Below are 144,179 nucleotides of genomic sequence, written 5' to 3' on the forward strand. Positions count from 1 at the left end.
TCGACCGCGGAGCGGCCATTTGGCGGCTCCCTCCAGGCGGACAGCTCCCGCCGCCCGCCGGGCTCAGAATGAGCCCCTTAATTTTCATAAATTATTTGACATCAAAACAACAAGCATCCAATCAATAGAACTAGAGGTATGAATTTTCTAGCATCTAAAAGATCAAAGTGATAATCGGGGATACATAGTTACGCAAGACCGGGTAAAATCTAAACATATGGCTGGCCGAGATGGAGTGAAACATATCTTTGACACTGATCCTCACAACAATCCACAAACCAGGATTTAAGATTCCCTCTTCAGCGAGCCTAAATAGGTCCCTTTAGCCGACCTGCACTCCATCACGGTGGGCCTGAACTTGGAATACAAGAAACAGATTGGGCCCAGTCAGTGTTTACCTTCAGGCATAGAAGAAAAGGTAGAAGTTCAGTGGGGGAAGATTACAGGTGGTATCTGAGGAGGAGGATGAGGCGTTGTCATTGGGGAGCCTCTGGACCAAGTTGCGGTGAAGATTTCCAGTGTAACAAAGTGGTTGAGGAGGGTGAAACCCTTCTCACGCAGCCACCGCAGTTGTTCCCAGGATGAAGTCACAAGTAAACCTTATATTAACCTGTGTTCAACCCCATGGTAGCTTGGCACGCAGCAGTCAGGCAATGTGTAAAGTCTTTGGTCAACACTTCAAACAATAATACTTAAACCTCATTTCCAATGAGATAGCTGCTGGAGCACCTGTTCCGAGCTCCTGGTTGGGAGCAGAGATAGTCCCCATTTTTAAGAAAGGCGACCCCTCTAACCCTGCCAACTATCGCCCAATCTCCTTACTCGACAACTTCCAAAAAATCTTTGCAAAGCAAATTTTGTCCTGTCTAGAAGACTGGATTTTAGAAACAAATGCCATCTCTGATCTACAAGCAGGGTTCAGACCAGCAGTCAGTACTATAGATCAGGTGCTAAGATTTTTAACAATAAAATGGAAAACTGTAGAAATAGGAAGGGGTAACCTTTACGTAGTTTTTATCGATCTCAGAGCCGCGTTCGACCTGGTCCCCAGAAACCAGTTATGGCTGACGCTAGCCAATATGGGTGTCCCACATGGCTTTCTGAAACTTATTACCCGCCTACATGAAAATACCTATGCCCAAATCAGGAACGGCAAGAAGGGTGATCTCACAGAACCAGTGGCTATTGAGAGGGGAGTTAGACAGGGGTGCGTCCTGGCCCCAACTCTCTTTCTATTATACATAAACAACTGTATCAAGTACTTAGTAAACTGCACAAATGATTCTCCCAAGCAGGCTGGAACCAAAGTCCCCTGCCTACTCTACGCAGATGACACTATTCTTTTGTCTAAATCACCCATGGGAATTCAAAACTTGGTAAACCAGTTTGGTGTATACTGCAGAAACTATGGATTAGACATAAACCATAAGAAAACTAAACTTATGATATACAGCGCCCCGAACAAGAAGCTCAGCGCAAACATAAAGATGGATTTAACTCCCCTGGAGAGAGTAATGGAATATGACTACTTGGGCATTAGACTATCTGACAAGGGCAGCTGGGAGCCAGCCATAAGGAAAGGGGCACTAACAATTAGCCAAAGATGTGGAGTAATAGGACGCAAAGCTAGTACTGCCACAAGCCCCCCTCTGATCCTTATCTCTGAAATATATAAAGCACAAATCCGTGCTGCGGCCCTATATGGAGCAGAACTTTGGGGATTACACAGACAGATGGATACTCTCCAAATCAAAGAAAATAACTTCCTTAGACACATATCTAGACTGGGGAGGGGCACGCCAATGCTCCCCCTCAGACTGGACCTGGGCTTAAATAGTATCAAAGACATAGCATATCTAAGACCACTCCTGTATTGGGTCAGACTATGGAAAACAGATGAACTTGAACCCTACAGGGCAGCAGTCAAAGAACTATTACCACCTCATCACGGATGGGAAAAAGTACGGTGGCTTAGGGAGATGAAAGCGGCATGGGCCAAATTGAGTCTATCCCAGTACTGGGAGAACCCCGAGATGATTCCTGGCAGTGCTAAACGCCTGATCAAAGAACATTATTGGGCAAAAATCAACGAGGAATCTCTCGGTCCAAATGGGTCAGGTCGGCTGACAGCAGAATTCCTGCTGGTCAAACACGTTCCCTTCCCTGAAAGCTCCCTGGATCTACCCATACCAGCCCGTGCTCGCTCTCTATTACTCCAGCTCAGGTACGGGACATTGGCGGTCAATAGCTACACGGCTGGTTGGTCGACTAACAGTTCCCCATCGGACAAATGCATAAATTGTCACTTATGCAAGGAAACTGCTGAACACGTCCTATTTTTTTGCCCTCTGTACAAAGGTCCCCGAGGGAAGTGGATTATTCCCTTGTGCAGAACACTCCAACCACTATCCCGCAACAGTCTATTCAGAATATGTAAATACGACACTTCCATACTGATAATCAGCGCTGTTTCTAAATATCTGGCAGCAGCATGGAAAATTCGTAATAGGACTATTTTAGATTTTAACTCACTGTTTGAAGAGCTGTCTAGAAAATAGTAAATCAGCATCCTGTTATATTAGCCTTGGGCTCTAATTGTAAACCGCGACTTATTGAGCCCAAAAGACCGTATCTCTGAATAAGTGCCACATTGAGCTATTTTAACTAAAGTGTTTTATAAATTTAAAATTATACTTAATTTTATAATTGTCAAGATGCAATTTATTGGATTAATTAACCCAAAAGAACTAATTAACCTAGAGCATCATCTACCACTGTCTGACTTCTTAAATTTTTAATCGGTTTTACTGTCTGGAGTTTCAATGCCTGATTTTATATAGAGATGTGCTACACAACAGTTTTTACGTTATTGTTATTTTACTGTTCAGGGTTATGTACAGGGTAAGATCCAAAGACTATTCCGAGCACCTCCTTCACCCCACCTATTTATGAAATCTTTCTCAGGCAGCTACTGGACCCCTACTTTTTTTACTATTGTTCCTTTTACTGTGTATTGGTTTATGGTTTTTATCTTTCTGTATGTATGTATATATTTTTAAACCTTTTAAATGGCCCAAATTTGGACCGAATAAACTATTGATTGATTGACAATAATACAGTAATAACACACCACAAAAGGATACCACAACGGCGTTAGAAATATTGAGTAATTTTTAATAAACAAAGAGACCAAGACCAAAACAAAAAAAATCCAATCTGTAGAACCAGAGATATTTAATTTGGGTAAAAAATAGCACCAAAAATATGTAAAACGCCAACTGTGAATATCAATCAAAATGAATTTGCGGAGCGTACTTATCACCTGTGAGGGTATCCAAGCACAGGGGCTCCTGTGTGGGGCGTCAGTAAAACAGCCACATTTTGAAGCTCCTTCTGAATTCTTGTATGGAGGGAGAAGTTCTTAGGTGGATAGGGAGGCTGTTCCAGGATTTTGCTTCAAGGTCAGAGATGGATCAGCCTCTGTAGTTGCTGTGGCAGATGCTGAGTGTGTGCACAAGGGGGACAGAGGTGGATTGCAGGCATCTGGCGGGGCAGTAGAAGCTTAGACAGTGCTTGAGGCATTCAGGTCCTTGGTTGTGCATGGCTTTATAGGCGTGTGTCAGCAGCTTGAATTGCCATTGTTTGTGTTCGAAGAGCCATTAGAGTTTCCTAAAATTGGGGAGGTGTGATTCTGTCTTGGGAGGTCCAAGATGAGTCTGGCTGCTGAGTTCTGGATAATTTAAAGTCTTTTTGTAAGGTGTGTTGGGAGTCAAACATAGAGAATGTTACCATAGGTCAGGTAGCTGGTGATGAGGGCCCGTGTGATGGTTCATCTGGTGGCAATAGGGAGCCACCTGTGGATCTTCTAAAGTATGCAAAGTGTGAGGAAGCAGGCAGAGGAGGCTGTGTTGATCTGGTTCTTTATGGTGAGTTTATTGTCAATGATGATTCCTAGGGTACGGGCATGGCCCATGGTGGGGGTGGGATCCTAGATTGTTGGGCCTGCAGAAGTCATCCCAAGTTTAGGTGGTGTTTCCTAATACCAGCACCAATGGAAGGCGAACAGAGGTTTGGCTGTGCGGCTGAGTACTGTGATATAGATGGATGATGGAGTGGTCTGTTCATATGAGTTTGGTGGAGTGACTGTATTTGACTCTGTTGCTAGATGTGAAGTTGAGGTCTAGTGTGTGTCCTGAGATGTGTATGGGTCAGAGACTATCTAGCTGAGGCCGATGATGTTCATGCTGTCTAGGAGGTTGTGTTGGTGTTGTTAGGGTCATGTAGGTCGAAATTGAGGTCCCCGAGTAAGATGTACATTTTGGGGGCTGATGGCTTGTGGGGGCTATAATGTCAGGGATGGTGTCGCAGAAGCTGGGATGGGGTTCTGTAAGCGAGGGTCTCTTTGATAGTGGTTTTATCATATGAGCTGAGCTGAAAGTTGAGGTGTTCCATGCTCTGTGTGTCATTGTCTGTTGTGGTGGTGCAGTGGAGAGAATCTTTGTGTATTGTGGTGATTATGCCTCCACCTCGGGTGTGTTGGTGTGGTTGTGGTGGATTATCTTGTATCTATCTGGTATGGCGATGTCAGCTGCAGAGGTGGCATTGAGCCAGGTATCTTTGAGGAAGGCAATGTTGGGTGCGAGGGAGGTGATGGTGTCCCCTACCTCGTTCACATTCTTGCAGAGAGAGTGGGCATTGAACAGGAAGCAGTATAGCTGGCGGGATGTTGTGGTAGTCAGGGGGTTGGTGGTGGTGGGGTAATGAAGGCCATCTGTACCCTGGGTTGTTTGGTATCAAACAACTCAGACCATCAAATCCAAACTGGTACCAGTATTTGATTTATTTCACAATGTACTCAGGGGCCATCTTAGAGGTGACCCCTACAAAGCTAACTAGTCCTGCCATGGTTGCTGGCCAGTCTCAGCCAGCCTTCCACCACCTGACAAGATTCTGAATCCCTGATGTGAGGGCCTTTGCTCTCTGGGAACAGAAAACAAGGCCCTTCCTGGGCAGAGGTGTTATACCCCCTCCCGCAGGAATGTGCACTGCCTTTCCAGTGAGCTTCAAAGGGCTTGCTGCCCTTTATACTCAACCTCCAGCCATGCTGCTAGCATTTGTGAAAGTATTGCCTGATTTGACATGCATTTTAAAAGTTTTCTTCTATTGATTCCTATGGTGGATAATTACGCACAAATTGACTATTTTTGCTAAACTTTGAAAAATCATAACTTAAAAAGTACTTACGTGATTTTGATGGTCTTGGTCTTAAAAGTGTTATAAAAATCTGAAGCATTTTTGTAAATTGGTCCTGAGTTATTCTTTTGAGTATGTGTCCACATTTATTGATACTGTGCAATTCTTAGCACTTCTCTAAGATTGGCCTAACTGATCGACCACGGTACCACTGAAATTAGAGCATTAGGTGGTCTAGTTTTTACCTCTGTGAACCAACGTGGGGTTGCTAGGACTCTCTGCACAGTGCACATCATTTTTGTACACTATATAGAGAGACAGCCTCCTACAGGTATGGGCCTTGGATATTTGTTATCAACTGCACAGCCACATCACTCCTAATTGGAGGAAATACCAGATGAGACAGTGCATACATTGGGCTGGCAGGTACAGACACGGGGGCTGCTTGAGTGCTCCTGCCTTCCTACTCCCAGTGGGCCCTGAGCTCGAGGGAAGATAGGGTTATTAAATTAAGAGACTTGTATTGATTGCTCTCTGAATTTATGAGAATGGGGTGGGAGATGCAACTTCACAACTTGCCTTTTTCTGGACAGGGCAAGTTAGCATTGCTAGGCAAGGGGTGAGGGGGCATTGGGATGGTGTTTTGTTTCCAAAGTTTTACAGTTTTTGGGAACTGCAAGCTGCTCTTGTTTATGGAAGCCTCAGTGCCTACCCCTGTGGTGCCCTGTGAGACTGCTGTGTGCATATATTCCGGAGTGGTCCGATCTAGAATTAAAACCAATACTTAAAGACAATAGCGGAGGAGCTTTTTAAATTCATGACTTGGAATGTCAGGGCCCATTCACAGTTCGAGAAACGTTGCAGAGTGCATGGCTACCTGAAGAACTCTTATGTCTTTATTCCCTTCCTACAAGAAAAACAGGTGTGGGAGGGATTGTATCCCTAGTCTCCGGAAGAGATGGAGGGGGCAATTGTATGTAACCTTGTACTCTGGGTATGCATGTGATGTCCTGATATAGGTGGTTCCTGAGGTCCTCTTCCGACAAAAAGGACATATACTTGATCCAGAGGGGCGACACTTGATCATGTTTGGTACACTGGATGTGCTTCATGAATGTTTATGCTGTGAATAATGACTGTGCATATTTTTATTTAGGGGGGACAGTTGCTGCTGTGGCATACCTAATGCCAGACATTGTTTTGGCAGTGGCCTGTAACTGAATCCTTAATGGGGTACTTGACATTGAGCCACCATAGAGTGACACTAAGCCAATCATGACTAGAGTGCCAGAAGATATGATACAGTGCCTGAACTTGATTGATCCCTGGAGGGAGAGGCACCCAGGTTCTAAAGTGCACTCCTGCTATAAGCCGGCACCTGGGACGGACAGGCGGCTAGATTATTGCTTTATATCGTCCAGGTTTTGCAGGGTGTGAGAGAGATTTCCTACCTTGGACCGCTACCTGTCAGACCATTCCCCAGTATTGATGTGTTTAAAGAATGGGTGTAGTTGCCTGGCAGTTCTGCTTTGGCAAGTTAGCGCAGAGGCACTTAGAGCCCCCCATTTGAAGATTGGGGAAATAGGAACCTTGATTGGGATATGATGAAGGTGGTCCATAGAGGTGTGTGCCTTAAGACCATGCATGGTGTCAGATTCAGCTGGAGGAAGTCCTAGGCCATCTTGAGATGGGGCAAACTATAAAAGAAGCTTCCCACCCACCCAACCAAGCTCAGGGATTGGCAACAAACATGTAAGGAACTGCTGGGTGACTGGCATAAGCTCAAGAAGCATATGTACATGGCACATCATCATAGATTACATATGAAAGGGGATAAAGGGGGGCGATGCTGGCTTGCTTGATTAAGCAATAGGAGACATGGGATCCAGTGATGGTACTTCAGGACAACAGGAGGTCTTAGTCAATACCCATCCGGCCATTAACAACGTATTACAAGCACATCTTTTAAGACATATGTGCCACATGGGGAGAAAACAAGTGACAATGGGGCTGCCTTCTTAGCTAAAATAGACCTCCGACACCTGGTGGAGGGGGAATCAGCCCTCCATGAATGAGCCCATTGCCTATGAGAAGGGTCTTGCTACAATTAGAAGACTAAAAAGGCAAAAAGGCCGGGAGTTGTTGATCTCCAGACAGAATTTTACCAAAAGTATGCAGATGCAATAGTAGAGAAATTACTTGAGGTTTATCAGGAGGACATTCAGAGGTGGCAACTGCCCTATGCCATGCGTGAGGCCCTAATAGTATGAGTGCCTAAACCAGGCAAAAACCCCGTAGAAGCCTCCTCATACAGACCAATCTCACTTTTAAACATAGATGTAAAACTCCTTAGCAGAATATTAGCAGCACGGTTGCTACTATATCTCCCTGGATTAATACATTGACTAGTGTCAATGTAGACATTTATACCACAGAGAAAAATCATGTATAACCTTAGGCGACTGTCACATATCTACCATGCACCACACCTGAAAGAGGGAGGCTACACTACACCCTGGCATTTCTAGATATCAAACAAGTGTTTGACTCTGTGAATTGGGAATGCCTCTGCCATGTTTTGGACAGGGTGGAACTTGGCCCTAGATATATAGCCTGGATCAAGCTATTATATACAGCCCCAGGAGCCAAGGTATGTACCGGTGGTGTGGTTTTAAGCCGATTCCAACTACATAGGGGAACGCGTCAAAGGTGCTCTATGTCACCCGCCTGTTTACATTGGCTACTGAGCTGAAGGCAGAGCTGCTAGGTCTTGCACTGGAACCCTGGGGATTCTACCAATTGTAGTATAATTGTACCATGATGATGCCCTGTTGTAATTGGGGAGCCCAGAGTATTCATATCCCATACTCCAGAACTCCCAATGGGCTTTTGGGGAGGCATCTGGACATTATCTTACCACTCAGAACTCCCAGCTACTCCTGATGGAAAAACTAGTTGGAGACCTGACTGGAGTGCCCCCATGGTTGGGACTCCCATCGGGATCTGAGGGGGTCTGATAGCTTGATATCTGGGGATCAAGATTGCCCACACAAAGCAGAACTTTCACGACCCCTTTTATTGGCAAAGTACTGGAAAGTTAGTCGAAGATGTAGTTGAGAGTGGTGGTCAAAGTGGGTGGGACTGTGCAGAGGAACAAAGGAGTGCCTATTAGTGGAGAGAGGCAAAGACTATGCACAAGTCCAAGTCTGTGCAATGCAAGAGCGACACGAGAGGAGGCGAGGAGCGGTGAGGAGCGGCGCAGCAAGAAACAGGCAGAGGAGTGAAGATCAGCGGTACAGAGGTATGGGACAGAAGTAACGGAGGGGCGTTTGGGTTTTGACAGCTTTGGCTGCACAGATGACTACAGGGGGGCTGGTAGAGTGGTAGGTGAGCGACTAACTCCCAGCTCGGCCTTCCCCTTGTCAAAGGTCTGCTTGAAGTTTTGTCCTTCGCCCTCGGCGCAGCTCTCCACAGCAAGTGCTTCAGTCCATGCCCCAGCTCTTAGCTCCAAGCTTGCTCCCTCCACTGGCCGTACCAAGGCCCAGTCTTTAAAAACACTGCCTTAACTGCCTGCCTCACCTTGCCTCATGCCCCAGCAGCACCACGCTGCCTACGGCCATGGCCCAGCTGGTTCTGGTGGCTCAGTACTCAATAGAATCATTGAGTACTGAGACACCAGACTACAGCTACAGGCCATGTCACGGGTTAAGGTAAAAATTTGAAAAAGCCCAGACAACAGTGGACAGCAGTGGCCATTGGGCAGCCGCCAAGTGCGGGCAGCAACAGCAACGGAGGCCCCACAGTTATCTAGGAGCAAACAGTGCATTGTGTCAACGGAGGTGCGAACAGGGGGTAGGGGATTGAACCTAGGCAAAAGGGTTGAGTCCTCCTGGTCCTGGAGGTGGCCCATCTAGGAACAGGTGTGGCTTGTGGCCTGGGGGTGATCTCCCCCCACCCTTAATCATCTGCACCCAAGGAGCCCGCGACCTACGAGATCAGACAGCAGCGTCATGCACTAAAGTATCATAGTGCACTTGAGGATTCTGAAGGGGATTAAGAAGGAGCCTCGACGCAGCATAAGTAAAGGAGCAAAGCAGCAAGGAAGTGATGAAGTAGTACTAGCAGCAACATAGTAATGCAGTAACGTAGCAAAAGCACCAAAAGGGACCCACAAGAGGATAGGTGCCTGGTGCTTGTAGTGCAACATATTAAGTGACCTAAGCACCCCAACGACCAGTGCAGAAGACTGCACCTAAAAAAGCCCAAAGGAAGCACTAGGAGTATCAAATAGCAACCCAAGCCCCATTTTGTTGCAGAACAGATGAAGGGGGCAGGAAACCGGACTGGATGGGGCACCTCAGCAGCGGTATGGTTCTCCACAAGCTGGAAAGTCACCCACAGAATCTTCTTACAAAGAAGAGTGACAGTTATGGCAAGGAGGGAGGAAACAGCAGCCAAACCCTGGAAGGATTAGGGGCCTGGGGCATGCCCAGAAGGAAAAATCAGCAGTGGGGATGGAGGGAAAATTACTGATTGGGTACTTCTGGAGCGACCTAGAGTCCATGGCAGATGTCCAAATGTAATTATTGGTAAAAACACAATTCAAGTCCATCAAACTTGTTAATCCGGAAGAGGGCCCAGGTGGCACCCTAGGCACCTAAGTGGATGAAGAAAAATTACTGACAAGGGAAAACACCCAGAAAGAGGGGAGCCTAAAGCTCGAAGCTGGGGGGGAGCTCTCTTGACAGAGAAGAGTTGGTCACACAACATCATGAAGCAAATCACACATCGCATAAGATGACTACATTGAGTAATGTTAGAGAGCGCAGTACCAGAATAGAATGTGTCCTCCCCAGCTGACAAGGAACCCAGGAGCTCGAAACGGTGATGGAAAACACACCAAATGTGATAGAATTGTCTTCAACCTCATTTGGAAGGCTCCTCTCAGATGACTTAGAAAATATTGAGATACTGGCTCAACTGCCGGGGCATAACCCTAAGCAACATCAAACTGCCCAAGGGCTGACCATCGTGGAGGTATACATGGAGAAGTGCATGGGGGGCAGAAAGACAGTGGTATGAAGCACCCACAGCCTATAAGGAGCCCGGAAAGGCCAGATGGAAGTAGCGCAGGACCATCTCCTTAAGCAAGTCAGGACTGCATAGTCTGCATAAGCCCAAATATTGGATTGTGGAAAAGTCACCAAGTAATCAAGGTAGCCCACAGCATTCAGGAGGACAGCCTCGAATCACACCCAAGCTGCCACAAGTTAGACAAATCTCAAGGTACATTACTAACAACAAATAATGTCATTCTTGTAGAAACCACAAATGCCCTCACGTGGCAAACACACAAGCTGGAGGTACAAATGGATATAATGCAAACCTTGGTACTTGCAATAGTAAACATAGCTGCCGAATTGGAAGTTATGGAAGACGGCAAATTGATACTATTGTGAGCACATAGTGGAGAGGTTACCAACACTACCAGAGGTCCTTTTAACAATGATTATGGACTTGTGCAGTCTAAAGATGATGGGAGACATAAACAACCTCTCTGATAAAGATAGGATGACTGTGCAGAACAGAGTTTTAAAACGCTCAGTTAGAGAAACAGATCAGGGATTGAAAGGGGTAAAGCCCAGAGGCAATGCCCAACCCCCAAATAGTATTACAACAGTGGTCAGCAAAGAGCAGGCAAATTTGAAAGAAATAAACAATAGCCTTTAAGCAGCACCAAGAAAGACACTCAGCAAACAAGCAAGATATTAGCGGATCAAAACAGTAGAAGCAACTTAAGGGATTTGGATAACAACAGTGCTCCCAATAGTGACATTAAATAATATTGACAATAGCAGAGGCAATCAGAACGCCATCACTAACAATGAGGAGAATAATCTACAACAAGGCGAGAGAAGAAAAGGCTGAAGAAGAGGCACAAAACATCAATCATGACCCTTACACAAAGTAGCTTAGAGAAGATCTTGGGGGAAAGGGACATAACAGCAGAGGAAAAAGGAGCCATAAAACTCTTCTCAATATTTGTAAGAAAGGAGGTCTCACAAAGTCACGAAGACAATTAAAGAATGACCACTTGCAGCAAGGGGCCCAGCCTTGGGCAGGAGATGGCACAGAAGGTCTCAAGGGAAGAATGAAAGATCACCTGCAGTAAGGGGTTAAGGTTAGGTCATGAAAGGGTGCAGGGAGATCACCCAGCAACTGAACCGGCTCCTCCGGGGGTGCAGAGGATATATAAGGCAACACATTTCAGCCAGGAGAATTATTTGAGCAACAAGAGGAAAAACTCTAGCCCAGTAGGAGTCCTAATTGATCAAGATAGAAGGGGACAGCAAATGGCTAGATTCAACGACAACTGGCCAGGCGGTGCAGTGCAACAAATAGCCATAAACAACATAACAGCACTGTGGGCTAAACTTGGTGACATGCAAAAAGCAATCTTTCTTGTGTTATTTGAATCCCAAGGGCAATCCTCAATAGGGCAAACATTTTGAAACTGTTCCAGCATATCCCCATTTTGGCTCATATAGCTAGCAGAGATCTTCTAAGTATCCAATTTGAGGGTGCAATTTGCCCTGCATAATAGAGTATACCATTGTCACTTGGAGGGTGGCAGGAATCGCTGAACTGGTTCTGCAAGAGAAACAATGCTTTGAGGACTGGGGCATTCACCAGCAGAAAAATACCCATATGTACTAAATTGGTAGGTAATTGACGCAGGCCTAATATCAAAGGCGAAAGTAAAAAATGTCCCCTAAGGGGGACGTCAATGATACAATCTTCAATACTTTTCCAGAATAGAAGCAGAGAATGTAGAACAACTGAAGGTCAATAGTTAAGGAAAGTGAGATAGCAGGTGCCAAAGCAATTGAAACTGAGGACCACTCGCTTACCACCTAGTGGCACGGTTACTTCAATTGTTATTACCAAAAGGGAGGAGCCCCTGCCCCACCCCACAAGGTTAGAGCAGGGGGCTGTAACCTGTCAAAATTAGCCAAAGGAGTCCAACCCTGGCCCCCTCCCTCCCCAAGGGCAGGTAACTCAATCAAATCAAGCTGAAGGAGCTCAACACAGGGCAAAAAAGCCCACTCTTACGATCTACTCATGGAATTGCAAGCATCGTTAATAGCAATTCAGCAAGGAAAGAACTGCAAGAGGGAGGCATAGTATGCCTCCAAGAAAAATGGGCAATTGATGATGTGCATATAAAAGGGTTTAGTACCTACCAGAAAGCAAAGATCATATCTATGGCAGGCCATCAGGAGGCCTGTCCAATTATGTGAAACATGATCTGCAGCAAGTTAAAATTAAAGAATATAGGAAAATTTCCAACATCCCCCAGAGTGTGCTACTAGAAGGCATACATGACAGAAAAGGTGGCAAAGACTTGCTAATTATCAATGTCTACTTGAATGGCCAGTGAACCTTATAGCTAGTAATCACTGCAAAGGCTATGTCAGCTATAGAAATCTACTGTGTGAACATCCAACAGTGGCAACCGTGATAAAAGGGGACTTACACCTGCACCATTTAGGCAATGAGGAGGCAAAAGATATGAGCACTACTCCAGCCAAAAGAGCATTCAGTAGCTTCAATCAATCTTAGGAACTAAGGGCCAGATGTAGCAAAGGATTGCGAGTCGCAAACCGCTCGCATCGCTATTTGCGACCCCGCAAAATGCAAAATGGGATGTACAAATCCCATTTCTGATCACCAAATAGCGATGCAACCCATTACCGACTAGCAAAATTTGTGACCTGATTTTGCGAACCGCAATTAAAAACCCTCAAATTGCGAGTCGCAAACCGTATGCAAAAGCCAGTCGCAAATTGCGACTAGTCGCAAAAAGCCCGTTTTGCACACCCAGATTACCACTGATTCAGCAGGTGGTAACCAGAACCAAAGTATAAAAGGAGACCCAGAAGGCATCTCGGCTACTTAAAATGGCTGCACTATATGTGATTGCATGTAGGAGGAGAGTCCAGGCTGCCCAGCAGAGGAGGAGGAGGCAGAGACAGGAGAGGATATACCTAACCAGGTAGACACTATTTCAACAAACTGAGGAGGAGATTTATGACAAATATAGACTGAGCAATGCTGTTATCCTAGAGATTATTGAACTGCTGAAACCTCAGCTTGAACGACAGACAATGCGCGGCAGCGCCATCCCCACACATGTGCAAGTGCTATGCTCACTTCACCTCTTGGCCTCGGGTAGTTATCAGGGGGTGATTGCTGTGGCAGGTGGGGTATCCCAAAGTGCACTCTCACGATTCTTCAGATGTTTCCTAGATGCCAGACTCGCACACATGTCCAGATATATATACCTACCCAGAAATGAGGCAGAAATGAACAGCACCAAGTTGGACTTCTACAGAATTGCCAACTTTCCTCATGTAATAGGGTGTGTGGACGGGACACATATACCAATTTGCCCACCTGCAAATCTGGAATATGTGTTCCGCAATAGGAAATGTACCCACTCACTAAACATCCAGGTGGTATGTGACGCCCATAATGTCATTACTGACATTGTGTCTAAATATTCAGGGAGTACACATGATTCATACATATTCAGGCACAGTGGGATACACCAACACCCAGTGCGTGGGGAGTTTGGAGAAAGATATTTACTAGGTATTGGTGACTACACTCTGAAGCCTAACATACAGGTCACTGTGTAACCCTGTGATGCACTGCTAAATTTGCCTCTTTTGTCAAACAGGTGACAGTGCATATGCCCTGAGACCATGGATACTCAACCCATACCTAACACCTGGCAATCAGAACGAGAGGCGATACAACAGTGCACATCGGTGGACCAGAACTGTAGTCGAGAGGATGTTTGGCCTGTTAAAGTCAAGATTCCGATGCCTCCACAAAAGTGGAGGTGCACTCTAGTATGCCCCAGAAACAGCATGCAAGATAGTTGCCACCTGTGCCATCCTACACAACATTGCCACCACACGTGGCCTATATCTCATCCCTGAAGACACAGATACGGAGGATGAGGAAGAAGAGCTACTACACCGACAGCCTGTGAATAGAAGCATCGCAATGGAGGGCAGACAGAGACAGAACCACATTCCAACCGGTACGTGGCAACCGTGACCACACTCACTAATGTCAGACACACATAGCCCAGTTGTGTAGTCAAACAAACAAAACCTTTTTATTGCAGAACTATAATGTTGATATCATTGTGAATTATGCAACAGTATGGTAATGAAACAGTCAAATCAGACACATTAGGTTCATGTGCCTCTTTACTAGTACGTGTCAGTGGCTCACAGCCTCCTACGGCTGCGGCCACCATGGCTCACTCCACCTTGGTCCCCTGAGCCCTGCCACTGTTGAGCCCTCCTCACTGTGCTGCGGGGTGTCCCCTATGCCCCTTGCGGCCTGTCTGGTCTCCAGCAGATCCACCACATGGCTGATGCAGCCAAGTCCACATGCCACATCTCCTGCAAAATGCCCCAGTTCTACTTGCAGGCTGACAGTGTGCCTTGACAGGCAGGTCGTGTTTGTTGCCAGGCGCCCTATGGATGCACCAAGCCTGTCTAAATGGGCAGAAGTGTTGCACTCCCTGCGCCGTGCCTGTGCCCTGTCAGCCACCTGTTCCCTGACCAAATAGTCAATGGCGGTCGTCAGGTTACCCAGATGTGTGTTCATTGTTGTGAACTGGTTGTTCACATTTGCCAGCCCATGTGTGACAGTGGTCTGCAGTCTTTAGAGGTTCTGGTTCACTAACCTCATCTGTCTATTTTGCAGGCGCTGACCCTGCAATAAGGATGCCTCAAGTCCCACAAAGTCTACATCTGGAACATCCTCACTGCGCATAGACTGCAAACTGAGGCGGCATCTACGCACTGCGCCTGATGATGGATGTGTGTGCCTTTCCATAGGCATTGGCTCTGGTGTTTCAACGGCTGCCTCCATACCCAGCGCAGGATCATCCATGGTCTCCTGTGCCAATTCCACGGATGGTGTTGTCCTGCACTCCCCTGCAGTGTCTGTGGCAGCCTCCTCCTGTGGTTCTGTGCCATGTTCCTCTCCCTGCACAGTGGAGCTGATGGGGGGGGGGCCTTGTGGGAGACCTGTGGGACATAGAGGATACACTGTCAGTCTTATGTTTGATGCCTCAAAACAAACATTTGCCTATTTTTGGACTACTGTACTACATTGCCCATAGTGCACTATTCTATAGGTTGCTAAACTGTGAATGGAGCTAGTCTGGAGGTGCCTGCTGATGTGTACTGGGATTGTGTGTATAGTGCATTTGTGGGTGTGAATGCATATATTTTGGTACTCACTTTTTGATGTTCCTGGTGCCGAACTGTCTACATCTCCAATGCCCAGTACAGCCTCTGGCTCCAGAGTTGTCTCCACCATGGTTTCTATTGCTGTAGGGGATGGAACAGTGGATGGCCCTCCTCCAGTGCCATGCATCTCCCTCATGTGCTCGGCCACCCTCTCCTTGGTCCTGGAGCGAAGGTCATACCACCTTTTGCGGATTTCATCCAGGGTGCAGTGGCTTACACCAATGGCATTTATCTTGTTCTGGATGTGCTGCCAGATCTTCCTTTTTGGGGGGTCAGGGACACTCATTGCTGCCTTGCCAAATAATTGTTCATGGTGCAGGCAGCACTCCTCAGTCAGCACCTCCAGCTCCTGGTCAGAAAACTAGATTTTTTGTTTTCTGCCTCCACTGGGTGTCTCCTTCTCCTGTGTAGCCATTGTTGCTGCTGCTTCTCTCACCTGGGTGTGGCTCTGCAGTTTGGGCTGGGTGGGCTCCTCCCTCCTCCCTGCTCCCTGCTCCATGTGGTTACTTCCTGGTTCTGATGTCATCACACAGAACCAGGAAGTGGGTATTTCAAATGTTTTGTTCCACCTGCAGGCAATTTGCAAGTCAGTCGCAATTTGCGACACTGGACCACACCCTTCATGCAAATTCCGACCTCGCTAAAAGTGAGGTCGCAAAATGCGGTGTGACTCCTCTGCGACTCACTATTTGGAATAAAGATTCTTTCTGAATGTTGTTTTGCGAGTCGGAAATAGCGATTTGTATGGAGTCGCTATTTCCGAGTCGCAAATTTTTTCGTACCTACATCTGGCCCTAACTTCTGCAGAAAACTGGGCCAATACAACTTGTAGTAAAATAGAAAAAAATCTTCTTTTAATAATTTCACAACTACTGACTACACCTTTATTTGTAAGAACATGAGACAGAGACGAATTGGCTTCTAGATGAAACTATACAAATTTAGCGATCACGTCATACTTATTCCAGAATTGGAGCTCAACAGAGAATACAGGGCCCATACAGGTTTTCAGCCATACCAGGGCTGTTGAGGAGCACAAATTATTAAGAAGGATCAAGTGGAACCCAGTAACTGCAGGAAAATTTAAGGAATGGTTAGGGGGGGCATCATTGCATAGAGGTTTTAGTAAAACTGACGACCTCCCTCATCCAAGACTGGGTGCTCTGGATCTCTGACATGCAGAAGACCCTGCTAAGAGGCACACAGATGACTATGCCAAAGAGGATTGGGAAGGCCGTCAGCAATTATTCCTGTAGCACAGTCGTAGGGATTGTGTAACGTTTATAAGGAGGGCAAAGAGGCTCCATCATAAAAAGGGGACCCAAAATACTGAGAGGGCAATAGTCGACAAACATCATGTCTGGAGCCAGAAACAAAAATACATGGAAAAAGAATGAATTACATTTTATGAAATCTGTCAAAATATTAAACAGAAGCAATTCTGGGAATGTGTAGCCAAACTGGAGAATGATCGTACAGACAGGGCAGAGTGCAGTCACGGGGGAAGCATGGCTAGTATGCGTAGCAGGCATGTACATGGAGTCAGGGGTATCTGGACAATGGGGCCACATGAAACGAGAATCAGATGATTTGAAAGTTTGCATTGGCCCTGAAGTGGAAGAAAGAGGCAAGGCGCAGAGCCCGCAAGCCCACAAGGCCGGGTGGCTTGTTGAAGGAACAACTTGAATACTGGACATATACCTTATCCAATTTGAATATTGCATGCAGGATTCAAGGGGACATTCTGGACTCATGGCAAGGCTCCCTATTGCAGCCAATATACAAAAAGGGCAAAAGATTGGAACCAAAAAACTATAGACTGATTGCCCTCTTGGATGTGGGAGGTAAAACATTTCCCTGCACACAACTGTCCAAGTTGAATGAATGGATAAAGGCCAATCACACCCTTCCATTTTACCACATGGGCCTCCATAAAGGCTGCACAACAGTTGATAGCTGTTGGAAATGGCCTTTCTGCAGGGTCACCCCCAAACTTTTTGCCTTCCTCCTTCTCCTTTTCTGACCTCATTTTTGCTGGCTTTAGGACTCTGCGCACTTTACCACTGCTAATCAGTGCTAAAGTGCATATGCTCTATCCTTAAAACATGGTGACATTGGCTCATGCCCAATTGGCTAATTGTAAAGTTTTACTCCACAGGATTCTTCTTCTTTTTCCAAGTTTCCTTTATTATAGTTAAGGAGTCATAACACCTTCAGCAGTTACAGACACAGCCTTTCTTCTTTCCCCTCTAGATCCTCTTTTTCCCCCATCATTCAATTCCTGACCTCAGCTTACTACATCATCACATCCCAGGTTCCATAAAGGAGATGCTACAATGAATAGTAGGATCTCCACACAACTCCCCCCTTTCATTATAAAAAACAAAAAAAAATTAAAAAAAAGAACAATGAATACAATATGATCAACTATGTACAATAATGTAGAGCATTATGAAAATTTCAACGATTACGTTTGCAAACATTCCCCAGGTCCCATGTAGTTCCATTTTCTAAAACCACCACATTTTTTTTTACATTCAACACTCGTTGAGGAGGAAAATATTTGCTTTCTCCTTTAAGAACAATACCTTTCTCCCTCACTGCCACCCAATCTCCTCTTTGTATAGTGCGAGATTTCACACTCATCCTCCTGTTGTAGTGTGTGGCACACTTTTCCTGCATTTTCTCAACCTTTGCCCTTATTGACTCTCTATTAACCATCACTTTCTTATTGGTCTTCAACCACACCGGACACTCCAACACACCAGGTTCCTTTCCCTTTAACGATACAAAAGGTGACACTCCCGTTATAGAATGGGGAGTCGTTCGATAGGTCCATATCATTTTACTCAACTCTTTTTTCCTCGGAAGTTGATTCGCCAAGGATAACTGTATGTGTTCCATTATTAATCGGTTTACCCTCTCCACCAGACCATTGGCTTGCGGATGGAAAAGTGCTACCCTCTCGTGTCTAATTCCAACTTTTCGTAAATAATCAGGCATCTCTGATGATATAAATTGCACCCCATTATCGGACACAATATATTTTGGTATGCCCTCTTCCATGAATACCTCCTCAAAGAACTCTATCACTACTGAAGTTTTCACATGCCCAACCACCTTAGTAATGAACCATTTGGAGTGATAATCTACTAACACCAGTATATATTTACGCCCCACTCCCAGACTGGATATAGGTCCAATGAAATCTACAGCCAATTTTTCCCATGGACCATTAGGGAATTTCACAGGAGCTAGAGGTATGTGCCTTAACACCTTGGTCTTATCGCTGTTGGCACACGCCACACAATATTTTACTGCTTCTTCCACTTGTTTGTCCATCTCAGGCCACCAAAATGTCTGCCTCACCTTCCTTTTCATTGTTCCCCTGCCCAGATGTCCCTGATGGGTAATCTCAATAATGTGTTTACGTATACTAACAGGTGGAACAAGTTGGTCCCTTCTTAATAATCTCCCAATAACTATACTTAGTTGATCCCTAACTCTAAAATACCTTACCAAATCACAATCCTGCTCATCACCATTCTTCCAACCATTAACTACTCTTTCCTTCACAACTTGCATAGTGGGGTCACTGACTTCTGCCTGTTCCCATTCTTGAGCCGTTATAGCCATCTCTCCTAAAATAGTACTCACCACATCTTTTTGACTCCTCTTCCTGAAACTCACCTCTGTCCACGGGGGCTCTAGACAAATAGTCCGCCATAACATTCTTACTACCTTTCACAAATTCCACCGTAAAGTTGTAGTTCAATACTGACAACAACCATTTGGAAATTTGCGGGGTAATACCACCCTCTAGATCGCGTCCCCCTTTAAAAATGTAGGTAAGTGGCTTGTGGTCGGTCTTCAACTTAAAGGGTAAACCCCACAAATAAAATTGACAAATGGTTTATTCCCCAACAACAAGCTGGGGCCTCCCTCTCTATCAAAGAGTATGAGACTTCAGCACCTTGTAATCTCCTGGATGCAAAACCTATGATGCGTTCCTCACCTTCCTTAACTTGAGTTAACACAGCTCCAACACCTACATTACTAGCATCAGTCGTTAAAAAGGTTTTGGCACATGAATCAAATATTCCTAAAGTGGGAACCTTTGAGATATGGTCCTTTAGTTCTTGAAATGAGTACTTACAACTTTCATCCCACTCATACGCTACTCCCCTCTTCATAAGTTTCCTTAATGGTTCAACAATCTCAGTAAAGTTCTTAACAAACTTGGAGCAATACTCTGCAAGTCCCAGAAATGACCTCAATTCTTCTTTCGAACCGGGTTCTGGAGCATGCTTGATTGCAGAGACAATACTTTTCTTTGGCCTAATCCCATGCTCATTTATTGTGTGTCCCAAATATGTTACTTCCCGTTTATGAATTTGGCACTTCTCCCTCTTAATTGTTAGGCCATTCCTCTTTAACCTGTGCATTACTTCATGAAATAAAAGATCATGATCAGATTCATCTTCCCCTACGATCAGTATTTCATCTTGGAAACATAATACACGACTCATGTCCCCAAAAACTCGCTCCATCATCCTTTGGAACACCGCAGATGCGGAGGCAAGTCCAAAAGGCATCCTCTTATATCTAAAAGCTCCTAGCGGTGTTACAAAGGATGTCAAATGCCACGAATCAACATGCAGATTTATTTTCTGATACGCAGAAGACATGTCCAAAACACTGAGGAGCATATTTACACTCCGTCTGCGCCGACTGTGCCTCAACATTTTTGTTGACGCACGTGTGCGTCGTTTTTTGGATGCGGCAACCCGCCTTGCATTAATTATATGCAAGGTAGGCGTTCCCGTCCAAAAAGTGGCTTAAAGGGCCGTGCGTCGTATTTATGCTTTCGGGCAAAAATGACGCACAGCCGGGAGGCGGAGCCATAAAATGACGCACAGCCCGATTTGCGTGAAAAATTAACGCCTGGGTCAGGGCAGACGTTAAAATGGGGCAAACACACCTGTATTTAATCAGAACACACAGAACAAACAGCAGAGCAGCAGAGCAGCAGAGCAGCAACAGGGAGCCATGGAGGTGATTCTAATCTAGCATGCACGCAGACGCAGAGCCCAGCAGCAACAAACAGCAGCTACAACAACACCAGCAGGGACCCCAAAGGCAGCGCAGAAGGCAGGAGAGGATATTCAGTCCAAGAACAACCCTTCAGGGCCTCAAGGAACACGACATCATACAGAGGTACCGGTTGAACTGGAAGGCCATTCAGCAGCTCCTGCGAAACATTGAACAGCAGTTGGCCCCCACTTTGGTGACACCCCGCACCATCCCAACAGAAACAAAGCTGCTTGCCGTACTTCACATGCTGGCAAGTGGCTCTTTTCAAACAACTGCTGCCCTGGTTGGAAGAATATCACAACCATCATTCTCAGCCTTTTTGCCCAAAGTACTGGATGCCATCATTCGACTGACACCCCGCCACATCTGCTTCCCTAACACACTGTAGAAGCAGCAGGAAACTAAACAAGGGTTCTACGCAATCAGTGGCTTCCCACACGTCCTTGGTGCAATCGACTGCACACATGTACGCCTTGTGCCACCTGCTGCAACTGAACACCTCTACCGCAACAGGAAGCAAACACATTCCATCAACGTGCAGGCCATAGTCGATCACCAAGGATTGATCACCAACATCGTGGCTAAATATCCAGGGAGTGTACATGACTCATACATCTTCCGTCACTGCACCATCAATGAACACTTCCAGGATGGACGGTATGGCAATGGACTACTTGTTGGTAAGTACAAAAACCAACTTATTTACACACTGCACAGCAACTCTCTAGGACACACAACACATACACCACAACAGCAACATGTCGACAGGAACACACTGAGGTCATGACATCGCTAGCCATGTTTCTTAAGTCACCATTGAACCTGTCACACATCGGAATTTACTGTACAGCCTAATGTGAAGACGTCAATGAGTGTGGTGGCCTAAATGTCAACTTGCAAATTGTAAGTGTCCCAATGACCTTTACATTAATACATTGCCTAAGTCTAAAGGTATGGGATGTCCAGGGTACTTTGATATGAACGTGTTAACAACACTTTCAATTTTAATTGTGCATGGAACTATCATCTCACCCCCACTGAAGACACACGGACACCTATATCACAAGTCACAATGCTAGGGAGGGCACACTGTACTGAAAATCCCAAAACATACTGCTGACAAACAGTTAGCAGACAAACACTTGTTCAGCCAAGGAAACAACACAATGCAGATGGTATAGCCATAGGATGTCACATTAGTACACAAAAGAGTCACAGACAACACAAGACAACTACTGCCGTTAAAGGTCTTTTCAATAGTGCCATCTACATCAACATGATCCCATTCATTTTCTCTTGCAGCTGATCAGGGGTATGGCATCCAGCCATGGATTATGATACCATTTGGCAACTTGAGTACAGCTGCAGAGCGTGCATACAACGAGGACCATAGGAGGACACGCAGCATTGTCGAGCAGACCTTCGGCATCCTCAAGTCAAGGTTCCGCTGCCTCGACATCACTGGTGGTAGCCTCCTATATTCCCCCGAGATGGTCTGTAGGATCATCCTCACATGAGCAATGTTGCACAACATTTGTATCAGAAGAAACATTCCCCTCCTGGAACCAGAGCCACACATGCCTGAAGAGGAGGAAGAGGAGGATTCTGGCCTGCAACATGAGGGGGAACTACAGAACACAGCTGCTGGTATACGCAGGCGCCAACAGATTGTAAATAATTTCTTCGGAATATGATCACCTTCACCACTTTAGTTAACTAATGTAAATAAACACCTATTATAATCACCATATCATGGTCTGGCTATTCCTTTTTACACACCTTCATCTCTACTTATCAGAATAAGAGTGTTGCCTCATGGAGCATTGCTGAGATACTGACTAGGACACGGAACATCCCAGAGCTTATGTGATGCCTAACATACAATGATCACATACACACACACTCTTAATGACAGATATCATGTACATATCTCCTTTGAAGGCCTATAGCAGAGGACCACAACTATTTCACACATAAATGTTGAAAGCAAGGTCCAACGCAGCATATGGCACACAACTATGACACTATCACTCAATAAGGGGAAAACAAGCCTCATACATGAGGCAGTCAATGTGCTTTGGCATCACTAACAGGAATGTCTGACAAGACCCTAGACAGCAGTTAGTCCAACTGCATCCAATATTTGCAAGGAATATCTGTGACTAGAGTTCCATAGAAGCGGAACATAGACAGCACAAGTGCCACACATATGACATGCATTGCGCCCATAACATTCCATGTACATGTCAGCCCATTTCCTAACTCCTGACACACCCATGCATCTGGTCACAACCAACCTGTCGGAAGAGGTCCCTGGAATACTAAGATGTGTACCCTGATAATACCTCCTCTACAAACACAGACCAACATTAGCAAACCAATGTGCTACACCCTTTCCTAAGGTATGCCATTGTCAAAGAACATCTGACTGCATGGACGTCAGGTCAATTTATACACTGTCTTCTAGTTTCAAAGCCCTGTTAGCACATGTAGATTGCTTCCCCTTGTGAAAATGTCTGTTGGCCCTTAGAATGCAAGTCTCACCTACAGGACTGGTGAGAAACAGATGCAGCCCACACCTGTGATCACCTCCATGCACACCACCCATTACAAAAAGCACTGCCCCTGATGATGCCTGGAACAGCATAGGAGTTGCCATTATGTCAAATACATCATCAACCATTGATAGTAATTAAGCCGTGTAACACAGCCCTTGGGTTCATTTGTCACCTTCAAAAACACAGGACATACACAGATTGACATGTCAACTGTCTAGTTTGTCCTCCAAACAGTCTCAGTCAGACCACTGATTATGTAACTTGTCCAGTAGCTGGCTCCTGAATCATCTTGCATTCTGTCAGCCTGACTGGCAACTGTCTGTGCGTCACACTAAAGTATCCCTGTGTCTACATATGTACCACACTTGCGTTAGCAAACCTGCCATTCATCAGGGGGCATTGGGCATGGGCTTCTCCCATGCATACACAAATACATTGTATAGCATCATCTGCCTTTTAACTGTACCATTTGAGTTAAATCCTCTTGAAAATGCAAAATTCATGGCCCATCCCTTTTCTGGGTTGCATTTATGCATGAATGACAAAGTGTGGCAGTGTCCCAGGGTCATAGGCAGGGCTTGGGTACGGGGCGTTCAGCACAACCAGCAACCTCTGATAATGTACATGACTAATACACAAATGTCAGAACCATGACAGTTCACACACAGCATCACAGTGCGCACAACATAGTGATGGGCCATGTGTGGTGAATAGCTGCGAGAATAAACAGCACAGAGGCTATGATGTTCCCAGATGCAGTGGGAATTGCAGAGGCCAACCTGTGTACAAATGTTGTAATGACACCTGCCGGAACATGACAATTGAGACATTATCTCACTTAGCACACCAAGGTTGCCCTGTTGACTGTCTCATTACACGTCTTTAGTGACAGGGTGGGACCATCCACATGTTGGTTCACATGTCCACATCTACTTTACTCACATTGATCAACAAAGGATACTCAGTAGTTACAGGAATAGCTTCCACTGACTCATGATGAGTCCTGGTCCGAACTGTGACAAATTACATCCCAAAAAATCTACAGGATCATCATTGGACCACACACATGAACAAGACACCTATGTGCAAATGATCACTGGAAATATGTGGACACGTGCTGTCTTGTATGCTGGTCCACCACAGCCACTTGATAGTTGGGGCTTACTTCTATGGCCTCAACTGTGGTGTCATCATACATATGAGATTGACCCTTGTCTGTCTGTGCAAACAACATGGTACCCACTTCCTCAATGCATGTATGACTCACTGTGGGATTCATCAACTAGTGCCTAGGAAGCTCTTACCAATACTCTAGGACATAGGATGTAGAAATTGTGGACCTTTGACATGAACATGTGTCTGCCATCCATCTGGTGCATGCTATGTCACATGTGGTGTCTACGTGACCCTAAAACTTGGAAGTATACTTTGCGGGTGTTGTTACATGTATGACTAACACATGCCCTTGCTCATTCCAATTTTTACTTGCATCTTAGGGTTGGACACATGGACGTCACATTCATACAACCAAATCTACAATAATGCTTCATGTGATGTACACACACACCTGGTCAACCAACAAATTAGTTGTGAAAGCACACACTTTAAGCCAAAGGCCATTAGGTATTGTACATATGTGCGTCACATTGCTATCCTCTCCTTATGGCAAACATGCACAATTTGTGCCACACATCTATGTAGGCCACACTTATGACCATCTATGACGTCAGCCAACTGTAAACATACTGTGAAGGGTGTAGTGGATGATGTTCTGCTGCAGTATGATGTCACACATGTGAACATACACCATCAACACCATACTGTCTTCAATTAGCCAATCTCTGATGTGTTCCAAATGTAAAATAACCAAAAAACAAGTAAAAATGCCCCAAAGCAGTTAATGCACTGTAATTTTGACGTCCCTAGTGGTGTGCGTCATTTTTTGTTTACCAAAACTGTATTTGCGTCATTTTTTTTGACGCACAGGAGTGAAATATAGCCCGCATCCAGATATTTGTACAGTCCATGTATCATTATGTGGATGCGGGTTAATATTCACGTCTGTGCGTCAAAAAAAAGACGCAAATACAGTTTTGTGCAACAAAAAATGACGCATAACGCGAAAAAGGCGGGACTTTTCATACAGGAAGTGATGTAATAGGATATCCTGTTTACAGATCATGTACAGTGGGTGTACTTTCACTTTCACTTTGCAGTCTATGATCCTTCTAGACTGTGTGGCTGTGTAGAGAGTGTTGTCCAGAGATTTTGTGCTGTATTTGTCCTGTGTGCTATCTGTAAAGTCCTTTTGTGAAATAAATTTTGTTTGTGTATACTGTAGTACTGTGTTTTGTCTACATTTGTCCATTTATCTTGTGTATTTCTTGTTTGTGGGAGTCTGTTGTGGGTAGTGTTAATTTGGGGATAGTTGGGCTCTTTTAGTGTTTAGGTGTACTTTTTTTCTGTCTTTTTACCCCTACTTTCACCCATTTCCCCTTTCTATTTATTTTACCCCTATTCCTTCTCTTCAACTATAAGTATGTCTGGTAGGCCACGTCTTGGCAGGATGGGGGAAGAGGAGTTGGGGGGCTTCATCTGGCTGGTGACACATTTCTTGCCGCTCATGATCCAGGCAGGGTCATACAGGGGTACCCGACAGAGGCGCGCAGAATCTGGTGGGGAAAGGTGCTGCATCACCTGCAACGTGTGTATGCCAGCCAGAGGAGTGACCACCAGCTGAAGCACCGGTGGGCTGACCTCATCACCAGGGACCAGGATCTCTTGGACCACCTGGGAATCATGATTGGTGGCACTGTTGGTGAGTACGACTATTGTTATTGTGCACAAATGAATGCTCTGTAGTGACATCAGTGGATTAGTGCAATGTCTGCCAGCTAACTTGATGACTGTGTGTAATTTTGGGGACATATAAGGGGATCATTGATGCACTATGGCAAGGATCACAATTGCTAGCTGTCAGGTAGCACTTGCTCAGCAAACTTACAGGTAACTTTACCATGAAGGAAATTGGTGCGGCCTTTCTGTCAGCACAGCTAACAAAATAGGAGCCAATCATGTCTATATAGGGTATTATTGACAGAGAAGATGTACCAACATTTAGGCCAACTATGTTGACGCAATTGCTAGACTGACTTTAGAATCACTACTTGATGCTGAAAATGAGTGCTGCCTTCACGACAATTTATAATAGCAAAGTGGCTCAAACATTGGTCTCATGTGAGTCTGGTGAGTGTGGAAGGAAAGCGTTCACAGAAGTACTATGAATGTGTGGGATTATTGTGTTTCTTAATCTTTTAGGATAAATGTCAGTTCATGATTTGAATACATCGTGTAAAGGTGTAAGGTGCCCTCAGCTAACATCGTAAGATGTTTGTTGGAATCGGTTGAGCCACAATCCAAATATGGATGGCAGTCCAAGTGTATGCACATGGCTTTACATCTCTATGGTTGGTGCAAATCACCATAGCTGGGCCACATCAATTGACTATACTGTAACGACAGGATGGCTTACAGGAGTCCCTGCCCCTCCCTCTGTACATTGGGCCTATGTGCACTAAATGTGTCATGGCCACAAGGCATGTTTGACTGGTAATGCAGTCCTCAAGTAACCAGGCGTTGGATGTTTCTCTTGGATGCACATGATGAGATGATTACACTCCATATTTTTTAGTGCTCACCAATTATGGGTCAAGTTTGCAACCACAGGATAGTTAGGGCCAATTAACGTGTGCAGATATGTGTGTAACTGTCACAGGAGACCCATGCTATGTACAAGTTGGCCGTGAAATATCAGATGCAATACCATCATGTCTGAATGGCTGCCATTTACTTATTCAGCCTACACATTGTAAATGATACTGAAAATGTGGCACTGTGCACAGATTTTGAGCACATTTCTTCCTTCCATACCTTACAGGTGGACCGGCGCCCTACACTGTGGGAGAGGTGGCGACATTTGAGGACCCCGACCACTACAGTAAGTGTTGATATGTCTGTTATGTGTTGTGTTTGCCGGTTATGGACTCGTGTGAGTTTAATGCATAGCAAGGTGTGATGCTGTGGGCAAGTTTTTCACTTGTTCCATGAGTGGGAATGCAGTTTTCACATATTTTGAGTTAGCCAATGCGTATCCAATGGTATCATGTAAGGATTGTAGGACATCCCTGTAGGCCCCACTGTGAGTACAGGGGATGGTCATGTCTCTGTCACTTGTATCACCAAGAGTCGCAATGGAAGTCAGCCCCTATTTAGTCAGCCTGTCAGACCCACATTCTCTAAGATTGGTGGAGCTAATAGCTTACCAATAGTCATTTGCTTCACTATTTACCTACGTAATTTTGAAACAGTAGGAAGAACCTCCTAGCATCATGTACTTCTACATGTAGTGCATCAAGTCTGTGGAACCTGAGTGTAATGGCCTAGGTGTGCATGCAATTCATGATCATGGGTGTTCTAGCAACTCTGTGTCTGATGTAAGTCAGGCCTCACTGGAAGTATATGTTGTGTACTAAGTTCTGATTTTCCTGACATGTCTGACCCTATGAGTGCTCTAGGGTTTGCTGACTCCAAATTGTAGACAGACCTTACCTGTGGTGTGTCTGTAGAGACAAACATGTGTGGATTAGCCTATACACTCCTCGGTGTACATGTTGTTGGCAAATTATAGTTGTGTATCCGCCGCCCCCCCTCAAACACGGCCATGGGTTTGTGAATGGGGTACCTAGTATTGATGCTACCAGTATGTTACACATACCTGTGAAGAAGTGACGGTTTGGTTGCATACTAGTATACACACTCAGGTTTGGCACTTGGTACCATACTGGAAAGTCCAGTTACAACTTGCAGACCATGTGGCTTTAGTTTTGCTTTCCATACACTGACATTTGTAGCCCAGCTCTTGGTGGAGGATATGCAGCATGATTCTTAGATGTTAACTGTCAGAACTCAGATTGCAAGTCAAGGCCAGTTGTTACCCATCTTGTGGGTTATGAATGTGCTTTGTGTGATGTGACCTTTGTTGTCTGGCCTGCCATGTACTTCCTCAGGGACATTCGATGCTCTGTACCGTGATATGAGCTGTTAGAAGTACAGTAGATGTATTGTCTGATTAACTTGCTGTGCTGTTTCACACAATGCAGTTACTAATGTGGCATATCTGCATTTGTCTTCACAGCAGCTAACATGACTCCAGACCAGGTCCGTGAATTTCAGCGTCGGGCCATGCGATACCAGCACATCCTGCTGGTGGAGTCGGGGTTCCGGAGGATGGCCCTGCGATATCGCCATGAACGTGCCTCCGGGGCATGGCGAGCCTTCCCACAGGGTGGGCCTACTGTGCCCACCACAGCCACCACAGAAACAACCACCAATCTGAGCCAGGTGGCTCCACCCACAGCTGCCTCTGTTGAATCTACATCTGCTGGACTTCCTGGCCCCATCATTGCCACTGGTGCAGGACAGCCCACACAGACCTCCTCCACCGGTACCCAGACTGCCACTGCTCCAGCTGTTGACCCTGCAGCCTTCAATAGACTTGAAAACAAGATGGACAAAGTGCTGAGCAAGGTAAGCCACCTGAGCAGGGACGTGCGGCACATTAAACAGCAGGTCAAGGATATCAAGAGGACCCTCCGGAGGGCCAACCTCTAGACAGTTGAATAGATGGACATGATACCCTCCCCTCCCTCCTCTTTCTTTGTTCTTATACTTAGTGGGCTTAGGGGGCTTAGGGGGTCATTCTAACCCTGGCGGTCCAAGACCGCCAGGGCTAAAATGACGGGGGCACCGCCAACAGGCTGGCGGTGCCCCACTGGGCATTCTGACCGCGGCGATTTGACCGCGGTCAGAAGTGGAAAACCGGCGGTCTCCCGCCGGTTTTCCGCTGCCCATTTGAATCCTCCATGGCGGCGCAGCTCGCTGCGCCGCCATGGGGATTCTGACAGCCCATACCGCCATCCTGTTCCTGGCGGTTCGCCCGCCAGGAACAGGATGGCGGTATGGGTTGTCGTGGGGCCCCTGGGGGCCCCTGCAGTGCCCATGCCAATGGCATGGGCACTGCAGGGGCCCCCGTAAGAGGGCCCCACAAAGAATTTCACTGTCTGCATTGCAGACAGTGAAATTCGCGACGGGTGCCACTGCACCCGTTGCACCTTCCCACTCCGCCGGCTCCATTCGGAGCCGGCGTCCTCGTGGGAAGGTAGATATGCACTGGGCTGGCGGGCGGCCTTTTGGCGGTCGCCCGCCAGCCCAGTGCAAAACCCAGAATACCCTCAGCGGTCTTCCGACCGCGGAGCGGTATTTTGGAGGGGGAAGTCTGGCGGGCGGCTTCCGCCGCCCGCCAGACTTAGAATCACCCCCTAAGTGTTAGGTTAGTATAGGCTGTTAGTTTAGTCAGTGTTAGTGCTTGTTTCTTTTTTGACTTATTACATGTGTGGGTGGGTGGGTGTTTGGCTATGTTGGGGTTCTTGTGTGTAAAAAAATAAAATAAAGCAAAAAACATTAAAAAAAACATTTACCAAAAAAATATTTATTTGTATAGGATAGTATAGTATGTGTTTAGGTTAGTATGTGTTGTCCTCCATGTGTCCCGTCTCATAAGGGGGGTGGGGGGTAGATGTTTAGAACGTTTCATTACATGTGATAAGTAAGTGTAGCTTAGGTTAGTTAGGGACAGTTGGGGGTAATGAGTAGTCAGGGTAGATTAGGGTAGGTAAGATTTTTCCCTCAGTTTCCTCATCTATGGTTAGCTTTTAATAAATATTTGGTTACCCCTTAATAGTATGTGTTGAATGGTACTTGATTGTGGGTTTGGATTCCATGTACATCTCTTTTGTACTATAACATCTGTGTCCAATGCTACAAACAAATCTCAACTGAGCTGTACGATTGGCAGCTAACCCAGAGCTACCTTGCAAAGTGTCTACCCTTTGTTGCAACCACCAATCACAGTTAATATGGATGGCAATGTGTTTCTGTTGATAAATGTGTTTTCAAAGTCACTAACAGTGCTTCCAGACTTGATATTGGGGAAACAGTTTTAGGTCTGACTGCAGTGTGATGATCATGCACACCTTTATAAGATGAGTTCTCATTGGCAATCTTGTATTCTTGTCTTCATGACCCTCATACATCATTTGTGACACAGTTTGGCATGATTACCTATTTGTATGTTAACTCAGACACCTTCATTTGTGCAGTTTTTTTAGTGTTTACTTAGATTAGTGTGGCATGTTTATTGTGTTATTTTTGCACGTTGACAACATTTAGCGGGCACTATTTGATGACTTAGTTATCCCCTGAGGAAGCATTCTTCTGTCCAGCTCAGCATGGTGGTGTATGGTTTCTCACTTCATCAGATTATTCCCTCAGGATGGGCAGAGTATGATGCAATCATGGGCACTGTGCAGATTTCTCTAACTACATAATATCTGGACAGTTGTATTGACAAGCTACGTTATTTGACAGTAGGGACATTTCAATTATCTACTGCGCAGTTCATATGTCACATTACCCAGAGACAGACTTGTTGTGTAAGTGCTATTTATTGAAAAGTGCTGTAGTGCTATATGTACATTATCCATGATTGTGACTCCATTATAGTGATATCTTCCATTGTGATCCAACACAAGGGTTTACCAAAATGCTTTTGTCATGCTGGGGTTGCTGTTTCAGACAGTGCAGAGGGACAGGATTTGGCAATGAGTAGGAGAGAGACAATCACTGGGCTGGGTGACAAGATATACAGTGGTTTGCAGAACAGTGCTTGAGTACAGTTGTTGCAAGACTGGCAAGTTACAAAGCGCAGGACCTTGGTAATAGTTGGCCATGTGGCAGGGACTAGTGCTTCCGGGTCATTTTCCTTGTGAATGTGATCTGTTCCATGTCTTCTTCTTCTGATGTGTGTGTTGCCTGCTTTGTCCTTGTTGTTGTTGGTTGTGAAGGGGCAACACACACCTCAGTGTTAGAAGACGTGGAGTCAGACATCCCGGTCGCTTCTCCCTGTGAAGGTCTTAAGGGCAGTACTGCTGCAAGGAGGGCCTGCTGGTTCTTGAGAATAGCAGCCACATCACGATGGTAGGCAGCCAGGTCGGCCCTGAGGGGTTCAATGTTGCATTCGTGCACGCGTTGACAGGATTGCTGTTGTAGGTGTTGGGTCAACTGTATTAAAGCTGTGCTCATTTCCTTCTGGGTTTTCTGCAGTTCCTGCAAGATAGATGTTAGGGCTTGCATAGCTGCTGCCTGATCTGCAGATGACATCATGCACGAACGCACCCCCTCAAGGCTGGGTGCCATATTTTGCATCCCCACCCGCACCTCCTTGGCCAGCTCCCGCTGTACTCCAACTACAGTTCTCTCAAAGCTGGTGCCAGTGTTGTCTGAGTCCTCAGCTGTATTGGAGCTTGCAGGTCTTACAATTGGGGTGGTGGATGGATCCTCTGCGATGGCTGCTTGTTCTGTGCTCCTCCTTGTGACTGAAGGTGGGGTCTGGAGGGTTTCAAGGACCTTTTGGATAGTCTCCTGGGGAATGTTTATCGGCTCGTCATCCATGTCATTAGGGAAATCTGGGACAGGCATATCGGCAGGAGATCCATCTTCCTCTGCAATGAAACAGGGTACAATTAGTGTGTCTGTGTTGTGACAATTTTGACGTGACGTGCCTGCCTTTTGATGAATTCACTTTGTGATCTTGTTTTATATTAATATCTGCAGTCCTTCAGATGGGCATTGTTTCAGGCCTATGGCCCACCTGTGTGTCACATGTATGTTATTGAGTTATCAGACTTGTCAGCCTCATCGCCTCTAGGTGTTGGTTTATGCCAAATAGAGAATTGCCCCCTTCTTGTCCTACTCGACCCTCCGTGTATATCCATTCTCACGGTGAGACCTTTCACTGGCTGTGGGTGTTCTGATGGCCCTGGCAGCACACTTAACTATCAGGACCTGCCCCAATCCCTGATCGTTCACATCGACTTAAATGTAATTGACATGTTGCATATCCTATGCATGGCAATGTTATGATCTGATATGGATGTTGACATTGTTAATGGGTCCTGCTGATGTTGGGTAATGTGTGTTACATTGGATTGCACTGATAGTCGTATCAGTGTCCTATTTCATCCTCTAACTGTGCAGGTGTATTTCAGTGACCAGTTACATGTGTCCCCTCCTCAATGCTGTTGTCTGAGTAGTATGACATTTGTGATGTTGCCTTGTTACCCAGGCACAGGATGGACCCTGACATATGCAGCATGGGTGTGTCCTTAGTGCTGTGTCGCTCCTATTGTTTACTTTGGCTGATGTTTGTGAAAACTATGGGCATTGACATTTGAGTGTACTGGGGCCTTTGTCTTGTTTCAGGAGATTGTTGCAGATGTCATCCTCACCCCCTAATTTAGGTATGTATGTTCCATGGGGAGGTTACTGCCATTGGCTACTTGAGCTGCACACAGATCAGAGGTGGTAGTTGCAACTGTTGTCGCAGTTACATTGCAGTTGTCGGTTTGGCTAGAGGATTGCTAATAGGGCCCTAGTTAATGTAGGAGGTATGTTGGCTGACGAGTGCCAGGATGTCAGTCTGACGTAGTGGTCTTCCCTCCTGTCGTGGCTTTCCCTTTGCTCCATCGTTGCCATGACAGCATGCCCCCATGGGACTGTTGTTGGTGTTGTGTAATGGTGTGCCCCAGGTCTTCTCAGAACGGGCCATGCCCCCCTGCCGTGCCCCTTTACCCATGCCACTCCAAGTATATGATGACTTACATGCAATGTGTAGTAGGTATTCCCCCCCCCCCCGGTTGCAGTTGACATTTGTGCATTTCAATTCCCCATGCGACTTACCCTGCATGTGTGTTGTCTCGTGGTAGTCTGCGCTGTCCTGTCCTTGAATCCCTGTGACGTTCTCCTCAGGGATGACGGCTGCGACCATCTCCTCCATGTGGTCCAGGGCCTCCTGGTGTGCTGGACTCCCCCCTCCAGTCTGCAGTGCTGCCTTCCTGTTCCTGGCCATCTTTTCCTTGGTCCTGCGTTTGCAGTCATGCCAGCTTTTCTTGCACTCAATGACTGTTCTGCGTACTTCAGCCACACTGTTAATCTTGTCGACAATTTGTTGCCATATAGCCTCTCTCCTACTGCTTGGCAACTTTGATGTGACAAACAGTTGGTGCTGGTGTTCCTTCACCTCTTTAACCAGGATTTCCTGCTCCTCTGCACTGAAGCAACACTTTCTTTTCTTCTTAAAGGTGTCCTGGTTCTTGTGTGGGTCCTCCTGGCTGGTTCCTGGTCTGCTGCCATCTTCCTGGGGTCTGTAGTGGCATCTGGGATCCATTTTGGCTCTCCTCTGGTGAAATGAGTGTGTTCGCTGTGTTTTTTTACGCTACTGCGTAAAAAAAAACGGCGCATATCCGGTTTGCGTTGTCGTAAATCGACCCACAGTCATTTCCGCCGCGTTAACGTTGTATTCCTTTACGACTTGACGCTGCGGTGTGCGTCAAAAATAATGACTCCCACCTGTTGTTTGCACCGCTGTGCGTCAAAGTATAAATATGACGCCCACACGCCGCACCAAAATGGTGTTAGCCGGCGGTAATATTTTTGACGCAAAACTACGCCGGCGCAGTTTTGCCTCAAAAAGTATAAATATGGGCCCAAATGTATTGCCCTTCGCCTTCACTGATAGTATCTCTGTAATGTTTGGAAGAGGTTGTCGATCAACCCATATGCATTTGTTGAGGTCTCCAAGGTCAATGCATAGGCGAATCTTTCCATCTTCCTTTGGTGCAACGACCACCGGAGCCAACCATTCTGAAGATTTGATTGGTTCAATGATGTCCTCTTTCAACAGTTTTTCCAATTCTTGTTTCAATGGCTCCCTCATTAAGTTTGGGACATTTCTTACTTTATGTACAATAGGTGTAGTATTCCTTTTCACTATAATCTTATGTGCAAATCCCCTTAAATGACCCAATTTAGAGGAGAAAACTTCAGGATATTTTGCAACTAAACCATCTAGACTATTTGTCTAGAGCCCCCGTGGACGGAGGTGAGTTCAGGAAGAGGAGTCAAAAGATGTGGTGAGCACTATTTTAGGAGAGATGGCTATAATGGCTCAAGAATGGGAACAGGCAGAAGTCAGTGACCCCACTATGCAAGTTGGGAAGGAAAGAGTAGTTAATGGTGGAAGAATGGTGATGAGCAGGATTGTGATTTGGTAAGGTATTTTAGAGTTAGGGATCAACTAAGTATAGTTAATGGGAGATTATTAAGAAGGGACCAACTTGTTCCACCTGTTAGTATACGTAAACATATTATTGAGATTACCCATCAGGGACATCTGGGCAGGGGAACAATGAAAAGGAAGGTGAGGCAGACATTTTGGTGACCTGAGATGGACAAACAAGTGGAAGAAGCAGTAAAAAATTGTGTGGCGTGTGCCAACAGCGATAAGACCAAGGTGTTAAGGCACGTACCTCTAGCTCCTGTGAAATTCCCTAATGGTCCATGGGAAAAATTGGCTGTAGATTTCATTGGACCTATATCCAGTCTGGGAGTGGGGTGTAAATATATACTGGTGTTAGTAGATTATCACTCCAAATGGTTCATTACTAAGGTGGTTGGGCATGTGAAAATTTCAGTAGTGATAGAGTTCTTTGAGGAGGTATTCATGGAAGAGGGCATACCAAAATATATTGTGTCCGATAACGGGGTGCAATTTATATCATCAGAGATGACTGATTATTTACGAAAAGTTGGAATTAGACACGAGAGGGTAGCACTTTTCCATCCGCAAGCCAATGGTCTGGTGGAGAGGGTAAACCGATTAATAATGGAAAACATACAGTTATCCTTGGCGAATCAACTTCCGTGGAAAAAAGAGTTTAGTAAAATGATATGGACCTATCGAACGACTCCACATTCTATAACGGGAGTGTCACCTTTTGTATCGTTAAAGGGAAGGGAACCTGGTGTGTTGTAGTGTCCGGTGTGGTTGAAGACCAATAAGAAAGTGATGGTTAATAGAGAGTCAATAAGGGCAAAGGTTGAGAAAATGCAGGAAAAGTGTGCCACACACTACAACAGGAGGATGAGTGTGAAATCTCACACTATACAAAGAGGAGATTGGGTGGCAGTAAGGAAGAAAGGTATTGTTCTTAAAGGAGAAAGCAAATATTTTCCTCTTCAACGAGTGTTAAATGTAAAAAAAAATGAGATGCTACAATGAATAGTATGATCTCCACACTAATTTAATTTATTTATAAGTCCCTAGTCAAGTGCACTGCATGTGCCCAGAGCCTGTGAATCAAATGCTACTAGTGGGCTGCAGCACTGGTTGTACCACCCTCATATGTAGCCCCCTAACCATGTCTCAGGCATGCCTCTGCAGTGCCTGTGTGTGCAGTTTCACTGCCAGTTCGACTTGGCATTTAAAAGTACTTGCCAAGCCTTAAACTCCCCTATTTCTACATAAATGTCACCCCTAAGGTAAGCCCTAGGTAGCCCATAGGACAGGGTGCTGTGTAGGTAAGAGGCAGGACATGAACATATGTGTTCCATATATCCTGGTAGTGTAAAACTCCTAAATTTATTTTACACTGCTGTGAGGCCTGCTCCTTTCATAGGATAGAATTAGGGCTACCCTCATATACTGTTTGAGTGGTAGATCCTGATCTGAAAGGAGTAGCCAGGTCATATTCAGTATGGCCAGAATGGTGATACAAAATCCTTCTTAATGGTGAAGTTGGATTTTACATTACTATTTTAGAAATGCTACTTTTAGAAAGTGAGCATTTCTCTACACTTAAATCCTTCTGTGCCTTCCAATCCACGTCTGGCTAGGTTTAGTTGACAGCTCCCTTGTGCATTCACTCAGACAACCCCAAACACAGGATGCTCAGTCACACTTGCATACATCTGCATATTGAATGGGTCTTCCTGGGCACGGAGGGTGGTAGGCTTGACACTTACATGTCAAAGGACAGTAGCCTGCCGTCACACAAAGGACTGACACACCCCCTACTGGGACCCTGGCAGACAGGATGGAACTTAAAGGGGACCTTGTGCACTTCTAAGCCACTCTTTGAAGTCTCCCCCACTTCAAAGACACATTTGGGTATTTAAGCAGGGTCTCTGACTCTACCAACTTAGACACTTCACAGACACTTCTGAGGTAGGCACTTCTACTACACAGACACTTCCTGGGAAAGAAACTATGCACCATAACCTACAACCTGCCAAGAAAAACTGCCTGGCTACCCAATGGACTCACCTGACTGCTTTTCTGGGAAGGACTGCTGCCTTGCTGTTGTCCTGCTGCCTTGCTGCTCTCTGGCTGTGCTGAGAAGTGCTCTCCAACTGCTTGGATAGAGCTTGCCTCCTGTTCCCTGAAGTCTCAGGACCAAAAAGACTACATTCCTGCAAGAGAACTCCCTGTGTGGCAAAAATTAACGCTCAGCCTACAAGAAACAACACACAGCCTACATCTCTGTGAGAAAATTACCGCACGACAAACCTGAACTATGCAGCCCGACTTCACAAGGAGAAGATCGACGCAGCACCAGCGTAGCAACTGGAAATTCAATGCGCGGCCCACTGGATCGACGCAAAGCCGAGCCGAAATGACGCAGCTGGACTTCCTGATGCAGCGCCTGCCGTGCGATAGAAATTTCCACGCAACGCCCACCTGATCTACGCAGGCCCTGTGACTTCATCCTGCAAGCGCTGGATTTTAATGCATTATCCCAGGGGCGCCTGAAAACACTTCAACCCAAAGTGGATCCCAGTCTGCGCGCCGGAAGTCAACGCAAAGCCTGCCCTGCGTGAAAACTCAATGACGCATTGTCTGTGTGCACCGGAAAAATAGACGCACACCTCCCAGTTTTCAATGCATCTCCTCCTCTACGGTCCCTTGCAGAGAATTTGAACGCAAGCCAGGTACTTTGTGCTTGCAAGAGACACTTGTTGCTTTTTAAAAGACTAAAGACACTTCATATCATGCCTTCAGTGATGTATACTTATTGAATCTTGATTTTGACCTGCAACTTACCAGATAAATAGTGCACATTTTTCTAAACACTGTGTGGTGTATTTTTGTGGTGTTCTACTGTGTTATTGCATGGGTTATTGCACAAATACTTTTCACATTACCTTTAAAGTTATGCCTGACTGCTCAGTGCCAACCTACCACAGGATAATTTGGATTGTGTGTGACTTACCCTTACTAGAGTGTGGGTCCTTGCTTGGACATGGGGTAACCTGACTGCCAACCAAAGACCCCATTTCTAACAGGCCTTAACATTTGTGTTGCTTTCAACGTATCCCATTTTGGTGCAGGCCATTTTTGACTGTAGGTCAGACCACAAGGCTGGCTGTGAAGGTAATATGCAGACACATTATTAAATATATAATTAAAGTAGTTAGTTCACAAACATTTACTCCGCAGGTAAAGTCAGATGAAGCCAAAAGCATGGGAGTTGACAAAGTTGGATAAAGTTTTACGTGTTGGCCCCAAGTATATTTTCAGAAGCTCGGTCAGAAGAACTGATGATTCCTTGCGGAAGAATGTTCTGTGAACTTGACAGTGAGAAGCAAGAAAGTGCACAAATTTTAAGCCTGTCATGCTCCCAGCGCAAGATGCTTGGAACAGGAGGTGGGAGACTCTGTGAGGAGTTGTAAACTGTGTTAGTGGTGGCATGTGAAAAGCAAAGGTAGCGGTGTGGGAGCACGTGAAGAGGGTTTAGGGTTCTCAGGCAAGAAATCACTGCAGAGGGAAGGGGCGATGTGTGTGTGGTATTTCAAGGAAGCAATGGAGTCAGGATTGAGGGTAACTGAGACCATGGGACAGCTGAAGCAGCTCGTTTTTAACAAACAGTGTCCAAGCCCTTAATTGTTAGTTAACTGTTTAAAATATGTATGGTAGTCTAACTTCAAAAATGTAATGCAATGGAACTAGAAATCAAATATGGTTTTCCCCATGCTGGAAATGGATGCCTTGTGATTTAATAAATCACAAATGTAAATAATTGTCTTATAGGGATAAATAGGACTTCGGCGGCCACACCGCCAGCCTGCGGTGGCGGCGGTCGGGAACAGGCCACCAAGGCGGCGGTATTTCATCTGCTGCATTACGATGTTCCCACAGTGCTGACAGTGTGTTGGTGATGCATTAATGGCGACAGCACACTTCAGCTCCAGTATGAATCTAAAGCCAATACCAGTCATGCTACAGTGCCACCAGCCAATCGGGCGCACTGTGTCACAGTGTACGCACTCAACCAGTCGGCAGTGGGGATGCAGCTCACATTTGGTTAGAGCAGAATTACCCAGGGCCATTGTTGAAGCCCTTTACCTACATTACCGTGGACCTTCACCTAGTGGGGACCCTGCCAAATGAAGGTCAGCTGTGAGGCAGGTCATGATCAGGCTGGTGGTGGTAGATGCAGGCCAACCTCCATGGGTTGCCTCTGTCTCTACCACCACCGCAGCTGGAGTTTGGATGTCAGTGAAGGGCTTGGTCTTGTGGCGGTCTTACCACTCCCTAAATAATCAGGTGGTGAGGCTGCCATAGATGCGGGTAGGAAGACTTCCACACAAGCTATGGCGGGACTGTTCACCCATAGTCATAATCAGGCCCTGTGAATATGGAGTTCATAGCTCCAACAACTAATTGCAACCCTCAAATTCCAGTGTTTTCATGATCACAGGTGTATTCATTTTATCAGTGGCGTTTTGCTAAAATACGCAAATATCCAAAAGAAAGTAAATTTTGACTTGATTGTGGATAAATACGGATTTAATAAAAATAACTCTTTTCCACTTTGCAGTAAATTCAATTAGCAAAGTCCATTATCTTATGCTAATATGCAGGTCGGAACAAAAAAGTGCCTTGATAAGGAATAGGGAAAAAATGAATGAAGGGATTATCTCTTTGAAAATCAGGTGTGAAAGAGGTCAATGTTGAGATAGCTGAACACCTTTCCTTCAAGAAACACAAGAGGGTCTATCCCCTGTGATTACTTTCACATAAACACGGTCTTTGTTCAGTTTTTTTAATTGAATGCTTTTATTTCTGCTGTATGTATACCCCAGTGAGGACATATTTTTACAGCATCCCTTCTAGTTCATTTGACTGAATTCTCTGTTTGATTTGAAGTGTTGGGAACCAAATCCTTCAGAACTTCAGACGCATCACAGTATGGAAAATGGTGTATAACTACTGGTAAAATATTTTTATTCGATTGTAGTGGCATTTGTATATGTCTTACTCTTGACAGATCTGAAGTGTATTAGTTAACAATTAGTACATTAAACTCTTGGATTTTCTTGGTTGGAAGAACGTTCATGCACAATATAGATTTTTCTGCAAGAGTGTTGGTATTGTGCTTGATTACCACAGTGGTGTCCTTATTCTCACATTTGTTGTTGCGATAAATTAAGTAGTGGATCAAAGAGAATTGGTGGACAGAACAAAAAATAGTTAATGTATCGTTCAGTATGAATGGTAAGGCGTGATTTAGGTGTGTGGCCTATGTGGGAAGTGCATTGATGGAGTGGATGAATGCATTTTTTGTGTTGCTCTAGGGCAGTGGTTCTTAACCTTTTTACTTCTGTGGGCCCCATTTTATCAATACTAGCACCCAGGGACCCTCACTGAATCATTGTTGAAATCTGGGGCCCCCCACGGAGTCACTACTGGAAGCCAGGGACCCTGGCCTAACAGTGTGGATGATTTGAACTGCAATACAATAGACAAAAAATACAGAAACAAGTATTCTATCAAACACGTAGACAAATAATAACACATTTATTTATTCTGCAAACAAGTCTAAATTAAAAAAATAAAAATGTTTATTTTAGCTCACAGTTCATACTAAATTCTGCATCTACGCTGCTCCCAGGAATCAATATGAGATACTAATTTAAATTTTAGCCTCCAATTTCAAATTCCTTATTTACATTTACAGTATGTTTTAAATTTTTCAGTTATACATTTAGCCATTTTAGTTATATACACTTTAATAATCTGTTAATAATATTTAATTTTCTAAGCAGTCACGGACCCTCTGGACTCCCTGGATCACAGGTTGGGAACCACTGCTCTAAGGTGTTGCTGCAGTTGTGTAGTTCCACTTATGCCCAAAATGGACTGCATTCCAGCGAGACCAAATCCATCAATGTCCATATCTTACTATCCGTACTAATTCCACAGCTAATATACTTTTTAAAGGGCTAACCTGTCAAGAGGAGCTTCCTGGCTGCCCAAAGGACTCACCTGGCTGTGAAGGACTGTTGCCTTGCCGTTGCCTTGCTGCCTTGCTGGCCTCTGACTTTGCTGAGAAGTGCTTTCCAAGGGCTTGGATTGAGCTTGCCTCCTGTTCCTGAAGTCTCCGGGCCAAAAAGACTTCCTCTCTTCAAGAAAACTCCTTGTGCAGCAAAAATCAATGGACAGCCTTCCAGAAATGATGCACAGCCTGCCCAGCGACGAGAAAATCACTGCATTGCCAAACCAGAACGATGCAGCTCGACTCCCCAAGTAGCAAGCGATGCAGTGCCTGCATTGCTACTGGAACTTCGACGCCCAGCCATACCGTATCGACGCACATCCGAGCCGGAATGATGCAGCCTGACTTCCTGAGTGAAGAATCGACGCAGCGCCTGCTGTGCAACAGAAACTGTGACGCATCGCCCACCGGATCAATGCAGCACCTGTGACTTTGTCCTCCAAGCCCAATATTTCCACACATCATCCCTGGGCATCAAAAAAAACCTGCATCGTAGTGAGGATCCAAGATTGTGTGCCGGAAATCGACGCAAAGCCCTTGCAGCGTGGGAAGAAACATCATCTGCGCTGCGTCTGGAAATCTGATGCACACCTTCCTTTTTCCATGCATGTCCTCCTCTGCCATCTCCGTGCATGAAATTTTGACGCAAACTAGTTACTTTGGGCAAATAAGAGGCAATTGTTGATTTTTAAAGACCTTAGACTCTTCATAACATTGCGAAAGTGATATTTCAACTTGTGCTCATCAAATTTTTATCATTTTAACATTAATTTGATCAGATAAATATCTTGTACTTTTCTAAATCTGTGTGGTGTATTTTTGTGCTGTTTTCACTGTGTTATTGCATGATTTATAGCACAAATACTTTACACATTGCCTTCTAAGTTAAGCCTGACAGCTCAGTGCCAAACTACCAGAGGGTGGGCACAGGATCATTTGGATTGTGTGTGACTTACCCTGTCTAGGATTGTGGTCCCCATTTGGACAGGGGTGTATACTTCTGCCAACTAGAGACCCCATTTCCAAAAGTGAGCAACTCAAGTTTTAGCCGAAATTAAGCAATCAATATTAGACATGGGGGGGCTAGACTAAACAATCAATTAACTACTTCCCCAAAAGGTTTGGAGTCCTTTAAATTCTTGTTTTTAGGAGTGTGGCTCAGACTGATTCTCTAAGCTAGATTTTCCCATCCCTGAGTGTGGCTTTATGAAATCATCAAGGACATTTAATATTCTCCTGATTTCTTGGCCAAGATATTAGGGCTAACATCAAAGACCTATGGGCTGTGGAACAGACTGAATTAAACCATTGTTGAATGAGGGGAGCACCAGGTTTGCTACTCAAAGTTAATAATAAGGAGACTAATGGCATATCTTATTGTACTGGAGGGTATATCAGTGGATAAACAGTTAATCCTTTGTTCCAAATTTTGAGCCTCTTTTGTCATCAAAAGCTGGGTCAGGTAAACAATATCCCACTTAACACAGAGACCTCTGTTTGCAGAGAAAGCAATAGGAACTGGCTCAAAGATCTTGCGCACACTTGGCTGCTAACAACTGAAATTAAGAGTAAGAGGGTTGTGGTCATTCAAATAATTTTGCAATACTCTAAAATCTGAGATCAGAAAACTATAAGCTTTTGATATGAGTATAAAAATCAATAATACTATGTGCTCCACCTCCTGTAAATGTTGGTTAAGGGATCGATGAAACTGTGCCACGCTCACTCACAAAAAGAAGGTCGTTATTATCATCTTTTTTAAGGTGTCTGCCTGGTTGAAATGGGTCATTTCCCAATTGAACTTGCACTCAAAGCTACAGACCGGGCACAAGGTACAGTTAAAATCACACACCCATAACAGACAGCAGACGCTCCAACTGCAATTCAATTTTGCCACATGATCTGCCAGCCTGTCTACCACATGTGAAGAGTTATGGTCACACAGGTTGCAATTAAAGGTCACAATCGTTAATTGTACTGGAACTAAGCCGTACAATAACAAAACTTGGAACCAAGGAATTGAAAACAAAAAGTTTACCCTAGAACAAGAAAAAGTAACTGAAATCCCTGGCCCTCCCAGCCAGGGATAGACTTGACAAGGTATAAAAGGTTTGATAGCCATCCACATAAAAGTACTTAGAGGACCAAGATTTTTGCAGACATATTATTTCAAAACCCTAAATAAAAGTGACCATCTAGATTAGACAATTTAGAATAGATTCTTGCGATATTCCATGCTAACAATTTGCAGGGCTTGTGCAACCAGATGGTATTTAACTTTGGTACTGTATTTTGAGGGGGCCCTACTTACAATGGAAGTGTCCAAGAATACATCCAAAGAGGGGGGCGTATGCCATCCATTCATTTTATATCATTTGTCAGATAAGAAGTAGTAAAAGTTAAGGACTCCATGTGAGATACAATAGTGTCTGCAGAGTCGGTTACAGATGGTCGGTTGAGATTTTTTAATTTATGATTTGGACCTATACTATTCCCCACAGGACTCTTCAACCCTTACCCTTCTTCACCAGGAATTGTTACATTTGTCCTAGAGGGCTCTAACTCAAAAGAGTGGCCAGTTATTAAGGACTACAAGAACTCCTCTGTATTAGAGTACAAGACAAGCTGGACAACCCCCTCCAGACTGGAGTGAAGTCATTCGAAATCCTCCAGGGAAGCAGGAGCATCAAAAGACTTAGGGGTCATTACAACCCGGCGGTTGGGGGTAATATAGAGGAAAGTACTACCAACAGGCTGGCGGTACATTCCTCCATATTTTAATGTATCACACCGACTGCCACAGCGGACATCAATTCTCCAGCCCGGTGGCCATCACTGTACTGCCTGCGGGATTATGACCCTGTTAGACCTGACAGCCTTAGGGTAGTCACCCCTAACTTTTTGCCTGCCTCCCTCCATTTTTTTGGACACTGTTTTTGCTGGTTTATAGACTCTGCGCACTTTACCACTGCTAACCAGTGCTAAAGTGCATATGCTCTCTCCCTTAAAACATGGTAACCTGGAATCATACCTGATTGGACTATTAATTTACTTATAAGTCCCTAGTAAGGTGCACTTTATGTGCATAGGGCTGGTAAATTAAATGCTACTAGTGGGCCTGCAGCACTGGTTGTGCCACCCACTTAAGTAGCCCCTTTTTCCTTGTCTCAGGCCTGCCATTGCAAGGCCTGTGTGTGCAGTTCACTGCCACCTCGACTTGGCATTTAAAAGTACTTGCCAAGCCTAGAACTCCCCTTTCTCTACATATAAGTCACCCTTAAGGTGTGCCCTAGGTAACCCCTAGGGCAGGGTGCTGTGTAGGTAAAAGGCAGGACATGTACCTGTGTAGTTATATGTCCTGGTAGTGTAAAAACTCCTAAATTTGTTTTCACACTACTGAGAGGCCTGCTCCCTTCATAGGCTAACATTAGGGCTGCCCTCATACACTGTTGAAGTGGCAGCTGCTGATCTGAAAGGAGCAGGGAGGTCATATTTAGTATGGCCAGAATGGTAATACAAAGTCCTACTGACTGGTGAAGTCGGATTTAATATTACTATTCTAGAAATGCCACTTTTAGAAAGTGAGCATTTCTTTGCACTTAAATCCTTCTGTGCCTTACAATCCACGTCTGGCTGGGCTTGGTTGACAGCTCCTTGTGCATTCACTCAGACACACCCCAAACACAGGGTACTCAGCCTCACTTGCATACATCTGCATTTTTAATGGGTCTTCCTGGGCTGGGAGGGTGGAGGGTCTGCTCTCACACAAAGGACTGCCACACCCCCTACTGGGACCCTGGCAGACAGGAGTAAACTGAAAGGGGACCTGGTGCACTTCTTAGCCACTCTTTGAAGTCTCCCCCACTTCAAAGGCACATTTGGGTATAAAACAGGGCCTCTGCCCTACCTCAAGAGACACTTGCTGGAGAAGAAACCTGAACCAGAAACTACATCCTGCCAAGAAGAACTGCCTGGCTGCTCAAAGGACTCACCTGTCTGCTTTCTACAAAGGACTGCTGTCTTGCTGTTGCCCTGCTGCCTTGCTGAACTCTTGTCTGGCTGTGAAAGTGCTCTCCAAAGGCTTGGATAGAGCTTGCCTCCTGTTCCTTGAAGTCTCAGGACCAAAAAGACTTCTCCCTTTCACTTGGACGCTCCGTGCGCCGAAAATTTCGACGCACAGCTTGTTTCGCGGCGAGAAAAACGCCGCACACCGACGCTGATCGACGCGACGCCCTCGGGACGATCGAGACTTCGACGCACAACCTCGCAAGGACAAAGCCGCCGGACTTTCCAGGAGAAATCGACGCGACGCCTACCGTGAGCGCGAAACTTTAACGCACGGCCTCGCAAGGACAACGCCGCCCGACTTCCAAGGAGAAATCGACGCGACGCCTGCCGTGAGACCAAACTTCAGACGCACGGCCTCGCAAGGACAACGCCGCCCGACTTCCAAGGAGAAATCGACGCGACGCCTACCGTGAGATCGAAACTTCGACGCGCAGCCCCGCAGAACGACGCGCAGCCGGAAAACAAGCAGGAGAATCCACGCACAGACCCGGGACATCTGGTAATCCCCGCGATCCACGAAAAGATACTGTCTGCGCGCCGGAAAACGACGCCCGACTTCCCCGCGTGGAAAAGAACGACGCAAGTCTTTGTGTGCTGAGGAGAAATCGACGCACACACCCTTTTTCCACGCATCTCTCCACCTGTGGCCCTCTGAGGAGATTTTCCACCAGAAACCAGGTACTCTGTGCTTGAAAGACACTTTATTGCATTCTAAAGACTTAAGACACTTTGGGCCTGATTCTAACTTTGGAGGACGGTGTTAAACCGTCCCAAAAGTGGCGGATATACCACCTACCGTATTACGAGTCCATTATATCCTATGGACTCGTAATACGGTAGGTGGTATATCCGCCACTTTTGGGACGGTTTAACACCGTCCTCCAAAGTTAGAATCAGGCCCTTTATATCACTTCCCTGTGATATTTCTACAATTTTCCATTGCAACTTTATTCTTTTTGACCTACAATTATCCTGATAAATATTATATATTTTTCTAAACACTGTGTGGTGTATTTTTGTGGTGCTATATGGTGGTATTGTATGACTTATTGCACAAATACTTTACACATTGCCTTCTAAGTTAAGCCTGACTGCTCGTGCCAAGCTACCAGAGGGTGGGCACAGGATAATCTTGGATAGTGTGTGACTTACCCTGACTAGAGTGAGGGCTTTTGCTTGGACAGAGGGTAACCTGACTGCCAACCAAAAACCCCATTTCTAACATTGGTGATCAGCGGTGAGGATAGGACTTGTATTTGTGCAGTGACATACAGTAGCTAAGTATCTCACTACCTACCCACAGTTGAAGGTCAACTTGGTTTTTATCTCTTTTTGAAAATCCGTTTTTTTCCTGACAATTTTCAAAAACTAAATCCTCACTCAACATGTCTCTGACTGGGTCTCAGACAGGGGACTTTGACCTAGTCCAGTTGGATACATACACGGTCAAACAACTAAGAGGATTCTGCAGGGCATTAAGGGTACCCACCCAAGGGGCCTCCAGAAAGGAGGACTTTCAAGTGGCGCTGAGGGCCTGGGCAGAAGCCCATTTAGAGGATGATGAGGAAGGGGAGCCAGAAAATGGCCCCTCAGAAGGATTTTCACTATCTATGGATGGTGTTACCACTGCAATTGTGCACCCTTCCAGACCAGGGAGCAGTGTCTCCATGCAAAGCCTGACCGCAGAGGAAAGGAGAGAGGAAAGGGAGTTCCAATTGCAAATGGCAAAACTGAAAATTGAGGCGCAACAGGAGGAGAGGAGGGCAGAAAGAGAAGCCAAACAAGCTGAGGCTGAAAGAGCAGCCAAACAGATTGAAGCTGAAAGGACAGCCAAACAGATTCAAGCAGAAGCTGAAAGGGCAGCCAAACAAGCAGAAGCTGAAAGAGCAGCCAAACAAGTGGAAGCTGAAAGAGCTTTGGCTGAAAAGAAACTATTGTTGGCTTATGAACTGAGTCTCAAGGAGCTGGAGATCAAGGCAAGACAGTCTGAATCCAGCAATAATGGTGGCAGCATACAGACAGGACCTGCTGGAGAAAAGAAGGTTCGTATACCCAAAAATGTGGTGCCCAGTTTTGTGGTGGGAGATGACATAGATAAATGGTTAGCTGCTTATGAAGTTGCACTAAGGGCTCATGAGGTTCCTGAAGGTCAATGGGGGGTAGCTATGTGGGGTTATGTGCCGCCATTGGGGAGGGACACACTTCTCACATTGGATCCACCGGATCAAAACACATACCCACTCCAGAAAGCCACTTTACTTGCCAAGTTTGGGCTGACCCCTGAGGGATACCGTCAGAGGTTCAGGGACAGCACCAAACAAACCACACAAACATGGGTAGATTTCTTTGATTTCTCTAGTAAGGCACTGAATGGATGGGTGCGGGGCAACAAAGTAGCAGATTATAAAGGTTTATATGACTTGATCCTGAGAGAGCATATGCTTAATGTTACTTATACAGATTTGCGCCAGCACCTAGTGGATAGTAAGCTGACTGATCCCAGGAAGCTTGCTGAGGAGGTGGACCTCTGGGTTAGCACCAGAGTGTCCAAAAAGGTACCTGGGGGGGACTCCCACAAAGGTGGTCAGGGTTCCCAACAGAAGAAAGAGGGGGGAGATAAACTTACAGATAAGGAACTCTCTAAAGGCCCCCAAAAGAATTCCCAGGGAGGGGGTGGCAACCCTTCCTTTTCCAAATTTGGGAAAAAGCCAGGGACATTTGACAAGTCAGGAAAATCTAGCCCCAAATGCATGGAGTGTTACCAATATGGACACTACAAAGGCGATCCACAGTGCCCCAAGAGGGCACCGTCCACTACCGGACAGGCACCTGGGTTGACTAGTGTAGCACTCGGGGGGGAGATGGACCCAACTAGCTTTGGGGAGCAGGTAGAGATTTCCCTAGTGTCCCTGGGAGAAGGAGAAATGGTGCCCAAGGCCCACATGCCCAGAAATACTTCCAAGTACCGGCAGTGGGTCACCATTGATGGGCAGAGGGTGGAGGCTCTGCGTGACACAGGAGTCAGTATGACTACTATCAAGAGTCAGCTGGTGTCAGCAGAGCAGATAGTACCTAATACATTCCACCAGGTCAGAGTCGCTGACAATCGCGAGAGTCACCTACCGGTGGCTCTGGTTCCCTTTGAGTGGGGGGGGGTCTCTGGTACTCTGAAAGTAGCTGTGAGTCCTGCCATGCCTGTAGATTGTCTGTTAGGCAATGACCTTGAGCACACTGCTTGGAAAGAAGTGGAGCTCAGGTCTCACCTGGAGATGTTAGGGTTACCTGAGTGGGTCTGCATGACCACACGGTCCATGGCTGACCGAGAGGGAAGTCAAGGGCATCTGGAGCCTGGAACGATGGCCCAGAGAGCTGCCAGGAGGAGGGACCAGGGGTGCGGGAAACCGGCCCCCGCTGTTCCCACAGTGGCTGACGGGGCTCCTGAGGAGGAGGCTTCCGAGCCAACTGGGGAAGACATTGCCGCCCTAGGTGACTTACCTGAGCTTGCTGGCTGGCAAGTTGAGGGTGGACCCACCAGGGAGGAATTCTGCAAGGCGCAGAAAGAATGTCCCACTCTAGAAGGTTTGAGGAAACAAGCCTCAAACCAGGCAGCCGGCGACGCCTCTGGCGATCACCACCTATATTGGGAGAATGATCTCCTCTACAGTGAGCCTAAGGTTCCGGGCTTTGGGGCAGCACGTATGCTGGTGGTCCCCCAATGTTACCGAACCTTCCTACTGGGTCTGGCTCACGACATTCCCCTGGCAGGACATTTGGGGCAGGGCAAGACCTTTAACAGGCTTGTCACCCACTTTTATTGGCCCAAAATGAGGACACACTCAGACAAGTTCTGCAGATCCTGTCCTACCTGCCAGGCCAGTGGTAAAGCAGGAAAAAGGGTTAAAACCCCCCTGATTCCACTTCCTGTCGTTGGCACCCCCTTTGAAAGGGTGGGCATCGACATTGTTGGTCCCTTGGACCCCAAAACTGCCTTAGGCAACCGGTTCATCCTGGTTTTGGTGGACCATGCCACCCGTTACCCAGAGGCAATCCCTCTGAGGACAGTAACTGCACCGGTGGTGGCCCGAACCCTGATGGGGATATTTACCCGTGTGGGATTCCCCAAGGAAATAGTGTCTGACAGAGGCACTAACTTCATGTCTGCATACATGAAGTCTCTGTGGGATGCGTGTGGTGTAACTTACAAGTTCACCACACCCTATCACCCCCAGATGAATGGTCTTGTGGAGAGATTCAACAAGACCCGGAAAGGCATGATTGGTGGCCTCCCTGAGGCCATGAGGCGTAAGTGGGACGTCCTCTTACCATGCCTTCTCTTTGCTTACAGAGAGGTCCCCCAGAGAGGGGTAGGGTTCAGTCCCTTTGAACTTCTCTATGGGTACCCTGTCAGGGGACCCTTAAGCATTGTCCAGGAGGGATTGGAGAAAGCTCCAAAGACACCCCCTCAGGATGTGGTCAGCTATATGTTGGCCCTCCGCAACCAGATGACCCGCTTCTGGAAAGAAGCCCAAGATAACCTTGAGGCCAGTCAAGAGGTGATGAAACAATGGTATGACCAGAAGGCCACCCTGGTAGAGTTTCAACCTGGAGACAAAGTGTGGGTAATGGAGCCAGTAGAGCCCAGAGCTCTCCAGGACCGCTGGTCTGGCCCATTTGAAATAAAGGAGCGGAAAGGGGAGGCCACTTACCTAGTGGACCTCAAAACCCCTAGGAATCCCCTAAGGGTGCTCCATGTGAAACGACTAAAAGCTCATTTTGAGAGGTCGGAGATCAACATGCTTCTGGTCACAGATGAAGGAACGGAAGAGGAGAGTGAACCTCTCCCCGACCTCCTCTCTGCCCAAGAAGGTGATGGGTCAGTAAGCGGGGTCATCCTGTCTGACTCCCTGACTCTAAATCAGAAAGGAGACTGTTATGAGCTGTTGGAGCAGTTCTCCCCCCTGTTCTCCCTTACTCCTGGGCTGACCCACCTCTGTGTTCATGATATTGACACCGGTGACAGTCTCCCTGTGAAAAACAAAATTTACAGGTTGTCGGATAAGGTGAAGGCCAGCATCAAGGAGGAGGTCTCCAAGATGTTGACTCTAGGGGTCATTGAGAAATCCAGTAGTCCCTGGGCCAGCCCAGTGGTATTGGTCCCTAAGGCTACTGCCCCAGGTGCGAAGCCAGAACTCCGGTTCTGTGTGGACTACCGGGGTCTCAACTCAGTCACCCGGACTGATGCTCACCCCATCCCCCGAGCTGATGAGCTCGTGGACAGGCTAGGCGCTGCCAAGTTCCTGAGTACGTTTGATCTTACTTCAGGGTACTGGCAGATCGGCCCAACTGAGGGGGCCAAGGAAAGATCCGCATTTTCAACCCCGGATGGCCATTACCAGTTCCGGGTGATGCCGTTTGGGTTGAAAAATGCCCCTGCTACCTTCCAACGGTTGGTTAATGGGGTCCTAGCTGGCAAGGATGCCTTCTGTGCAGCCAACCTGGATGACATAGCTGTCTACAGTTCCAGCTGGGAGGAACACCTGCTTCACCTCAAGGAGGTGCTTCAGGCCCTGCAACAGGCAGGCCTGACCATCAAGGCCAGTAAGTGCCAGATTGGGCAGGGTTCCGTGGTGTACTTAGGACACCTAGTGGGTGGTGGCAAGGTGCAGCCACTCCAGGCCAAGATTGAAACTATCAAGGCCTGGCAACCACCCCGAACACAGACGGAGGTGAGAGCCTTTCTAGGCCTCACAGGATACTACCGCCGATTTGTCAAGGGCTATGGTACCATTGTAACACCCTTGACAGAACTCACTTCCAAGAAGCAACCTAAGTTGGTGAATTGGACAGAGGCTTGTCAGAAAGCCTTTGACGCCCTGAAGGAAGCCATGTGCACGGCCCCCGTACTCATGGCCCCTGACTACTCCCAGGAATTTATCGTGCAGACAGACGCTTCAGAGCATGGCATAGGGGCAGTCCTAGCACAGCTGAATGAGGAGGGCAGAGATCAACCGGTAGTCTTTATTAGCAGAAGGCTATTACCACGGGAACAGAGGTGGAGTGCTATTGAACGAGAAGCTTTTGCTGTGGTCTGGGCACTAAAGAAGCTAAGACCCTACCTGTTTGGGACTCACTTCCGGGTTCAGACAGACCACAGGCCCCTCAGATGGCTCATGCAGATGAGGGGTGAGAATACAAAACTCTTGAGGTGGTCCATTTCCCTACAGGGGATGGACTTTACGGTGGAACATCGCCCAGGGGTTGACCACGCCAATGCTGATGGTCTCTCCAGGTACTTCCGCCTTAGCGATGAGAGCTCCCAGGAGGTCGGGTAGCTCTCCCCACTTTCAGCTGGGGGGGAAACATGTTAGACCTGACAGCCTTAGGGTAGTCACCCCTAACTTTTTGCCTGCCTCCCTCCATTTTTTTGGACACTGTTTTTGCTGGTTTATAGACTCTGCGCACTTTACCACTGCTAACCAGTGCTAAAGTGCATATGCTCTCTCCCTTAAAACATGGTAACCTGGAATCATACCTGATTGGACTATTAATTTACTTATAAGTCCCTAGTAAGGTGCACTTTATGTGCATAGGGCTGGTAAATTAAATGCTACTAGTGGGCCTGCAGCACTGGTTGTGCCACCCACTTAAGTAGCCCCTTTTTCCTTGTCTCAGGCCTGCCATTGCAAGGCCTGTGTGTGCAGTTCACTGCCACCTCGACTTGGCATTTAAAAGTACTTGCCAAGCCTAGAACTCCCCTTTCTCTACATATAAGTCACCCTTAAGGTGTGCCCTAGGTAACCCCTAGGGCAGGGTGCTGTGTAGGTAAAAGGCAGGACATGTACCTGTGTAGTTATATGTCCTGGCAGTGTAAAAACTCCTAAATTTGTTTTCACACTACTGAGAGGCCTGCTCCCTTCATAGGCTAACATTAGGGCTGCCCTCATACACTGTTGAAGTGGCAGCTGCTGATCTGAAAGGAGCAGGGAGGTCATATTTAGTATGGCCAGAATGGTAATACAAAGTCCTACTGACTGGTGAAGTCGGATTTAATATTACTATTCTAGAAATGCCACTTTTAGAAAGTGAGCATTTCTTTGCACTTAAATCCTTCTGTGCCTTTCAATCCACGTCTGGCTGGGCTTGGTTGACAGCTCCTTGTGCATTCACTCAGACACACCCCAAACACAGGGTACTCAGCCTCACTTGCATACATCTGCATTTTGAATGGGTCTTCCTGGGCTGGGAGGGTGGAGGGTCTGCTCTCACACAAAGGACTGCCACACCCCCTACTGGGACCCTGGCAGACAGGAGTAAACTGAAAGGGGACCTGGTGCACTTCTTAGCCACTCTTTGAAGTCTCCCCCACTTCAAAGGCACATTTGGGTATAAAACAGGGCCTCTGCCCTACCTCAAGAGACACTTGCTGGAGAAGAAACCTGAACCAGAAACTACATCCTGCCAAGAAGAACTGCCTGGCTGCTCAAAGGACTCACCTGTCTGCTTTTTACAAAGGACTGCTGTCTTGCTGTTGCCCTGCTGCCTTGCTGAACTCTTGTCTGGCTGTGAAAGTGCTCTCCAAGGGCTTGGATAGAGCTTGCCTCCTGTTCCTTGAAGTCTCAGGACCAAAAAGACTTCTCCCTTTCACTTGGACGCTCCGTGCGCCGAAAATTTCGACGCACAGCTTGTTTTGCGGCGAGAAAAACGCCGCACACCGACGCTGATCGACGCGACGCCCTCGGGACGATCGAGACTTCGACGCACAACCTCGCAAGGACAAAGCCGCCCGACTTTCCAGGAGAAATCGACGCGACGCCTACCGTGAGCGCGAAACTTTGACGCACGGCCTCGCAAGGACAACGCCGCCCGACTTCCAAGGAGAAATCGACGCAACGCCTGCCGTGAGACCAAACTTCCGACGCACGGCCTCGCAAGGACAACGCCGCCTGACTTCCAAGGAGAAATCGACGCGACGCCTACCGTGAGATCGAAACTTCGACGCGCAGCCCCGCAGAATGACGCGCAGACGGAAAACAAGCAGGAGAATCCACGCACAGACGCGGGACATCTGGTAATCCCCGCGATCCACGAAAAGAGACTGTCTGCGCGCCGGAAAACGACGCCCGACTTCCCCGCGTGGAAAAGAACGACGCAAGTCTTTGTGTGCTGAGGAGAAATCGACCCACACACCCTTTTTCCACGCATCTCTCCACCTGTGGCCCTCTGAGGAGATTTTCCACCAGAAACCAGGTACTCTGTGCTTGAAAGACACTTTATTGCATTCTAAAGACTTAAGACACTTTATATCACTTCCCTGTGATATTTCTACAATTTTCCATTGCAACTTTATTCTTTTTGACCTACAATTATCCTGATAAATATTATATATTTTTCTAAACACTGTGTGGTGTATTTTTGTGGTGCTATATGGTGGTATTGTATGACTTATTGCACAAATACTTTACACATTGCCTTCTAAGTTAAGCCTGACTGCTCGTGCCAAGCTACCAGAGGGTGGGCACAGGATAATCTTGGATAGTGTGTGACTTACCCTGACTAGAGTGAGGGCTTTTGCTTGGACAGAGGGTAACCTGACTGCCAACCAAAAACCCCATTTCTAACAGACCCCCACCTACCACCGTGGTTTTCGTGGCTTCCTTACAGCCACCAAACCCATGGCGGTAGGCACTATCAGTGACAGGGAATCGCTTCCCTGTCACTGATAGGGGTCTTCCTCACCTTTCTCCCCCTCAATAGGTTCCCCCACCACCTATTCCTCTCCAGACCTCCCTTCATACACACCCCTCCCTTCAAACATGCACACATGCATACACACACCCATTCCCACATTCATCCACGCATGCATACATCCATTCACACACACATCCGCACACACTTACATACAGACACACAGACATGCATTCCCAAAACTCAACATACATGCACTCACAGCCCCAAACATGTACAAACATACAACATGCAACACACACCCGCATACACGGATGCACAGACATACACACACACACTCACACAACACCCCCTCCCCTGTCAGAGCACCCATTTACCTGTGTCCAGGGGGTCCTCCGGCATGAGACAGGCTGGGGTGCTGCTGCCAGCAGACAGCATCCACCAGCAGAACACCGCCAGGCAGTATTAATTCTCATGATACGGCCGGTGGCGGACTACTGGTGTGGCGCTGCCGCTGACAGCAGCCCCACCTTACCACCATCTGCCGGCCTGGCCACAGCCAGATTGCCGCCATCCTTTTGACGGAAACCCGGCTGTGGTCATATTATGGAGGATGGCTGGTAGCCGCGGTGATGTTTTTTTGGCGGCCATCACCGCGGCAGTAGGCGATTTTTACCGCCAAGGTCCAAATGAGGGCCTTAGTGACTTCTACATTTAAGGTTTGAATCTCCGCCCCTATGTACAATGGACTCCTTTAGATGAATCTGGATGGAAGGACTGCTGGCCTAAAGAAATATTATAATGGCAGAACCTGGATGCACCCTAAACAGTGTTGTTGGGACTAAACTTATGTTTATGATGACTCAACTATCTTTGGTGACTTGAAATTGATGATAATACAATCCTCAGGTACTTCCATTATTCCAGGCAAAACCCAGAGAGTGCTTCTAAATATTAAAATCTCCTGAGAATAATTGATATGCCACCTGTATTTGATCCTAAGCCAGTGGGTACCTTATATTTTAAGGCATAGTAATCGTCCCACAAGTGAGGGGCTCAAACTCAGGTGTCTTTCACCACTAAAACATATGGTGTGAGGTCAGGTGGGACCTGGGGTGAAGCTATTAACCAGCCTATGGCCCATAAGTTCCAAAGGGCCTTCTCCTGGATTCGGATTCATATCCCTTCTTGCTGGTCTAGCTAAATACCTCTATCCCTGCCCTTGTACACTAACTGCTCCCTAGGCCCCCATGCTAGGATAAGTTTCCAGGTTGATGGATTGGTAGATGGCACTAATGGAGGGCTAGATACTATGGGATTCAAAGGGGGGGTCAGGCGGTGGGGCAGCTGGGTCCTCTACAATGGATGGTTGCACCATAAGGGCGTTCTTCAGTTTGGCCAATTGTTTCTCTATATTCTCCAGGCAGGCCAAGATCAGGTTCAAACTTCCCATCACCACAGCCATAATATGGTTGCAAAGAATTTCAATAAGTTCAGGGGTGTCATCCCCATCCCTGCCTGATAGTTTATGGCCTGGACCAGAGATTGCACTGTATTTGTTTGCCCCGAACACTGCCTCTTTGATTTGGAACCAACCTCTTCCTATTGCCCAATTGACAACCTTATCTATGCGCCATTTACAAGCTTAAGCTCATGGCATGATGATCAATACTCTTCAGAAGTCCTGGAAACCCCAATCTGTGCACCAACAGTGCCAGAACAGTCCTCCTGAGTTTCCTGGCCTCACCTCAGGACTCACCTTTGGTCTGTTGTGTCAATATCATTATCAAACTCAACCAGAAGTATCTCAGGAAAAATGGTGTAAAGTCTGTGAGTCAGGGGAGGTAGAGAGGGACTAGCGTTGTTCCGCAAGTTCAGTTTTGTTGCTAATCACCCCCACCACCTGCTGCAAAAAAAAGTCCAGTGTAGCTCCTTGGTTGGGAGCTGCAGGGACTGTAGCTGTAGCCACCTTGTGTTTCCCCATAGTAGATGCAAATGAGCAATGTGGCCCTCGGTAGCAAGTTCACTGGAGGTAGGACCCGTAATGTTCTCTTCACTGGTGTCACCTTCACAACTGTCCCTCACCGCCTTCCTTGGTTGCCAAGACAGCCCCACCATCCACCCACAGGTGTCACAGGTATCACAGACATCAGCAAAAACCTGAGTAAGAACCAAACGCTCTCCAAGCAATAAGCTATAAGCAAAAAGGTTGGGTAACTTGGGGGCAGAGCTTTATCCCTAACTCTCCCTTTCCTGCTTACAGGCTGATCCGGTTGCTCTTCTTTTTATGTTGTTGTAAGCAGCCCTGGGTCACCAGGAGTCCCGGTGCACAAGATACAAGATACTCTGCACTCCATGGCAGCCCCTCCCCCCAGCCGCTTGGCACCAAGTACTTCTGAACCAGCCTGCCGCATGCCCAAGACTCACCTGTTTCCCTGCATGAACTGGACAGTGGCAGAGGCAGGGAGGCCAGGAAAAGGCAGCATCAAAAATCAAGGGCCAGAACAGAGAACTGCGTCTCCAGCACCTCCAGCATCTCTGAAAGCTCTGTGACTGACAGTAGCTTCCTGTGGCCTCTCAGGCTTCCCCAGCAGCTCCTTTTAGGTGTCCTCACATTGTCGACCTAACCTGTGGGCTGGCACGGCACAGAACAGCTCGGAAGGAGTAGAATGCATCATTGTAAACCTTCTTGTAAAATAGTTAGGGTCATCAACTGCTTGTCCAGTAGATTGATCAAAGAAAATACCTTGGAATGCCTGTGGTATCAATACCGAGTAATACTGTGAGTTGAATTGTTTGTTTTTCCCAGCCTCACCATTCTCTGATGAGTGTTGGTTGCCAAGTGAAGTTTGGGGCACTCTGTTTCCATCCAGTGGTTGTTTTTTTTCCTGATATGAAAAAACTTCAGGACCTATATATCAAGGTCATATAGTGATGCAGACTGGTCGTATTTCCAGGCCAGAAAGAGACAAGTTATACCATTTATGTGCGATGTCTCTCTTAGCCAGTGTTATACAAATGTATATAAATGTTCTATTTCAATCAACGTCCAGCAGGATGTTAAACAGCGCAGAAGTAGATCTAAGCTCAATAAATCTATCCAGCACATGTGGCAGTGTAGGAGCCACTCCACACTAAAAGGTCTGTACTGTGGGGCATACATATGTCATATGTATGAAATCCCTGTTAGAGACAATTTCAGAGGGAGGCATAACATGAGAAATCCCAGAGCTTCCTGGTTGTCACATAAATGCACTTAAAATGAATCAGTTCAAGAGTGGGGATGGGAGGGATCTACGCAGGCCCTGTGACTTCATCCTGCAAGCGCTGGATTTTAATGCATTATCCCCGTGGCGCCTGAAAGCACTTCAACCCAAAGTGGATCCCAGTCTGCGCGCCGGAAGTCAATGCAAAGCCTGCCCTGCGTGAAAACTCAATGACGCATCGTCTGTGTGCACCGGAAAAATAGACGCACACCTCCCAGTTTTCAATGCATCACCTCCTCTACGGTCCCTTGCAGAGAATTTGAACGCAAGCCAGGTACTTTGTGCTTGCAAGAGACACTTGTTGCTTTTTAAAAGACTAAAAACACTTCATATCATGCCTTCAGTGATCTATACTTATTGAATCTTGATTTTGACCTGCAACTTACCAGATAAATAGTGCAAATTTTTCTAAACACTGTGCGGTGTATTTTTGTGGTGTTCTACTGTGTTATTGCATGGTTTATTGCACAAATACTTTTCACATTACCTTCAAAGTAATGTCTGACTGCTCAGTGCCAACCTACCACAGGATAATGTGGATTGTGTGTGACTTACCCTTACTAGAGTGTGGGTCCTTGCTTGGACATGGGGTAACCTGACTGCCAACCAAAGACCCCATTTCTAACAGGCCTTAACATTTGTGTTGCTTTCAACGTATCCCATTTTGGTGCAGGCCATTTTTGACTGTAGGTCAGACCACAAGGCTGGCTGTGAAGGTAATATGCAGACACATTAAATATATAATTAAAGTAGTTAGTTCACAAACATTTACTTCGCAGGTAAAGTCAGATGAAGCCAAAAGCATGGGAGTTGACAAAGTTGGATAAAGTTTTACGTATTGGCCCCAAGTGTATTTTCAGAAGCTGGGTCAGAAGCACTGATGATTCCTTGCGGAAGAATGTTCTGTGAACTTGGCAGTGAGAAGCAAGAAACTGCACACATTTTAAGCCTGTCATGCTCCCAGCGCAAGATGCTTGGAACAAGAGGTGGGAGACTGTGTGAGGAGTTGTAAACTGTGTGAGTGGTGGCATGTGAAAAGCAAAGGTAACGGTGTGGGAGCACGTGAAGAGGGTTTAGGGTTCTCAGGCAAGAAGTCACTGCAGAGGGAAGGGGCGGTGTGTGTGTGGTATTTCAAGGAAGCAATGGAGTCAGGATTGAGGGTAACTGAGACCATGGGACAGCTGAAGCAGCTCGTTTTTAACAAAGAGTGTCCAAGCCCTTAATTGTTAGTTAACTGTTTAAAATATGTATGCCAGTCTAACTTCAGAAATGTAATGCAATGGAACTAGAAATAAAATATGGTTTTCCCCATGCTGGAAATGGATGCCTTGTGATTTATTAAATCACAAATGTAAATAATTGTCTTATAGGGATAAATAGGACTTCGGCGGCCACACTACCAGCCTGCGGTGGCTGTGGTCGGGAACAGGCCACCAAGGCGGCGGTATTTCATCTGCTGCATTACGATGTTCCCACAGTGCTGACAGTGTGTTGGTGATGCATTCATGGCGACAGCATACTTCAGCTCCAGTATGAACCTAAAGCCAATGCTACAGTGCCACCAGCCAATCGGGCGCACTGTGTCACAGTGTACGCACTCAACCAGTCAGCAGTGGGGATGCAGCTCACATTTGGTTAGAGCAGAATTACCCAGGGCCATTATTGAAGCCCTTTCCCTACATTACTGTGGACCTTCACCTAGTGGGGACCCTACCAAATGAAGGTCAGCTGTGAGGCAGGTCATGATCAGGCTGGTGGTGGTAGATGCGGGCCGACCTCCATGGGTTGCCTCTGTCTCTACCACCACCGCAGCTGGAGTTTGGATGTCAGTGAAGGGCTTGGTCTTGTGGCGGTCTTACCACTCCCTGAATAATCAGGTGGTGAGGCTGCCATAGATTCGGGTGGGAAGATCTCCACACAAGCTATGGCGGGACTGTTCCCCTATAGTCATAATCAGGCCCTGTGAATGTGGAGTTCATAGCTCCAAGAACTAATTGCAACCCTCAAATTCCAGTGTTTTCATGATCACAGGTGTATTCATTTTCTAAGTGCCATTTTGCTAAAAAACACAAATATCCAAAAGAAAGTACATTTTGACTTGATTGTGGAGAAATACGGATTTAATAAAAATAACTCTTTTCCACTTTGCAGTAAATTCAATTAGCAAAGTTATATTTCATGATGACTTGGGGAGAAGTCCATTATCTTATGCTAATATGCAGGTCGGAACAAAAAAGTGCCTTGATAAGGAATAGGGAAAAAATTAATGAAGGGATTATCTCTTTGAAAATCAGGTGTGAAAGAGGTCAATGTTGAGATAGCTGAACACCTTTCCTTCAAGAAACACAAGAGGGTCTATGCCCTGTGTTTACTTTCACATAAACACTGTCTTTGTTCAGTTTTTTTAATTGAATGATTTTATTTCTGGTGTATGTATACCCTAGTGAGGACATATTTTTACAGCATCCCTTCTAGTTCATTTGACTGAATTCTCTGTTTGATTTGAAGTGTTGGGAACCAAATCCTTCAGAACTTCAGACGCATCACAGTATGGAATATGGTGTATAATTACTGGTGAAATATTTTTATTCAATTGTAGTGGCATTTGTATATGTCTTAATCTTGACAGATCTGAAGTGTATTAGTTAACAATTAGTACATTAAACCCTTGGATTTTCTTGGTTGGAAGAACGTTCATGCACAATATAGATTTTTCTGCAAGAGTGTTGTTATTGTGCTTGATTGCCACAGTGGTGTCCTTATTCTCACATTTGTTGTTGCGATAAATTAAGTAGTGGAGCAAAGAGAATTGGTGGACAGAACAAAAAATAGTTAATGTATCGTTCAGTATGATTGGTAAGGCGTGATTTAGGTGTGTGGCCTATGTGGGAAGTGCATTGATGGAGTGGATGAATGCATTTTTTGTGTTGCTCTAGGGCAGTGGTTCTTAACCTTTTTACTTCTGTGGGCACCATTTTAGCAATACTAGAACCCAGGGACCCTCACTGAATCATTGTTGAAATCTGGAGCCCCCCATGGAGTCACTACTGGAAGCCAGGGACCCTGGCCTAACAGTGTGGATGATTTGAACTGCAATACCATAGACAAAAAATACAGAAACAAGTATTCTATCAAACACGTAGACAAATAATAACACATTTATTTATTCTGCAAACAAGTCTAAATTAAACAAATAAAAACGTTTATTTTAGCACACAGTTCATACTAAATTCTGCATCTACGCTGCTCCCAGGAATCAATATGCGATACTAATTTAAATTTTAGCCTCCAATTTCAAATTCCTTATTTAAATTTACAGTATGTTTTAAATTTTTCAGTTATACATTTAGCCACTTTAGTTATATACACTTTAATAATCTGTTAATAATATTAAATTTTCTAAGAGGTCACGGACCCTCTGGGCTCCCCAGATCACAGGTTGGGAACCACTGCTCCAAGGTGTTGCTGCAGTTGTGTAGTTCCACTTATGCCCAAAATGTAATGCATTCCAACAAGACCAAATCCATCCATGTCCATATCTTACTATCCGTACTAATTCCACAGCTAATATACTTTTTAAAGGGCTAACCTGTCAAGAGGAGCTGCCTGGCTGCCCAAAGGACTCACCTGGCTGTGAAGGACTGTTGCCTTGCCGTTGCCTTGCTGCTTTGCTGGCCTCTGACTTTGCTGAGAAGTGCTTTCCAAGGGCTTGGATTGAGCTTGCCTCCTGTTCCTGAAGTCTCCGGGCCAAAAAGACTTCCTCTCTTCAAGAAAACTCCTTGTGAGGCAAAAATCAATGGACAGCCTTCCGGAAATGATGCACAGCCTGCCCAGAGACGAGAAAATCACTGCATTGCCAAACCAGAACGATGCAGCTCGACTCCCCAAGTAGCGAGCGATGCAGTGCCTGCATTGCTACCGGAACTTCAACGCCCAGCCATACCGTATCGACGCACATCCGAGCCGGAATGACGCAGCCTGACTTCCTGAGTGAAGAATCGACACAGCGCCTGCTGTGCAACAGAAACTGCGAAGCATCGCCCACTGGATCAATTCAGCACCTGTGACTTTGTCCTGCAAGCCCATTATTCCACACATCATCCCTGGGCATCAAAAAACACCCTGCATCGCAGTGAGGATCCAAGATTGTGTGCCGGAAATCGACGCAAAGCCCTTGCAGCGTGGGAAGAAACATCATCTGCGCTGCGTCTGGAAATCTGATGCACACCTTCCTTTTTCCATGCATGTCCTCCTCTGCGGTCTCCGTGCATGAATTTTTGACGCAAACTAGGTACTTTGGGCAAATAAGAGGCAATTGTTGATTTTTAAAGACCTTAGACTCTTCATAACATTGCGAAAGTGATATTTCAACTTGTGCTCATCAAATTGTTATCATTTTAACATTAATTTGATCAGATAAATATCTTATACTTTTCTAAATCTGTGTGGTGTATTTTTGTGCTGTTTTCACTGTGTTATTGCATGATTTATTGCACAAATACTTAACACATTGCCTTCTAAGTTAAGCCTGACAGCTCAGTGCCAAACTACCAGAGGGTGGGCACAGGATCATTCGGATTGTGTGTGACTTACCCTGTCTAGGATTGTGGTCCCCACTTGGACAGGGGTGTATACTTCTGCCAACTAGAGACCCCATTTCCAAAAGTGAGCAACTCAAGTTTTAGCTGAAATTAAGCAATCAATATTAGACATGGGGGGCTAGACTAAACAATCAATTAACTACTTCCCCAAAAGGTTTGGAGTCCTTTAAATTCTTGTTTTTAGGAGTGTGGCCCAGACTGATTCTCTAAGCTAGACTTTCCCATCCCTGAGTGTGGCTTTATGAAATGATCAAGGACATTTAGGGGCATATTTATACTCTGTTTGCGCCGGAATTGCGTCGTTTTTTTTTACGCAATTCCCATGCAAAACTAACTCCATATTTATACTTTGGCGTTAGACGCGTCTAGCGCCAAAGTCCATGGAGTTTGCGTCATTTTTTAGCGGGGACACCTACTTTGCGTTAATGAGATGCAAGGTAGGCGTTCCCGTCTAAAAAATTGACTACGAGGCATGTGCGCCGTATTTACACTCCCGGGCAAAATTCACGCCCGGGAGTGGGTGGGTCAAAAAAAATGACGTACGCCGCTTTTGCGCCGTTTTTTAGCGCCGTTTTTTAGCGCCTGGAAAAGGCAGGCGTTAAGCCCAGAGGTGCCCTCCCATGCCCCCAGGGACACCCCCTGTCACCCTTGCCCACCCCAGGAGGACACCCAAGGCTGGAGGGACCCATCCCAGGGACATTAAGGTAAGTTCAGGTAGTTTTTTTTTTTTTGTTGTTGTGGCATAGGGGGGCCTGATTTGTGCCCCCCTACATGCCACTATGCCCAATGACCATGCCCAGGGGACAGAAGTCCCCGGGGCATGGCCATTGGGCAAGGGGGCATGACTCCTGTCTTTGCTAAGACAGGAGTCATTTCTATGGGGTTTGGGAGTCGAAAAAAATGGCGCAAATCGGGTTGAGGCGAAAAATTTGCCTCAGCCTGACTTGCCCCATTTTTTGGCGCCCAAGCTCCATATTCCCCTACGCCGGTGCTGCCTGGTGTACGTCGTTTTTTTCCACGCACACCAGGCAGCGCCGGCGGCTAACGCCGGCTAACGTCATTGATTAAATACGGCGCCCGCATGGCGCTTCAGAATGGCGTTAGCCAGCGCTAATTTTTTTGATGCAAAACTGCGTTAGCGCAGTTTTGCGTCAAAAAGTATAAATATGGCCCTTAATATTCTCCTGATTTCTTGGCCAAGATATTAGGGCTAACATCAAAGACCTATGGGCTGTGGAACAGGCTGAATTAAACCATTGTTGAATGAGGGGAGCACCAGGCTTGCTACTCAAAGTTAATAATAAGGAGACTAATGGCATATCTTATCGTACTGGAGGGTATATCAGTGGATAAACAGTTAATCCTTTGTTCCAAATTTTGAGCCTCTATCATCATCAAAAGCTGGGTCAGGTAAACAATATCCCACTTAACACAGAGACCTCTGTTTGCAGAGAAAGCAATAGGAACTTGCTCAAAGATCTTGCGCACACTTGGCTGCTAACAACTGAAAGTAAGAGTAAGAGGGTTGTGGTCATTCAAATAATTTGGCAATACTCTAAAATCTGAGATCAGAAAACTATAAGCTTTTGATATGAGTATAAAAATCAATAATACTATGTGCTCCACCTCCTGTAAATGTTGGTTAAGGGATCGATGAAACTGTGCCACGCTCACTCACAAAAAGAAGGTCGTTATTATCATCTTTTTTAAGGTGTCTGCCTGGTTGAAATGGGTCATTTCCCAATTGAACTGGCACTCAAAGCTACAGACTGGGCACAAGGTTCAGTTGAAATCACACACCCATAACAGACAGCAGGCGCTCCAACTGCAATTCAATTTTGCCACATGATCTGCCAGCCTGTCTACCACATGTGAAGAGTTATGGTCATACAGGTTGCAATTAAAGGTCACAATCGTTAATTCTACTGGAACTAAGCCGTACAATAACAAAACTTGGAACCAAGGAATTGAAAACAAAAAGTTTTCCCTAGAACAAGAAAAAGTAACTGAAATCCCTGGCCCTCCCAGCCAGGGATAGACTTGACAAGGTATAAAAGGTTTGACAGCCATCCACATAAAAGTACTTAGTGGACCAAGTTTCTTGCAGACATATTATTTCAAAACCCTAAATAAAAGTGACCCGATCTAGATTAGACAATTTAGAATAGATTCTTGCGATATTCCATGCTAACAATTTGCAGGGCTTGTGAAACCAGATGGTCTTTAACTTTGGTACTGTATTTTGAGGGGGCCCTACTTACAATGGAAGTGTCCAAGAATACATCCAAAGAGGGGGGCATAGGCCATTCATTCATTTTATATCATTTGTCAGATAAGAAGTAGTAAAAGTTAAGGACTCCATGTGAGATACAATAGTGTCTGCAGGGTCGGTTACGGATGGTCGGTTGAGATTTTTTAATTTATGATTTGGACCTATAATATTCCCTACAGGACTCTTCAACCCTTACCCTTCTTCACCAGGAATTGTTACATTTGTCCTAGAGGGCTCTAACTCAAAAGAGTGGCCAGTCTTTAAGGACTACAAGAACTCCTCTGTATTAGAGTGCAAGACAAGCTGGACAACCCCATCCAGACTGGAGTGAAGTCATTCAAAATCCTCTAGGGAAGCAGGAGCATCAAAAGACTTAGGGGATCATTACGACCCGGCGGTTGGGGGTAATATAGAGGAAAGTACTACCAACAGGCTGGCGGTACTTTCCTCCATATTACAATGTATCACACCGACTGCCACAGTGGACATCAATTCTCCAGCTCGGTGGCCGTCACTGTACTGCCTGCGGGATTATGACCCCCACCTACCACTGTGGTTTTCGTGGCTTCCTTACAGCCACCAAACCCATGGCGGTAGGCACTATCAGTGACAGGGAATCGCTTCCCTGTCACTGATAGGGGTCTTCCTCACCCTTCTCCTCCTCCATAGGTTCCCCCACCACCTATGCCTCTCCAGACCCCCCTTCATACACACCCCTCCCTTCAAACATGCACACATGCATACACACACCCATTCCCACATTCATCCACGCATGCATACATCCATTCACACACACATCCGCACACACTTACATACAGACACACAGACATGCATTCCCAAAACTCAACATACATGCACTCACACCCCCAAACATGTACAAACATACAACATGCAACACACACCCGCATACACGGATGCACAGACATACACACACACACACACACACTCACACAACACCCCCACCCACTCCCCTGTCAGAGCACCCACTTACCTGTGTCCAGGGGGTCCTCCGGCATGAGACAGGATGGGGCGCTGCTGCCAGCAGACAGCATCCACCAGCAGAACACCGCCAGGCAGTATTAATTCTCATGATACGGTCGGTGGCGGACTACTGGTGTGGCGCTGACGCTGACAGCAGCCCAACCTTACCACCATCTGCCGGCCTGGCCACAGCCAGATTGCCGCCATCCTTTTGATGGAAACCCAGCTGTGGTCTTATTATGGAGGATGGCTGGTAGCCGCGGTAATGGTGTTTTGGCGGCCATCACCGCAGCAGTAGGCGATTTTTACAGCCAAGGTCCAAATGAGGGCCTTAGTGACTTCTACATTTAAGGTTTGAATCTCCGCCCCTATATACAATGGACTCCTTTAGATGATTCTGGATGGAAGGACTGCTGGCCTAAAGAAATATTATAATGGCAGAACCTGGATGCACCCTAAACAGTGTTGTTGGGACTAAACCTATGTTTATAATGACTCAGCTATCTTTGGTGACTTGAAATTGATGATAATACAATCCTCAGGCACTTCCTTCATTCCAGGCAAAACCCAGAGAGTGCTTCTAAATATTAAAATCTCCTGAGAAAAATTTACATGCCACCTGTATTTGATCCTAAGCCAGTGGGTACCTTATATTTTAAGGCATAGTAATCCTCCCACAAGTGAGGGGCTCAAACTCAGGTGTCTTTCACCACTAAAACATATGGTGTGAGGTCAGGTGGGAGCTGGGGTGAAGCTATTAACCAGCCTATGGCCCATAAGTTCCAAAGGGCCTTCTCCTGGATTCGGATTCATATCCCTTCTCGCTGGTCTAGCTAAATACCTCTATCCCTGCCCTTGTACACTAACTGCTCCCTAGGCCCCCATGCTAGGATAAGTTTCCAGGTTGATGGATTGGTAGATGGCACTAATGGAGGGCTAGATACTATGGGATTCAAAGGAGGGGTCAGGCGGTGGGGCAGCTGGGTCCACTACAATGGATGGTTGCACCATAAGGGCGTTCTTCAGTTTGGCCAATTGTTTCTCTATATTCTCCAGGCAGGCCAAGATCAGGTTCAAACTTCCCATCACCACAGCCACAATATGGTTGCAAAGAATTTCAATAAGTTCAGGGGTGTCATCCCCATCCCTGCCTGATGGTTTATGGCCTGGACCAGGGATTGCACTGTATTTGTTTGCCCCGAACACTGCCTCTTTGATTTGGAACCAACCTCTTCCTTTTGCCCAATTGACAACCTTATCTATTCGCCATTTACAAGCTTAAGCTCATGGCATGATGATCAAGACTCTTCAGAAGTCCTGGAAACCCCAATCTGTGCACCAACAGTGCCAGAACAGTCCTCCTGAGTTGCCTGGCCTCACCTCAGGACTCACCTTTGGTCTGTTGTGTCAATATCATTATCAAACTCAACCGGAAGTATCTCAGGAAAAATGGTGTAAAGTCTGTGAGTCAGGGGAGGCAGAGAGGAACTAGCGTTGTTCTGCAAGTTCAGTTTTGTTGCTAATCACCCCCACCACCTGCTGCAAAAAAAAGTCCAGTGTAGCTCCTTGGTTGAGAGCTGCAGGGACTGTAGCTGTAGCCACCTTGTGTTTCCCCATAGTAGGTGCAAATGAGCCATGTGGCCCTCAGTAGCAAGTTCACTGGAGGTAGGACCCGTAATGTTCTCTTCACTGGTGTCACCTTCACAACTGTCCCTCACCGCCTTCCTTGGTTGCCAAGACAGCCCCACCATCCACCCACAGGTGTCACAGGTATCACAGACATCAGCAAAAATCTGAGTAAGAACCAAACGCTCTCCAAGCAATAAACAATAAGCAAAAAGGTTGGGTAACTTGGGGACAGAGCTTTAACCCTAACTCGCCCTTTCCTGCTTACAGGCTGATCCGGTTGCTCTTCTTTTTATGTTGTTGTAAGCAGCCCTGGGTCACGAGGAGTCCCGGTGCACAAGATGCAAGATACTCTGCACTCGATGGCAGCCCCTCCCCCCAGCCGCTTGGCACCAAGTACTTCTGAACCAGCCTGCCGCATGCCCGAGACTCACCTGCATGAACTGGACAGTGGCAGAGGTGATATCGACAATGAGCTGTTAGTGAGGCAGGGAGGCCAGGAAAAGGCAGCATCAAAAATCAAGGGCCGGAACAGAGAACTGCGTCTCCAGCACCTCCAGCATCTCTGAAAGCTCTGTGACTGACAGTAGCTTCCTGTGGCCTCTCAGGCTTCCCCAGCATCTCCTTTTAGGTGTCCTCACATTGTCGACCTAACCTGTGGGCTGGCACGGCACAGAACAGCTCGGAAGGAGTAGAATGCTTCATTGTAAACCTTCTTGTAAAATAGTTATGGTCATCAACTGCTTGTCCAGTAGATTGATCAAAGAAAATAACTTGGAATGCCTGTGGTATCAATACCGAGTAATACTGTGAGTTGAATTGTTTGTTTTTCGCAGCCTCACCATTCTCTGATGAGTGTTGGTTGCCAAGTGAAGTTTGGGGCACTCTGTTTCCATCCAGTGGTTGTTTTTTTTCCTGATATGAAAAAACTTCAGGACCTATATACCAAGGTCATATAGTGATGCAGACTGGTTGTATTTCCTGGCCAGAAAGAGACACGTTATACCATTTATGTGCAATGTCTCTCTTAGCCAGTGTTATACAAATGTATATAAATGTTCTATTTCAATCAACGTCCAGCAGGATGTTAAACAGCGCAGAAGTAGATCTAAGCTCAATAAATCTATCCAGCACATGTGGCAGTGTAGGAGCCACTCCACAGTAAAAGGTCTGTACTGTGGGGCATACATATGTCATATGTATGAAATCCCTGTTAGAGACAATTTGTGAGGGAGGCATAACATGAGAAATCCCAGAGCTTCCTGGTTGTCAAATACATGCACTTAAAATGAATCAGTTCAAGAGTGGGGATGGGAGGGAAACATCCCTTGAGCCATCAAAGCATCTCCCCACTCCTCTTAAACAAGTGGGAAAAGATCTTCCTTGCATGCCACACCTTGTGTAGGAAGAGAGTCAGGAGTACTGATTACCGTTGAACAGTATAGATGTGGTATTCAATACCTACAGATAAGTTGGGAAGCATGGTAATATGAAGACATGTCAGCCATGTCCATTTCTTTATTGTATTGGGTCTTGATGTATTTTCTCACTCAATGTAAGCCAATCTACTATAAAGTTCCTCATCATGGGGCTAGTCTGTTCAGACATCTCCGGTAGGCAATATGGATAGTTTTGAAGTCTCTACAGCCTTTAAGGGATTGGCAACATTTTGATTATGGTGATTCTCCCCATAATGACAGTGAGAAAAGGGAGCAGTATAGTAGGTCTTTTCTAAGATCATCCAACAGTGGAGCCATATTTTTACGCTGCTCATCTTTTTAATCCTTGAATAAGTATATGCTGAGATATAGAAAGCCATTAGTCTGTATTGTGAGGTTCCATGTATCACTGCTCTGCTGCATCCTCCTTGATCTGGAAAACAATTAATTTGGTGATGCTGAACTTGTGGCCATTGAATCAGCCATATGTATGCATCATTTGGAGGACTTGTGGACCAGACCAGGTAGGCTACTGAAGGTAAAGAAAAAGGTCACTCACATAAATGAATACTCCGTGTTGTTTCTTTCCAGTTTAGTCAACACCCACTATGCCAAGAGCTCTATGACTAAAGCACGTTGGTGCAGGCATAAGGGGCAACAGCATATGGTTCACCAGCTTTAAGGGGAAGGGATTGCCAATGTTACCATGTTTAGAGTACAGAGCACCTCCATGTAGCACCGGCCAGCAGATGTAGAGTGCCCAGAATCCTAAAAGCCAATAAAAGAATCTGAAAAACAAGAGGTCAGAGGGCAAAAAGTCAGGGGAAACCAAACCAAGGATGCCATGTCAAGCAGCAGTGTTTTAAATGTGAAAAAACAGAAATCAACTCAAAATTACGTTGCCAAGTTGAATATTTACTCAAACTAACTCTTAGGGTAATTTCTACAGTGCATGATGCAGTTTGCATAATTATTCATAATTGTGTAATTATTTGGTAAATTTGCTGAAATACGCTTCCAGAAATTATGCAAGTTACACCCACCCCTAATTTTGACTTTGATGCTATCTTGCCCTTTCAAAGAAAATTAAAGTGCCTGTTTTATATCCAGATGAGGTAATTTTTCAGTACAACTCGGACTTCTGCTACTGGGTTTCCAGACAAACAATATGGAGTCTTTTCTGTATAATGTATGCAATGTACCTTACTATACATTACATACCCTCCAGTGCTGGCTAGAAAACCATGTATAAAAAAAAGAGTGCAATGTAATGTCCCTGAAAGATAATTTGCATTTCTGTTATAATACTTTAGATCATACAGAATAACATCAATTTTGGAAGAGCGAAGTCAGAACACCGCTTCTACTAGGACTCTTCTTAGAGACAGAAAATAAATTGGATTTATCAGATGTATTGCAAATACAAGGTTATAAGTTGTAAAATACCTCATTCAGCACATATTTGTCTGTTAACAAATAAAATATGATTAGCTTCAATTGAAAGAAAATACAATACAAAAAAGATGCCATCTAAGAGGACTCTTCATGGTATCAGAGCTTCAAAAGGAGCTACGATGGACAGAAGGCATTCCCCCCAGAATGCCTCGACAGACCATGGTCACTGTACTCTTGTTGACATCAACAATATTAACCCAAACCTAGGCATTCATTTGAAATGTCAGCAGCTGTTAACTCAAATCCTTGAGAGATCTCCATATCAAACCCCACACCTGTCCTTCATTACAGGTTGTCAGTCTTTCCTTATATTTTAACCTATTTCCAATATTGTTCACAGCTTTCTTGACACTTTAAAAAGCTTGAAAGAGAGGGCAGAGACAAAGTGGTGTTGGATCAAAGAAGAGAACAAAAGTGTAAGTTTAATTTTTAGGAATATCCAGTACTGGACAATTAAAACATATTGTCGCGTTTTCTATGGTTAGAGTTTGTAAGGGAAGAATAATACTGTAATATTTTATTAAAGGCGTTTTTACACAAATACTTAAAGCGTGGAAAAGTATTGCAGAAAAATAAGCAAAAATGTTTATGCACTGAAGTGGAGTTCTGGTCGAAAGAGTCTTCTCTGCATTCTGACCTTGCCTGTAGAATGCAGACTTAGGGCCTGATTTAGAGTTTGGACATAATGGGATTTATATTTTGGAGGACGTGATATCCATTATCGTTCTGACAAAGTAACCCCTCCTCCAAACTCTAAATCAGGCCCTTATTTGCTTCATTTTGGGGCATAATAATGAGATAGTAAACAAACACCTCACTTTGACTGAGAAGAACCATGTTACAAACCATGGAACTTTATCCAGCACTTATATTCAATCCCCTTTCAGGCAGTCCAGCACCAGAGGACTTATGGTTCCAAGTCATCAGACGGCCTGCTTGAGTTAGTGTAGGGAATTCTGGCAGTGACTTGTTCTGTGAACGCCTGCCATGCATTCTATGATGGTGAAGGGCAGGAAAGAAAGATACTATGGTCCTCATTACGAGGCTGGCAGTCTTAAGACCTCCAGTCTCGCGGTGGTGGTCAGGACTGCTGCTGCTGTGGTGATCCGACTGCCACATTAAGACCCTGACAGTCAGACCGCCAGCACTGCCAGGATCCATGATCCCGATGGCCTTGCGGTGGCGGAGATCGCAATCAGCCTGCATGAAGTGCCACCCTGCTGATTACAACCTTGTTCTCCACCAGCATTTTCATGGTACGTTTTACCGCCATGAAAAGGCTGGACAGGGGTGCCCCTGTACTGCACATGCTCTTGGCATAGGCAGTGTAGGGATCCCCCTGCCCAGCACTATGACAATGTTCACTGTCTGCTATGCAGACAGTGAACATTGCAAGGGTGCAACCTGTGGCGGCAGAAATGCTGCAGGCGCGATTACGAGCTGGCAAATTATGCTGCCACATGTTTCTTGCTAGGCTGGTGGGTGGAAACCTCAGTTTCTGCCAGCCCACCAGAAAACTCTTAATAGGTCTGACGGGGAGGTAGCCGTGTGGCAGCAACCTCCCCCTCGGACGTTTAGCAGATGGTGCAGACCGTCCGCCAAACTCCTAATGAGGCCCAATGTCCTTAAAGCTCTGGAAAAAAGCTACCACAAAATGTAATCACAGTATTGCTTTGCCTAAACAATGCATCATGTTCTGTAAGGGAATATTTTACTCAAGAGGACCATAAAACCATATTACAAGTTAAATATCATGTTTGGATAACACGGAATACTATATTTCTAAGGTAGGTTCAAAACTGGAACCTTTAGAAGTGAGCTGTAAGGCGATTTTATTTTATTCATTGGGTTGTTTCATAATGGTATTTTTATTGGAGAATTAATATTAGAGCCAGACATTAAACTCAAAAGTTATTGGAACCTGCCTTTCATAAAACTTCCAAGCTACAGCAAGCCTGCACGAGTCCCAGAATCACTGGACTTTACTGCAATTCATTACTGTGACAAGACTCTGGCACTTCAATCAATAGCAGAGAACTATTGCCAGCAGCCTCAGCAGATGACACATGCAGTGCTATTGATTGACAGCTCAACCCATTGACAAAATAATGAATTGGTGATGATGCCGGTTATTGATTTCACTGCCTACTCAAGAGCATGGTCTTCGTTTATACTGTGCGGCCACGGCTACTTGTGAATGCAGCGAGCACCTTGACTGTTCATGCAGGTTGAAAGTGAACATGTACCTTTGCAGCAGGATTTTCTACAAATCCAACAAATCTAAACGCCACTTAGCAACAGCAAGCCAGGTTTGATTCGCACACAGAATTGGTAGCAACAGTAGGAGAGCCATTTAGTCACTGGATATAAAGGGCTTGCCGTTGAGTAGCTCACTCGCAGAACCTATCGATTTTACTAAATGCTTACCTCATTTATAACGGTTAACTTTGCGACAGCGTTCATAAAGAGGTGCACACACAGAGATGTCCACCACATCGGTTCGCCTTACAATGATTCATGGCTGATGAAATCTGTTTCAACATCTCTCCTATTTGCATTCGTGGCCTTTTGTAATAAAATGTTTATGCAGTTGAATTGTGAGGTCCACTTAGAATTATAGATATAATTCTCATATTCGTTGTCATGGTCTAGGAGTTCTTCCAGCGTATGAATAATGATAGGATAATTTGCATTTCACTCGGCGGGAGCTGTCCCATATCGAATAGAAAATAGTCCAAGAGGGCAGTCAAGGTCATTTCGAACAAGATAGCCTACACATCCACATTTCACTGATTCCCGTTCACTGAGCTTGTCCTGCGGCTAAGCGGGCATGAATTCTCTGGCGGAGACTGAATTATGGGGAACTTTGAACTGCGTGCCGCATTTTATTGCACACTGTTAATGCCCACCAACAGCGTGTACTTTACCCAAGTTGCAATTAATTACACAACAACAAATATTAGTAATAAACCTTGAAAAAGTTCAGTTCTTCTGAGGCACCCATAATTCACACAGAAAAAGAACGGACATTGTAAGGGAAAGAGAATTCCACCTCAGTTGTTTTTGGAAGTGCGTTTCAAACTTTGAAAAAGAAAAACAAAGCAGCCTTTAGGATGTTATTCCTCTCTGGATACAATATGCTTAAAATGTGTGAATAAAAATAATGAAAACAAACATTCCACAGTTGGCACAATACCCTATACATTCGTGCTTCCTCATCGTTTGGAAAGTTATGTCGCTTCAAAAGTTCACACGGGAAGCGTTTCCTTATGAAATGTAAGCCCCTCACAATCCATATCTGTGCATTAGCCAGCCTCGCACACAACATTTAAACGTGTGCTTGGAAAAAGTACCGTAAGAAGTAATCGTTACATCTGTTTAGAGTTTCATAAGGAGTTTCATAAGGCCTAATAAACAGATAGGAGTCGTGCTTTCACACGCTATTTTGCAATTTATTTTAAGTATTGTGTCTGGGACACAATATTTGAAAAGCAAAATGGTAACACTGTGGTTCAGTCCTAGATGCCATTGAAAGACTAAGAAGATGGGCTTCCAATTTACTGAATTTACTACTTAGAGCTGAGAGCCAGAAATCAAAACTATTGGTCCCTATTTATAACCATTAAAACAAGGATATATTTTTAAAAAATGTAAATAGTGACGCTTAACATTTCCAATTCCTTAGAAAGTAAATATACTCCTTGTGTCTCTCAGTTCTATAGTTATTCGATTCTTCCTGGAATTAAAATCAGGATTTGTGAAGTAAAACATCTAATGAATTACCAACAAATGCAATAAATAAATGGAAGTACCTAGGGTCTGATTAACAAAACCTTTTCATTCTGCATGGCTTCAGAGTGGAAAACGTGCACTTTCAATTACCCAAATTCACCAAAGGAATTTGTGCTTACACATTCATGTCGACTGGGGAGGTTTGCACTTGGGATGAAACTAGAAGTGAGGCTAATAGCTCTTCCCATTGTTTAATGCCAGTCCAGATGTGCAGGTCTCATACACGGGAAGGTGTGGAATTGGCTGGCTATGGCAATGGTTGTAGTGGAAGGGGGATACCTTGTGCCTTACAGCAAGCTTTCATACACTAATACTTCTGCAGGGCGCAAACTTTGGCACGTGAGATTTCAGATCTACCTCTAACATTTGGATAGAAGTTAGATAATTCACAATTCACTTTTTGGACCCTTTTAGCCAGATATAAAGAAATATGTTCTTTCAGCTCCATGGGTGCAATTTCATTGAGGTCCAGGTCTCTCAGGAATGAGGCTCACGGGAGTCAGTAAATACTAACAGAACTGGTGCTCACCAATAGCTTTGTTACTTAAATAAGGGCTGGAAAGGAAATGAGGGCAGTGACTTTTCAAGGTTCCTTTTCTATTGCTGGAGGATGAAAGATTAAGCCAAACAATGGAAATGTCAGATCCCTTGGGCGTTGTAAAGGTCGTGAACTACAGAGGGCACATACTGAGTTCCTTGACACTTCTGATCTGAAGTTGCATCCTGAATTGGGGAATCCTGCTTCATTTCAGTTTCTTTGCTACAGTAATTGTATTATCTTGAGTAGATGGGCAATGCATTCAGAAAATATACATATTAATACCAGTACATAAATGTATGAGCAACACCAGGATATTTGTCAGAAAGCAATAATCGTGCAGTTTCGATCAAAATGGAGTAATGTAAGCTTCCACATTTCATCACATCCACTTGCAGCCCTACACCGTTTCAATACCTTAGCTGTCGTCCCGGGGAAAGGAAATGGGAAAAGTGTGCTTTCCATTTTTCCATTTTCCCACTTCTTCTCATCTATTTTGTCTTCTTTTATGTTCCCCCTGTTTGTGCAGCTGATTTCCCAATTTCTGTATCTTGCATTCACCCTTTTTCGTTCCTGTGACAGTAACCTTCCCTTTTACATAATGAGGGGTAAGGGATTATTGTTAGTAATGTGAACAGAAACACAAACTCACAACCTCTAGCTCGATAGGAGGCTCTATTAAGTAAAGACTCAATTGTGCAGGAGCTTAGGTTAACCTCTTCAGGGGGAGAGTTTTTTACTCAGCTCAGCACAGGTCCAGCTCTTATAACACTAAGGCCTTCATTATGACTTTGGTGGTCTTCACTGAAGACCGCTGAGGTCCCCCAGATCGAAGATCACCAGTGTTTCGCCAACCATATTATGACTGGTGACGACCTTCTGCCATATTTTGGTTGGAGAGCCGCCAGCAGCCATGCTGGCGGTCAGCAGTACAGTGGAGGTCGCTCCTGGTGATGGGGTGCTTGCGGCAGAGCAGCCCCCATGGAACCCGTTGCCTCTTGGACGACCAACGAGGCAAGTAAGGTGATCGTCCGACAGGGGAGGGGGGGTGGGGGGGTGTTGTGTGCTTGAATGGGGGTGTGAGTGTTTAGAGGGGTGTGTGGGTGCGTATATGTATGCAGGGGTGTGATGTGTGTAGTGGGAATGTAACATGTATGTATGTGTGCATGTGTGCATGTATGTGTTTGAGTGGTCTGTGTGTGAGTGGTCTGTGCATGCGTGAGTGGGGGGTGGGGGGTATGTCCGGGGGGCCCATGGAGGTCGGGGCGGGGAAGGGGAAGGGGCCCTACCACTTTTGGAGGGTGGTAGGGGGGTCGTGGGTGCTGGGGATGGACTCTGGGGAGGGGGAGGTGGGTCGGGGGAGACCCCTATCAGTGCCAGGGAAGTAATTCCCTGGCACTGATAGTGCCTACGGCCATGGTTTTCGTAGCGGTTCTAAATCCACGAAATCCATGGCGGTACGCAGGGTCATGATCCCGCAGGCAGACTAGTAACCACAGCCGGGCTGGAGACCACGGTCTCCAGCCTGGCGGTCATTACCGCTGTGGCGGACGGTGTAGTACATTGGCGTTTTGGCATGTGCTAAACTGCCAATGTCATAATTTGGTGGTAATTACCGCCAGCCTGTTGGCGGAGCTATCGCCAACTTAACACCGTCCGCCGGGGTTGTAATGAGGGCCTAAATCTGCAGAACCCAACCATCATACATGGTTTCATGATGTCATCAAAGAGCAGCATGGCAAGATACCATACCAATCATATGTCTCCCTTAATTCACTTTTCCACAGATAATCATAATTTTATGATCCCTTCCTAGCCATTTCCCTCCATAATTAGACATGTGATTTATAACATTGAATTTTCAACTACTTAAAATCACTTTGAATAGAAATTTTGTAACTTTTGTTAGGGATTGGGTTTTATTACTTTTATTTACTTTGATATATATTGTGGGTTGTACTGACACATTGTGGGTTGTACTGACACTTTAAATATGCACATTATGGTTTTGCCTAGGCCCCCAAGTACTCCAACCAGCAGAGGAGGAAACAGACCATCATAGTAGGGGATAAAGAGGCGGCTGCTGGAACAAGTGAAAAGACCACCTCCTTTATCAATGACAACTGCTGCATTTGGTAAGGTATGCCTTCTTTGCCTCCAAGCTTGGACACTGAGGCCCTCATTCTGACCCTGGCGGTCCTAAACCGCCAGGGCCGCGGGCAAGGGAAGCACCGCCAACAGGCTGGCGGTGCTTCATTGCCCATTCTGAGCGCGGCGGTAAAGCCGCGGTCAGAAAAGGGGATCCGGCGGTTTCCCGCCGGAATACCCCTGGCAGGGCTGAACCTCCATGGCGGCGCTGCTTGATTCCGACCCCCTTCCCGCCAGCCTGTTTCTGGAGGTTTTGACCGCCAGGAACAGGATGGCGGGAACGGGTGTCGTGGGGCCCCCTAACAGGGCCCCAGCATGATTTTCACTGTCTGCATAGCAGACAGTGAAAATCGCGACGGGTGCACCTGCACCCGTCGCACCCCTGCAACACCGCCGGCTCCATTCGGAGCCGGCCTCTGTGTTGCAGGGCCTTTCCCGCTGGGCCGGCGGGCGCTCCTTGGCGGGCGCCCGCCGGCCCAGCGGGAAAGCCAGAATGGTCTCCGCGGTCTTTTGACCGCGGAGCGGCCAAATGGCGGTGACCGCATGGCGGGCGGCTACCACCGCCCGCTGCGGTCAGAATGAACGCCTGAATCCTCTTAGAAATTATGCAGCTTTCTATGCTTTGGTCTCAGCCTCTCTACTACTGAAATTAATCAGTAGAAGGCAGGGTTTATTACCCAGTGGTCACTCATACCTACCACTTCTCCCTTCCTATTCAAGGGAGCCCTCAATTCCATTTCAACAAGTACCACATTTTTCACACAGTTTCTGCCTAAGTGTTAACTTCTCATGGCTTCTAATACACTGCTACATCTTCTACCTACTATAAACTATGGGACTATGCCTACTAAATATGAAATGACCCAGCATGTCCATTGCCAAATACAAACCTAGCCCAAACTCGGAGTTTGGCCACCTTACCTTACACCCAACAGGTACCTACACTATAGCCCAGCAGTAAAGTATTTGTTGAACAATTAATGAATTTGGGGTTTAGGGAGTAGTTTGGGACACCATCTATACTCAGGGTGGGAGTCAGGAGGAAGAAGGATAAGGGTAGGGCCATTTAGGATATTTTCATGTCTTTAGTTGTCCCAGAAAACGCACAGGGCACCAGGGGGGCCATTTGGATTATTTTCATATGTCTTTAGTTGTCCCAGAAAATGCACAGGGCACCAGGTTGGTTCCAATATATATATATATATATATATATATATATATATATCAAAGAACGAACATTCAAACACTCGCCCCGGACGTAAAAATTAGTCTCTGTCACACAGGATAGCTGAAACTGGAATTTTATTGGCGTGGATTCCCAACGCGTTTCGGAAACAAAGTTTAATTGATCAAGGGTAATAGACCCATTCATTTAATCATTTAAATACACCAAGTGTAAAGTGCAAAAAGACATTCAACAACATAAAAAACGGACTAAAGCGCAACATCCACAAGTAAACCCTGAGACATGTTGGCCATCTTAAAGTGACTAAACAAATAGGTAGAGACACAGACCCTGTTCAGAAGCATAAATATTATACATCAGATCTTGTAACAAACATCCTTATAATAAATATATTTATATAACTTAGCATGAGAATCCACTAGACGTGTCATCAAAAACCCGCGAGATCTATTTAAAAATACATTCTCAATTAAATAGGGAGATTATAATGAGGCAATTATCTACTACATAAATATAAAGCATGACAAAATCTAGTCATATGCATTATATAATCATAAAATCTTCTAAACATCTCCTATATTTCTCTCATAAGAGTGGAATGCATGCAAAATGGCTAATGACAACAATGTTCTCGCAAAGGTATATCCCCACAGATGGTGACTGGTGTTATCAAAATATGTTTATATTTATAATTATAAAAAGGATTAAAAAAACAATAAATATGTATAAAAGGATATAATAGCCACCGATAAATGATCCATGTCACACTCTGAAAGCCGGTGACTGGGTTGTTGTCAAGAAACACATGAGGAAGTCGTGTTTGGAGCCACGTTGGAAGGGGCCGTATCAAGTGATACTGACAACTACTACTGCTGTGAAATGTGCGGGAGTTCCAAACTGGATACATGCCAGTCACACAAAGAAGGTGATGTGCCCAACTGATGAGGAACTTGAGTTGTAGAGAATAAAAGCTACAGAAAAGGAAGTCTCAGGGCCGGAGAATAATCAAAGGGGAACTGGGACTGAAGGAGAACCCGTTGAGGACGGCCTAGTCACTCAGACAGCAAACCAGATCCAGAGGGGTGACGGTGAGCCTATCTCAACTGAGGCACCAGGGGAACTGACACGAAGAGAGGTTCTCCCAGAAGCGGACAGATACGGGTTTGAAGTTGAACCCCTGACAGACCCGGAAGGCGAAGGAGGCGAAGCAGAAGTAAGTCAAAGTGTCCAAACTACTCATGATTCGCTTGGAGGGCCATCAAGAGAAAACACCATAGCACAAGAGGAGGACAGTGAACAGCAACCTGAAAAGCCAAAAAGCAAAAGGTCACTGAAAGGAGATAAATGGCCAGAGCCACAAGCTGCAAAAGAGAAAGGGGTGATAGATGAAACAATAGAGGAAGAAGTTGATACCACAAGGAGGGAGGACCTGAGAGAAGGAGAGTTGCAGGGTGATCGCAAACTGAAAAGAAAGAGAATTGCAAACAGGAGATACGCCAGTCCTGAATGGGCGTATGCAACATCAGCTGAGTGGCAACAATAATTTTTAGCATTCTGTTTTGATTGAGATCAATACTACGGCACCTGAATTTGACCACAGAATAGAGAGAGACTGAGTTAAAAATTAAAGTAAAGCTGAAAAGCTGAGAGAAAAAAAAAAAAATGATAAATTACCAGATGTGACACTGTTAACCTGAATTGACTTTTGAAAACTGATTGTGACAAGCTGCTAACCTGATTTGACAAGGATCCTGGGAGTGAGTGAAACGCTGTAAATACGGGCTAAAGAAAGACTGTGCTTGAAAAAAAAAAGGAGCTTTAGACCTTCCTCAGTTGGTTGTTTGTTTTATATTGTTCTGCTTTCTGATTCTTTACAGATCATGACTAACACTAGAGAAAATGATAATAGGAGTAGGATTTGTAGATGGCTGAGTATTATTTTGGGTGTTGTGTGTGCGATAGTGATAATAGCTGTGATTGTGGGAATGCCATTGGTGGATAAGAGTGTGACTAACAATGCTTCAATTCCTGAGACTGCTACACTAACACCATGGGAGAGGTTTGAGCAGGATACAAAATATTTGCATGAGGGAACTAACATAAAAAGGGAACTATCTACTAATGTTTTCTATCGCTTGTTGAATGAGTATGTTGAAACAATGGATGTGAAAAATTGTTATGTGTGCACGAAAATTCCTTTGTCAGTACAAGAAGGGGTTACCTATCATAGTTTGCTGTTGACCTACTGGATAAGTTGTAGTTTGCTATTAACAAGGCTTTATGATCAAGAATATATTCAGTACTTCTATTCTAATCTAGACTTAGGGGGTCATTCCGACCCCGGCGGGCGGCGGGCACCGCCCGCCGGGCGGAGACCGCCAGAAGACCGCACCGCGGTCAAATGACCGCGGCTGTCATTCTGATTATCCCGCTGGGCGGGCGGGCGGGCCACCCGCCCAGCGGGAAAGCCCCAGCAACGATGAAGCTGGCTCCGAATGGAGCCGGCGGAGTTGCTGGTGTGCGACGGGTGCAGTGGCACCCGTCGCGATTTTCAGTGTCTGCTTTGCAGACACTGAAAATCTGAATGGGGCCCTGTTGGGGGGCCCCTGCAGTGCCCATGCCAGGGGCCCCCAGGGGCCCCACGACACCCGTTCCCGCCAGCCTCTTCCTGGCGGTGTGAACCGCCAGGAACAGGCTGGCGGGAAGGGGGTCGGAATCCCCATGGCGGCGCTGCTTGCAGCGCCGCTTTGGAGGATTCTCTGGGGCAGGGGAAAACCGGCGGGAAACCGCCGGTTCCCCTTTTCTGACCGCGGCTTTACCGCCGCGGTCAGAATTGCCCCTGAAGCACCGCCAGCCTGTTGGCGGTGCTTCCTCAGTCCCCGGCCCTGGCGGTCCATGACCGCCAGGGTCGGAATGACCCCCTTAGTGTTTTCTTTTGTGCCTATAAATGAATATTTGAGTAAGATGGCAAGAGATCATAGTATCAAAATAGTTTGGGGTTTCTTTGAGCCCACGCTGACATTTGGTACAGTTTATGTGCATCGCAATAATCTAACCTGCTTACTAACGCCTGTAGAAAAGAGCTTTTTAGATCACACTGATGATAGAAGAAAAGCGTTAAAGGAAAAGCTAGAAAAGGGATTAGAGAAGCTAACGTTTGCAAATGATTATGCTTATAGTGCGATAAAGACACAAGGCAAATTAGCTATAGATGCATTACACGTAGGAAAGCTTTGTATATATAGGCCAAAATCTGATCATGACACTTTATTTGTGGGAACGAGTGAGTGCAGACATGTGTTTTTGTTTGAGAGTAAGTGAACGTTCATGTTAAATGGACAGGATCCAGCGATCCCTGGGATCTATAACATATGTGGACTTAATGCTTATTACCGTCTTCCAAAGGGATGGTATGGGACATGTTATTTGGGAATAGTTTTTCCAAAGATTTACCAATTTGATGACTTAAGGAAGTTTCCTAAAGTGTCTGAATTACATCATACTAGACAGAAAAGAGAGACAGCTGCTGCTGTTGTGGGTGATATATTTGGAGCAATAACTCCTTCAGTGGGAGTTATCTTAAACTCCATAAAGATTCAAAAGTTGTCTACTATTGTGGATAACATGCTGACAAACTTCACAGGGGCTATACTCCTGATGGATACTGAACTTGCTGCGGAGAGGGCTATGACTCTTCAAAACCGGCTTGCTTTAGACATTCTTTTAGCGAAAAGTGTCGGAGTCTGTAGGATGCTTAATGAGCGCCACTGTTGTGCTTTTATTCCAGACAATAGTAATAAGATTAGAAGTATGCTTACTAACCTAACAAGAGATAGTACAGATTTGAAGGAGCTGAAAGAACCTGGAGTTTGGGAGAAGGTTGGAAAGGGACTTGCTGAAGTGGGAAGTTGGTTTGGAAATAATTGGCATGGGATACTTGCAAAAATAATACAGGGAATATTGATTGTCTTAGCTTGTTTATTCAGACTATGGTTATCTATTGGCGAAACGCAATATGAGGAGGGAAGAAAAGAAAAGGGAGAAAATATTCAAAGCAAAATATGAAAAGTCAAAAATGGGGGAGGAAATTGAATTGAAGGAACTAAGAAAGTGAAAAGAAAAGTAAAGAGTGGGTTTGTGTGATGACAAGTGTCATCAGAGGAGGGCTTGTTGGAGTGTAGTTTTTATAATAAAAATTAACATGAAATGATTACGAACTAATGCATAATAATGCTGCATAGAAAATGTAATAATATGCTTTTACCAAACGTTTTTTCAAAATGTGCCAACGGGGAGTGGCCACGAATGTATACGATGATTAATGAAATTGACTAATAATGAAATATCAATGTACTAATGTATGATTTTGTACTAGTATTAAGAGTTATATGTTAAGGTTTTGCTAATTAATTCACTAGGCCTTGGTTAGCATGAATCGGGGCCTAGCTGCCCGGTTTCATATTAAATGTATTTTTCTAATGTGCAGTGTGCTGACTTGCTGAAGGACATGTAACCGTATTTTTCCAAAAGCTAGAAGATGAGTGTAACCGTAGTAGATTCATTCTCATGAAGATTCGACTTGCTCAAGGAGACATTCTTGCCGAATACAATAGTGCAAACTTGCAATAGGTACAAGGTGGCCTGAAATGGTATAGACAATGGGACTACTGACTGAGCCTGATAAAGTGTAAGTTTCAACCTGACATTCTACTCGTTGGAGACGTCAATCACAGGAGCCAATCAACTATGTGAGAACTGTTTTGAGGTGACAATTTTAATGAGGCGACAAGAAGACAATTGGATGGAGATGATGGTGCGCCAAAACTTGCCCAATTGGAAATTAGGGGATAGTACAAAAAGTTTGATATAAAATTCTTGGACACGAGGATGCTGCCCTTTTGCCCTAGCCATTATGAGCCATTCCTAGCCATTTTTCCATTGCATGCTGTCACTTTGTTAGTGCCTAAAGACTTTGCTGTTTGATTCTTCAAACCATCCTTACTCTTGCCTTGCCCTATTCATACTTTTCCTCCTTATGAGGGAAGTATTCCCTTTTACCCAGTCTTGCTGAACTTAGCTGTGTTTCCTGGCTGATGGCGAATCAACTGCTGTCCTGAGGACGAAGACTGACTCTGTATGCTGACCCATTACGGAGGGTAACTATATGATGATTAAATTGTAATTGTCTGTTTGCCTTTCCTTTCTAGGTAGCAACTGCTTCTTTGATAGAGACCATAGTTAGATGTTTTCAAAATTCGTGTTGCTAATTTGTTTTGCATGAAGCCCAACATGCTAATGCTGATTCAAGGGTAGTTAAGGAATTCACTAAACGGACGCAAATAGACAAATGACTGATTCTATGCTCTGTTGAACAATGCGTTAATGATACTCTGCTAAAGTTAACCCATGTTGACGTCGTGCTATGTTCTAATGTTTATGATCTTTGCTCTGATGAAATCTTATTTGAGTTGCCATATTCTTACAGTGTTGATGTGCTTCATGGTATTGAGACTAATAAACTTGCCAGTAGAGTGCAATCAATAGGGAAGAAAAACATCATAGACTTGCTAAAATCTGGCATGGTTATTCATGACTGAAAGGTCATGGTGTGCTTCAATTCTTATTGATGTCATGGATTAATTTGATTGATTTGCTATTGTGAATATTGATGAGGTTATTGACTTATTAATTGACATGTTGATTAGTTATCTCGTCTTAAGGTGTCTTCAATCAGGGTCAAAAGATTCATCGGCCTAAAACGAGTCCCAGAGTGAATAAATTATCTAGATTGGGATGCATTAACAACCAGTAGCCAGTGGAGAGCACTCAGGTGTTTAGTAGATGTGTTCTCGGCGAAGGAGGTCCAGAATGAGTCTGGCGGCGGCGTACCGGATGAGTTGAAGTTTTTTTATGTGCATACTTCAGGTGCTGGTGTAGAGGGCGTTGCCATAGTCGAGCTTGCTCATGATTAAGGTGTGGGTGACTGTCCTGCAACAGTCTGCTGGGATCCATCTGAAGATCTTCTGGAGTTTGCTGAGTGTGTGCCAGCAGTAGGAGATGACAGAGTTTACCTGGCGGGTCATGGATAGGGAGGAGTCGAGGATGATTCCTAAGTTGCGGGCATGCTCAGTCGGCGCGGGGGGCACTGAGGGATGTGGGCCACCATGAGTTGTCCCAAGCTGAGGTGGTATTTCTGAAAATGATGAGCTCCATCTTGAGCTTGAGGCAGCTTTCTTTCATCCAGGTGGCAACGGCTTCCATTCCTGTGTGAAAGTTCCTTATGGTCGTGTCTGGGTCTTCGGTGAGGGAAATGATGAGTTGTGTGTCATCGGCATATGACATGATGTTCATACCATGGCTTCTGATGATGGGAGCAAGAGGGGCCATATATACGTTGAACAGTGGGGGGTTCAGTGAGGATACTTGGGGGACCCAACAGTTGACTCCTGTGGGTCTGGAGGTATGGGGCAGGAGTCTGACCCTCTGCGCCCTCCCGGAGAGGAAGGAGTGGATCCATTCCAGGGCTGTTCCATGGATTCCCATGTCATGGAGTCTGGTGCTCAGAGTGCTGTGGGAGACCATGTTGAAGGCTGCTGAGAGGTCGAGGAGTATGAGTGCTCTGGTGTGGCCACAGGCTAGGAGTAATTGGATGTCATTGGTGGCTGCCAGGAGTGCTGTCTCCGTGCTGTGATTGCTGCGGAAGCCGGAGTGGGAGGTGTCCAGGGAGTTGTTGGCCTTGATGAAATTCCGTAGTTGTGCGTTGATTGTTTTCTCTAGTACCTTGGTGGGGTAGGGTAGCAGTGAGATGGGCTGGAAATTCTTTAGTTCTGATGGGTCAGAGAAGGTTTCTTCAAGAGAGGGTGTATTTTGGCATGTTTCGAGTCCTCAGGGAAGGTGCCCGTGCTGATGGAGCAGTTGATAGTGTTACGAAGCTTGGGGCGATGAATGCGCTGACTCTGATGTATATGTGGTGCGGGCAGAGGTCCGGGGGGACTCCAGAGTGGGTGCTGTTGATAATGTTGACTGTTTCCACTGTGGTAAGCGTGGACCAGTTGTGGATGGTCTGGGCGGGTTCCGGTGGGGGTGGGTCAGTCACAGGTTCCGGTGCCAGTTGACTGAAAGCTGTTTTAGATGTCCTGGATCTTGTGGTGGAAAAAGGAGGCAAGTTTGTCGCAGAGGTCCTGTGACGGGGATGCAGGTGGCTTTGGAGGGGGATCTGTGAACTCACTGATGACTGAGAAGAGTTCCTTCAAGTTGTGTGCGGAGGAGTTGATGCGCTCCCGGAGTGCGTCCTTCCTAGCGTTCTTGATTTTTGGTCAGTGGGCGGCAATTGCGGCTCTGAAGGATGCGAGGTCTTTGCTGGATTGGCTGTTCCTCCATTTTTTCTCTAAACGGCCGATGTGAGCCGTAGAGGGGCTAGAGTGTTGATGCATTCGGCGATACATGCATTGAGGTTTCGTGCTGCTATGTTGGCATCATTAGAGGGGGGAGGAAGGGATTTGGTGAGCGATGAGGTGAGTTTCTCGTTAGTGATTTTGTTCCATTTCCTGTGGGGGGTCCTAAAGGTGTGGGTATAGATGCTGGGGGCAGTGATTAAGGGGGTCATTCTGACCCCGGCCGGCGGCGGTAGCCGCCGGCCTGGCTGGGACCGCCAGAAGACCGTACCGCGGTCAAAAGACCGCAGCGGTCATTCTGGGTTTCCCACTGGGCTGGCGGGCGACCGCCAAAAGGCCGCCCGCCAGCCCAGCGGGAAACACCCTTCCACGATGAAGCCGGCTCCGAATGGAGCCGGCGGAGTGGAAGGTGTGCGACGGGTGCAGTAGCACCTGTCGCGAATTTCAGTGTCTGCTGAGCAGACACTGAAATTCAAAGTGGGGCCCTCTTACGGGGGGCCCTCGACACCCCTCACCGCCATCCTGTTCCTGGCGGTCGGAACCGCCAGGAACAGGATGGCGGTGAGGGGGTCGGAATCCCCATGGCGGCGCAGCAAGCTGCGCCGCCATGGCATATTCCCATGGGCAGCGGAAAGTCGGCGGTACACCGGCGACTTTCCGTTTTTGGCCGCGGCTGTACCGCCGCGGTCAGAATGCCCGGCGGAGCACCGCCAGCCTGTTGGCGGTGCTACCGCCGACCCCGGCCCCAGCGGTCCTTGAACGCCGGGGTCGGAATGACCCCCTAAGTGTATGTAGTGGTGGTCGGTCCATTCTGGGGTGGAGATGGTCTTGATGGTGATCCGGTTGCTTGAGGTGAAGATTGGGTCCAGTGTGTGTCCTGCCATGTATTTGGGTGCGGAGACGAGCTCTCTGAGGCCAAGGGTGGCGAGGTTGTTGAGTAGAGCAGTGGTGTTTTGGTCGGTGTGGTCCTCAAAGTGGAAGTTCAGGTAGCTGAGGAGGACGTAGTCGACAGACGCCAGGGCCTGGGGGTAGCGATGTCTATGACGTCGTCTATGAAAGCTGGGCGGGGGCCAGGTGCCCCATACACCAGGGTGCCATGGGTGGAGGAGTTGTGGTTGGGATGGACCAGGAAGTGAAGGTGTTCCATGGTGGTGCAGTGATCTTCTTGGACGGCCTTGACATGTAGTAAGGACTTGTGTATGATGGCGAGTCCTCCACCTGGGCCGGAAGGCCAGTTTCTCCTAAGGATGCTGTAACCATCAGGAATGGCGACTGTGATGTCTGGGCCCGAGGTGGGATTGGTCTCGGTCTCAGAGAGGAAGGCGATGTCCAGTTGGGTGGTGTTGATCAGGTCCCAGAGTTCAATGGTGTAGTTGAGGAGGGAGCGGATGTTCAGGAGCAGGTAGTTGATGGAGTTGTGGAGGTTGTTGGTATCTTTGTTTGTGGGGCGTACCTTCGGTTTGTTGAGGTTGGCGCTGAAGTTGGAGTTCCTGCAGGTGAATGGTCCGTGGGTCTCTTTGGAGGAGATGATGCAGCAGTTGTTGAGACATCCGGTGTTGGCCACAAAGAATTCACAAAGACAACAGATCAAAATATAAGATCTGGTTTGCTGTTGCCAGATCAACAAAGATGTAGCAGTAACCATTTTACAACCCAGGAACTCAGTCCCCTTCCTGTAAAAACACTAAAACAAAATGTTGGGGGCAGGATAAGGGTACATTGCCCCCTCTAAGCCAGGTGGGTGAGTCCCAGAGAGATCTCCACTGTGGACAAAAACTTTATTTTCCACAGCTCTGATAAAAAACACAGACTCCTGCCCTTTTTCAAATATGACCCCCCCTCCACTGGGTGAGGCGTGGAGGAGGTACACGCTTATACTTCCAATGGGATGGCTGTGTGGCCACAATTCCCCTTGGCCACTGCACTTTTAATAATTGTGTTCACGTGTCACACTCTCAGCAATTGCTTCCCCTTGGGTTCTGGCCAGCTCTCTGCCTGCACCGATCCCAGCTGCAGCAGGAGCCAACTACATCTGTTTGCCCCCCCCATTTCCCTCCCCTCCTAGAGGGAACACCTTTTCTCTGCTTCCACTGGGTTAGAGTAAACCTGTGTTCCCTGCCTGCAAGAGAGTGGCCATGGAGTTGAAGTTCTCTCTGCCAATGCTCATGCATACAGGGAGATGGAGTCGCTCGGGCTCATTAAATGCATGGTGAGGGTGGCCCTTACCCCTCTACTCAAAAAATAGAAATCAGCCCAGGAGCTAGGTTCCCCAGGACCCTTAATTGCCTGGGGAGCAGCACACCCCATTATTAATAGTACTGACTGCACTTGTCCTACCGTCAGTAACTATTAATCATAAATGGTGTCTGCAAACAAAGAGCCAAAACATCAATCCCTCTTCTCTGGTCTTAGTACTTTTTTTCTTATCTAAGAAGAAAAAGTGATGGCTGCTACCTCACCCAATCAACCCATACCTTAAGACAAGGTTTTTCAAAGATCCTTCAAACTAATGGTGCTGGCCCACCACTAGCTGGGAAGATATCACACAAAAAAATGGTTCTTCCTATTCGGAATGATGATGATAAACCAGCCAAAGGAATCTCATTTTGTATCACAGAAACTAGACTAAAGGAAAACTCAGGGCGAGTAATGATTAAACAACTATAAATATAGTGTAGCATTATTTACTAAAGTAAGCTATTTACTAAGGTAGGTCGCTCCCCCCACCGCTGCAGCTCCACCTGCCCAGGCTCCTGATACCTCCCAGCAAGACCAGCTAAACCGTAAGTACTCCCCCCGCCGAGCCCCACGCCCAGCCCCGCGCCACTCACCTCTCTTTCCCTGAACTTCTGTCTTCTGCCTTCCGTTCTCTCCTCCAACCTCTCTCCACACCTCTGCTGTCCATCTCCTTTTGCTTCCTGCGCCTCCTTCCTGCTTCTGGTAGCCATCTTTCTCAGCTCCTCTTCTGCAGCCCACTTGCTGCGTGTTTCTGCTCTTCCTCTGTGCCCCGCTCCTCTTCCTCACCGCGTTTTCTTCCTGCTTTGCTCTTCCTCTCTGTTCTTCTTTTCTCCTCTGCACCCCGTCCTGCGTGTTCTTTCTTCTTTTTCTTCATCTGTGTTCTTCTGTGCTCTTCTCCTCCTCTGCACCCCATCCTGCGTGTTCTTTCTTCTTTTTCTTCATCTGTGTTCTTCTGTGCTCTTCTCCTCCTCTGCACCCCGTCCTGCGTGTTCTTTCTTCTTTTTCTTCATCTGTGTTCTTCTGTGCTCTTCTCCTCCTCTGCACCCCGTCCTGCGTGTTCTTTCTTCTTTTTCTTCATCTGTGTTCTTCTGTGCTCTTCTCCTCCTCTGCACCCCGTCCTGCGTGTTCTTTCTTCTTTTTCTCCATCTGTGTTCTTCTGTGCTCTTCTCCTCCTCTGCAGCCCGTCCTGCGTGTTCGTTCTTCTTTTTCTTCATCTGTGTTCATCTGTGCTCTTCTCTTCCTCTGCATCCCGTCCTGCGCGTTCTTTTCTTCTTTTTCTTCATCTGTGGCCTTCTCCTCATATTCTGGACGCTTCCCTCCCCTGCTTCTCTGGTCTCTCCTCTTCTTCTTGACTCCTCTCTCCTCTTCTTCTTGACTCTTCTCTCTCCTCTTCTTCTTGACTCTTCATCTTGACTCTTCTCTCTCCTCTTCTTCTTGACTCTTCTCTCTTGACTCTTCTCTCTCCTCTTCTTCTTGACTCTTCTCTCTTGACTCTTCGCTCTTGACTCTTCGCTCTTGACTATTCTCTCCCCTCCCCCTCTTGACTCTTCTCCCCTGACTCTTCTTCCCCTCTCTTCTGTTCTTCTTGACTCCTCTCCTCCTCTGTAATCCCACCTTCCCTATCTTTTTTCCCTCCCCCTCTACCTGACCCCCCGCCCTCCGCTTTCCCGCCGCCACCTCCCGCTTGGCCCCGTCCCCCCCCCTGCTCCCATTCGTCGCCCCCCCTCCCGCCTCCCGCCCCCAGCTGACCCCTCCTCCCCCCCTCCTCCCTCTTCTGGCGGCCGCTGCGCGGCGGAGATAGCGACCCTTGACCCTAGGGTAGGTCGCTCCCCCCGCCGCTGCAGCTCCACCTGCCCAGGATCCTGACACCTCCCAGCAAGACCAGCTAAACCGTAAGTACTCCCCCCGCCCAGCCCCACGCCCAGCCCCGCGCCACTCACCTCTCTTTCCCTGAACTTCTGTCTTCTGCCTTCCGCTCTCTCCTCCAACCTCTCTCCGCACCTCTGCTGTCCATCTCCCATCGCTTCCTGCGCCTCCTTCCTGCTTCTGGTAGCCATCTTTCTCTGCTCCTCTTCTGCAGCCCACTTGCTGCGTGTTTCTGCTCTTCCTCTGTGCCCCGCTCCTCTTCCTCACCGCGTTTTCTTCCTGCTTTGCTCTTCCTCTCTGTTCTTCTTTTCTCCTCTGCACCCCGTCCTGCGTGTTCTTTCTTCTTTTTCTTCATCTGTGTTCTTCTGTGCTCTTCTCCTCCTCTGCACCCCGGCCTGCGTGTTCTTTCTTCTTTTTCTTCATCTGTGTTCTTCTGTGCTCTTCTCCTCCTCTGCACCCCTTCTTGCGTGTTCTTTCTTCTTTTTCTTCATCTGTGTTCTTGTGTGCTCTACTCCTCCTCTGCACCCCGTCCTGCGTGTTCTTTCTTCTTTTTCTTCATCTGTGTTCTTCTGTGCTCTTCTCCTCCTCTGCACCCCGTCCTGCGTGTTCTTTCTTCTTTTTCTTCATCTGTGTTCTTCTGTGCTCTTCTCCTCCTCTGCACCCCGTCCTGCGTGTTCTTTCTTCTTTTTCTTCATCTGTGTTCTTCTGTGCTCTTCTCCTCCTCTGCACCCCGTCCTGCGTGTTCTTTCTTCTTTTTCTTCATCTGTGTTCTTGTGTGCTCTTCTCCTCCTCTGCACCCCGTCCTTCGTGTTCTTTTCTTCTTTTTCTTCATCTGTGGCCTTCTCCTCATCTTCTGGACGCTTCCCTCCTCTGCTTCTCTGGTCTCTCCTCTTCTTCTTGACTCCTCTCTCCTCTTCTTCTTGACTCTTCTCTCTCCTCTTCTTCTTGACTCTTCTTCTTGACTCTACTCTCTCCTCTTCTTCTTGACTCTTCTCTCTTGACTCTTCTCTCTCCTCTTCTTCTTGACTCTTCTCTCTTGACTATTCTCTCCCCTCCCCCTCCTGACTCTTCTCCCCTCACTCTTCTACCCCTCTCTTCTGTTCTTCCTGACTCCTCTCCTCCTCTGTAATCCCTCCTTCCCTATCTTTTTTCCCTCCCCCTCTACCTGACCCCCCCGCCCTCCACTTTCCCGCCGCCACCTCCCGCTCGGACCCGCCCCCCCTGCTCCCATTCGTCGCCCCCCTCCCGCCTTCCGCCCCCAGCTGACCCCTCCTCCCCCCTCCTCCATCTTATGGCGGCCGCTGGCGTGCCAAAGGCAAGCCCGTCTGCGCCCGTCCGCGCATGGACCACGCCCAGCGCCACGACTCCTGGCCCCCAGCACTCCCAAACCCCGCAGCACCGCTACGACCCCACCTCCCTCCACGCTCTCAACCCGGGGCGCTCCAGAACCTGCTTCCAAGCCAACCCTAAACGCACACATGGACCCTTCGCATAACGCACCTGCAAACTCACCTTCCACCGCGACTGCACCCTGCCCGCCAGCCCACGTGCCAATAATCACCTCAAAGGCATCCTGATCAACGCACGCTCCGTCCACAAGCACGCCATTGAACTATGGGACCTCCTGGACTCCACCGCACCGGACGTCGCCTTCATCACTGAGACCTGGATGAACGCCTCCTCGGCCCCCGACATCGCCATAGCCATCCCCGACAGCTACAAGATCACCAGGAGAGACCGCACCAGCCAAGTCGGTGGAGGAATCGCCATCGTTTTCAAGGACTCCATCAACATCACCACCTCCACCGAAGACACCCCCCTCGCCGCCGAACACGTGCACTTCCAGATCCACACCGACCCCAGGACCACCCTCAGAGGAACTCTCATCTACAGACCCCCTGGTCCACGCGCCCTCTTCAGCGAATCCATCGCAGACTTCATCTCCCCGCACGCCCTTGCCTCGCCGGACTACATCCTCCTCGGTGACCTCAACTTCCACCTGGAGCAGAACAACGACCCCAACACCACCACCCTGCTCGACAACCTCGCCAACCTCGGTCTCAATCAATTGGTGAACACCCCCACCCACATCGCCGGACACACGCTCGACCCCATCTTCTCCGTCAGCAACCACGTATCCTTCAGCCGCTCCTCCGTAATACACTGGACTGACCACAGATGTGTCCACTTCACCTTCAGACGCAAGACTCTCCACCTCCGCACACAACCCATCCCACGCAGACATTGGAACAAAATCCCCACGGAACAGCTTTGCTCCACTCTCAGCGACAACCAACCCACCTTCTCCACCGACCCCAACGACGCAGCCCTCAGCCTCACTCATTGGATCACCAACTGCGCGGACAACCTCGCACCTCTCAGACGCCTCCCAAGACAGCCCAGCACCAGGAAACCTCAATGGTTCAAAGACACCCTCAAGGAATCCCAAAATAACTGCAGCACCCTCGAGAAAGCCTGGCGCAAAGACCACACCGCAGAAAACATGTCTGCCCTCAAAAACGCCACCCGCGAACACCATCAGCTGATCCGCGCCACCAAAAGAACTTCCTTCACAGACAGACTGGACAAGAACACTCACAACAGCAAAGAACTCTTCAACATCGTCAAAGAGCTCTCCAATCCTAACGCCAACTCCAACTCCATCACGCCCTCACAAGACCTCTGCAACTCCCTCGCTACCTTCTTCCATCGTAAGATCACCGACCTACACCACAGCTTCAGACACCAGACCCAGCCAACCACCACAGAACCTACTACCCCAGCCATCACCCTCAACGCCTGGACTCACATCAGCACGGAGGCGACCAAAGCTACCTTGAACTCCATCCACTCCGGTGCCCCCTCGGACCCCTGCCCAAACTTCATCTTCAACACATCCGACGACATCATCGCCCCGCATCTCCAGACCATCATCAACAGCTCATTTGCCTTCCTCCTGAAGAAACCTACGGCGGACCCCAGCGACCTGAAGAACTTCCGCCCCATCTCGCTCCTCCCCTTCCCTGCCAAAGTCATAGAGAAGACCACCAACAAGCAACTGACCAATTTCCTTGACGACAACAACCTACTCGACCCCTCGCAGTCCGGATTCCAAGCCAATCACAGCACAGAAACCGCCCTCATCTCAGTCACAGACAACATCAGAACTCTGATGGACAGCGGAGAAACAGTCGCCCTCATCCTCCTCGACCTCTCGGCTGCCTTCGACACCGTCTGCCACCGAACCCTAACATCCCGCCTGCACTCCACCGGTATCCAAGGACTGGCCCTGGACTGGATCACCTCTTTCCTCTCTAACGGCTCCCAAAGAGTCTACCTCCCTCCATTCCGCTCAGACCCCACCGAGATCATCTGCTGCGTCCCACAAGGCTCCTCGCTCAGCCTGACTCTCTTCAATGTCTACATGAGCCCCCTCGCCGACATCGTACGCAAATACAACATCAACATCACCTCTTACGCCGACGACACTCAGCTGATACTTTCCCTCACCAAGGACCCCACTGGCGCCAAGACCAACCTGCAAGATGGAATGAAAGACGTCGCAGAATGGATGAAACTCAGCCGTCTGAAACTGAACTCAGAAAAAACTGAAGTCCTCATCCGCGGAAACACCCCGTCCGCCTGGGACGACTCTTGGTGGCCCACGGCCCTAGGCACCGCCCCAACCCCCTCAGACCACGCACGCAACCTCGGATTCATCCTGGACCCGCTTCTCACCATGACCAAACAAGTCAACGCCATATCATCCTCCTGCTTCCTCACTCTCCGCATGCTCCGAAAGATCTTCCACTGGATCCCCGCCGACACCAGAAAAACTGTGACCCACGCCCTCATCACAAGCCGCCTGGACTACGGAAACACCCTACACGCAGGAACCACCGCTAAACTCCAGAAACGTCTGCAGCGAATACAAAACGCCTCTGCCCACCTCATCCTCGACATACCCCGCAACAGCCACATCTCCGCCCACCTGAGACACCTGCACTGGCTTCCCGTCAGCAAAAGAATCACCTTCCGGCTCCTCACCCACGCACACAAAGCCCTCCACAACAAGGGACCCGAATACCTCAACCGTCGCCTCAGTTTCTACACGCCCACCCGTCAACTTCACTCCGCCAACCTCGCACTCGCCGCCGTCTCTCGCATCCGCCGCACCACGGCAGGCGGGAAATCCTTCTCCTACCTGGCGGCCAAGACATGGAACTCCCTCCCCGCCAACCTCAGGACCACCCAGGACCACCCCGCATTCCGGAGGCAGCTCAAAACCTGGCTCTTCGAGCAGCAGTGACCCCCTTCCCCTAGCGCCTTGAGACCCTCACGGGTGAGTAGCACGCTTTATAAATGTTTTTGATTTGATTTGATTTAAGCATGATGTGAAGCCCTTGAGTCTCAGGACTCAGGGCAAGGTTACTTCAGCAGATCACAGAATGTGAAAAAAGTGCATGATACCTATCTTTGCTCAATCATTGTTGTAAATTAATCTCTGATTTCCCTTTCTTACCTGCATAAGTGGGACGTCATGGTCAAATTTGCTATTTTTGGTAACCTCTTCCTTTAACAGTTGGTTTAGCTTTAACCACATCCAAACCATGAAGCGTGAGATCTGTTGATGGTAGAAATTAACAGCACATCAGATCACCAAACTTGGGGGATCTGATTTTATTGATGAATGAGTAAGTGGGAATTAAAGAAAGGTGATGGACAAACACAACATTCTTCAATTCTATGATCATGTTTCATCTGTCATGGATGGAAGATGACAATTCTGTCATCGGTTGCAGCCCCCAGATTCCCAAGTAAAACAGTTGTTAACTAGGCTTGAACTATGTAGAATAGGGACAACCTGCACTGTTCAGAATTTAATTATAATAAACGAAAAATGATTTTGTATACAAATGAATAATGTATCTGCATTCTCCTTGCATTGTCCATCTTGGGTGCATGGCTGAATGGAAAGGAGGGGAGCACTTGGACCTTTCTTGCAGAAGAGACGGACTGTGAAATGCAAAAAGATAATGGCAATATTGAAGAGTCAGGATAAGAATGGTAAGAATGGTGCATGAAGAGTCAGAGGACGGAGCATAGGCTGGCACAGTGGTGTGACATTAACTTAACTAACAAACCAGTCCCAGACAACCAGTCATGCACCTGACTGATCACCGAAAAATTAAAACATGTAGATGTGTCCATCATGTGACATGATCAAACCACAAACAATTATAATGTGCCACTTCAGCCACTAGCATGTTTTACTAAACTCTCGCCAGTCGATAGGGGTAGGCCTATTTAAGTCATGTGCTTTTCCATGAAATAGATATGCATTGGGCCTTCTTCTGCCTTTTGGAAACAGTACTTGCAGATTTTATTTCATCCAAAAGGAGATCAACCTGTTGAACAGGAAAATGAAAAATATTAGTTTTCGTGTAGTCTAGGTAAACTGAATGGTGTCAAGAGAACATGAAGAGATGATTAGTTTACCTGTAAAGAGACCCTCCCAATCATCATCCTAGCCATCACATTACAATCATTTGGTGTTCATTGATGGAAGCTGAGGTGCCCATATCTTTACCATAAAGCAGAGGTCTCCAAACTTTTTAATGCCGCGCCCCCCCAATTGAAAAATAAAAATCATTGGGCCCCCCTCAGAATTTTTCACAATTATTTTATAAACATGGCAATGTTTAAATATGCCTAAACCTATTTAAACACTGCAGTGAAGTACTGTTACCTTTTTAAAACTGTAATAACATGCTTCTGCTTAAAACAAAGGCCTGTTATCTGTATAATGTTTATGTTGTCCAGAGTCTGGGGCCCCCCCTGGGATCACTTGAGGCCCCCCTAGGGGGGCCCGCCCCCCAGTTTGAAGACCTCTGCCAAAAAGGGACATACAATACATAAAAGCAATACAGTTTTTTGAATGTTGTGTTTTTTTTAATGTTCACTGACAGCCCACCATGGAAATGTAGCAAATGATAGAAATGGAAGGCATCTTCTTGTTCTTTTTATGAAACAGAGGATTTCATTTCAGACTGACATCATTGCTATTTTCAAAGTCTACTGTTGAAAAACAAATAATTGGTCTCTCTCCACTCAGTCCCACCAAAATATTCCCAAAAGCCAGCATAATCAATAAATCAATCAGGAATTTGTAAAGCGCACTACTCACCCGTGAGGGTCTCAAGTCACACCCCAGCACACAAAATATTAAATATACTTTTTTTAAACCAGTCATATCTGTTGTTTAGGTATGTATTTAATCAGGAAAGGCGGGTTCTTCCTCAAACATAAGGGAGTGGCTAGAGGATGTTCATTCACTACATTTGATGCCAGGCCAACTGCCCTCATTCATGAATGTGTCTCCCGGAGCCTCATTATTTTTGGGGATGAAAAGTTTATTCATTTTAATCATCGTAAGTCTCTCCACGTTTCAAGTAGGTAGTGTCCTTCTCACAGTGACAAAGGCTTCTGCTGCACTAAACATGCACTCCAATGACACACTAGTTTCCTGACATGCTAGATACTTTATTGTTACCCTGCTGAGTTCTGCTCACTGTTAATTCTTCCATTGCCAATGTGTAAATTGGCCAAGGTGCAGGTATCCCTCTGTTAGGTCACCCAGGTATTCGTGGGCCATCTTCTCAATTGTAATTTGTGCTGCCACTTACTGTGCCTTTGTTGCTTGTGCCTCTCCACTTGAATTAGGTTTTGCCATATGCCTACCATATAAAACCAACCCACTGCCCATATTTGAAGAGAAGCTGTTGTAGCTTTCAGTTTTGTAGTATCCAGCAATGGTGGTAGGTAATACTGTTGCAGTTATGATGGCGTGCTGCTATAGCGCACCGAGCAAACATCACTACTCTCTCTGAAGGTCACTTACCTTCTGAAGAGGTCTTTAATTTACAATTGTTCTTCTTCTATGTCATCCACTTTAATGACTCTCCAATCCTTGTAAATTGAGACATTCAATGATGAGAAAATGATTTTATTACCTTTGCTAAATTGTGTGGCACAAGTAAATTGTAGGAGAACACAGTATCTTTGTACATCCTTTGATTAGTGCTCAAGCAAATGATTAAGCTGTTCACCAAAGCAGCTGCTTCTTCAATTAGATTGCTAAATGTTTTTTTCACCTTTTGCAAATGTTCCAGCAGCAGGTACAACAACGGAAATCACTTGGCTCAGTGTACTTCCCTCCCTGCTGACTTACTGTGTCATATTCTCAAAAGAGAGTTGAAGTTAGATCAGGCACTCAAGTAGCTCTCATTTGTCCACCTCATACATCAGGGATTCACCAGTTTCTTCTCCTATCCATTGATGGACATAATCATTGATAGGCTTGCACTGCTCAAATGGGAGTATCATCAGGTAAAATGTGGGGCTCCTCCTTTAGGAAATCTTTCACAGGTATTGTATTAGCATGTTGAATAAATCCTCAATTGCTACTGGGCTTTTAGTAAATAAATGCAATTTGTTTGACCGGTGACCAGTATTTTGCTGACTTCTTTTTTTGAGAAAGTCCTGTATAATTAGGTTTATGCAGTGGACTGGATACAGAACTCTCAAGTATCCTCCATCAGCCTTGGATTTGAAACTATTACTGAAATTGTCAGTGGTATCAAAACCAGTGCTGAGACCTCTGAGCAGAAGCTGTTTATAGACTCTGGTAGTACATTTGTCCAAGATGTTGACATCTATATGTGATTTGTCCCTGGTGAACAGTTAAACTGTTGCATGCTGTTAAATGCCCTGAAATGCATAATTAGCAGTGAAACCAGCAGTTACCCATTGTTTCACTTCTATTAAGAAGATCCAGCGTGTAGTGATTCTCTTCTAATCTACTGCTTGATAACAGGGCCACATGTCCATTATGTGGTGAATGGACTGAACAGTGAATTCCTTTGTAGGTTCACAAACTAATTGCAGCACTTGATAGTGAAGTGCTGGCACAATATAGATCTGTGAGAAAGAGCCTCTTTTGACATGGTACCCCCCCATATTTTGCCTGGAAAATTATGTGGTTTAAAACTGCAAGTGCCCTGGGCCCCTTCTAAACAGGTTCACATGGACAGATCTCTTCCCCAAAACTGTACTATGTTTGGCACTTCAGCCGCCTTCGTAAGTTCCGAGTAAATGGGACCCCTGGTACCTAGGACATGGGTACTGAAGAGGGCCCGCACAGCTGCAGCACCTATTGTGCCACTCTGGGAGGCCCCACACTAGCCTCATGCAGACTGCCATTGCAAGTGCATGACCAGGTGTATCCAAAGTTGCAAACTCGACTTGGCCCTCACCAAGAATGCCATGTCCACCAACACTTCATGCACTATAAGCAAATCAGCCCTCTGGAAGGCCTTACAGCTGTAGGGCAGGGTTTATTATTATGCATGTGAGGGCACACATGTGCATGAGCAAATATGCCCCTACTCTGCCTTTGCCAATAGACATAGTAAGTGTACAGGGAAGCCATAGCAAATGCATGTGCTGGACACTGGCCACTACGAGTTCTCCAGCTACATGATGGCGTCTCTGAACCTTGGGTTGTTTGGTATCAAATAACTCAGAATAATAAACGCACACTGATGCCAGTGCTGGATTTATTATAAAATGTACCCAGAGGGTATCTTAGAGGTGCCCCCTGAAAAACCTAAAGGCCCTGGCATGGTTTCTGACTGGTCCTAGCCAGCCTGCCACCACCAGACATGTTTCGGGACTTCTGGGATGAGTGTCCTTTGCTCTCAGGAACCAGAACACAAATTCTTTCCTGGGTGGAGGTGTTACACCTTCACCCCCAGGCAGACACACTGCACCAGCAGTCAGCTTCATAGGTTTTTCCACCTTTGAAATCTGACCACCACCTCTGCTGCTAGCAGCAGATGGCTGCCCAATAGTTTTGCCTTAACCTTAGGTGGGAAAACCAGCAGGAAACCTAGCAAGGAAAGGCGGAGTGGCCATCCGTAGCCTGCACCACCCCTCAGGTGTGGCAGGCGAGGTAGCCACTCCATTTCATTTTCCTCCATCTTGGATGGTGGGAAAATAGCCAATCAGGGTTAGGGATGTGACCCCTTCCCATAGGAAGTGGTCACTTAGTAGGTGTAACCACCCTAAGGTAGGTGGCCCATTGGCCACTACCAGGTCCTCTCCCTAACACACCCTAAATGCAGCATCTAGAGGGAATCCCTATACCAAGAGATTAGATTAGATGAACATAAAGAAGACCAGGACAAGGTAGACCCAAAGCATGAGAACTGAAGCCCTCCTGCAGACAAAATTTGCACCAAACCCTGCCTGCCACTACAAGGATTTGACAAACGCTGCTGAGGTGTCACCAGGAAGCCTGATATACTTTGAAAAACCCTGAAGCACCTCCAGTCTCCTAAAAATTGCCAAGAACCAGCCTTTGAGTGAAGGTATCACTCCCAGCACCCTGCAGGCAAAGAATCTGTGAAGCCCGGTAAAGTGACTAACTCCTGACCACAGACCTGAACCCAGCAGCCCAACCAAATTCCTTACAACAGCCCTTAAGGAAAAGACCTGCCAGGTTTGGTGGCACTGTGACTCTCCAGGGCTGTGGCGTACTACTGCCCGGTGCACCAGACCCCAATATCGAACACCCATAAGCAAAGTTCACACTGGAATTTCAAAAGCCCAGAAGCAAGCACCAGTTGAGGTACTTCAGTAAACCCAAGAACCACCCCCCAGAGTGGCCTTGCTGACCTGCAATCCACCCTCAAAGTTGCCTGTTCCTGACTCCAAGGACTCTTAAATGCACAACTCCTGGCTGACCTATCTGTGCTGCACCCGGCCTCCCAGGCACCTGCATCGACAAACCAGCCTTAGGGGTCCCTAACCCCTTGCGACCTCCACCCTCCAAGGAGACCCACTGGACTTACCTCTAAGTCTAACTTTGCAGTGTGTTTCCAAGTAGTCCCCTTCTCCTTTGGGCGCCAGCTCCAAGATCTTCAGCTGCCGCTATCCCTTTTGAACCGGGAACCACCCAACATTCTCCGGCTGGCCCATTGGACACTTCAATGACCTCAATCTAAAAGTAGAAGGTGGCATATGTGAGAGCATTGCCTGATTTTACATGTATTTTTAAGTGTTTTCCCATCAATTCCTAAAGTGTGCAATTACGCACATAAACAGAATATTTTCTAAACTTTTAAAAATCATCACTAAAATAGTGCTTACCATATATTGATGATCTTGGACGTAAAAATTTTATAAAAAAATATTTTTGTAAATTGGTCTTAAGTTATTCTTCCAAGTGTGTCTCCACATTTATGACACTTTGAGTACAACAAATGCTTGCACATAACCAAGATAAACCCAACTGCTTGCCCACACTACCACAAAAACAGAGCATTGGGTGGTCTGCTTTTTACCTCTGGATACAAAAAGTGGGGTTGCTTAAAATCTGCACAGTGCACGTTATTTTTGTACACTATATAGAGAGCCAGTCTCCAACAAGGTCCAGTGTATTTTTGGCAGCAGATCTACTTAGGGTAAAGAAACCCATCTTCTTCCATTAATGAAAAAGGGAGGAGGTCACACACTAATATTTTAGCCAGCTTCCCACTCTATACATTTTCCCATTGAATTGGTGGTACAGTGACTCCTTGGTGAACATAGCCTTGATGTGTGTTCTTTTTAACTGTTTTCTTTCTGATATCCCTCAAGTGACCAAAGGGGAGCAGGTAGGTTGGTTTGGCCCTCTGGGATAACCACATCACTCTGTCCCCAGTGCCAATCTGAGTTTGTTGCAGGTGATGACTGCATGCAATGAGCAATACTCACTGGACTGATTCAGATGACAGTGACATACTCTTCTTCCTCACCACCACCTCCTTCTATGAGTTTGTTAGATCTCACCTTAGTTTCTGCATGAGCAATAGTAAGTTCATGACGGAAGTTGCCAACTTCACTCACCTTCAAGTCAGTGGGGAAAGAAGGGATGGAAAAGATAAAACACAGCTTACACTGAGTTGGTGCAAAAAGCATGTGCACCCACTTGAGTCCTGTACACCTTCCTGAGTGAAATAGAAAGGGTGGAAGGAAACAATAAATTGCCTAGTAGATACAGTTTAGCATGTGTAGTCTCTGTGTCTCTCTTGTGCATGGGTTTATAAGTGTTGGTGAAAAGTTATAAGATCTAGGCAACTGTTGACAATTTTAGGATATCCCATCACCCCTGCACCTCATCCCAACCCTCCTGTACAGCATTCTGGGACAATCTAATATGACAGAACCCTTGTTCCCCTGTGCAGAGGTTCTGTGCCCATCCGGAGGTGTGCCATTGCTGTGGGCAGAACCCATTTACAACATAAGTCGTCAGCAGCTGAACTATTCTTAACTCATCCCTAATCCTGTCTTGTCAATGGTAACAAGTGGTAATGGGTTCTGACTTGACAGACTCTTTGCCAGTGGTCCACTAACAAATAGATCTTTTGCTGGCCTTCCTACACTAAGACCACCAGCCTAACTCAACCATGAGACCACCTCTCCCCACAGAGAATCCATACTATACTAAAAACCCTCCTAGTTCCAGGTCGGATGCATTCAGAGCACTAAATGCCTACATGGTCAGAGCAGGTCTAGGGCCACCTTTGTCTTAGGTCACCCATCTCTACGCACACTGCACTCTTGCTGATGTCATCACAACAGACATGTCTGGAGTCTGTCCTGCAGGTCACAGGCTGCTCTCCCACTGGAGAATGCACAACCTAATACTCTGACTCATTCGATAAGTTAAATACATTTTCAACACTGTTGTTGACTTTCCTGTGAAGATTCAGTTTGCTGATGAGACTAATTAGTTTCAGATTCACTGCCAGTGCCCATAACTGCAGTCATAGGGGCACTAAGAGACATGGGCATTGGTTTTGGTGTTGGTATAATGGATCAAGGGGTGATCCTAATCCCAGCCACTTCCAGGATAATGTACAACATGCAACAATTCAAAGTCAGAACTTTTCTAAGCACAAAGGAGTTCACTACCTTGAAATGACAGCAAAATCATTATTATAAACCACCTACCTACAGATATACTCACCAGTAAATCAGAATAAAACCTAACATCACTATAACAATATAAAAAAATATTAATAATACATATTTTTATAAATCAGTCTTTAATAAATATATATCAATAAAGTACAAAATAAGACTGATAAATAAAAAAATATTTTTAAATAATGATAAAACATAATTTCCCACCCATAAATAAATGTAAATTATGTACTTACAGTTAGTTGAATAGCTGACATTTTTGATCTACCTCCACCTCACAAAAAATCAATCCACAGAAAAGTTTAAAAAAAAAAAAAGTAAAAAAAAAATGTAAATATGAAATGTCCAATATAAATCCCCTGAAGAAATTTGCAGTCATTAGAAACCATAAAGCATTAGAAAGTGAAAACCATTCCAGGGTGCAGGAAAAATGAAAGGAAATAAAACAAAGTGTAGGTTTAAATGAAATCAAATTAATTTAAATTTAAAAAACATTAAAAAAAGCTGCAAACATTCTACTCCGACTTCGTAAGCTGTAAAAAAAATGTAACCTACCTACCATCCCAATGCATACATCCCAAATACAATTTAAACATAAGAATACAACTCTATAAAAATAATACAATATATTACTTTATGGACAATGAACTCCTGCTAATACAAAATTATAGCTAGGCCTACCACATTACACTACTAAACAATGCAACACAAACTACCACTAAACAACCTTGCCAAATAAGCTAAAACAATACCCCACACTAGCTAGGCATACCCACATCCATACCATCCCTAAAACCTCAAATAAAAAACATAAAAACGTTATTACCTTTTCCTTCAATCAGCAACAGGAACCACAACACAAATGAAATCCACTTCAAAGTTATACTAATAAAGTACATAATAGAGGTAAAGGTAAAATACAGCTGTAAATAAATAAAAAAGAAAACTTTCCTATCAAAATTAAAAGAAATGCTACTAAAAATAATAAAACATGTTAAAAATGTTTATAAAAAATGCAAAAACAAGCTTAAACAATATATTTAACAAGTACAACTATATATTGAAAGTATAAATTCAATACTACTATAAAATATATCACTACATACTAATGTAACAATGTAATATATATACATATATATATTTTATATATATTTGTATAAATATATATATATATATATATACATATGTATGTATGGGTGTACATATATGTGTATGTATATATATACAAAGATACATATATGTAGTTATGTATATATATATATATATATATATATATATATTTTCAACCTCAACGCAGTCTTATATATATATCAAGACCAAGCCCTTTCAGGGTTAGAGTGATGTATAAATTATGCAAAAAAGAAGAGAGAACTCTGAGTAGTTCCCACGTTTAGGTGGAAAGCTCCACCTAAACGTGGGAACTACCCCGAGTTCTCTCTTCTTTTTTGCATATACATATATATGTGTGTGAGACGGGGTCCCCATTTCCCCGCCTTCCGAAAGTCCTTCGGGCCACTCAACCTATGCCCCTGGGGTACCACGGAGTATATCAAACAGGAAATTGATCAATCGGATATCCAACTGGGAAGGACTGGAAGAGGAGAGACGAACAGAGAGGAGAGCGGAGAAGCGAGAGGAGAGACGAGCAGAGAGGAGAGCGGAGGAGTGAGAGGAGAGACAGAGAGGAGAGCGGAGGAGCGAGAGGAGAGACGAGCAGAGAGGAGAGTGGAGGAGTGAGAGGGGAGACGAACAGAGAGAAGAGCGGAGGAGCGAGAGGAGATACTAGGAGAGCGGAGGAGCGAGAGGAGAGACAAGCAGAGAGGAGAGCAGAGGAGCAGGAGGAGAAACAAAGGAAGTGAGACGGGAGCCTGAGTTATTGACAGAGGAGCATGACAAGTCAACAGACATCGTTGAATACGCCAACACATCCAGCCACGTCCCTGGAGGGATGTGGCTATCCCAGGTGCGTACACGTATCCCCGCCACTTGGGGATACTGGTGGGCATAGGGAGTTGGGAGAAGGGACGAAGGGCACAAAAGGGCGAGACTTTTGGTCACTCAAGAGTGCAGCGGGGTATTGAGCACAAACCACGGCTCATTTTTCGTGAGCTAAATTGTTTTTGGTGTGTGTATATGAGTCTCCACGGGCACTATCCTTCACATTTCCTGTTTCACCTTCCTTTCCTAGTCCTTAAGTATAAATGGTCCCAGATAAAAGACAACAATCCACTTACCATGTGTTTCCGGTTCTTTTTTCTCCTCCCACAGCACTGTAATCATGAGGGATGAAATCCTGAAGGTCACTGACCTAGAAAACAAAGAAAGGAAGATGCTATTATAGAGAGACAGACTGGGAAACAAAGATCAACTAACAAGGAGAACATTAAGGAAATAATACAAAGAAGAGAAGAAAAATGTTTTGGGACAAGAGTACAATAGAAGAATGTAAATAAAATAATACACTCCTGAGAGTTTTTCAACTGAACAAAGAGGGCTGGCATCTTCCTTTTTCCAGGAACCAACCACAGTGTGTATTTACTCAGAAATACATATTTAAATATATGCTAAAAATGCAATATGATGTATGAACTATACATGAAAAATAATTATATACCAATGTTTAAAAATATACATGTCTTATAACTGTTAAAATACAATACATACCATACTACAGAAAAAGTGTATAAATGTACCATATCACTATAACATGTGACAAAACATTTTTGCAAAAAATGTATGCATTAAAATAACACAAAAAATTTACATTCACTAAAATAAATAAAATACATTCATAAAATTATGTGAAAACCTTTACATGTATTGGTTAGTTGTCTAAACTAAACACTGTGCAGAGGTACAAGCTACAAACTATTATGGTGTACACATTTAATATTCCAACTACAATTCAAATCATTTTGGGGCTAAAGGGGTTACATTTACTATTTCCTCTTCAATCTAAACCATTCTGGGGAAGGAGTTTGACACTGAAGGGATTACATGTAATGTTGCCACTACATTTTAGCAGGTGTTTAACAGTAAAGGGTTTAGTTTTACTATTCGTACGCCAATCTAAACCATTTTTGGGAAGGCGTTGGACATTAAATGTATTAAATTTATTATTCCCACTCAAATTCAAACTATTTTGAGTAAGGTGTTATACACTGAAGATATTAGATTTATTATTCCCACTCCAGTCTAAACCATTTTGGGGAAGTTGTTGGGCACCAAAGGGGTAAATCTTACTATTCCCATTCAATCTAAACCATTTTGTGGAAGGTATTGGACACTACCAGGTTGACACAAAGAAATACACAATATTTCAAAACTAGGGGCCTGATTGCGAGTTTGACCGTGGTGAGGAGATTTCTGTGGAACTGGTGGTCTCCCCACCTGCGCTATTACACCTTGCCCACTGGGCTGACAGGCGGGAACCAAGGTCCCCCCGTCAGCCAGTGGGAGAGGTGCAGCAGCATTTTTCCTGGCTCATAACTGAGCCAACCGTGCAGGGTGCACCAGCAGTGCCTGCACAGCAGTTCTCTGCACTTGTTCTTCGCCATCCTTTTAATGGTGGGGAAACTGCCATGACAAGTCTGGCAGAGAACAAGGTTGTAATCAGCAGGACCGCCCTGGCTGATTACAACAAAGACAGCCACCAGTGGTCAGGTTGAGATCCTGGCGGAGACGGCGGTCGATTGGTGGGTACGCCTGCCAACCTTGTAATTTGGCTGCGGCAGTCTGACCACCCTCGCAAGGCTGGCAGTCCTAGCACAACCAGCCTCGCAATTATGCCCTATAGAGAGTAATCAAAACATAGGTGGTCATTATGACATTGGCGGTGGGTGATAAAGTAGTGATAATACTGCCAACAAGATGGCGGTAATTACCGCCAAATTATGACCATGGAGGTGACAACTCCCATAGATAGCCAATGTACCATGCCAAATTATGACCATGGAGGTGACAACTCCCATAGATAGCCAATGTACCATAACAACCGCCAGGGTGTAAACACCACTAACCATGGCGGTAGCCATCAACTGCCAGGCGTAAGACAAGGTACCACCCACCATATTATGACACAGCACACCGCCACGATTTCTGGGGTGGTACCAACGTCCTCAGAAGCCTGGCAGAAACATAACACAGAAGACCGAAGACTTACCATTAGAGACACAGAGAAGATCAACGCCGCCATGGAACCAGAACTGTAGGTCTTCCCGATGCTTTTCTATGCCATGCTCCACCTCTAACACCAACGCCGCTGAAGAAGAGGACAGTGAGTACAGCCGCCTAGCACACAAGGGAGGGAGGTAGAAAAGGAGAGTGGCACACACACGTACAACACACACCATTCACACACACACCATACACACAACCAGCTGCAGAAGAAAAACATTGTCACAGGACACACGTCATAATAATGCAAGGACAACAGTAAGGCAGAATTGAAAATGTATTTTCATGACAACAACCACCATTAGTACCGAAGTGACAAATATTATACATGAACCATTGTCCAGAAAGGGCCAGTGCCCAGTTCAAAGTACAAAAGGCCCACATGGCCACAGGGCAACGTCCTAGCCTCCAACTTGATACTGACATTCACAGCATGAAACTGTGCAGGGGCAACATGATCGAAGTGGGCAGGCACTGCAGGGGAAAAAGGGGTGGGGGGCACCTCAGCTGAAGTGGTGAGCTCTCCCACTGCTTCTGGAGGTGGCTCTATGCCCATGTCCCAATGCTGGGGAGTGCAAGGTCACAGTCTCTGAAGTGGGGAACTCGCCCACTGCTTTTGGAGAGGCTCCTTGTACAACAGTCCCTGGAGAGTGGCCTACATGCCCTCTGCTGGAGGTGAGGGCTGCATTGTCTCTGCTGGGGGAGGTGTCTCCTGGGCAGCCTTTGCTGGAGGTGAGGGCTGCTGTGTCTCAGCTGAGGGAGGTGTCTCCTGGGCAGCATCTGCTGGAGGTGAGGGCTGCATTGTCTCTGCCGGGGGACGTGTTTCCTGGGCAGCCTCTGCTGGAGGTGAGGGCTGCATTGTCTTTGCTGGGGGAGATGTCTCCTGGGCAGCCTCTGCTGGAGGTGAGGGCTGCTGTGTCTCAGCTGGGGGAGGTGTCTCCTGGGCAGCCTCTGCTGGAGGTGAGGGCTACTGTGTCTCAGCTGGGGGAGGTGTGTCCTGGGAAGCCTCTGCTGGAGGTGAGGGCTGCATTGCCTCTAGTGGGGAAGGTGTCTCCTGGGCAGCCTCTACTGGAGGTGAGGGCTGCATTGTATCAGCTGGAGGTGAGGGCTTCTTGCCTTTCATTGGTGGTTGAGTGGGAACCTCTTCTGTCATTGGTGGTTGAGTGGGAACCATTACTGTCATTGGTGGTTGAGTGGGAACCTCTTCTGTCATTGGTGGTTGAGTGGGAACCTTATCCTTCCTAGCTGGTGGAGTGGGATCCTTCCCTTTCCTGGCTGGTGGAGTGGGATCCTTCCCTTTCCTGGCTGGTGGAATGGGATTCTTCCCTTTCTTGGCTGGTGGCGTGGGATCCTTCCCTTTCCTGGCTGGTGGAGTAGGATCCTTTACTTTCTTGCCTCCATGACTAGGAGGTGCCTCCACTGTCCCCGTGGACTATTTGGCTGAGGTGCTGGGCTGGGTCATTGTGACCCTGCTCTTACAGGTAGGACGGGGGTGGAGGGTGAGGGAAGAGGTCAAGTTGGGCAAGGAAAAGCTTCTTATGGACTGTGGGGCAGGATGAGGGAGGAGGGATGGGAGTGGAGGTTGAGGGAGTGGTTGTTGGAGAAGTACGTCTGCTGCACTTGGGTGCAGGTGCATGGGCAGTGTGCTGATGTGAGGTGAATGGCTGTTGGGTCTCTGAGTGCCTGCATTTGTGTCCCTTAGGAGGGGGGGAACAGACAGGGTGGGAGAGGACATAGGGAAAGCATGGATGGATGTTGTGGAGGTGTCCGCTAGTGAGGTGTGTGTGCTGCTTGGTGTTGTGATGGTGGTGCTGGCTGTAGAAGCAGTGCATGCAGGTGTGAGTGCAGATGTGACTGTGAGGGAAGAGGAGGAGGTGGAAACAGTGGAGGCAGTGGATGTTGGTGTGTGTGCAACTGTCTTTGTCCTGAATTGTGCTGCCTGTGTTTGACTGTGCTACTCTTGTGTGATGTTTTGTGTGCATGCTTGTCTGTAAGTGTGCATGGGATGGGTAGGAACAGGGACAATGGCTGCCATCAGAGAGGAGGCCAGAGCCTGGAACGATCTCTGTTGGGCCCCCAATCCACGGTGGATGGCCTCCAGGAATGCATTACATTGCTGCATCTGGGATGCCAGCCCCTGGATGGCATTGGTTGACTGCCCTACAGAGGTTATTCTGAGGTGGTCAATAGCCTCCTCACTCAGGGCAGCAGGGCTCACTGGGGCAGGGCCTGAGGTGCCTGGGGCGAAGGAGATTCACACCCTCCTGGGTGGGCAGGCACGGGCAACTCGGTGAGGGGCTACTGGGAGGGCAGTGCTTGTACTGGGGTGGCAGCTGTACCTGGAACTAGGGTGGTCCCAGAGGTGTCCGCCACCACCAGGGAGCTCCCATCGGAGGAGGAATCAGAGTCAGTGTTGTCACCTCCTGTCTCTGCCGTAGTGCTCCCCTCACCCTCCGTCCCACTCGTTCCCTCGGCGTCGGTGGACTCTGCCTCCTGGATGCAGCTCCCTCAGTCACTGGTGCCCCTGCTCCTCTACCAGATAATGCTAATGCACACATGGACAGGATGACAGAAGAAAAAAGGGGGGAGAGAGAGAAAGGGAACACTAGGTAAATTGCTGCACCCACACCACAGTTGGCATACACAATACCATAACACACAGGGTTCAGGATTGAGCACTGTGCACCACACTGGCAATCAATTGGCTAGGTGCCACAGCAAGATGAGGGCCAAACACCACCAACGGCATCCCTCCGGGGACCCACTAAGCCCTGTCTGACATGGAATACAACCTAGATAAGTTTCCTGAATTTACTATACACCCATTTCCCTTGAGCTGGGTCACACTGTAATGTCTGACCTGGCATTAAGGGGCACCCACTGACTCACAACCACCACCCAGATCCCATGGCACCTATAAATGACTGTAGTTACGCCCACTGTACTCTCCCCCTTGTGGCTGCTGTGATGCCCTCAAGCGCCCATCCAGCTCTGGGTAGGCCATCAACAGTATGTGGGCCATCAGGGAGGGTCAGGTTCCAATGGGCACCTCTTTCTCATTGGGAGGCCATCCCCAGCTGGACCTCTGCGATCTTCCATGCCCAGCGTCTCAGGTCCTCTCACCTTTTCCGACAGTGGGTGCTCTGCCTGCTGTAGACCCCCAGGGTCTGCAAGTCCTTGGTGATGGCACACCACATCCCTTCTCCTTATGGGCGCTGACCTGCAGAGGTGATACAGATGGAAGGACACCATTACACATACAATCCAGCCTGTCACACACATGGCCCACATATCCCATTTCCATCTCCATTGTCATACACATCACCTGGCGCCTACCATGTACACTGGCAACAGACATACCAACCCCCCAAATGACACAATGCTTGCACACACATTTCCATGCAACCTTGGCACATGCATTGTGCCCAAGGTGTACTTACCTGTTGGTCTGGAGGCCCATACAGCAGCCCATACTGGGGTAGGACCCCTTCCACCAAACACTGAAACTCCTCCGAAGTGAAGGCAGGGGACCTTTCCCCAGTCACACAGTCCATGGTAGGTTCCAGACACAGGTCACAGCAGCACAGGAGGTGTTGTCCTGTGGAAGGTCGAGAATCAAGTGAGGATTTAGATCGAAAATGGCAGTCACGTCTGCAGCGGTGTACGCCATCACCGCCGCCGATGATCCTCATTGGCCACTGTACTCCATAGAGACCCATATTAGCCGATGACGAATTGCATGGCTGTGTGAACCACCTTCTGCCATGACCCCCAACATCTGCATAGTTACCTCACCTCCAACTGTCCCTACATACAGGACAGGCAGTCTCCATTTAATGGTGGTGGACAACATTCAGATTATCCATAACTGCGTCATTGCTGAGGTTTGCATGTACATTGCCATTCCCACTGTCCCATCCCATTAGTGCTCTATGTACACTGAGGTGGTGGTTTCATTGTTCAAATTGTGACAGCCTACTCACTCTTGTGTACCACTGCGGATAAATAGGTGGAGAAGACAAGCCCCCATGTTCAGACCCCTGGTGGACTTGGCTACACTGGAGGAGAAGCAAAAGGTACTCACCTATAGACTGGACAGGGGCACAATCACAGAGCTGTGTGCCCTATTGAAGCCTGATCTGATATCAGCTATCCGTCATCCCACTGAGATCCCCACTCTTGTGCAAGTCATATCAGTGCTCCATTTCCTGCCAACTGGTTCTTTCCAAATGACAGTGGGCTTGGCAGCAGGAATGTCAGAGCCAATGTTCTCAATCCTGCTGGCAAGGGTTCTGTCTGCCTTAGTCAAAAACAAGTGCAGCAACATCGCTTGCCTCCAGGTGGAAGATTGGGCCACTGTGAAGGTAGGATTCTATGCAATGGGACATATACCAAATATTGTTGGGGCGACTGACAGAACACATATTGCGTTCGTCCCACCCCGACAGAATGAACAAGTGTTCAGGAATCGGAAGAGTTTCCACTCACTCAATGTGCAAATGGTGTGGCTGGCAGACCAGTACATCTCCCAAGACACTGCTAAGTATCCTGGGTCAGTGCATGAAGCCTTTGTTCTGAGGAGTAGCAGCATCCCACAGCTGATAGCGCAACTACAGAGGCACAGAGTGTGGCTAGTAGGTGTGCCTGAGTGCCCACCCAATGTATGTCAGTGTGTGCCTTATGCTGTTAACCCCATACCATTGTGTAAGGCTAATGTTTGTCCCTCAATACATGCAGGTGACTCAGGCTACCCAAACCTATTGTGGCTCCTGACCCGTGTGAGGAATGCCAGGGCAGGGGCAATTGTTACAATGATGCACTGTTGGACTTTTTTGCTTATGCAGGGTCATCCCCAATGTTTTTGCCGCCTGCCTCCTATTTCTTCTGACCTGTTGCTGTTGGATTTTGAACTCTGAGCACTTTACCACTGCTAACCAGTGCTAAAGTGCATATGCTCTCTGTGTAAATTGCATGTAATTGGTTTATCAATGATTGGCATATTTGATTTACTAGTGAGTCCCTAGTAAAGTGCACTAGAGGTGCCAGGGCCTGTAAATCAAATGCTACTAGTGGGCCTGCAACACTGGTTGTGCTACCCACATAAGTAGCTCTGTAATCATCTCTCAGGCCTGCCACTGCAGTGTCTGTGTGTGCAGTTTTAACTGTAAATTCGACTTGGCAAGTGTACCCACTTGCCGGGCCTAAATCTTCCCTTTTCCTACATGTAAGACACCCCTAAGGTAGGCCCTAGGTAGCCCCAAGGGAAGGGTGCAGTGTATGGTTAAGGTACGACATATAGGCCCTCATTCTGACCCTGGCGGTCTTTGACCGCCAGGGCGGAGGACCGCAGGAGCACCGCCGACAAGCCGGCGGTGCTCCAATGGGGATTCCGACCGCGGCGGTAAAGCCGCGGTCGGACCGGCACCACTGGCGGGGTCCCGCCAGTGTACCGCGGCCCCATTGAATCCTCCGCGGCGGCGCAGCTTGCTGCACCGCCGCGGGGATTCCGACCCCCCCTACCGCCATCCAGATCCCGGCGGTCGGACCGCCGAGATCCGGATGGCGGTAGGGGGGGTCGCGGGTCCCCTGGGGGCCCCTGCAGTGCCCATGCCACTGGCATGGGCATTGCAGGGGCCCCCGTAAGAGGGCCCCTACTAGTTTTTCACTGTCTGCTGCGCAGACAGTGAAATACGCGACGGGTGCAACTGCACCCGTCGCACAGCTTCCACTCCGCCGGCTCGATTCCGAGCCGGCTTCATCGTGGAAGCCTCTTTCCCGCTGGGCTGGCTGGCGGTCTGAAGGAGACCGCCCGCCAGCCCAGCGGGAAAGTCAGAATTACCGCCGCGGTCTTTCGACCGCGGAACGGTAACCTCACGGCGGGACTTTGGCGGGCGGCCTCCGCCGCCCGCCAAGGTCAGAATGAGGGCCATAGTAATGTGTTTTACATGTCCTGACAGTGATTGCTCAATTAGTTTTTCACTGTTGCAAGGCCTGTCCCTCTTATAGGTTAACATGGGGGCTACCTTTAAATCTGATTAAAGTGTAGATTCCCTTTGGGAGCGGATGGACATGTGGAGTTTGGGGTCTCTGAGCTCACAATTTAAAAATACATCTTTTAGTAAAGTTGAATCTAAGACTGTGTGTTTGAAAATGCCACTTTTAGAAAGAGAGCATTTTCTTGCTTATACCATTTCTGTGACTCTGCCTGTTTGTGGATTCCCTGTCTGGGTCAGTTTGACAGTTGGGCTGGTTGCACCTCACACTAGAGAGTGACACAAAAGGGGCTAGGGTGTAGTCCGCATTTCCTGATGAGCCATCTGTGCTAGGAGGGAGGTGAGGAGTGGTCACTCACACCTGAAAGGTCTGTGCCTGCCCTCACACAATGCAGTGTCCAACCCCCTGGTGTGTGTCTGGGGCCTGGCATGGGCAAGGCAAGATTTCACATTCAAAAGAGACTTTACTTTGAAGTAGGCCTACTTCAAAGGAGAAAATGGGTATAAGAAGGACACCCAAAACCACAGACTTTAGAACACTTCTGGAAACAAGAGGAACCTCTGCCTGGAGAAGAGCTGAGGAGCTGAGGAAGAAGAGCTGTCCTGCCTGTGACTGTGCTTCGTGGAGCTATCCTGCACTTGCTGCTTCTGCCAGAGTAATAGGGCAAAGACTGGGCTTTGTGTGCCTTCCATACTGTGAAGATCTCCAAGGGCTTGATTTAGAGCTTGCTTCCTGTTGTTTGAAGTCTCAGGGACAGCAAAGACTTCTCTCTGCTAGCACCTGGAGGCTCTGGAGAGAATCCTTCTCTGCCCTGTGGTGCCCATCCAGTTCCTGGTACCCTGAAAGGAGAAGCTGGCAGCCTAAGAAGAGGAACAGAGCACAGTGCGGGGAAATGAAGCGCAGCATCGCTGACAAAGGCTGGGAGATCGCAACCTGCAGTGCGTGGTTTTTGGATCATCGTGCGGCTGGATTTCCGAAGCAAGCATCGCTGGGCGTGTAAAAACAACACAAGGCCTGCCCAGACCGAGAGTGCTGACCGGATCGACGCAACGCTTTCCTGCAGAGAGATAAAATGACGCGCTCCGACCCGACGAAAGGAGAAACGATGCAAGGTCTCGCTCGTGAGTGAAATCGACACATCGCAAGCCCTTTTTGATGCACACTCGCCCGTGCGGGGTTATTATTGACGCACCCAAGGAACATTTTCACGCTGACAGTGTTAGTGTCTGTTTTAAACTACATAAAGACTCTTTTTGGTTTTTAATTGATAAGTTGACTTGTGTATTGTGGATTTTTGTTGTTTTTGTCTTGTTTTGTTTAGATAAATATTTCCTATTTTTCTAAACCTTTGTTGTGTCATTTTGTAGTTTTTTCATTAAGTTACTGTGTGTGTCGGTACAAATACTTTACACCTAGCACTCTGAAGTTAAACCTACTGCTCTGCCAATCTACCAAGGGGGTAAGCAGGGGTTAGGTGAGGGTGATTCTCTCTTACCCTGACTAGAGTGAGGGTCCTTGCTTGGACAGGGGGTAACCTGACTGTCAACCAAAGACCCCATGTCTGAAATGCACATGGACGAACCAGGAGAATCATCGAAAGGACCTTTGGCCTCCTGAAAGCCAGTTCAGATGTCTGCATCTGACAGGTGGATCCCTGTGCTACTCACCCGAAAAGGTCTGCCAGATAGTAGTGGCATGCTGCATGTTCCACAACCTGGCTTTCAGACGACATGTGCCTTATCTGCAGGAGGAGGAGACTGGAAATGCCCCTGTGGAAGCAGTGGACCCAGAGGACAGTGAGGATGAGGAGGCAGAGGATAGGGATGTGGATGTGGACAACAGAACATCAGTTAGATGTCAATACTTCCAATGACACACAGGTGAGACAGTGTAACTGACAATTCCTCTGACTATTGTTTTATCTGTGTGGCTGTCGCAGGATGGCATTCACTTCCTTTTCTTCTCTACTTACGGTCACCAATGGCTTCTCATTTTGCAGATGCTGGTGATATTACAACAGGTTTACTGATGTGATGACTACAGACAGCTACAGGTCATTAATTGAATGCTATCACAGTTGTCAGATCATTTGGACATGATTTGACTGTTTCCATAAATGCACATTTTCATCACATTAAACACTATCAGTGAGGTTGTATTCAAGGGTGTTTATTGTAGTGCAAATAATTGATGGGAAAGTGCAATGGAATGGGGTGATGGTAGAGGAAAGTCCAGGGTATGGTTCCATTCTGTTTATAGTACAGGTCCAGTGTCCAATGGCCCTAGGAAGGGGAGCAAAGGCAGTTCAAAGTGGACAAAGTGACAGGGTGGGACACAAGGGGGACATTCAGGAGGGTATTATTTCTTGGCAGTGGTCATGGTCTTGCCAAGTGTCTCTGGCTTCTGTCTGGGTCATAGGGAATGTTTGCAGGGTGGTTCACCTTCTGCAGGGGACGGGTGCTAGTGGCCTGTGGGTCCTGTGGCAGGGCCTCCTGTCCACTAGCTGCAGCAGATGTGGAAGGCTGGTCCGTAGGCTGTCTAGTGATAGTGGCCTGCTGGTGTGCTGTCCATTCCCTCATGATGTTGGCCATATCTGCCAGCACCCCTGCTATGGAGATCATGGTGATGTTGAGGGCCTGCAAATCCTCCCTGATCTCCTGATGGTGTTCCTCCTGCAGTTGCTTGTTCTCCTGCATGTTGGGAAGGAACTGGCCCATCTTGTCCTGGGATTGTTGGTAAGCCCCCGGGACACTAGTGAGTGCCTCCTGGAGAGTCGGTTCCCTGGGCCTGTCTTCCCCCTGGTCTACAGCGGTCCTCCCAGTGTCCCTGTAGCCCTGTGCCTCTGTCCCCTGAACCATGTACCCACTTCCACTGACCCCAGGTCCCTTATTGTCTTGAGTGTGAGGTGTGGACTGGGGTCCCTGTACAGAGGGGCACACTGCTAATTGACGTGTCCTGGGGACAGAGGTCTGGGTATGCTGGGTGGGTGCTGTGGTGTTGGATACTGATGGGGGAGACACTGTGGTGGACTGCGAGTGGGATGGGTGTCCGACGGACCAGTGGTCCCTGATGGGCCAGGTAGTTCATCCAGATCCTGAAGTCCAGAGTTACTGTCATCACTGGGGGCATCTTCTGTTGGCGGACTGGTTAGACGTGGCACCTCCTCTCCGCTGAGATTGGCTAGTTCACCTGTGGGGATATAAGTGATATATTATGCCTCAGGTCTGTGACAAATTGTACATCCCTGTCTTCCCATCTATCGTGCTGTTGCCCTGCCACCTTTGTTTGTGTATGGTGATGTATTGTGGGCTTGTTAATTCTCCATGCTGTGCATGCTTTGGTGATGGATGTCCATGCAGGGCTGGGAGGGCTGTCCATGCATTGGCTTAGCATGGAGGGCTAGACATTGGGGTTAGTCATATGTGTAGGTGCAGTGTGTGGGATATAGTGGAGTGATGGGAGTGAGGGTGAGGGGGCTGATGGCATGCAGGTATGGGCGGTGATATGTAGTAAATATTGCTTCACCAGTCCTCCGGCAACTCCAGTGAGTCCCTGAGGATGCAGTGTTGCCAAGACTTGCTCCTCCCATGCTGTGAGCTGTGGGGGAGGACTTGGGTATCCACTGCCAGTCCTCTGTATGGCGAGCTGGTGCCTTGCTGCCACGGAATGTACCTTACCCCATAGGTCATTCCACCTCTTCCTGATGTTGTCCCTTGTTCTTGGATGCTGTCCCAATGCGTTTACCCTCTCCACTATTCTCTGCCATAGCTCCATCTTTCTGGCAATGGATATTTGCTGTACCTGTGCTCCAAGCAGCTGAGGGTCTACCCTGACTATTTCCTCCATCATGACCCGCAACTCCTCATCAGTGAATCGGGGGTGCCTTAATGGGGACATGGGTGTTGTGTGGTGTGTGTTAGTGGGAGGGTGTTGAGTAATGTGGTGGGGTGTGGGATGTGGGGTGTGTGACAGGAGAGTGTGTGTTTATGGTGTGTGTGTGTGTGATTGTCTCAGTGGTCTTGGTTTCAGTCTGGTGGCAATAATTGGTGTTCGTAAAGGGTTGTGGGTAATGTGGGTGTTTATTTTATGGTGCTGTGGAGGGGTGGGTGTGGTGAGTGTATGTGTCAGGTGTGTGATTTGGTTTTGGCCAATGTAGTGGTGTTTTGTATTTGGGTGTCCATTCTGAGTGCGCTGGTGTGTACCGCCAATGGTTTACTGCTGTTGAATGTTGTTTTGTTGGCATAACGGTATGGGTGGTGGTACTGCCACTTTAGCACTGACCTTGGAGCTGGCAGATTTGTGTATGTGGCAGTATTCTGTCGGATTGGTGTGTGTGTGTCACAATATGGCGAATGGATATCCGCCACCGCTGCGGTATGTTGGCAGCCATCACCTCGGTGGTATGTGGCATTTACCGCCAATGTCATAATGAGGGCCATACTTTTTACTTGTAGTACATACTTACAATTTTCATAAATACTCCTAAAAATAGACATAAAAGAATATAAAATATAACATAACACAAATATAAAAATTTAAAAAGAAACAAAAACAATCATTTAATCAAGCAAGTACATTTAACCCCTTCGCTGCCAGGCCTTTTTCCCCCTCCTGAGCCAAACCTTTTTTTTTTAGCTATTTGGGCACTTAGCGCTTAGGAACTCACACCTTTTTGGCCACATAAGCTACCCATGCCAAATTTGCATCCTTTTTTTCCAACATTCCAGGGATTCTAAAGGTACCCAGAGCCTGTGGGTTCTCCTGGAGGAGATTCAGAAATTAGCAAAAATACAGCTAAAGTGTTGTTTTTTTCAGAAAAATTGGAAAATAGGGCTGCAGAAGAAAGCATGTGTTTTTTCCCTGAAACGGCATCAACAAAGGGTGTACGGTGCTAAAATCACCATCATCCCAGCTATCAGGAACAGGCAGACTTGAATCAGAAAACCACATTTTTCAACAGAATTTTGGCATTTTACTGGGACATAACCCACTTTTTACTATTTTATGTGCTTTCAGCCTCCTTCCAGTTAGTGATAGAAATGGATGTGAAACCATTGCTGGATCCCAGACAGCTAAACATTTCTGACAAGGAGACAAAATTCAGAATTCAGCAAGGTGTCATTTGTGTAGATCCTTCAAAGTTTTCCGACAGAAAGAAAATTCTAAAATAAAACAAATATTGAAATTGAGGTAAAAAAGTGCCATTTTTGTCCCTTTTTCTTCTATAACTTTTTCCAGCTATGGTAGATTTTTTAAAGTAATATACTGTTAAGTCTGCTGGACTCGTCTGGTTGTGGAGATATATAGGGCTTGTAGGTTCATCAAGAACCCTAGGTACCCAGAGCCAATAAATGAGTTGCACCTTGCAACAGGTTTTCATTGTATACCGGGTATGCAGCAAATCATTTGGTGAAATATAAAGAGTGAAAAATGGGTATCAAGAAAACCTTTGTATTTCCAATATGGGCACACAATAAGGTGTTGAGTTGCAGTGGTGAATTGCACATCTCTGAATTCCGGGGTCCCCATACTAGCATGTGAATTACAGGGTATTTCTCAAATCGATGTCATTTTTACACACTGTCTTACGTTTGGAAGGAAAAAAAGTAGAGAAAGACAAGGGGCAATAACATTTGTTCTTCGATTCTGTGTTTCCCAAAGTCTCACCTCACTTGTTTGGGTAGGCCCAGTGCCTGCTACAGGAAACGCAACATGGACACATCACATTGTTACATTGAAATCTGACGTGTTTTTTGGAAAGTGCCTAGCTGTGGATTTAGGCATCTAGCTCAGCCAACATCTAGGGAAACTTACCAAACCTGTGCATTTTTGAAAACTAGACACCAAGGGAAAATCAGAATAGGGTGATTTGTGGGGCTCTTACCAGGTTCGGTTACCCAGAATCCTTTGCAAACCTCAAAATTTGGCAAAAAAAACACTTTTGCCTCACATTTCAGTGATAGAAAGTTCAGGAATCTGAGAGGAGCCACAAATTTCCTTCCACCCAGCATTCCACCGCATCTCCCAATAAAAATTATACCTCACTTGTTTTGGTAGGCCTAGTGCCTGCGACAGGAAACGCTCCAAACCGCAACATGGGCACATCAAATGTTTTCTTTGAAAACTGAAGTTTTTTGTAAAGTGCCTAGCTGTGGATTTGGGCCTCTAGCTCAGCCGGCACCTAGGAAACCATACCAAACCTGTGCACTTTTGAAAAACAGACACCTAGGGGAACCCAGGATGGGGTAACTTGTGGCGCTCACACCAGGAGGTTTTGTAACCAAGAATCCTTTGCAAACTTCAACATTTGGCAAGAAAATGAACACTTTTTCCTCAAATTTCGGTGACTGAACATTCTGGAATCTGAGAGAAGCAACAAACATCCTTCCACCCAGCAGTCTCCCAATTCTCCTTACAAAAATAGTACCTCAATTGTGTGGGTAGGCGTAGTGCCCGCGACAGGAAATTCATTAAAACACTACGTAGACACTTCAGAATTACCAATTACAAAACTACCTGTTTTTGCATGGGGCACCTGTGTTTTGGTGCTGGGCTCATCAGCCATCTAGGGAAACCTACCAAACCCAGACATTTCTGAAAACTAGACATCCAAGGGAGTCCAAGGAGCTATGACGTGCGTGACTCCCCCAGTGTTTTCTTACTCAGAATCCTCAACAAACCTCAAATTTAGCTCAAGAAACATATTTTCCCACATTTCTGTTTGGGATCATCGTACAGGCACAAAGGGCCAGATGTAGCAAATGTTTGCGAGTCGCAAATGGGTCGCAGATCTGTTTGCAACCTCGTTAAATGCGAAATGGGATGTAGAAATCCCATTTCGGAGTACTAAATAGCGATGCGACCCATTACTGACTCGCAACATTTGCGACCTGATTTTGTGACTTGCAATTAGGAAGTCGCAAATTGCGAGTCGCAACCCGTATACAAAAGCCAGTCGTAAATTGCGACTAGTCGCAAAAAGCCTGTTTTGCACACCCAGATTACCACTGATTCAGAACAGGTGGTAACCAGAACCAAAGTATAAAAGGAGACCCAGAAGGCATCTGGGTTACTCAAAATGGCTGCACTATACGTGATTGCATGTAGGAGGAGAGTCCAGGCTGCCCAACAGAGGAGGAGGAGGCAGAGACAGGAGAGGATATACCTAACCAGGCAGACACTATTTCAACAAACTGAGGATGAGATTTATGATAAATACAGACTGAGCAGCGCAGTTATCCTAGAGATCATTGAACTGCTGAAACCTCCGCTAGAACGCCAGACAATGCGCAGCAGCGCCATCCCCACACATTTGCAAGTGCTATGCTCACTGCACCTCTTGGCCTCGGGTAGCTATCAGAGGGTGATTGTAGTGGTAGGTGGGGTATCCCAAAGTGCCCTCTCAAGATTCTTCAGATGTTTCCTAGATGCCATACTCGCACACATGTCCAGATATATATACCTTCTCAGAAATGAGGCAGAAATGAACAGCACCAAGCTGGACTTCTACAGAATTGCCAACTTTCCACATGTAATATGGTGTGTGGATGGGACACATATACCAATTTGCCCACCAGCAAATCTGGAATATGTGTTCCGCAATAGGAAATGTACCCACTCACTAAACATCCAGGTGGTATGTGATGCCCATAATGTGATTACTGACCTTGAGGCTAACTATCCAGGGAGTACACATGATGCCTACATTTTCAGACACAGTGGGATACACCAATGCCTAGAACATGGGGAGTTTGGAGAAGGATATTTATTAGGTACTGGCGAGTACACTCTGAAGCCGTACATACATGTTACTGCGTAACCCTGTGATGCCCTGCTAAATTTGCCTCTTTTGTCAAACAGGTGACAGTGTATATGCCCTGAAACCCCATACCTAACACCTGGCAATCAGAATGAGAGGCGATACAACATAGGACATTGGCGAACCAGAGCTGTAATTGAGAGGACGTTCGGCTTGTTGAAGTCACGATTCCAATGCCTGCACAAAAGTGGAGGAGCACTTCAGTATGCCCCAGAAACAGCATGCAAGATAGTTGCCACATGTGCCATCCTACACAACATTGCCACCAGACGTGGGCTATATCTCACCCCTGATGACACAGATTCGGAGGATGAGGTGCAAGAGCCACCACACCGACAGCCTTGGGATAGAAGCATCGCAATGGAGGGAAGACAGAGACGGAACCACATAGCAACCCACTACTTTGGCAGGTACGTAGCAACTGTGACAACACTCACTATTGTAAGACACACATTGCCCAGTTGTGTAGTTCAACAAATTAACCCTTTTATTGCAGGACTATAATGTGGAAACAATTGTCAACTATACTACAAAATGCAAAACAAAAGTGTAGTCTGACACATTACGCGCATGTGCCTCTGTAACACCACATATCAGAAGCTCACAGTCTCCTGTGACTGCGGCCACCATCGCTCACTCCAGGTTGGTCCCCTGAGCCCTGCCGTGCACTGTTACTCTGCATCACATGTGCATCAGTGGCAGACACACTACTCACATTGGAGATCTCCTCACTGTCCTGCGGGGTATCCCCAATGCCCCTTGCCTTGCTGCCTGTGTGGTCTCCACAGGTCCACCACATGGCTGATGCGGCCAAGTCCTCGAGCCACATCTCCTGCAAAATGGCCTAGTTCTAGTTGTAGTAGTAGCCAGGTCCCCTGTAGACACACCTAGCCTGTCTAAACGGGCAGCAGTGTTGCGCTCCCTGCGCCGTGCTTGTGCCCTGTCAGCCACCAGTTCCCCGACCAAGTTGTCTATGGAGGTAGTCAGGTTACCCAAGTGAGCATTCATTGTAGTGAACTGATTGTCCACATTTGCCAGCCCATGCGTGATTGTGTTCTGCAGTCTTGAAAGGTTACGGTTCATTAACCACATTTGTCTATTTTGCAGCCGGTGACTGTACAGTAAGGATGCCTCCAGTCCCAACAAATCCTCATTGGCAACATCCTCCCTACGCACAGACTGCATTGTGCGTCGTCATCTACGCACCGAGCCAGATGATCCCCGTGGTTGACTCTCCCTAGGTATTAGCCCCAGTGTCACAATGGCGCCCCCTATACCCAGAGCTAAATCATCCATGTTCTCCTGTGCCGATTGGACAGGTGGTGTTGTCCTGCACTCCCCTGCGGTGTCTGTGGCACCCTCCTCCTGTGTGTCAGTGCCTTGATCCTCTCCCTGCACACTGGCGATGATGGGGGGGCCTAGTGGGAGACCTGTGGGACATAGGGGATACACTGTCAGTGTTGCACATATGTTTGATGCCTCAGAATAAACACTTCCCTATATTTGGACTACTGTACTACATTGCCCATAAATCACTGTTCTATAGGTTGGAAAACTAGGAATGGAGCTAATCTGGAGGTGCCTGCTGATGTGTACTGTGATTGTGTGCATGGTGCATAGGCTGGTGTAAATACATTAATTTTGGTACTTATTTTTGTTGTTCCTGGTGCTGAACTATCTAGGTCTCCAATGCCCAGTACAGCCTCCGGCTCCAGAGTTGTCTCCACCATGGTTTCGATGGCTGTAGGGGGTGGTACAGTAGATGGCCCTCATCCAGTGCCATGCATCTCCCTCATGCGCTCCGCCACCCTTTCCTTGGTCATGGAGCGAAGGTCATACCACCTTTTGCGGACCTCATCCAGGGTGCGGTGGCTGACACCAATGGTATTTATTTTGTTAAGGATGCCCTGCCAGATCTTCTTTTTGTGGCTGTCAGGGACACTCATTGCTGCCTTGCCAAATAATTCCTCATGGTGCAGGCAGCACTCCTCGGTGAGCACCTTCAACTCCTTTTCAGAAAACTTAAGTTTTCGTTTTCTGCCTCCACTGGGTGTCTCCTTCTCCTGTGTAGCCATTGTTGCTGCAGATCCTCTCACCTGGATGTGGCTCTGCAGTTTGGGCTGGGTGGGCTCCTCACTGTTCCATGGGGTTACTCCATGGTTCTGATGTCATCACTCAGAACCAGGAAGTGGGTTTTTCAAAAGTTTAATTTGCACCTGTGTGCAATTTGCGAGTCAGTCTCAATTTGCGACGCAGGACCACACCCTTCGCGCAAAATGCACTGAATAGCTAGTTGGAATAGCGATTTTTCTTGGCATATTGTTTTGCGCTATTTTTTGTGTTCCTACATCTGGCCCAAATTTCCTACCACCAAACGTTCCCCTCAGTCCCCTGATAAAAATGATACCTCACTTGTATAGGAGGGCCAAGTGCCTGTGACAGGGAAGACCCAAAAACATGTCAGACTTGAGGGGGAACCAAAGCGGGTCCAAAAGGACAGTTTGAGAAAAGTTTGGGGCAAAATGTTTATTGCTATAGCTGCGACAATGCTGGGTGGTAGGAATTTTGTGGATTCCTGCAGATTCCGGAAGGTTCCATCACACAAATGTGGGGAAAATGTGTGTTTTCAAGCAAAGTTGGAGGTTTGCAGGTCATTGTGGCTAAGGAAATGGTGCGAGGTACATATGAAGCACACCACCCTGGACTCACCCAGATGTTTGGTTTTCAGATGTGTCTAGGTCTCGCACCTCTCACCATTCCAAGTGGGATGATTTTGAGAGTTAGCCAAGCTCTCATGGCCCAAATGTAAAATCAAAAGCCCAAATAATCAAATGTCCTCTTGCTTGCCATTGGGATAAGATCTTTTACTCTGCGGGGAGAGATGAAAGACTGTTACCCCTTTCAGTTGGGGTGGGGGCATACCCATGCCCATCCTGGTTGATAGCCACCACCCCACTATTTTATTTAAATTTCCTGGCATCTAGTAGGCTTTCTGCCCCTGTGCAGTGTATCAGGGGTAATTGCCCCATCTGCCCACCGGTATGCAGGAAAACTTTGTCCCCATTTATTTGGGGGGGTATGTCCATACCCCGACCCTCTTTAAAAAAAAGAAAATCTTCCCTGGTGTCTAGTGGGCTATATGCCCCCTTTGGGGGCCAATGGGCCTTACAAAAATAGGCCGATTGGACGCCAAGCGGTGCAGAAATGCCCAACAGTAATGTGCCCCAAGTGGGAGCATCTCTTGCCTCACGGGCTGCCCCCCATACAAAACACACACACACACCAGTCCCTGGTGCCTTGGAATCAGATGGGCCTAATAGAAATAGGCCAATATGCCCCCAAGGGGGTCAGAAATGGCCTAAAATAAATGTGGCCCCCAGGAGAGTGACCCTCGCCTAAGGGGTCGCTCCCCTTGTGTGAAATTGGCGCAAAAAAAATCCCTTTGTCTACTGGTTTCTGCCCCCCTAGGGGGCAGATTGGCCTAAGAAAAATAGGCCGATCTGCCCCCAAGGTGGGCACAAATGGCCTAAAATAAAACTGCCCCCGGGGAGCAGCCCTTCCCTAAGGGGTCGCTCCCCATCTGTAAAAAAAAAAAAAAATTACAAAAAAACCCTTGGGGGCAGGTGGGCCTAATTAATATAGGCCGATCTGCCCGCAAGGAGAGCAGAAATGGCCAAACAATAAATGGCCCCTTGGAGAGCGACCCTTGTACAAGGGGCTGCTCCCCTCATGTCCATTTCAAAATCTAAACAGAGTCCCTGGTGTCTAGTGGACATTTCTGCAGCTGAAGCACAATTGCTCTACGATCGTGTTGCAGAAATGCTCAGAAAGACATCAAAGGAAAAGAAAAGCCTTTCCTTTCCTTTGATCCCTTTCTGATCTCCCCCAAGCATTTCTCTTCTCAGCTTCCAGTGCGATGGGGGCCAACCTCTGATGAGGTCAGCACGCGATTGCACACTGACATCATCAGACATCACTGGGAGGAGTTGGAGGTGGAAGGAGAAGTGATTCCCCTTCTATCCCTGCCCATGGGAGAGGGGTGGGAGGTCCTCCCCCTGTGGGCCAGGTCCAGGACGTAACCATTACGTCCTTGGCACCCAAGGGGTTAAAAATAATAATGAAAATAATGTTGTAATTAAATAATTTATAAAGTAGAACATTTTAATTCTCCACAACTTTTATAACAGTATACATTTCCTAAAAATGAAGTGCTGAAAACGTATAAATTTAATTTGTAATAATTAGCTGCTGAGGCCAATGCTGCTGCATGGTTTCCAATGGGCTGACCAGTGTAAACCTCAGATTTCAGAGTTTTCCACCTGTCAGTCCAGTAGAAACCTTGTAATCAGCCCGGTAGAAGACCCCCAGCTCCGCAATGGTTTTTTCTCCATGGGACTGGCAGGTCATTGGTGGGCCCGCCAACCTCGTAATGAGGCACTAAATATTTTATATATTTCAAAGCTACCACAATTATGTAACAAAAATATAGTGAAAACAACATAATTTGCAATGATATTTTAGTAAATTATATATCTTACAACAATATTAAAAACTAGACTAAGGGGATCATTACAAGTTTTGCATTTGGACGAGCTGTCTGCAAAACTCCAGGGGATGAGGCAGCCATCAATCTGGCTCCCTCACCTCCACCTTATTAAGAAGTTCCCATCAGCTGGATTATCATATTACAATGTTCCTGCCAGTCAGCGCAGTGGGAGCAGTGCTCCGGTACAGGTCTCGGCTCCCTGGCCAAAACCGTAGCACAATGCACCCACGGAATGTGCACTGTTGGCAAAGCAGACAGTGTACATTCCGTGGGTGCTCTCAGGGGGGGGCCTGCACTGCCCTTGCCATAGGCATCGGCAGGGCAGAGGCCCCCCTATGACCTCCAGCACTGTGTTTCCACTAGCCTTTCTATGATGGTGTCCCCAACATACAAAGGATGGCAGAAACAAGAGTCATGATGAGCATGGTGGCGCTGAGTGACGGAGGTACCCTGGTGGTCTGACCGCTAGTGTTGTAATGTGGCGGTCAGACCACTTGGAGTGTGGCAGACTGACCGCACCACGAGTCTGGCGGTCCTTGGACCACCACACTCGTAATAAGGCCCTATGCCCAATAATTATGTCCACAATGCCAATAATTATGTCCACAATATTTTTGACATCACCGTATTCCTGAAATGATTTTTTTGTAACACAATATTTTTTCAATAATCTGTCGAAACACCTGTGAACCATATGGAAGGCAGAGAAGCAGGCAAAAATGTAATCAATAAATATTTGCAGTTATCCTTCCAGGACCCTTCTGTACCATATGGGAGACAGTGGGCGGCAGGTGGTTTTAATGAATTAACTAATATCTGGGGCACTTTCATGGCCCAAGGAACCACTCTAGGAGGCACATGAAGGCTGACAAAAATCCAATAAATGTATTAGGTAATTGCAGTTGTCTTATAAGGCTCCATGGGACCTTTTTGAGGTAAGTGAAACCAGGTAAAAATCAAATAAATGAATTAAATAATTGCAGGTTTCCCTCCAAGCCCCTTATGGACTCTGTTTGGGGCAGGCAAATATTAAATAAGTTAATTAGAAATAATACCTGGTATTCTATCTTTCCATGTCACATAGGAGGCAGGCAAAGGATAAATAAATCAATCGTATACAACAACCATGTAACACATACTACTAGGAACACATAAATATATCAGGATAAAACAAAAAACAACAAAAGTGATATGGACCTCTTTTAATGTTACTATAAAATGGCTAATAAAAGTGGGACAAAATGACCGAAATGCATACTGGCTGCACAAAATGGTTGCATACAGAACAAATACAAAATAGCCAACACACACACCCACTCACCAGCTCCACAAGATGGTTGTCACCAGATGGTCAGAAAAGAAGAAAGCAGGGACAACATAGACAAAACGGCCAACACACACACACACCTGCTCTACAAATTTGTGGTTTTCTGTTTGGCCATCAAGGAAGGCGGCATGGAGAAAAAAGAACATAATTGTGCTATGCTGCCTGCAGTGCCACTCCTCCCCTAAAAAACATCATGTAGCATGGTAGGTCAAGAATTATACATACCTAAAATTTGTCTGAGCTCCACCATGGGACTACTTGGGTCTTACACATCACCAGTAAATCAAGGAGTGATCAGACTGAAACTCCCAGGAGGCTCTGTTCCAATAATTTAAAACACTAGCCCAGTGTTCACTTGTCCAAATACCTCTGTCTGTAAACCCTCAATTGAAGTGTACTTATCTGGGAGCATATTATTTGTATAGTGTGTGTGGTCGAGGAAGTAATCTGACTGGAACTCCTAGGAGTCCCTATTTTAGTAACTCCAAACACCATCCCAGTGTTCACTTGTCCAAATACCTCTGTGTCTTAACTCGCAATTGAAGTGTAGCCACCTGGGAGGATACCATTTATATAGTATGTGTAGTACAGGGAGTGACTGGACTGCATCTCCCAGGAGGCCCTGTTTCAGTAACTCCAAACACCAGCCCAGTATTCACTTGTCCAAATACCCTTGTTTGCTAACTCTCAATTGAACTGTACTCATGTGGAAGTGACCAAGATATAGATCATGCTCAACTCAGAGATGTGTTGTCTGTCTACCTAGCTCCATCTTGACTTGCTAACCCAAGTTGAAACTATTGAGGACAGGAATGGCACCTTACCCAGTGTGCACAACAAGTATTCCGAAGGCCTCAAGTTGCATCACCAGATTGGTATTGGCAGCAGGCACATTGACACAGCAGTGTGCACATGATGACTCCAGTCACATATACAACAAAGTCCTTGGTTTGCCTGCATCCCACTCAACTAGGCCTTCAAATGGTCAAAGCCATATGTTGCCTCTCCACTGTGTTGGCTGCACTGGTTGTAAGATGTCATTTTCAGGCCATCTTCCAAAGTGGAACTGATCTGCACATCTCATCAGCTGTTTTAGTCAAATCGGTTTGGCATGCTTCACACATCATGTCAAATCACCCAATACCATGGTTACTTGGCACAAGTGGATTACCTTCAACTTAACATTGTCCAAGGTCTCTGCTTACTGTGACACAAAACCTTTGGAGGTAGATGTCAAAATTCAACCAGTAAAAATTTATGTTTTTCATCAACAGGCAGATCTGCTGCTGGGGCAACAGATGCCACAGAACAGACCACCACTGCCCCCCTGAATGAAGCCATCAGTGAAGACAACACTCCTGAACATGTGTAAGTAGAGGAAGGTTCTGGCCCATCTGGGCAATCTGGTTAGATGGCAATTGTGAGTCTCACTGCGCCCACAATGTCACCTCCCAGCTCTGTTGCTTCTACATCACAGGAAAAATTCACCCCCCCCCAATCTGTGTACCTAGCACAGTTTCCAACATCTTGCGTCCTCCAGTACTGAATCCTGAGTCGCATCTCAACCATTTGGACACTGATGCTCCAGGACCCAGTTGGAGAGGGCACCCTGTGCCAAGGGCACAGACTTGTGTAGGTAGGGTGCATGGGAGAGATGCTGTGGGCCAGCGGGGTGAGGCCACTATGGCTGCTCTTAGCCAGGACACCATCAGCCATGTCATGGGGGTCTATCAGGAGACCTAAGGCGTGATGGGCCAGGTGTTGACCCAACTACAGGAAATCAAGCAGTTACAGAGGGGCATGCATAGGGACAAGTATGAACAGATAGCGGTCTACAATTTCAACATGGCCTCCCTAACAGGGGTGCTGAGGGACAGACAAACAACCCTGAGAAGGACTTTTCAAAAACAATCTACTCCTTCCTTTGTCTCATCAATAGCAGCCCCATTGGTATCAGAACCAGCCACAGGAAGGGAGGCCCTACCAGAGGAACAACCAGCCACAGACATCCCTGCCTCTGTAGGGGCTGATTCCCCCCCCCCAACAAGTGGGGACATCAAGCAAAGAATTCATGTGGTGGGAATGGCAAGATACCAACCACTACCACCAATAACCTTCTTCCTTAAGATCCTCCTTTGTGTGTTACAAATTCATTCTGTGGAATGGCAAGATACCAACCACTACCACCAATAACCCTCTTCCTTACGATCCTCCTTTGTGTGTTACAAATTCATTCTGTGGAATGATCCTGAACCATGTTCCATTTCCAATTGGAGGAGTACTCTGGACTTTGGACTTTCAATAGTGTGGCATCTACTCCAATGATTGTATTCACCATGACTGGCTCCTTCACATTTCTTTTTTTGTTGATTCGTGTTACGTATATTTTCTGTTAATTGTAGCTTCACAATAAAATCACCCATCACTGACTCATTGTCTGCTGATTTTGATTTTATATTTAGCCATGTAAATATTTCAGACATACGATGATGATCCAAGGTACTTGTTCAAGATGGGATATGTTGTATGTACACAGTTTTCAGCTCAGGGTTACAACCAACCCACACAAACACATACATGCAATTGTCTGGGCAAGTTAAACATTTATTACAGAGTTCAGCACATAGGCTGTCAATATGTCTGAACTATTGGAAATCATAAATGATTAACTCATACTGAGTAATGGGAACATATTTACAGGTACAGGCATCCAGACCACAGAAGGAAGGGATTTGACAGACATTGTCCTGTAGAATAGATAAACACTGAAGTGGTTGTTGTCAACAGTTTAAGCCTTATCACATTCACACCAAAGTAATCTAACATCACATAATCCAGGATTCGGACAGATGGCAGTACAATAGCTTCTGATCACATGGTCATTATACTCCAATGCTCATACATCTGGTGGTATGACACAAAATATGTCAGTGTTTTTGCACATGCACTGTGGCCTACAATGATGAATCACATCTACAGTTATATAAAGGTCATACAAAAAGAGTGTTTAACCAATGTGAATGATAAATGACTTGGTCATGATCTAGGAGTGCATATTTTATGACCACGTGATAACACAAATGATGCATCAGGCTCACCACAGGGCACAAAACAAGTCCAATGGGCACTTCTGAATTTCCATCCAAACCCTGTGCGAGCTGTCTTGGCACAGGTCTCCTACACTCAAACTATGTGACCTACATTACCTGGAACAATCCATGTCCACTCCGTATGTCAGAACAGTGTCACAGACCTGCCAATTTCAGAACTCTGAAATCCCCACATGAAAATGTCATCATGAAGATACCTGTACAAAGAACAAAACAAGGAGCACAGGCTTGAAACCATACATATGACACAAGTCACATAGCAAGCATTTTGAAAACAAAGTACATTGCAATAAATCTGACACAAACAAAGCAACATCATCAAGGTGGGGATGTGTCAAAAGCTATCTCATCCATTAGCCTTTGACTGATTTATGCAGAGTATCTGCTCCCTAACTGTTTCAAAAACACTAAACTCCACACATTTTCGCAACTACAGTTCATTGTACAGTCATAGTCATGACATACACTCATGAGATGCAGCTGTGGAGTAAATCTTCTTGCAGGTCAGCTCCTTCCTCTTCATCACTGTCATCTTTAGGAGGCATTTCAGGATTCTCAGCCGATGACACTGCAGGCTCCCCCTCCTCTGGGATGTATGGGATATTCCTCCGCAGGGCAATGTTGCGGAGCATTCAGCATGCCATAGTGATCCGACACACTTTCCCAGGTGAGTAGAGGAGGGGACCTCCAGTCCTGTCCAGATAGTGAAATCTGGCCTTCAGGAACCCAAAAGCCCACTCCACTGCCCGCTGTGTATGAAGCAGACTTCCCCAGGCGTAGTTAGATTCCTAAGAGGCGTCAATAACCAAGGACAGTTTGGACACGCAGAGTCTCCTGTTAAGGAATGGGTCACTCACTTCATGATTGTAGCACCTGACATTGCTCGCACACAATCAGGACAGATGTGACTTACCAACCAGCCAGGTCCTCTTTGATTGCAGTTGTAACATCAGCTGGGGTATGGTGCTGTCCTACATTAGAAAGGAATCATAGGTTGATCCTGGAAAAAGGGCACCAATGTTTGAGATGTAACGATGTGCCAAACAGACAACTTGCACATTGATGGAATGGAATTTTTTTCTGTAGCAGTAGACTTGTTCAGTGGCCTGCAAAGGCACCAAACCAACATGTGTGCTGTCAAAGGCCCCCACCACATGTGGGATGCAGGCAAAACCTTAGAAGTCAGCCACCACATTGGCTAAATCCTCATGTGTTTCAATATCTCTGAGAGGAAATCTCTCAAACACCAGACTAAATATAGGTTGGGACATACCACCAGATAGGGTCACTGCATGCTGGAAGGCCCCTGTAGCCAGGGAGTGCAATACTGACATGACTTGAACTATGGGTGGGATGCAGTATGTATTACTGTTAGCTGGCATCAGATATAGCTCCAACTGCTGGCATAAATCCACTACTGTTTGCCTATTAGATGGCAGAGATGGATGATGTGGCGATCCTCCATGGTCTGAAGGTCTGGCAATAGACGGTAGATAGGAGATTATCACATCTTCACCCTCCCATGGTGCCTATGTGTGAAAATACATGATTTAGAACATTAGCCACTATGTCCACAGCAGCATGAATGATTCATGCCAACAATATCATGTTACAAAACATTTCTGACTGGAAATACATTACACCCTGTACACATCACAGCTGGGAACTATCCAAGGGTCAAATGTGACCCCCATGGTTGTGAACACGTGTACACAACATGGATTCGGGCAACACCTAATTATCTCATACTCAATTGCCCCTCAAAATGTGACAGTCTTTTCCAACTACCAAAAATACCATCAGCGATGGTGGACCATGCACCTCCATGATATGCCATCTGTGCCCTGCAGCACAATACACTGGTGGTTGTGTAGTCAGACATACACAACAAAATTGAGGATGTTTGTGATGATTCTAAATATATATTGTTGTGACACATTTAACAAGGCCAGATACAGCACTTCAAACTGCCAAAATGGAGGTTGCCTGACCTAATCAACTAGACATCAGGAACTGCCAGCATTCGCTGGTGGAAGTAATCCGCGCAGTGGAAGGTATCAACCATGGCAGACACAGCCATGGCTGTGTCTGTCAGCAGTGATGACTGAGTAGGTGTATGCCATGTTGTGCCAAATCAGTCACTTGACTTCTGACACTGCTGACAGCAACACCTCTAACACTTCAGTTGCTGTGTGCCGCCATTTAGAGCAATCATGCCACATCCAGCAGGTGAAAGGGCCCCTGCCTTCTCTCCAGAGAAGCTGGAGAGGCTTGTGACCAAGGTCCTTCCTCTGTATGGTCAGCTCTCTGTCTCACCAGAGGAGCAGGTAAATACCTCATAGGCGCAATTGGCCATCCAACACCATCCTTTTCCACCTCTCAGGCAACAATGTGCCCCTGTTTGCCAGTTAGACTTGTTGTGTGCCTGTTGTTGCAGTTTGTGAGGCATTGAAGGGATGTACATGGTGCTGGTATTGGAGACCAGTACTATATATTGTGTCCATTCATATTGTGTCGTGTGATGTTTTTTTAGGCCATAGATCCGTCTTGTGCTGGATGCACTTAACTAGGCAAGGAGACTTTACTGCCATACAATGGCATTTCTTTGTTTATGATGGTTGTAAATGTTAAACAACATGTATGTGCATGACAGCATGAGCTATGTATGCATCTTGTCTGTGTCATTTGAAAATCTTGTAAGCAATGTGTTGCGCCACAGATCTTTTACCCCACATCTGGCCTTGCCAACCGTTGTCTGGAAGGCATATCATGACCCACTGTGCCCTTCAGGTGCCACATAATATCCACATTGCTGATGGCCAGATGATGTACTGTCATCCATGGAAGTGATGGAAATGTAAGTGTCATGTAGGTTCTGTATGCTCAGCCCACAGAGACAAGGGCCTGTCAAATGTAACTCCCTGTATGCGACCTATTCCAGGCTGTGGGAGAATCACTGTGGCTATGTAGCTGTGGCACTGTGCCCACTCCCTGTTGTCCTGTATATCCTGGCATGTGGCCAATGTGAACCTCTTGTGGCAAAACATGTCCTAACTACCTCAGTCCATTGACTAGATTATGAATGGCTACTGAGGTGAATCCCAGAACTAGTCCATATGTTCATTTTGCATCATTGTCAATGTGTCTTTGACTCATGACAAGTCCCGTACACCAACAACTCTGTTGTCACCTTCACATAAGTCATATTTATACTGTACAGGCATTTTGCACCAATGACAAAACAACAGTGCACTGTGTATATTCCTGGAAGGCCAGGACATGTGACTCAGTAGCTTGGTTACATAGCAGAAATTAAACAGAACATAACTTTGTATGTTGGATGCCATCTCTGAAGGTTAGGAACATATGTTCAAAGGTGTGCTCTGTGGTACAGGTACATACCACAGAAGCCCACCCTGAAGTGGCATGAGTCTTCCTTTGGTAGGCCACATATCCACATATACACAGGGAAGATACTTTCTGTACTCACCATGCCAGTCCTTCCATTGTTACTCAAGTGTAAGGGTGAAGTCTGTACTATGGTAGTTGCCTGGAGGGACTTTATGCATTGAGTCAATATTGCAGAGTGTAAATGTGTTTGTCTAGTCAGGCCTAATGAGTTTATCCTTCATAAGCCCCATTGGTGTGTAGTGTTTCATTGTGGCTTTCATTACAATACATGTTAGTGGAGCATGGGCAACCTGATGCCAGTAGGCTTGATTAATCATTGTAAGCCATGAGGGGAATAGTGGGTTAGTCTGAAGATGACATTAAAAGTGTGTAGTCATTTCCCCGCCCTTACTGGCATGTGTGCTTTACACTTGTGGTGTGTTGACAAATTGCCCATTTTGTGCTTGGTGTTTCTGACATATGTGTGACACAACCATGTGTTCAAAAGGTTGTGCTTGTAATGCTTTGATTTGTCTCTTGCATCCATACAGGTCAACGTCCATCAGAAGAAGGGGATTTGGAGAGTAATTGCCCAGAGAGTGCAGACCCTGGGGGTCCATAACCGGCAGAGTGCCAACTGTCAAACTTGGTGGGAGGACCTGAGATGCGCAGCCGAGATCATGCAGCTCTCCCCTGGGGCGTCCTCCCAACTTGGAAGGGGCGCAGATCAGAGCATGACCCCTCTCATAGCCTGCATTATGGTGGTAGCCTACCTGGAGCTTGATGGGCATATGAGGGGAGTACGACAGCCACAAAAAACTGTTACATGGCCAAGTTGATGTATTAGGTTCTGACATCTCCCTCTGACAATTGTGGATGGGCCATGTATGACACACAAGATGAGTACCTGTTTGTGTAGGTATGGAATTTGGTGCATACTGATGTGCCTTGCCTATTACCACATGGATCTAGGACACAACAGAGTACACTCCACAAAACAATTGCTCTCCCGGGACAACACATCCCTGTGTACAATGATCAATCAAGAATTCTTTGTTGTTGTAGTGGGTCTAAAGTCTACGTAACAGACCAATACTCCTCAGTGTTACAGCCCAAAGAAAAAGAAGTGATGGATCACTGTTCTCAGCCATGTGTCTGGTCAAGTGAGTAAATTGCCATCTCCCTCTCAGAGGCCACAGTCATGCGAAGGTGACCATCATACAATTTGCACATTTTGTCTACAATATCCATTTCTATGCCAAATATGTAGTATATCTGAGCAACATTAGTACTACTTCCATGACTCCATTAGAACAATTTACACATGGTGAAGCGTGTATTGTTGATATGTTTCCACTGTGACATGAGTATTTCCATGTTACCTTCTGCAGGCTACTGAACTGCTGTCAGCAACATGGAAGGAGTTTGGAGCATCGTTTCTTATTTTTGTGTTACTGTGTATGTGATGAGTGGATGTATGCATGACCGTGTGTGGGATCTGTGGGAATGAACTTGGTATTGGCCAGACTATTGTAATACAACAGGTAACTGTGGTATGCTCCATGAGGCAAAACAGTGAAGGTGATGAGGTTTCCTACTTGTTTAATGGTTACTGTGTTGCACAACTTCACCCATGCAATTGGGCTTCTCTGCATATGGTGTGGTACATGTAGGAGCTACTTTGATGTAGTTTGCTGCTGGGGCCCATTTGGTGTCATGGTAATGTTTGCCAATCACAGCTGTTGTTCAAGTGTGATCAGGAACATGTGGTGAGCCTTTTTTCTCTTTGCCTTTGCAGAATCATCCCAGGCAAGCAAAGAAGACACGGTGGAACCAAGAGGGGAAGCATCTGGCCATGATACCTCCATTCATGACACTGACACAAAGGGATCCAATGGCCCGAAGGGTGAGGGGAGTGCCATGGAGGACACAGGATCAACCCTGTCATCTTCAGAGTTTTCCTCCACTCCTTAGTGGTGGCGGACCCATCTGGACTTGCTCCTGTACCATTCTTGTCCATCACCCCCAGTTCTATCACCACCTTTTGCTCTCCATCCAGTTGGCCATGCCTGCTCACCCAAGAGGGTGGGCGTCTTCTTTGCCCCAGGTACCTCAGCCCCTGTTACCCCTGCTGCCCTGAATGAGGAGGCTACTGACCTCCTGCAGAGTATCTTTGTGGGGCAGACTGCCATTGTGAATGAAATCCAGGGGTTGTCAAGCCAATTTCAGCAGTCAAATGCTTTCCTTGAGGGTATTCATTGTGAAATATCTGGCCTATTGAGATCTTTTGAGACTCTGGCCTCTTCACCGACCGCAACCATCCACCACCCACAATCCTCCCTTCCCATTTCAAATTCCATATTCTACTACCTGTCTCAGGCACATAGACACATCTGCAAGTACTCACCTCAACACACACAAGTAGCACACATCAACACAAGCACCACAAGACATACTGGCACCCATGCACTCAACAGTTACCCACAGACACTAAATCAGCCACCATTTCAACAGGCACCCATTGACCCACACACCATACCCACAGACACCACCACAATAGCCAGTGACACATCTCCCACCCCTACCATACATCCAGACAACAGGTCACAACCCACAGACCACACACCTCAGACACAATACCTCCAGACACCACCACAACACCACCACAACTCCCACAGACATATCCACCACATCAACCACACCCCAAGACACAATCTCAACACACCCAGACACATCCACCACATCCACCATGCCCACGGACACCACCCCAACATACACAGACACATCCATAACATCCACCATACCCACAGACACCACCCCTACCGACGCACACACACACATCCTCCACTCCCATATCACTCAGCACCTCCACCTCCCAGACCCAAAGCCCGCAAATGCCCACACTCACACACACAACGGACACCACCCAAACACAAGCATACCTAACACATGGACAACCCCAAGACATCAACACTCAAAGACAAGACCACCGCTCCCTCTACCTCCAGATTCCCACCCCTTCTGAGTACTTTACCCAGTTTCCCAAGGCATTTTCCTTTTTGAGCTTGCCTTTCCCCCTGTTCCCTTCAACCCTTCCCAAAACCAAGAGGCCTCACCCACATCCCAACCCATCTCTTCCACAGCAAAGTCATCTCATCACACCTGCCCTCCGCAAGCACTCGTATCCCCACAGAAGAAGCCCACCCTATGAAGAAAAAGACTCCCCTTCCAAACCCAACCACACCCATCCCAAATCCAATTGTACATCACCCCACTCAAGCATATTCCCTGAGTTGCCTGCCTGCCCACTTGATGCCACTTCCTGTGGTGGTTCCCTGGCAGTGATTGGAGTCAAGGTTGAGCACAGTACGGTGCATGGACTCATATGGACTGGCCAATGGCTTTTGACCTACATAATTTGGAGTTAATAAACTCAAGTTGTTGTTTTGTTGGGTACACATTTGTCCTGCCATTACTTTTATACCTTTTTGTTGTTCCTGAGTAATATGTGTTGTATGCCTACAGTTGTTTGGGTTTCACTCTGATTCCTGATCCATTTGATGTTGTTTGAAATATTTGACTTTATGGACAGTGCTGGTGTCACCCAAGACAAGGGTAGATGTATACTGTATGGATATGGGTGTTAATCCAATTAGGGTGTTGTCGCATTGTGTTATGTTGGCTGAGGTAAGTATTTAAACTTCTGTTGGCCAATATCAGCATGTATGGTTTTATTATTGTTCCCCTGATATGGACTGTACATTTGTCTCATGTGTGGAAGCTAGAGTTTTGTTTGTCCACACATGGAAGGTGTTCAATTGTGCTACCTTCCTTCGCAGTTGACTTACAATGTGTTCATTTGGATTTGTGTACCTTGAAGCTACTTCATCTAGATGTATGGCCCATGATGCTGCTATTGCACTTACAATAGAAGCAGCATGGGCACATTTGTCAGATAGGTGTGTCACTTGATTCTACTATGGTTTGTCTCTGAGATACATGAAGGGACAGTTCCCATGGAAATGGTGTTTCAGGGTATGGGCAAAGTGAAATGTGTCCCAGGGCAGCATCCTTCCAGGAGTGCTCCTGATGCCCCCATCCCTATTGTGCAGGTATTGTTTGCATTGTGAGCTTTGGATATTTATAAAACTAATTATTGTGCATCCTATTGACCTTCCATTGTTTTACAATCTGGGTGATATGTGGGTCCATTACACTGATGTATCAGGGGAGGGGTATTTTTCGCTCCATGACACATCCATACATATGTGTTTTCAATTTGACAAAAGTCCATAGCATGAAGTAATATGAGAGTGTCAGTTGTGATTTTGCTGTGGTGTTGCTGGTGTGTGACACAATGTGGTGTGCACTTCACTTTTCCTGTGCTAAAGATGAGCAAACGTGTGCTATTGTGGAGTGTGGTGATGCATTGTCAGTGACCTGCCAAAAGGGGACATTTAATAGATGTGAATGTGTCTTTCTTTGTGAATGACTCTGACCCGGGACATAATGTCAAGTGCACATGGTGCCCATATCGTAAGCTCCATACCATGTGGATGATGGTATGACGATCTGTTGTGGAGTCTCATGACACAGGGAGTTGTGTGCTCCTACCATCAATTGTGTCCATGGCGGTGTGGATTTTGTGCGCCAAACATGAGCAACAGCAGTGGCTGGCCGTCTATGTTGGGCTCCATGGCTGCACTGGACATGAAATAACTGCCTGCAGGTGAGTTGCTTCCTTTATGCTCTCTGCTTCCACCTGCTGGGACGTGATGGTTGGACCACCCGGTCACATTGGCGGTAGCCAACATCATAATTTAATTTAATTTGAATTCAGATGTGAAGTTTTAAAATTGTTAAAAAGTGAATTTGAAATCTGTCATTTTTTTAAATTGCAATCGGCACTGGTGTGTCCTAGGAACGAGACGCACGCTTTTTACTAGCAGTTTGTTCCGTTTTTCGGCCGCCATTTTGGGGGGTTAGCGCTCCAGCTTTTAGTGCTGGAGGGGTATATTAGCCACAACAGGAGCGCGGCGCGCACCTGAAGGTAGGCAGAGGTCCCTTGTGCCTCTCCCTCTTCTGATAATACGGCGAAATACTGTTTTAATTTCATTTGAATTTAGATGTGAAGTTTTAAAATTGTTAAAAAGTGAATTTGAAATCTGTCATTTTTTTTAATTGCAATCGGCACTGGTGTGTCCTAGGAACGAGACGTTCGCTTTTTACTAGCAGTTTGTTCTGTTTTTCGGCAGCCATTTTGGGGGGTTAGCGCTCCAGCTTTTAGTGCTGGAGGGCTATATTAGCCACAACAGGAGCGCGGCGCGCACCTGAAGGTAGGCAGAGGTCCCTTGTGCCTCTCCCTCTTCTGATAATACGGCGAAATACTGTTTTAATTTAATTTGAATTCAGATGCGAAGTTTTAAAATTGTTAAAAAGTGAATTGGAAATCTGTCATTTTTAAAAATTGCAATCGGCACTGGTGTGTCCTAGGAACGAGACGCTCGCTTTTTACTAGCAGTTTGTTCCGTTTTTCGGCCGCCATTTTGGGGGGTTAGCGATCCAGCTTTTAGTGCTGGAGGGCTATATTAGCCACAACAGGAGCGCGGCGCGCACCTGAAGGTAGGCAGAGGTCCCTTGTGCCTCTCCCTCTTCTGATAATACGGCGAAATACTGTTTTAATTTAATTTGAATTCAGATGTGAAGTTTTAAAATTGTTAAAAAGTGAATTGGAAATCTGTCATTTTTAAAAATTGCAATCGGCACTGGTGTGTCCTAGGAACGAGACGCTCGCTTTTTACTAGCAGTTTGTTCCGTTTTTCGGCCGCCATTTTGGGGGGTTAGCGATCCAGCTTTTAGTGCTGGAGGGCTATATTAGCCACAACAGGAGCGCGGCGCGCACCTGAAGGTAGGCAGAGGTCCCTTGTGCCTCTCCCTCTTCTGATAATACGGCGAAATACTGTTTTAATTTAATTTGAATTCAGATGTGAAGTTTTAAAATTGTTAAAAAGTGAATTTGAAATCTGTCATTTTTTAAAATTGCAATCGGCACTGGTGTGTCCTAGGAACGAGACGCTCGCTTTTTACTAGCAGTTTGTTGCGTTTTTCGGCCGCCATTTTGGGGGGTTAGCGCTCCAGCTTTTAGTGCTGGAGGGCTATATTAGCCACAACAGGAGCGCGGCGCGCAGCGGGTGCGCGCGGCGGGCGCGCCAATGGCGCACCAAAGGCGCGCCAAAGGCAAGCCCGTCTGCGCCCGTCCGTGCCAGAACGAGCCAAGAGCCCAGAAATTATGCCCGAGCCGGAGGGATAGGTATTACTTATTCAAGTGAAGAACTACTTCTCCTTAATAAAAACTCCTCAGTCCTATGCCATAACAAACTTTAGATGCCCCAGTTGTGCATGGTCACATAAAGCATCTACAAACCACCGACAAGCGAAGAATTATGTTAGATTTCCTATATGTCTAGTTAATTGTCGGTCACTAGGAGCGCATGCTAGGGACATTCATCTCCTAATAGAACAAACTGAACCCCTGGCCTTGTTTCTAACAGAAACATGGCTGGATGAAAGCTCCGCACCAGATATTGTCATGGCCCTCCCCGCAGGCTATAAGATTAGCAGAGTGGACAGACCTAGCAGAGGGGGAGGCATTGCAGTCATTTTTAGAGACACATGTAAGATCGACTGTGCCCCTTCCCTAATTAAAGGCTGCGAAAGCATGTCGTTTGCGATCAATGTAAACCCTCATTATACACTCTCGGGGGTATTGATCTACCGTCCACCTGGTCCCATGGGAGATTTTATAATGTCACTAGCAGAATACACTTCGCAAATAACACACACTAAATCTAATTTTTTAGTGCTGGGTGACTTCAACCTCCATATAGAAAATATAGATACTGCATCTTCTAAGATGTTGATAGCAGAGATGAATGCATGTGATCTAAACCAACTTATTAAGGGCCCCACCCATGTTAAGGGCCATACACTTGACCTGGCTTTCTCTAATAATCCTAATTTAAAATTTGTACTATCTTCCCCGCTTGTATGGTCCGATCATTTCCTTGTGGAAATGGAATTACATCTTACGCACTACAAGATCCCACACAGGGGGGCACCCCCTCGCCGTAGGAAATGGCATAGGTTAAAATCCGTAGATTTTGTCTCTGCACTGGAGAAAAACAGACCAGGGAGCATAAATACAAATAATATAACAGTCTTTTCGCATTCTGTTAATAAATGGATAGAGAACAGTTTAGATGAGATTATACCTCTCTCCTCGTCTAAATGCACCCGGCGTAAGAAGTCACCTCCGTGGTACAATGCCGATTTACTGGAGAAAAAAAGAGAGTGTAGGAAACTTGAGAGGAGATGGCGATGCACCAAAAATGAATCCATGAAAAAGGATTATAAAATTTTGATCCGAGATTATCACATGGAAATTAAAAAAGCTCAGGCGATCTATTATGCAGGAAAAATCAAAGCGGCTGCCAACTCACCTAAGGAGATCTTTAATGCCTTAAAAGATCTCATCAATCCAAGAGAGGAAGCACAAAGTAGGGATTCCCCCCAACAACATGTAGAAGAGCTGGCTGGTTTTTTCCTGGACAAAATCCAGAATATCTACCTTGCATTCCCTAACACCCCTAATATAGGACAGGAAAGAATAAATTATGAGGCCAGGGATGTAATCACTTTTACAAATTTCACTCCTATCAGTCTGGACAGAGTTATCAATCTAATGAGATTAACAAAATCGGGCTCTCCACTTGACCCGGCCCCTCCCCAGGTTTTATCCTTGGGAATCTCAGTAGTAGAGCCGATAATAAAGAATCTTATTAATAATTCTCTGAGTGACGGCATAGTACCTGATCACTGGAAACAAGCCATTGTCAAACCACTCCTGAAGAAAACCAGCTTGGACCCCAAGATACTGAGTAACTATAGGCCAATCTCATTGCTGCCCTTAATCGCCAAATTGGCGGAGAAACATGTACACTCTCAATTATCCTCATTCCTGGAAGAAAATAATTTTATACATCCGACCCAGATGGGTTTCAGACCTAAACGTGGCACTGAAACTGCCTTGATTGCCATAACAGAAGAGGCAAGGAAGAGGATGGACTCGGGTATGGAAACCGCGATTATCCTCCTTGACCTAAGTGCTGCTTTTGATACAGTTGATTTAAAAATCCTTATAGAAAGGGTACAAGGATGTGGAATTGCCGGGTCTGCGTTAGACTGGATTTGCTCCTTCTTATATGGAAGGTCTTTTCAGGTACTTGACAGAGAATGTATCTCTAGGAGCACTTTTAGCAGCTGTGGTGCTCCTCAGGGCTCGGCCTTGAGTCCATTACTTTTTAACATCTACATGAGGCCATTAGCAGGCATAGTTGAGCCCTTCGGACTGAACATAGTTTCTTATGCCGATGATACGCAGCTGATAGTTTCCTTCTCCAACTCCCATCCGGATATGGGCCTAGCTTTAGGTCCTTGTATGAAGGCAGTTGCAACCTGGATGGCTGATAGTAAACTAAAGCTCAACGATGATAAAACGGAGGTTATGTTTTTTGGAAATAAAATTCCCCCTTTTAACTCCAGCATACTGAGAGGAATATCAACCCTCCCCCCTCCTAAAGGCCTGATTAAAAGCCTCGGGGTATGGCTTGATCCCCTTCTCTCTATGGCCCAACATGCAAATAGAGTAGCAGGAACCGCCTTTGCTCTACTAAGGACCTTGAGGAAGGTGTTAACTATTCTACCTTTCACAGCGAGGAGAATGGTTGTCCAGGCACTGATTGGTGCCCGGATTGACTATGGAAATGCGTTGTTCATTGGCTCCCCGAAATATGTAATTCAGAGACTGCAAAGAGTACAAAATGCAGCGGCTCGTCTGCTACTAAACATCCCTAAACATCACTCAATACGGCCAGGAATTGTTTCTTTACACTGGCTCCCGGTAGCAGAAAGGATTCAGTTCAAGACCCTGATCCACGTTCACAGATCTATATTTGATAAGGGACCTGAAATGTTGAAAACTCTTGGTCAGGCCTATATTCCAGCCAGACCTCTTAGATCCTCCTCAGCTAATCTGGCTAAAGTTCCAATCATGAGGAAAGCCAGATGGGGAGGAAGATCGGTAGCTTACCAAGGCGCTTTACTTTGGAATAACCTTCCTCTCAAGCTGAGAGCTAATTCTCAAGAGTTGTTGTTCAGAAAAGAATTGAAGACCTGGCTATTTAAAACTTAAATCCCCTGAATAATTTTTTTAAGCAGTATGTCATCATTATGGATGTATAAGCGCTACGAGGCCGTTGGCAGTTAGGCGCTATATAAACCTCTATAACATAACATAACATAATGTGTTTGGGGGAAACACTGGCTCTGGTTGCCTGTTTGGCCTGCCTCACCACCGCAGCAGTCTGCGCTGCCTGGCGTTGATGACAGGACTGCAGTGAACTTTCGTCTATGGGACTGCATGCATCGTAATATTGTCGCCCGATCGCCAAGCCGATGGTGGTCAGACCGCCGCATCTTCCATGGCGGTCCACAGACTGCCAAAATCCTGACCTTAGCTTCTGAAAGGACATCAAACATCCTCTGTGGGTCAAGGTAGAAGGTTTGAGTGAGAAGGGCTCCACAAGGCTTGTTAGCCCTCAAATGATGTCCCTGTGAAGCTGTTGCCAATTTGTAGGAATGCTCAGAGAAAGGGAAATTCAAAATTTTCTCAAAAAGGCCGGTCCCTTGCCAGCTGATACTTAAGGCACCTTTGCCCAGTGAAGATTTCCACATTCAGACAAAGTTACTTTTTGGAACTCAGATTCCTCCAGCAGGGTAAGGCTGCAAGCTGACGCTACTCAGGGCTCCAAAGGCTAGGTGCCCCTTCCATTATGTCCCACTAAAATGGATTTGCTTCTGTGGAAAAGATCTGAGCACGGGCAACCAACGTCATTGGTCCAGCGGCAATTCATCTTTGTCAAATTGGCTTGGCAGGTTTGTCCGCGTTCTCCCGAGGTCTTTGGAGCTAAAACTTTCTAACTCTCAGTTTTTTCAGGATGTTAGAAGGAGTACGCTTTTACACAGTCAAGGGTCTGAGGATCTCAGAAACAGCATTTGGGGGTCAACACTCACTCTAAAACATGCCATCAGCAGCGTCTAGGGCATGTCCAGTTTGAACTGGTCATCTGGGCTCTTTAGATAAAAAGGTTTTGCAACTTGCTATATCCCTGTAGCCTAAATGGAGATCTGCCAACTGACCCTACCTTTGGAGCCCACCTCTTTGTCCTGGGTATAAATGGGAGCAGGTCCAGCCTACGTGTCATCTCTGGGAGCAAGTTCACACCTCATCAGGTAGCTTACTCAGCTCCTGAAAGCTCATACAAAGGAACAATCAGAGGCTTTAGTCAGGGAAGAGGTAGCTTTTTTTAAAGTAAATGAATAGATATTTTTAAATGTCCATGGATAAACTGTGTAGCATTTTCCTTGGCATGGATAGAATTATCAAAATTAATATTGTATCCCAATGCTTTTCTATAGAACAGCTAATCATGCTGTAGTCAAAAATAGCTTCTGGGGCCATGTCACTGTGTAAGGGCATGTTTAAAAATTAAGCTTTTGCATAGACTATTTTAAGTATCATGCACTGCCTTATGGGATGTAAGGCTTGACTTCTTAATATTTAATAGGAGGGTTTCATCCTGTGAAAAACAATTATTTTGGCAGATCGAATTGGCAGCTTTTAAACTGAACAGACAGGCCACAGTTGCTACAAACATCGTATCATGGGTGCAATTAGAAGACGCCTATTTTCAAAGTCCTTATGAAGTCCAGTAGGATGAAACCCGTTGGCTAGTTCTATATGGATAAAGATCATCAAGACAAACTAATAAAAAACAATTATGATGGATTATCAGAATACTTTTGATTTGGACATTACAAATAAGGCATTATAAAATCAAAGATCATCCTTTACAGATTGTGTGCTGAATTCTGTATTTATAGGCTACTGTTGTAGGCCTGCAGGTAAGTTTGCACTGTCACTGTTGTTGGTGGCACAATCGGTGTGACAGTCCATTAGTGACATTTAATTTGCAGTCCCTGGGTACACTAATTACCACATCCTATACTATAAAGTATAAGTGTACTAAATATGCCAATTGGGAGTATAGCCAATTTTGACAATTAAGAGCTGAGAGCACATGCACCGGGGCATGATTAGCAGTGTCACAGTGCACAGTCAATAAACTAGCAGGATCAGCTAAAAAACGAAATAGGTGTGATCACGCGAAAAGAGGCATTTTCCAACACCTCACATATAAGATTCTTGCTGGTAATCCATTGCCTCCTCACATCAGTAGACGAAAGCCAACCACTCTTCTGAACTAGGTTTATTTTCAATCTACATTACGAGTACTTTTGGAAATGGCAAGAAGGGCAAGAGTGACGAGATTATGGGTGAGATATGGCCACATAACAGGAAACACAAGTGATGCGAGGGATGTCAAAGGAGGTGGATGCATATGTAGTAACTTCTTTTGCCATTGGAACAAGAACAAGTAGAGCAAGTTATGACACCTATGTACTATATATAATTTGACTAATTGGTGGGCCAGGACCTGTCACTGATTACCTCTTTTGGCTGAGAAAGCTCATTTGAGGTACGAATATTTCCAATTATTTTCCAGTAGCTTCCGTGCCCTATTTAATTAACACCCTGGCGTAGCTTTCCTACAGGATTGCTTGGCTTTCCCGTTTACCTATTAATGGGTTTTAATCTCGAAATACTTTCTGAAGCTAAGTTATAAACCTTTTAGAAACTAGCAGCCAGGCATATGCTTGAGTTACTGATTTCACAGTATCTTAGGTTTAGGTTATTTTACTCTGTGATGCTCTTATAGCATTATGGTTGCAGATAGTTTCATCATTCCAGGAAAACATCAGTTGCATTGATTAATGTTTGAGGACTGATTTGTAGAGACCTAGATGAACAAATTCCTCTATTAGAATAGCATGAGATATAATAGACCGACAGGAACAAAACAGCAAGACAATCTGCTGAGATGATGGAGTGCTTAAGAGACTCATGCAGTCATATTGAGAGATCCATCCTGCCTCTAATTGATTTTTTTTTTAAATATAATTTTGTATTAACATAGTGCATTTCCCATTACGCATTGTAATGATAAAAAAACTAAACTTCATGATTTCTAAGTAAAATTATTTATTTATGTGAAATTTATAAGACAATACATGATACATTTTGTATTTTTGTATTTACTCGCAGTAAGACAGTAAGACAATATTCTTATCTGCCTGCATAAGTGTCATTGGGTGAAACTTCACTGCCTCAGGATGTAAGGTACTTTTTGTGGTTTCCTCCAGTTGAGTTGATGGAGGCTCTCTTGATTGTGGCTCTGAAGCATCACATGCTTCCTTTTGATGCATGGCCATGTTTTCTATGGTATGGGATTGTAAATAATGCGATCTTTTGGGGATTTTGTCAACAATCCTTGAGGTGACACTAAAAGCATTTATGTGCTCCTTAAGTTTGATCTATATACCTCTATCAGTGGCTTGAGGCACGATAATTCATAACTTTACGAACAGCTGATCATTGTTAGCCACATCTCTACCAATGTAACCAGTTCTTGCTCACTAAACATTTGCTTATTTGCTTCATTTTGCATTTACCCACTTCTCTTCCTTTATCTTGAGAAGACATTTTCTAACGGTATAAATCACAATCCACACCCTCCTTTCCAACTCCATGTACTCAAAATCTAAGCACATACCAACTTTCTGCATGTAATGCCATCAGACAGAGCCAGCCAAAACTTGATTTCAGTACGAAAATACCACTTCAAAATGTGGATCCACTCACTAAACTATCCATAAAAATTGTATCAATTGATTATGTCATTTAATTAATTAGATTTACAGCCTCATTACGAGGCTGGATGTCCTGGGACCGCCAGCTTCGTGGTGGTGGTTGGAGAGCCACAGCTGTGGCGGTCCAACCACCACATTACGAGTTAGGCGGGCAGACCCTCCTGAAGACTGATGTCCCCACCAGGATCACAGATTCTGATGGGGTGACGGCAGTCTTGGGTGTAGTCAGCCAGGGCAGCACCGAACTCAGCGCTGCCTGGCTGATTACAACCTTGTTCTCCACAAGCCATTTCATGGCAGAGGCCCCGTCATGAAAAGCCTGGGGGAGAACAAGTGCTGGGGACTACAGGGGGGACACTGCACTGCCTATGCCCAGGATGTGGGTAGTTCAGGGCCCATCACTTTTGGATTGTGCACTGTCTGCTTTGCCTGGGGGTCCACAAGCCTCCTCAGGGGGTCCGCCACTGCTTAGAAAATTATATATTTACAGATTAGTTCCTCAGCTTTCAGTAATGTCTCATTGGGGGGTTCTCCGGATTCCAATAAAGATTCAGTGGGGGCCCACGGGTTCCAGTAATGATAAAGCGGGGTCTACAGAAGTCAAAAGGTTGGGAACCACTGCCTTAGAGTCTTCAAGAGATACACAGTGTATTGCAGCAGGGACAAACCTGACTGGGTCTAGGTAGATATTTATCCTAAGTTTTTGAAAAGTGCTTCAATGACATCGGTGGCAAAAATGCCTACACAAGGTCCAGAAACACCTGAAACCTGTCTTCCTATAGCCACCCTTACATTTATAGCTAAAATCACTGGAATTATTATAGGTTAAGAACTACAAAACTATTTAGAGGGAAATGGTTTACTCTCA

The sequence above is a fragment of the Pleurodeles waltl genome, chromosome 3_1 (genome assembly GCF_031143425.1).
Source record: "Pleurodeles waltl isolate 20211129_DDA chromosome 3_1, aPleWal1.hap1.20221129, whole genome shotgun sequence".
Taxonomy (NCBI): domain Eukaryota; kingdom Metazoa; phylum Chordata; class Amphibia; order Caudata; family Salamandridae; genus Pleurodeles; species Pleurodeles waltl.